The sequence below is a fragment of the Hemitrygon akajei genome, chromosome 7, assembly GCF_048418815.1.
Source record: "Hemitrygon akajei chromosome 7, sHemAka1.3, whole genome shotgun sequence".
Classification (NCBI taxonomy): domain Eukaryota; kingdom Metazoa; phylum Chordata; class Chondrichthyes; order Myliobatiformes; family Dasyatidae; genus Hemitrygon; species Hemitrygon akajei.
Genome location: NC_133130.1, coordinates 145,987,344 through 146,131,522, shown reverse-complemented (window position 1 = coordinate 146,131,522; position 144,179 = coordinate 145,987,344). Strand labels below are relative to the sequence as shown.

The window sequence follows — 144,179 nt, the reverse complement described above, 5'->3', positions numbered from 1 at the left end:
ACTGACAGTATGGCGGAAGCTCCATGTGGAAGGCAGCATTAAGTGTAAGAACTTACCATAAATAGAGAGAAGGTTCTTGGGAAAGTGAAAGTCTGAAGATAGATAAAGCACCTGGACCAGATGGTGCACACCCCAGAGTTCTGAAAGAGATGACTGAAGAGATCGTAGAGGCATTGGTGATGATCTTTCAAGAATCACTAGATTCTGAAATGGTTCTCGAAGTCTGGAAAACTGCCAATGTCACTCCACTCTTCAAGAAAGGAGAGAGGCAGAAGAAAGGTAACTATCGGCCAGTTAGTCTGACCTCAGTAGTTGGGAAAATGTTGTAGTTGATTATTAAGGATGAGGTATCAGGGTACTTGGATGCACATGATAAAACAGGTTGTAGTCATCATGATTTTCTCAGGGAAAAATCTTGCCTGACAAATCTGTTGGAATTCTTTGAAGAAATAACAAGCAGGATAGTCAAAGGAGAATCGGTTGATGTGTACTTGGATTCTCAGAAAGCCTTTGACAAGGTGCCACACATGAGGCTGCTTAACAAGATATGAGCCGATGGGTATTGCAGGAAAGATCCTAGCATGGATAAAACAGTGGCTGATTGGCAGAAGGCAAATAGTGGGAATAAAGAGATTCTTTTCTGACTGGCTGCCAAAGACTAGTGGTGTTCCACAGGGGTTGGGGCTGATTCTTTTTATGTTATTTGTCAATGATTAGGATGCTGGAATTGATGGCTTTGTTGCAAAATTTGCAAACAATATGATGATAGGTGTATGGGCAGGTAGTTTTGAGGACATAGAGAGGCCGCAGAAGAACAGACAGTTAAGGAGAATGGGCAAAGAAATGGAAGATGGAATACAATCTTGGGAAGTGTATGATCATGCACTTTGGCAGAAGAAATGAAGAGCTGACTATTTTCTGAATGGAGAGAAAATACAAAAAAACTGAAGCGCAAAGGGATTTGGGAGTTCTTGTGCGGAATTCCCTAAAGGATGATTTGCAGATTGAGTCTGTGGTGAGGAAGGCAAATGCAATGTTAGCATTCATTTCAAGAGGACTAGAATATCAAAACAAGGATGTAATATTGAAACTTTATATATCGCTGGTGAGGCCTCACTTGGAGTATTGTGAGCAGGTTTGAGCCCCTTATCTTAGAAAGGATGTGCTGAAACTGGAGAGGGTTCAATGGAAGTTCACAAAAGTGATTCCAGTATTGAATGGCTTGTCATATAAAGAGTGACTGATGGCTCTGGGCCTGTATTCACTGAAATTCAGAAGAATGAGGGGTGACCTCATTGAAACCTATCAAATGGTGAAAGGCCTTGACAGAGTGGATGTGGAGAAGATATTATCTATGGCGGGAGATTCTAAGACCAGAGGACACAGCCTCAGAACAGAGGGGCGTCCTTTTAAAATGGAGGTGAGGAGGAATTTCTTTAGTCAGAGGGCGGTGAATCTGTGGAATTCTTTGCCACAGACAGCTGTGGAGGGCAAGTCTTCATGTATATTTAAGGCAGAGTTTGATAGATTCTTGAATGATCAGGGCATGGCGAGGTAAGGGGAGAAGGCAGGAGACTGGGGCTGAGAGGAAAATTGGATTAGCCATGATGAAAGAGTGGAGAACTCAAAGGGCCAAATGGCCTAACTCTGCTCCTATACCTTATGATCTTATGGTCTTATGTTGTATATTTCATCCATAGTATGCCTGGTACTTACTTGTTCAATTTTCAGATAAGACAAGAAAAACCTGAAAAAGTGGTTCGAGGATAGAACATAGAACATAAGACCATTGGACCATAAGACATAGGAGCACAATAAGGCCATTCAGCCTATCAAGTATGCTTTGCCTTTTGATCATAGTTGATCCATTTCCCTCTCAACCCCATTCTCCTGTTTCTTCCAGTAACCTTTCACCTCCTGACTTCTCAAGAATATATCAACCTCCACCTTAAATACACGCAGTGACATTACCTCCACAGTCACCTGTGGAATTAATTCCACTGATTTACCACCCTCTGGCCGAAGGAAGTCCTCCTCGTCTTCATTCTGGACGGGCGTCCCTCTATTCTGAGGTTGTGCTCTCAGGTCCTGGACTCCCCCACTACAGAAAACATCCTCTCCATGGACCAGTACAGCAGGGCTGGCCCTTTTGTCTACAATGTGCTTATCTAATTAAATCAGTAACAAAAGGCCCATCCAATTAATCTGTCCTGCTGACACAATGCCTACATTCATCAATTTCCTGCACATTCACGCGCCTATCTAAAAGCCTCTTGAGTGTTCCTGTCATATTGTCCTCCATCAACATCCCAGGCAATGCATTCCAGGCACCCACCGTTCTGTGTAAAAACTTGTCCTGCATGTCCCCTTTGAGCTTATCTCCTTTCATATTAAGTGCTTTAAAAAAGTACTAGTGTTACAATCCAGCAACAATGAATATAGAATTGAGACAGGTTTTTCTATAGCAAATAAAACATTTATTAAACACTGCTAAAAAAAACCCCAAAAGTAAAAAAACGACGAACTTAACCGGAAGTGGACTGCTATACGGCAGCTCGAACAGTTCTTAAAACGAGAAATGCGAACTCATTTCTTTAAAGTAGTAGATTCAAAACTCCAAATGATTTACACAGTCAGTTAGGAGAGACTTTCCTTGAAGTAATAAATTCTCTTATGTGACATTACTGCTGATCCCAGCTGAAGTATGCCTTGCCCGAAGGATCTACGATGAAGGAAATAAAACGGCTTAAAGGCACTGACCTTTCCTTGGCGAAACCTTGCTCCAGCCCTTTCTGCTCTTTAGCAGGGACTATCTTGGACGCAGGTTACTAATTCCTTCCAAATAAGGTCGAACCTGTTTTACCGCCAACAACACCAACTTTTCTCGATCCTTCGGCTTCCTGAACTTCGATAATTCTTCACTCTCTGACTGGACTTTAACTGGCAGCGATTTTCAGAACTGCCGGCACAACGATCCTTACAGTAGAAATGAAAACTCCACTTTTAAAACGAAACTGCGTCATAATATCAAATACGCAGCAGAACGGAGTCACTGACGAATTAAACCATGAACTGACCTATGTCACAGGGACGGGTTCTCCTTTTATACCCTGTTGAAAAAACCCATCACATGACCTCTCACTGGCGGGAAAATTACATCACTCCACCATCACAAGACCATTGCATCATGCCCAGCAGAGCCTCAATTACATCATGGTCATGTGACAGTCACAGGATACCCATGGGGTATGTAACACTAGCTGTCTACACCAATGCAATGGTGGACATCACCTCCCTTCTATCTGCTCCCAAGTTCAACAATATCTAATTTTCCCCAGTTCTGATGAAGGGTCACTGAGCTGAAACATTTACTCTGTTTCTCTTTCCACAGATGCTGCCTGACCTGCTGAGAATAACCATAAATTTCTGTTTTAATTTCAGATTTCCAACATCTGTTTTATTTTGCATTTACAGTTTTACCTTAACTCATTTTTGGAACCTGAATGTCACTAGCAACAGTAAGCATGTATTGTCCCTCATTACTAGTACTTTCAGTGGTGATGGTGTGCCTGTGTCCTTAGGTATACCATTGTGAATGTGAATGTGATTCTTATTGTTCTTTGTAGTACAGAATCAATTGCACTGCAGAATTGCCATGTATTGCCCATCTCCAAGAAGACAGAGTCTAATTATCTTTCTTGACATTCGATGATATAACCATCAACAATATTCACTAGATACAGTATGCCAGTGGAACAGCCACACAGATAGTATAATTACAAGAGCAGGATGAAGACTGGTGTTATGTTTTGTAACTCCAAAATATAAACTAATCAAAAAGTAGAACAAGGGAGACTGAAAGACGTGTGTCTTAGTTTCGTTTTCTCTTTAAGTGATGCGTGCACGTATGACATGGTGGCACAATGATGTACATCATTCACCTACTTTACATATTACTCACAATGCACTATGGAAACAACAAAGAATGCTTAATCAAACAATATATTTACAATATTACAGAAGTATTAAGTACACAACACTCTTCCCTGCTGAGTTATAAACTCCAACAATATATAATGCATCTCATCTGATATATATGCTCCTTTTTCACAGCAGAACCTAAAAAATGGAAAATAGTAAATCATGTAAAAGCTAAAAATACAAAAACTAAAAGTTTAGCAGTTCAAAGTATTCATCCTTCTTTGCTCAGAACCACATCTTGTAGTTATGACAGCCAGTAGTCTTTTTGGATAAATCTCTGTCAGCTATGTACAATGTGATGGAGCAGATTTGTATGTTCCTCCTTGTAAAATTGCTCAGGCTGAGCCAGGTTAGTTGGGGAGTGGCGGTGGACAGCAGTCTTGAGACCTTGCCAGAGATATTCGAACTGGTTAAGGTCAGGACTCTGACTGGGTCACTCAAGTACGTCCTATCTCTTCTTTTGAAGTCACTCCATAGTTGCTTTGGCAGGGCGCTTTGGGTTGTTGTTCTGATAAAAGACAAGCCTCCTCCCCAGTTTCAGCTTTCTGGTAGAGGTTAGCATGGTTTTTTAAAATCCAGGATCTCTTTATATTTAGCAGCATTCGTCTTCCAACAATCCCGACCAGGTTTGCAGTCTCAGCTGCTGAAAAGCCACTCCACAGCATGTTGCTACCTCCACCATACTTTACAATAGGGATGATGTTGCACAGTATCAGATGTACTGCTTAGTGTTGAGGCCAGAAAGCTCCACCTTAGATCCATCTGTTAAAAACCACTGTTTCTTTTAATAATACTTTTTATAAGATTTGTAATTTTTAACGAACTCATGTATCCTCACTAACTTGCAGTTAAACCAGCGGTGTATCACCTTTTCCATTTTTCATTGGCTCAGTAGTAGCCCATTACCCACGTAATGTAATTGTTTTAATTATGTAGCCTATTAATTAGTTTATCTATATCTAAGGAATTTCTTATCTATAAAAGTGATAGATTTTTCAGAGGTGCCATCTTGGCTTCTTCTTTATTCTTTTGTCTATACGCCTCAACATAACTTCTCAGCTCATTATTTAGTTTGTTTAGTTTTAATATGTTTGTTTGTACTCTGAAACTGAAAGCTTAGAACGAAAAGGCTCTCAGCCCAAAACGTCAACTTAGTTTTTTCCATAGATGCCACCTATTGAGTTCCTCCAGGATTTTCTGTGCTTTGCTGAAATCTTGGAATTAAGTCTACCTGTCATTCTTGACGCCTGGAGGAACAGTAAGGATCAGAAATTAAACAGAGATCCAACGCATCCGACCACAGGACCTTCCATGTCTTTATAGTATCTTCTAAGTGATACTTCGTACAATTTTTATGGGCAAGGATATGCTTTTTTTTTTAGCCAGGGCTTCTTCCTTGTCACTCTTCCATAAATTCCCTTCTTGTACAAGGTCTCAGAGATTGCAGAACCATGAATGTCATCTGCAGCTGCCGCCACTGACTTCTGCAACTCAACCAGAGTGACTGTTGGTATCTCAGTAGCTTCTCTTAAAAGTGCCATTCTTCTCTAGTGACAAAGTTTAGAGGAACAGCCTGCCCTGTGCAGTGAGGACGTTGTTTCATAGTTTTTCCACTTTTTCATGATGGACTGCACTGAACTTTAAGGTATATTCACTGCCGTTGAGATGGTCCAATACCCCTTCCAGATTTGTGTTTCTTTATTATCGTTTCTTCATTTTGCTTTGGTCTTTTGAAAATCTAACATACTTTTGGATGAGAGAGAGAGAGAGAGAGAGAGAGAGAGAGAGAGAGAGAGAGAGAGAGAGAGAGAGAGAGAGAGAGAGAGAGAATTTATTCTTATGAGTTCATTGCAAACAGGTGATGCTCCAATTTTCTACATCAACAAATTGGGTGAGTTGTTCAGTATATTGCATCTGAGGAAAGTTAGTGCAGTAATTACAAAGACCATAAGACATAGCAGCAGAATTAGGCCATTTGGCCCATCAAGTCTGTTCTGCCATTTCATCATGGCTAATCCAATTTTCCTTTCAGCCCTAGTCTCCTGCCTTCTCCCTGTAACCCTTCATTCCCTGACTAATCAAGAATCTGTCACCTTTTGCCTTAAATATACCCAATGATTTAGCTTCCACAGCCACCTGTGAATGAATTTCACAGGTTCATGTCCCTCTGGCTAAAGAAATCTTCCCTTCTTAGGGAGTGGAGAGATATTTGCAATTTTCCATTCCTCTGCAACCAGACCAGAATCAAATTGATCATTACTAATGCCTCCATAACCTCTTCAGCCACCTGCGGGTGTACACCATCTGGTCCAAGTGATTTATCTACCTTCAGACCTTTAAGTTTCCCAAGAACCTTCTCCCTAGCAACGGCAACTTCACTCATTTCTGCTTCCTGACACTCTTGAACTTCCAGCATACGATTAGTGCCTTCCACAGTGAAGGCTGAAGCAAAATATTTATTCAGTTTGTCTGCCATTTCCTCGTCCCCATTACTACCCCTCTAGAGTCACTTTCTAGTGGTCCAATATCTAATATCATATCTCTTTTACTCTCTATATATCTGCAGAAAATTTTGGTATGCTCTTCAATATTATTGGCTAGCTTACCATCACTTCCTTTTTAATAACTTTTTTAGTTGCAATCCTCTAACTTCCTACTAATTTTTGCTCTATTATATGTCTTCTCTTTGGCTTTTATGTTGGCTTTAACTTCGTTTGTTAGCCATGGTGTGTCACCTTGCTTTTAGAAAACTTCTTCCTCTCTGGGACCTTAACTTTAGCCTCTGGTAATTTCCCAATAAAAGATGTCAGACCAACTGGCCTTAAATTTACTGGTTTTCCTCTCTCACTTTTATGAAGCAGGGAATAACATGTACAATCATCTAAATGAAAGTTGTAGTTAAAGAACTGAAAGTACTTTAACTTCAGAACAAAAATTACGTTTTGTAATTTTAAAATATTAAACTAATTCAAAGAAAGACATAGGAGTCGAAATGTTAGTCTAACTTTGTGTTTACCTTAAGGGAGGCATGCACATATCACGTGGAAAGTGTGATGTAGGCAATTCACGTACCTATACATATAACCCATAATGAATTATTTAATCTAACAAGAATGCTTGATCAACAACATACTTACAAGATTACTCTGGATCTGCTTCGATCCTTTTTCTTTTTCATGTTCCTTCTCTCTTTCACACATTTCTCTTTCTTGCTCACAGTCTTTCTCTCCATCTCTTCCCATCTTTTTGTTTCTTCTAGTTTGTGCACTGTGGTGAACTACATATACCTGTCTGGACACGCGCCCCCCTGCTGACTGCTCCTGTGGCTCCTCCCACAGACCCCGGTATAAAAGCGATTGGAGCCACAGACCCTTCCTCAGTCTCCAGGATGTTGTGTGATGGTCACTTGCTGCTTGTGCTTTCTTCCAGCCAATAAAAGCCTACCTTAACCCATGTCTCAGAGTTATTGATGGTGCATCATGCATCTTGATCTTGGGAAGGTGCACTTAATTCACTGGATATTTTCTTATTAATCCTTCTATTGCTCCCTTTATGATCTGATCTCTCCTCTTGGCTTCCTCATCCACAACTTCATCTGACAAATCCTCTGTATTCACATCTCCATTGACTGCTTTCTTTTTGGCCTTCCATTCATGGAGCTGGGCTTTGGTCTTTGCATTTACCTTTGCAGGCAGCTTTTTCTCCCCCACTTGAAGTTCACATTATAACTCTAATGCACAGGAGTATATTCTGGTTCTTTATGTTCACGAAAGCTGAATGCTCGCAACTTTTCTGAAACTCCTTGAACTCTCTTCCAGCTTAAAACCAAACCCCATCTCACAAGTAACTGCCTGATTAATATATAAGAAGCTTTCTCAGATATGTTGCCTACAAAAACTGTTGTACCCAGACCACCGCTTTCAACACCTTTGTGCTTCCTCTCAGCAGCATGGTCCTTCCTTGGTCAAATACGCTTTCCAAGCAGAGGTACAGCGGTCAGCACTAAGACTTGGGCCTCAACACCCCCTTGTGCAATTGGATCGTGGGTTTCCTCACTTGTAGACCCCGGTTGGTTTGGATTGGCAAATACATCTCCTCCACAATTCCCATCAGCACCAGAGCACCGCAGGGACCTGCACTTAGCCCCCTGCTTTACTCGCTTTACAGCTGTGACTGTGTGGCTAAGTACAGCTCCAACACCACACACGTTTGCTAATGACTCCACTGTTGTGGGCTGTATCAAAGGGGGTGATGAATCAGCATACAGGAGGGGGGACTGAAATTTTAGCTGAGTGATGTAATAACAACAATTCACTCAATGTCAATAAGTCCAAGGAACTGATAGTAGACCAGGAGATGGAAACTAGAGGTCTAAGAGCCAGTAATCATCAGAGGTAGAGAGGGTCAGTAATGTCAAATTCCTATGTGTCACTATCTCAGAGGACCTGTCCTGCATCCATCATATGAACATAATTGTGAAGAAGGCATGAAAGTGCCTCTAGCTCCTCAGGAGTCTGCAGGAGGTCGGTATGTTATCGAAAACCTTGGCACTCTTCTACAGATGTGTGGTGGAAAGTGTGCTGACTGGCTGCTTTATGGCCTGGTGTGGGAACACCAATGCCTTTGAGTTCTGGTCGCCTCAGTATAGGAAGGATGTGGAAGCATTGGAAAGGGTACAGAGGAGATTTACCAGGATGCTGCCTGGTTTAGAGAGTATGGATTATGATCAGAGATTAAGGGAGCTAAGGCTTTACTCTTTGGAGAGAAGGAGGATGAGAGGAGACATGATAGAGGTATACAAGATATTAAGAGGAATAGATAGAGTGAACAGCCAGTGCCTCTTCCCCAGGGCACCACTGCTCAATACAAGAGGACATGGCTTTAAGGTAAGGGGAGGGAAGTTCAAGGGGGATATTAGAGGAAGGTTTTTTACTCAGAGAGTGGTTGGTGTGTGGAATGCACTGCCTGAGTCAGTGGTGGAGGCAGATACACTAGTGAAGCTTAAGAGACTATTAGACAGGTATATGGAGGAATTTAAGGTGGGGGGTTATATGGGAGGCAGGGTTAGAGTGTTGGCACAACATTGTGGGCCGAAGGGCCTGTAATGTGCTGTACTATTCTATGTTCTATGTTCTTGATGTACCATCAATAACTCTCTGAGACGTGAGGCGAGATATCGGCTTTTATTGACTGGAGGAAAGAACAAGCAGCAATTGACCACCATGCTACATCCTGGAGACCGAGGGCAGGGCTCAGGCCCCAATCGCCTTTATACCGGGGTCTGTGGGAGGAGCCACAGGAGCAGTCAGCGGGGGGGCGTGTCCAGACAGGTATATGTAGTTCACCACAGTTCTTGAGTGGAAAATCCTACAAAAGATAGTGGATTCTGCCCTGTACGTCATGGGTAAAACCCTCACAACCATTGAGCACATTTACATCAAACATTGCCATAGAAAAATAGCATGCATCGTCAAAAATCCTCACCACCCAGGTCATGATCTATTCTTGCTGCTGCCATCAGGTAGAAGATACAGGTGCCTCAGGTCTCACATTACTAGGTTCAAGAATGGTTACAACCCCTACTGGGTTGTAACTACACTCATTGAAGGATTCTTTTATCTTGTATTTCATGCTCATTAGTTATTGCTATTTATTTATATATGCATTTGCACAATTTGTTTACAGTTTAGAGCTCCTGATGTACTACAGTTTACAGATCCTGTTTACGATTACTGTTCTATAGATTTGCTAAGTATGTCATAGAAAAAGAATCACAGGATTGTATGTGGTGACATGTATATGGTGTGAAAATAAATTTTACTTTGAACCTGTTTGCCCTCTGTTGGGCAGTGGTTCATGGTGTACACGGAGACAATTGTGGCATCATCCAGTACCTTCCTTAAATCACTTTCAGAAAACTCTATTGCAGAGGATGTGGCATGCAAATGCTGGATGGATCTCCAATCAAGTTGTAGTTGTCTCAGCCATTCACATCCTAAAATTCTGGTCCTCTTGTTTTTACCACATACAAGCTCAATGTGACTTGTTGGTCGCTGTATTTAGCCATTACGAATGTCATTCCCACAGAATTTATCTATACCCCAGTACAGGCTCTTAGTTGTATATCTGTATGCTTCAGTTTAGTGTCTTTGAAATTCTGTTCAAACTCTTTGCAGAATGACAAACAGTTCAACCAGCATCCAATTCCATTTTAATAAATTTGCCATTCACTTCTGGTGTGAGCCATGTTGCTTGTCTCATGTTAGTTTTCACATTGTAAATCTTAAGGCTTCTCAGTCCTGTGTCACTCTCACATTATCAAATTTTTTATCAACAGCGTACATCTTAGTGCTCTTCTTTGAAACTGCAACTTGACTTTTTGTATTTTTCTCTTCCCTGTGCAAGTTGATTTATTTTTGTCTGTTGAACATGCTCTTTTTATGTGTCCTACTTTGTTGCATTTTCTGCGTTTTGCCCTGAAACCTGCATTTGTTTGTTTACATGAGTCCCTGCCACAAAGGTAACATAATTTGTTTGGCCAGACTGGTTTCTCTTTAAATGTTGAAATTATGTTCACACTCTCTTTCAATTGCATCTCTGTCTGCTGGTTCCATTGATACAGTGATTTCAAATGCTCTTTTAAATGTAAGATGCACTTCATTTAGCAGCTATGCTTTCTTGTATCATTAAGGCCATTACTGCCAACAATGCTCAGACAAATTCTTCAATTCAGCCATGTATGCTGAAATGGCTCTACATCTTTTTGATTCCACTTATGAAAAAGAAAATGCTCTGAAATCAATGATGGCTTTGGTTGTAAGTGTTTCTGCATTACTTTCAAGGGTCTTTTCTGCTGGTTAGGTTGGAGCAGTTAAAATTTGAAGCTACCTGTAAGTCTTTAAACTCAATGCACTCAGCAAAATTGGTACTTGTTTCTCATTGACTATTTCATTTGCTTCAAAATAGTGTTCAATTTGCTCAGTATTTAAAATCCAGTTATTTTTTGCATAATCAAATGTGTCTATTTTTCCAATGTAGCCAGCCATTTCTGCTCTTTTTATTTAAGATTATTATCACCTGGTACTCAGATTCAGTTTATTGTCATTTAGAAACCACAAATGCAATGCAGTTAAAAAATGAGACAACGTTCCTCCAGAATGATATCACAAAAGCACATGACAAAACAGACTACACCAGAAAATCCACATAACGTTTGGCAATCCTCAATCCAGAGCCCGGAGAGGCTGCTGCATGTTAATATCGCGCCACCGTCTTAGCGCGTACCCCAGAAAGGAGCGTCAAATCCACCAGACAAACAAGACGAAAAACTAAAGCTACAGGACCTGCACAAAACCACATAATTACAACATATAGTTACAACAGTGCAAACCTTAGCATAATTGATTAAAAACAGACCATGGGCACAGTAAAAATAGTCCAAAGATGTTAAAGGACTATAAGTTCAAAAGAAATCACCACACAGTTTCCACAAATCCCCAGGGTCCCGACAGACTCGCCATCCCATGCCGGCGGCAGAAGGGAGTACCCCCGCTATGGACTTCCACAGTGCCGCCCGACTCAGCCTCGCAGACGCAGTACACAATGAAAGCGACCTGACCGTAGCGGACTCCGAGTCCGTCGAACCTCCACATTGACGACCATCCCCTCCGGCACAGCTTCTCCGAGCACCATCCTCTGCCGAGCGTATTAAAACGGCCCCGCCAATGGCCATCGGCAACGTGACCCCGAGGACTGGGGGCTTGTTCTTCCCAGCAGAGTCCCGGACCTCACAGCAGTAGCAGCAACGAAGAAGGTCTTCCTGGAGATTTCCCGTTGTTCCTCTGTGCTCCCACATCTGTTTTCAATCGAATATGATTGCGCACGGCATCCCGCTTCACAAATAACAGATAATCAGCTCCGGAGTGTCCGCAGCAAGCTGCGTCGCGCCGCCATCTTGGAAATCATTTAAGTACCTGTGAGTTCTTCCATTCCTTTTTCTTTAACTCAACCGCCTCTGCATGTCCTGAACTATGATTTTACTTGCCACTCCTCGCTGTGCTTTGTTTAGTTCAAAGGTCTTGTTGCGCTTTAACAGGTCAGTGGTCATCACCGGTTTGTTTTAAAAATACCTCATTGGCACTGTTATGTTTTGTAACTTTAAAACATTAAACTAATTCAAAGGAAGACACAGGAGTTAGAAATATGAGTCTATCTTCACGCTTACTTTAAGCGAGGCATGCATGCTTCATGTGGTAGCGTGATGACGTATGCAATCACGTACTTATACATATATTCGGTAATGTATGATTTAAATGAACAAGGATGCTTAATCAACAATATATTTACAAGATTACTCAGATATTACTGAAACATTACAGACCAATAATGTGCTCAGGGAAGGAATTCTGCCATGCTTTACTGTTGTGGTCTATACAGTATGTGGTGCCAAGCCTGACAATGTAGTTGCCTGTTCACTGGCCCTCTGTTGAGTGCCTATGATTCAAGAAGGCAGCTCACCACTAACATCTCAAGGACAATTAAAGACGGGCAATAAATGCAAGCAATGCCTAGATACCAAAAAATGAATAAATAAGAAATAAACAATGGTTAGGCTACTAGTAACGTCCTTAACTACTTATAATAAAATTCCAAAATGCATTTCAAATGGTCAATGAGATTTACGCACTTTCATGACATCAGGGGAGAACTGCTTGACTTTTCAAAATTGTGTCAAAGGTCTTTTAGCTTCCCTAGGTACGAGGGATCTTTAGATTAACAACCCATCCCGAAGCCACTGACAGCAATCTTTCAGGATGACTTTGAAGAATCAACCTGTGTATTGGACACTAGGATTGGGATTTCAATCCACAACCTCATGATTTGATATTTCAGGCAGATGGACACTGGGTGAGGACAAATGCCTTTTTCTTGTTACTGCCATCAGAAAGGAGGTACAGGAGCCAGAAGACCCAAACCTCAAAGCTTTTTCTTCATGACTGCCATCAGGTTCTTGAAACAACCTAAAAGAACAATTTTACCTCAGATTTCCCTCAATTTGCTCTAATATTATGATTATATTTTGTTGAGTAATTTACTTGGCTAGGTTGATCTACAGAATCAGACCCTGGCTTTCACCAACTTCAAGCCAAACAGGAGGGAAAATCTGAGGATGAAAATCCTCAAAGGGGAGGCACAGTAGTGTTGTGGTTAGCATAACACTATTACAGTGCCAGCAACCCAGGTTCAATTCTGCCACTGTCTTTGTTAGGAGTTTTTATGTTCTCCTGTGACCATGTGATCATGTTCTGGTTTCCTCCCACATTCCAAACACATACGAGCTAGTAGGTTAATTGGTACATGGGTGACCATGTCTGGGAGGGTCTGTTATTGTGCTGTAGCTCCAAATAAATTAAAATATTTTAATAAAACTAACAAGATTGTCGAGAGCTTTTCACAGCAGCACAGTCATTTCACATGGATAATATCAAGAGGCCTTTACATTCAGAATAGAACTGTTAAAGGGATATCAGATTAACATTGCCAGTTTCAGAAGCCAGGCCAATGATTCCCCTATGTACCATGTTGCTGATTCATGCCAGTGAAATGAGTGTCAAATTGGACTCAGGCAGAGAGCAAACAAGCAATTTACACAATATACTATATACTTTTAAAGTGAATTTCATTATCCCAGGACTTCACAAAGCACTTTGCAGTCAATGGTGCATATGCACCATTAATAAGCTGGTCTTAATAAGCTGGTAAGGAAGGCGGGCTCTGTCGTGGGCAAAGTACTGGAGAGTTTAACATCGGTAGCTGAGTGAAGGGCGCTGAGTAGGCTACGGTCAATTATGGAAAACTCTGAACATCCTCTACATAGCACCATCCAGAGACAGAGAAGCAGTTTCAGCGACAGGTTACTATCGATGCAATGCTCCTCAGACAGGATGAAGAGGTCAATACTCCCCAATGCCATTAGGCTTTACAATTCTACCGCCAGGACTTAAGAACTTTTTAAAAGCTATTATTAATGCTTTTTGAGATAGTGATTTAGATGCATATCATATTTTTTACTGAGTTAAGTACTGTATGTAATTAGTTTTGCTACAACAAGTGTATGGGACATTGGAAAAAGTTGAATTTCCCCATGGGGATGAATAAAGTATCTATCTATCTATCTATCTATATGCTGAAGTGCTGTAACATGGGAATTGTAGTTGAAACGTAATTTTCAGAAAGCATGATCCCACAAACAGCAATGAGTTAAATGGAAAAATGATTGCTCATCAGTGAATTTGGCTGAGATAGCCATAATTCCAGATGTTAGACAGGATTCTGGTTCTTATTGTCAAACACTGTCTTGATCTTTTAAATATGTCCAGGAGATAGCCATAATTCCAGATGTTAGACAGGATTCTGGTTCTTATTGTCAAACACTGTCTTGATCTTTTAAATATGTCCAGGAGACAACAATTAAACCCTTCAGCTTCAAGATTAAATCCCCAACAAATTGTCAGTCTAAGTTAAGCCCTAATGTTACAATTAACCGAGTCACAGCAACACCAGGCTGGCAAACCTACAGGCTTGTGCCAATGGTTATTCACATGTCAAGTTCCCAATAAGGTGCTAAACTGGCAATGAGGAGAAAACTGAAAGATGAGTTGGGATGCACCACCCTTGAGATCGTTCATGTATATCACACAGACTGAATTGAGAGAAGATCACTCTTGTCTTTGCACTTAAAGATCTAAATTTATTGATTCATTTAGGAAGCTATATATGCAAAAAGATGGATTTAGCTATTCTATGCTGATAACAAGCTGTTTGTATTAAATGATCCCTGAAACACCATTTAGCAGAATTGTTGAATATTTAATATACAATTTAGCATTAAAGATGCAAGATGGACTGAATGTTTAAAGACATTTGTAATGACTAACAAAAGCACAGGAACAAGGGAGAAGTTGGGGAGAATAAAAACAGGGATTAATGTAGGAGTAGTCTCAATTAGAGATTGATGGTCAGTGTGGCTGAAGGGCCTGTTTCTGTGTATCTCTGTGGGACACTAATGAATGACACAGCCTCAGAATAGAGGGAGCGCCCTTTTAGAACAGAGATGAGGAGGAATTGCGTTATATTGAATTTATTTAAATCTTACATCCATCTCACGATGTGAGGAAGTAAAAATTTCTGTTATGACTCTGTCGCAATGTACAGACTTGTGAACTTATACATGTGACTTTAGCCAGAGAGCGGTGAATTTGTGGAATTTTTTGCCACAGGCAGCTGTGGAGGACAAGTCTTTATGTATATTTAACGGCTAGCATGAGAGGGCACAGTTTTAAGGTGCTTGGAAGTAGGTACAGAGGAGATGTCAGGGATAAGTTTTTTACGCAGAGTGGTGAGTGAGTGGAATGGGCTGCTGTTGGCGGTGGTGGAGGTGGAAATGATAGGGCCTTTTAAGAGACTCCTGGATGAATACTTGGAGCTTAGAAAAATAGAGGGCTATGGATAAGCCCAGGTAGTTCTAAGGTAGGGACATGTTCAGCACAGCTTTGTGGGCCGAAGGGCCTGTATTGTGCTGTAGGTTTTCCATGTTTCTATGTTTCTAAGGCAGAGGTTAATAGATTCTTGACTGATCAGGGCATGAAGGGATGTAGGTAGAAAGTAGGAGATTGGGACTGAGAGGAAAATTGGATCAGTCATGATGAAATGGCAGAGCAGACTCAATGGGCCAAATGGCCTAATTTTGCTTCTATATCTTACGGTTTTATGGAAAATGATTAAAATGACAAGAAACAACAGTCTATGGTCAAATTATTTGGAATCAATTGGCTTTTTAGGGATTGCTTCGATGATGATAAATCTGGGGGGAGATGAAGAAGTACATTACTGAAATAAGACCAGCTTTAGGCAGATAGATTCAATGGAATTAATATCAAAGTGAGTAATTAATCCCAGCTCTATGTTGTTATTTATCAGTCCAATGAATAGTAGCCACAGCCCTGGCTTCCCTCATACCCCCACCATTGAACCACTTGATTGACATGATCTTGCTTCACCCAAACTCCCACAGCCCACAGTCCTCAGGGTAGCAGTTTTCCTGCTAGGTTCAAGGTTCATTTTATTGTCAAACTATGCATGTACAATACAACTCTGATAATGGTCTTCTCCAGATAGCCATGAAATACACATCAAAAAGTAAAAGAAACAAAACTCGCAGACCCCGGAATCTCCCTACTCGCTCCCCGCAGAAAAACAGCAGCAACAATAACAATCCCCGATGCAGTTCTTTACATCTCCTCACTTTAAACCTCTAAGCCTCTCTAAACAACCTGAATCCTATCTGTCGCCGTTGTTGTAGTACGACATGCTTCTAATAAATCATCCCTGTAATCACTAATGTTCTTACAAAACCAAGCATAGTGTACACCTGCCCACAAAGCACTTTTGAAATGTGATCATTCTACATTGTAAATTGGCAAGTAGGTTTATTACTGTCACATATACTGAGGGACAGTGAGAAACTTTGTTTTGTGTCCCATCTACACAGATTATTTCATCGCATCAGTGTGTTGAGATAGTCAAAGGAAAATCAGTAAGAAAATGCAGAATAAAGCGCAGAGTAGGCCGACAATGAGGTCCAAGGTGGTAACAAGGTAGATGGTGAGGTCAGTAGTCCATTTTGTCATACAAGGGTACAGTTGAACAGTCTTATAGCACTGCAAATTAACTACTAGATTGTGCATAGAAAGACCCCACATCAGGTGAAAAGATCAGAATATCTGTTTTAGTGGTGCTGCTTGAGGGACAGTTATCAACCAATTCTTCTTCATTTGATCAGGGCATAAAATGAGTGCACCTCTCCCTTAATCACAAACATCATTGCGGTCCCTATCAGCCAACTTCATTTCTCATGCTGTGTATGGTCCAATTCTTTCAACGTCACTTGCTCCAGGCTTCTTTTACACTGGGTGCTGTCACTGCGATTTTGTCAAGAAACCTGGTTGGCTGCTCCTATGCCACAAAATGACTGAACTACTCTTCCAAGTCTGGAGCTGGGCATCCTGGAGTTGCTTCAAATGTGGCTCTCGTGTAGTGGTCGGAGGCCAAAGACTGGGAGTCTAAGCATGTTGCTGTCCTTCTAAGGAAGAGTGGTTTAACATAAGCTCCCTCCAGCCATTTTGTCTCTTCTACTCATCGTCACATTCCTCTTGTCATAATGTTGAAATCTGAGTGATGGAGCTGGTGGAACAGGATATGGCTATGTAGTTAATGTTAATGTTATGTAGTTAATAATCCAGAGATTAAGAGTTCACATTCTAGCATTTGCAGTTGAGGATTTCAATTCAGTTTAAAACAAATTACACAAACAAAGACAATATAAAAACTCATTGGTCTTTAGAAGAAGGAAATCTCCCTGGTTATGTAGTGAAGTAAAATAGTCCCAGAATTTCTCCTTTCGTTTACTTATTTAAAAGATCACAGCTGGCCAGCCCAGCTATTTATTTCTCTTTTCTGAATTTCCTTGACAACGCATTGCTGAACCATCTTTTTTAATCATAACTATCTTGCAGATAAAGGTATCTCCACATGTCATTGAGTCATAAAGAGACAGAGCACAGAAACAAGCACTTTGGCCCACTGGGTCTGTGCTTGCTCACCAGCACCAATCCTATATTATTACCCTCTTTTTTAATTCTGCCTACATTGCTATTAGCTCCTCCTAGATTACTGCCACTCACCCGCACACCAGGGGTAACTTACAGAGGCCAGTTGGATAAGGGAGGAAATCGGAGCACCCAGAGAATACTCATGTAGCTCCAGGGAGCCCATGCAATCACAGATTGCACAGAAGGTCAAGACTGAACCATGTTTTCTGGCACAGTGAGGCAGTGACTTACCGGCTCTGCCACTCTGATGCCTGTGGCCGGGTAAGATGTTTCCGGAATGAAATCGTCGATGATGAAGCTTCAGTGGTGTGTATTTTTATGTCTCTTCTCCGAGGATCGTCACTTTGTCAGGGCTGAGAAGCTTGTGGGTTCCTGAGATCCCAAGAGTGATGCTGTCTGGAGCTTAGCTCCTGGTAGGGTCACCCCTGGCGGCAAAATCAAGGGGGGGTTTCTAGTCAAAGAGCGATCCAAACATGACCTGAGCGCCGGGGCTGGCAGAATATGATGAAGGTGGAGGAAGCTGCTGCAGTGATGGGTCCCCAGTCATCTTGCATGCCGTGCCACTGGACCCTTTCCCTGATCTGTCAAGGACTGTGTGGTATCTGTCCATGTGTCAGCCTCCCCATGCTAAACAAAGTTACACCCAGGCATTCTTTGTTAAGGGAATAATCCCTCAGGAGAACATCATACTCGATTTGAGTGATCGTGCTACTATTGTTATGCCTGATGTGGAGGGGAATCTCTAGACGGTGAGGTTGCCAAGCAACTGCTGCCCCTGTCTTTCTTGGTGGCAGAATTTAGAAGGTACTGTCAGAATAGCATTGGCAAATAACTGGAGCACTTTGTATGTTGTACACACAGGTAGATGTTGAAAATGATAGAGTGAGGGCCAATCAATTAGGCTGTGTTGGGCGGGATGATGTTGAGCTTTTTGGGAGATATAGGTGCTGCATTCATGACCTGTCCATGGAAATGATAGAAAGATTTGTCAAAGTCAGGAAGAGAGTCGTTGAACCAGGTAACTAGCTATCACCCTGCTCTTGCAGACTGTACCAGGTAACTAGCTGTCACCCTGCTCTAGCAGATTGAACCAGGTAACTAGCTATCACCCTGCTCTTGCAGATTGAACCAGGTAACTAGTTATCACCCTGCTCTTGCAGACTGAACCAGGTAACTAGCTATCACCCTGCTCTTGCAGCTGGTTCACTTGAGTTTCTAGTGCACGCTAGTCCTGAAATGATGTTGGTGAGGCCACTGGTGGGTAGATGGACTCATGTCTTCTTGCAGATAATCTTTGCCTGGCACCTGTTGGTGGAAATATTACCCATCTCAGTCCATCCCATGACCTTGGAATGGTGTGGGTGATGGTTTGTATGAATTTGCTCCTTTTTGGAAAGGATAGCATTATAGTACATGTAAGTGTGTGTAATAGTACCCTTAAAGACTGAGTGTGCCATTGATACATTATTGTACAAGCCATTGATGTTTATTTGAGGGTTACTACCTTTAATAAAAATACTCTGTTTATAGGTTTTTTTATCTTTACACAAGCAGCAGCAAAAAGGTATTTACCGGCATACCAAGTACATTTGACAGATAGAGAACGTGGCAAACTGAAAACCGTTTCAACAGACAATAGACAGTAGGTGCAGGAGAAGGCCATTTGGCCCTTCTAGCCAGAACCACCATTCACTGTGATCATGGCTGATCATACACGATCAATACCCCGTTCCTACCCTCTCCCCATATCCCTTGACCCCACTATCTATAAGAGCTCTATCTAACTCTCTCTTGAATGCATCCAGAGACACAAAGCACAAAGCTGTGGGTGATTAGCTGCCTTATGTGAAGAATAATAATTTCAATGGAGGATGAAAGAGGAAATCAAATGAATTTTTCACAGTGTTGTTCAATGACACGGAGTAAGTAACATCAGGTAATAGAACACATTAAAAGTTCACTATAGAAATATGATAACAAGGTAATCCCAACGCTCTATAACTTATTGAAGTGACTGTTTTTATTGCCAAGTATGGACCAGTCACTGCTCTGCAGGGAGGATATAGCTGCTATTGAAAACATGCAGGAGATCACTGCAATGGCTGAGGTGATGGAGAGAGTGGTTTATGATGAGCAATTATTTAAATTGGACATTTTCTCTAGAGAAAAGAATGGTTCAGAGGCAATATGATTGCTGTTCTAGAATTCTGTAAGGTGCAAATATGTTCCGCACATTATTTCATCTCTTCAGGAAGATAGGGACGTGGACTGCTTTTGAATTAAATTCTATTCATCAGAAACAATATTCTCAGGGTGGAGGAGCAATATCTGGCTAGCCTCCAACCTGATGACATGAATATCAATTTCTCTTTCAGGTAAAAAAAAATTCCCTCCACCTTTCTTCTTCTTCTATTCCCCACTCTAGCCTCTTGCCTTTTACCTACCTATCACCTCCCTCTGATGGCCCTCATTCGAGCAGACTCAATGGGATTAATGGCTTAATTCTGTTCCTATATCTTATGGTCTTATTTTATGATACAAAAACCACACCCATTGATACAGCTTTCCCTCTGAATACACTGTCCATCCTTATCATTTGTAAGTGCATGAACAGGTCACAATGGACATGCCATCTATTTGATTTTTGAGATCTCAAGATGTTTCAAGGGGACGTCTGAGCTTAGCTACACATGTTTTCTACATGAAGTTCAGATGCTTGCCGCTTTCAAAGGACATAGGGACAGAGCAAGTCATGCCAACAACATCTTTGTTCTGTCTGTGTTGATTTGCAGATTGTTGGTGCCAGGACACAACAAGGGTGCAGCGAAGAACATATTATCTCATAGGGTCATTGTGAAATACGACCAGCTGAGTCTCTGCTATCCAGTGGCAATAATCCTAGATTAATCCTATTTTCACTCTCCCCACTTTCTCATCAACTTTGTTCTCCGGAAGGATCTGTAAACTCCACACACTCAGCACTCAAAGTCAGACTGCTCCCAGACCTCTGATATTAGGAAGCAATGGTTCTATTCACTCTGTGTGATCCAGCTTCACCCCCTCCAAGTCTGCTTGAGCAGCTTCTTCCTTCAGCCTCCTGCTGTTTTAAGAGTCTCATTAGATCCCCATGGCCCCTCACTGCAAATGGGATAGAAAGTCTAGTCTGTTTTAAGACCATATTGGTTTACCATGAATTAGGAACACATTCAAATCCTTACAGAGCCTTCTCTGGCAACCTCCTTAAAGAGTATCTAGCTTTGGCCCTTGAAGATCTCTGTGGTTCCTCTGGGGATTTAGCATTCCTTTCAGCAAAGCTTCATGGACATTTGCTGTCCCAAACAACCCGTGGTGCTGCCGATTGTAAGTTAGCAGCACTCTCCATTAACTAGAGGAGCGCAGGTGATGTTGGGCATATGCGCAACTGCAAGAGTTTTCGGTAAACACCGTTATTCATTGACTGACGATCTTGAATAGTCTGATGTTAGAACTTCTTTTAACAAAAGCTTGAAGGAGACACGTAGAAAGGAAAGCTGCAGATACTATCTGGAGCAACAAACAATCTGCCTGAGGGACTCTGAGGGTTAAGCATCATCTTTGGGGGTAAAGGAATTGTGTATGTTTGAGGTCAAAATCCAATTCCTTCCCCCCACACGGATGCTGCTCAACATGCTGAGCTTGTCCAGCAGATTGTTTGTTGGAGACACACGACACTAAATGCTAAAAAAAAATTGCTGCAAACAGATTCTGAGGCCAAAGGCCTGAATTTTATGCTGCACTCTTCACAATTTAAGAGTACATTGCAGCCAATGTCTCTGGAAGTGAAATCATCTTTGCAACGAAGGAGAGCCATGGCAACAAACATGCAAATCAACCTCCTGAAAACAGGAGCAAATAACGACGACTAGAGGATTGGAATACTTGTCATGTTGGTGAGGGACGTACTGTATGTTAAAAATATGAACAAATGACTTAGGAACAGTAAACCCTGTTCCGACCTGATCGTTAGCCAGGAAATCAAGATCTGTTTGTTTTCTTTTTCATAGAATCTTTCAAGTACACCGCAGAGACTGACCTTCTCTCTTCCGAGAAGTGGCATTGTCCATCATGGTTGTGTTTTGGTGCTCGCCACTTTGAAATGATCCCACAAACAGGTGGTTCAGAGTGCTGCAGCTGAGCCGTGGCTCATGCAATAGATCCATTCTCAAAAGAGAAACACAAGAAATGAGAACAGTCATGGGCCATTTTGCCCCCTCAGGCCTGCTTGCTCTGTTCAATTGGGTCACCTCTGATCCGACAGTCCTCACATCACTTTCCTGACTTTTCCACGTAACCCTTGATTCCTATAATGATTGGAAATCTATCTCAGCACTAGATCTTCCACACCCCCCAGCATTCTGCACTTATCCTATCTAATGACATAAAAATCCTACAGAATCAGTGTGAACACAGGAGATTCTGCAGATGCTGGAAATCCAGAGCAACACACAGAAAATGATGAAGGAACTCAGCAGGTCAGGCAGCATCTACGATAAGTCGACGCTTCAGACCGAGACCTTTCATTGGGACTGGAAAGGATGGGGGAAGGAACATTCTATAAGATCTGAGTAAAAAATGTCAAGTGTCAACACCAGAAGGAGACCTAGAATGTCCAAGCTGCTGCCTCTCCAAGGAGACGTTAGAGCCGCACGTCATCTGACACCATGTTGACGAGCAGCAGAGGTTTGTCTGGAGTCTTGATCTCAACTTCCTCTAAAACATTACAAATTTATCAGGTCAGTATCACCTTCTTGGTATGAGATCTCATTGTACTCAAAATGGCTACATTTGAGATGAGGCCGCACCCTCTACACTTCAGCTGTACTGTAGATTGTCTGCTGAGGAGTACCCAGAGACTGAGGGAGGTTTGTTAAGAACTTTCAGAGTCAGAATCAGTTGAATTTATTGTCATATGCACAAGAACATTGTATGCACAGGTGCAATGAGAAACATAGCACAGGCACATAAGGCACATAAGCAGCATTCATAAGAAAAAAAAACAGAAATTAAACATAAAGTTCCTGTCTTTGCAAACAGCCATACCAGCCTGAAAATGACCGATCTCGACTGATCGCAGAAGTTAAGCAGGCTCTGGCCTGGTTAGTACTTGGATGGGAGACCGCCTGGGAATACCAGGTGCTTTTTGTCTGACTTCTGGTTTAGGATGTCGCTGGTGAAGCACAGCGACTACTTGCTGGTAGCAAACAAAACTACTAGCTACTTTATTTTCTCAGAGATGATCACTGCACTCAACAGCCTATGATTTCCTTTTCAGAGTTGAGCTTTTGGAACGCGTGGGTGTCCAGGCATTTTTGCGGTGTGAACAGAAGTCTTGAAGGTGCAGGACAGTTGCAGTGTGGCGTGTACGGGCTGGATCAAGGAGGAGGGGCTTGGGCTTGAGAGTGGGGAATGACCCAATGTTCTGCCATTGTTGGAGCCGTCTTAGAGGTGATTTGATCCAGCAGAATCCAGGCAAGGCAGAGTCGAGGCAGCAGGGCTCAGTCTTGGGCCCAAGAGTGAGGAAAGACCAAAAGTTTGATCAATTTAAACATCAGGGCTGAAGTAGAAAGGTCAGGTACAAACTGAATTGAGGTGGCAGGGCCAGGGCCTGAGAACATATCAATGCGGCAGGGTCCAGGTCCAAGAACGAGGAATGACATGAGGCTTGGACGATTAAAGCACTGAGCCAGGTTGAAAAGGTGAGGGACAGGCCGGTTCAGCTTGCTGCTCCTCAAGGTTTACCTGTCTCTGTGCTGAACTGAGACCGTGGCCTACAACTAATGGGCTTCTGAATCAGCTGCAGTGATGGCTATTTTTGTGTCTGTGGACTCACTTTCCTGAATTTCAGTTCTGAATGTTAGTTGCTTACTTTTATTGCTTGCACTATTTATTTTTTTCTCTGCACTTTGGGTGTTTGAGGGTCTTTTTTAATGGGTTCTGTTGGGTTCCTTTGCTTTGCGGCCGCCTGCAGGCCTGAGTCGACATAGTAGTAGTAAGGAGATGAATCTCAAGGTTGTATATAGTGTACATTGATAATAAATGTACTTTATAGACAATAGACAATAGGTGCAGGAGTAGGCTGTTCGGCCCTTCAAGCTAGCACCACCCTTCAATGTGATCATGGCTGATCATCCACAATCAGTACCCCGTTCCTGCCTTCTCCCCATATCCCTTGACTCCACTATCTTTAAGAGCTCTATCTAACTCTTTCTTGAAAGCATCCAGAGAATTGGCCTCCACTGCATTCTGAGGCAGAGCATTCCATAGATCCACAACTCTCTGGGTGAAAAAGTGTTTCCTCAACTCTGTTCTAAATGGCCTACCCCTTATTCTTAAACTGTGGCCTTTGGTTCAGGACTCCCCCAACATCGGGAACATGTTTCCTGCCTCTAGCGTGTCCAATCCCTTAATAATCTTATATGTTTCAATCAGATCACCATATATATCATTTATATCATTTGTCTTTTCTTCTGCACACAAGAGACTGCAGATGATGGAATCTGGAGCAAAAAAAATCTCCTGGAGGAACTCAGAGGGTCAGGCAGCATCTGTGGAGGCAAAGTGAAGGATGACATTTGAAAGAGGACCCTGCAACAGGACAGAGGGGAATGGGGAGATAGCCAGTTTAAAGATGGTGTCTGTTCAGGCACGTGTTGGAACTGCTCAGCAAAGTAAATCAGGAAGTGTTAAAGTAATTGGGCAGATAACAACTGTTTAATAGGCCTGTCAATCACTTATTGGTGAAATCGTCACTCAGTTTATTGCAGGATTATTAGACACTGTTCAGATCTTTATTTACGGTGAACAATGCAGCCAGTAACAACACTCACTCTTTGTCATGTGCAGCACAGATCATGGGAAGTCAATTCCCTTTGCAATGCCTCTGGGTTCAGGAACACTCAATTTACACAGGCACAAGACTCAGAAACAATTTGGCTGAGTGGCTGCATGTTTGCTTCCAAGTGTCTTTTGCTGCCTCTACCTCAACCTCGGAATCTAATTCACTCGTTTTAGACCTTCCTTAAAACTCACACCTTTGCCAGAGCCATCAGACATCTCTTTGGCTCATCAGCCATTAATGTTCGATGAGACCCCTGTGCAATCTATTGAACTCAGAATCGTAGACAGCTACAGTAAAGGACGGGGCAATTTGGATGTCCACACCAACTATCTGACCGAGTAATATTTTGTTTCCATCCTGTGGCCCCTTCTCCATAACCTTGCAAATTGTTCTTCACCAATTCCTTTTTGAAGGAGACAATGAAACCAGCCTGCACCACCAGTGCAAGCAGCCCATTCCCCATTTTGCTGTTAATTTTCTTCTTTATTATATATCTGAGACCTTAGGTTCTTAATTCCACCCCCAATCTGCAGTCCTTTTGGGTCTCCAAACCATCTACTCAGGCAATCACAGATCTCTCTACACAAGGGCTTTTCATCACATTAATCACTTTGTTAAAAAATTAGTGTTCTTGAAAGATGTGTTTCACATAGTGTGATGGTGCTTCTGCAATTCAATACCTCAAGGAAAATCACTAAGATTTAACGTAAGATACTCAGAGCTGGGGGAGAAAGAAGATTGCAGATTCTGATTTTGACTTAGTTTACAAATTGAGCAATAGACACAAATTGGGATATTTTTTCTTTCTAAAACAGCATTTCATTGAAGGGGTTTCATTGTCCCCTTGTGGAGGACTTACTGTCTGAGTGGTCTTGTGGGAGCTTTCAACAGCAGAAGGGTCTTCACTTAACTTCTCATTTGCAAGATGATGCCTCCAGCAGTCCCTCTTCGCATTAGAGCTTCACCTCTAAATAACATACTCAAGTCTCTGGAGTGGGACTTGAAACCACAGTTATCTCACTGAGACAGCTGGCTCAGAGTCAATCCTGTGGGAACTTCATCAACACATTTTCAACTTCTCAATATCCACAGCCACAGTTGTCTGCAGACATCCTCCCTGCACCTCAAGAAAATGCAGCTTATTGAATAGCTTCTCCTTTTTAAATCAGATATCTCCCCTGTCCCTTTAGTGCCCTACATGATGGAACATTTCTGCTAGATGACAAGTGGTTGAAAGATAGCATGCTGCCATCAAGTGTATCATCTTTACAATGCATAAACTTAGACACAAATTCATTGCATTTCTCACCTCTGATCTCCTTCAGCCAAGAACCATTGAATTTCCTCTCCAATGCTCGAGCACTGTCCTGTTCCCTGTCCCCACTACCTCATCAGTGGCATCACCCCTCGCCCCTGCATTCTCCTCCCAACATTTCTACTTCATTAATTACCTTCAAAGTCATTCTGAAACTCCTCCTCATTGTATTCCAACTGCTAAACATAGAAACATAGAAAACCTACAGCACAATACAGGCCCTTCGGCCCTCAAAGCTGTGCCGAACATGTTCTTACCTTAGAAATTACCTAGGGTTACCCATAGCCCTCTATTTTTCTAAGCTCCAGTACCTATCCAGCAGCCCCTTAAAAGACCCTATCGTATCCGCCTCCACCACTGTCACCATGCACTCACCACTCTGCATAAAAAACTTACCCCTGACATCACCTCTGTATCTACTTCCAAGCACTTTAAAACTGTGCCCTTTCATGCTAGCCAATTCAGCCCTGGGGAAAAGCCTCCGACTATCCACACGATCAATGCCTCCCATCATCTTATACACCTCTATCCGGTCATCTCTCATCCTCTGTCGCTCCAAGGAGAAAAGGCCAAGTTCACTCAACCTATTCTCATAAGGCACGCTCCCCAATCCAGGCAACATCCTTGTAAATCTCCTCTGCACCCTTACTATGGTTTCCACATCCTTCCTGTAGTGAGGCAACCAGAACTGAGCACAGTACTCCAAGTGGGGTCTGACCAGGGTCCTATGTAGCTGTAACATTACCTCTTGGCTCCTAAACTCAATCACTCGATTGATGAAGGCCATTGCACTTTATGCCTTCTTAACCACAGAGCCAACCTGCACAGCAGCTTTGAGTGTCCTGTGGACTTGGACCACATACTTGGATCCTTCACACTGCCAAGAGTCTTACCATTAATACTATATTCTGCCATCATATTTGACCTACCAAAATGAACCACCTCACACTTTTCTGGGTTGAACTCCAGCCGCCACTTCTGAGCCCAGTTTAACATTCTATCAATGTCCCGCTATAACCTCTGACAGCCCTCCACACTATCCACAGCACCCCCAACCTCGGTGTCGTCAGAAAACTTACTAACCCATCCCTCCACTTTTGCCTCCCTCCCTGTCCTTTCTGAAACATCTAAAGACTGGCACTCGAAGTAACCATACCTGCCCCTGAGCCGACCAAGTCTCTGTAATGGCCTCAACATCATCGCTCCAAGTACTGATCCATGCTCTAAGCTCATCCACTTTGTTAATAATACTCCTTGCATTAAAATAGGCTCATATCAAACCATCGGACTGAGTGTGTCCCTTCTCTATCACCAGCCTATCCTCCCTTTCGCACTGTCTCCAAGCTTTCTCTATTTGTGAGCCAACCTCCTCTTCCTCTGTCTCTTCAGTTCGGTACTCACCCCCCAGCAATTCTAGTTTAAACTCTCCCCGATAACCTTAGCAAACCTCCCTGCCAGGATATTGGTTCTCTTAGGATTCAAGTGCAACCCGTCCTTTTTGTACAGGTCACACCTCCCCCAAAAGAGGTCCCAATGATCCAGAAATCTGAATCCCTAACCCCTGCTCCAATCCCTCAGCCCTGCATTTATCCGCCACTGCATTCTATTCCTATACTCACTGTCACGTGGCACAGGCAGTAATCCCGAGATTACTACCTTTGTGATCATGCTTCTCAACTTCCTCCCTAACTCCCTGTAGTCTGCTTTCAGGACCTCTTCCCTTTTCCTACCTATGTCGTTGATGCCAATATGTACCACAACCTCTGGCTGTTTTCCTTCCCACTTCAGGATGTCGTGGACGTGATCAGAAACATCCCGGACCCTGGCACCTGGGAGGCAAACTGCCATCCACGTTTCTTTCCTGTGTCCACAGAATCGCCTGTCTGACCCCCTAACTATAGAGTCCCCTATCACTGCTGCCATCCTCTTCCTTTCCCCACCCTTCTGAGCCACAGGGCCAGACTCTGTGCCAGCGGTGCAGCCACTGTTAATTCCCCCAGTTTGGCCCCCTCCCACAACAGTACTCAAGTAGGAGTACTTATTCTTAAGGGGGAACAGCCATTGAATTACTCTCTAGCATTTGACTCCTGCCCTTCCCTCTCCTGCCTGTTACCCACTTAACTGTTTCCTGAGGCCCCAGTGTGACTACCTGCCTATAGCTCCTATCTATCACCTCCTCACTCTCCCTGACCAGACAAAGGTCATCGAGCTGCATCTCCAGTTCCCTAACGCGGTCCCTAAGGAGCTGCAGCTCGACGCACCTGCTAAAATGATCACTATCCTCTTCCCAGCTACCTCATTCAAAGCACCCCCAGGTATGCTGGCTCCAACATCTGGAAGGACAAGGTCTCAGATATGTGGGAAGACTATCTCCAAATTACCTCCTAAATGCTCATTCCCTTATCACTGCCCAGTGAGCTCCTGCTGGGATATCTCCATGGGTTTTACAGCTTTAATGTCTCTGGGAATGGACTTCACCGTGCCAGCAACCTCGATCCCACACCTCAGTCATAGTCCAAGCTTGTGAGTGGACGGTGACCACCTGAGTGAGCCAATAGGTGGTGCGGCCTGTGGTAATCCTGCAGTCCGGGTGTTGCCTGAGTGGAGTTTACTCCTTCTCCCAGTCACCATATGGCTTTCTCCAGGTGCCCCAACATCCCAAAGACACGTGGGTTTGCGAGTTAATTGTCCGCTGTAACAAGTGTTAGAATCTGGAGCAAATTAGTAGGAATGTTGGAGAATAAACCTCTGGAGTGTCCTGGAGTTGGAGGCGTGTGAGGGAGCGATGGTAGGAAGAGGGCTTCTCTTGTGTTCCGGTGCAGTTTTGCTCTGATGTTGCTGTTGTTGTTTCTGCTGCTTGCGTTGTTTCGCTGAACACCGTGTGCTCGCTGTGTCGGCAGTAGAGTGTGTGGTGACACCCGGAGGCTGTCCTCCATACGTCCTTGGATGTGGTTGCTGTTAACGTAAACGATGCATTTCGCTGTGTGTTTTGATTTACATGTGATGAGTAAATCCGAATTCGAATCGAGTGGGATTATTGTGGGCTGATGGTAAATGGTTGGCATGGATGGACTAGATGGCTCCATTATCCTATAATTAAGCAGCACTGTTTAGATTTATAAACACACACACTCCAGCAAATGTCAGACCATTTAGGACCAGCGGAGAGGAATCTAAGTTTAGTGACTTCGACTATAATCCAATAGAAAGGAATCTTTATCACATCAACATCACAATGGGTTGACAGGATGAGCAAAGCAACTACTGACTGATGTCCCTTCACCACTTATCAGCGAACCTATCAGCTTTGCAATGTCAATTTATAAATGATCAGCATTTTTCAACACTAACATTTGCTCTTGATGCAGTAACCTCTTTTGGGCGAGCTATCTCGATCAGTTCAATCAGGCTCAAGAGTCTCATGTGCCCATGGGAACTGATTATACATTCACAGGTAGCTCAAGGAATTGTGATTGCAATGCAGCTTCATTTCACAATAACATGCCAGGCTGGTTCATGCTCGCACTCATCCCTGTTATAATTAAGTACAAGTGCACCAGAAACAATCTTCACAAAGATAATTAACCAGAAGGCTGCAGAAAGACTCCAGTTGACCTTTGATGGAATTTTATTCATTACACTTGTAAGCAAATTCTCATAGATGTTCGCTGTTACGCTTATTACCATTTGATCACTGTGGGATGTCTGTACTCTACGGATTCCTATTACCCAGAAAATCCAATTGCAGCGTGGAGACAAACACACACGAGAAACAACATGCCTCTCTTTACTTAAGAGCTCCTCACACACTGTGCCTCTGCAATTTTCTATAAATACTGTTGAGTCCAGAGAGCGGCTTGTCACATGACACAATCCTTAAAGCAGCAATTATTATTCACAGCCATTATTACATTTCCACAACCCACAAATAAACAGAACAGTTGGCTCACAGGTAGAGTCCACAATTAACATACTTTGTGCCAGAATAGGAGGTTGATTAACGACTCTGGAAGGCAGTAGCCGATGCCTGTGTTTTTGCTGATTAACGATATTCTTCAATAGTCATTCAAAGTTCAAAGTAAATGTATTATCGAAGTATATATATGTCACCATATACTACCCTGAGATTTATTTTCTTGCGGGCATTCACAGTAGGTGCAAAGGAACAAAATAGAGTCAATGAAAAACTACACACAAAGACAACCAACCAACCAATGTGCAAAATATGACAAATTGTGCAAATGCAAAAAGAAAAAGCAAAATAGTAAATAAATAACATTGCGACCGTGAGTTGTAGGGTCTTTGAAAGTGGGTTCATTGGTTATGGAATCAGTTCAGTGTTAAGGTGAGTGAAGCTTTCCATTCAGGTCCATGTTCATTCACAGTGTATTTCCTCATCCAACTGTTACAGATGATTCTGCATATGAGTTTTATTTGATACACAGTAAGTACAGCCAGTTTTTATAAGCCCAGTCAGAGGCACAAATCAAGTTTATTAATTATATTTTTTAGTTGCAAGTCCAAACAAATTTGTTTTTGCTTCTGTTTTGCATGTTCTGATCCAATTTCCCCTTTGAGTGGATGTAAAGGATCAGATGGCACTATTACAAACAGAAGAATTCTCCAAAGTGTTATTCTTCAGGTACATAGAGCTGACAGGAATCAGTGATTTGACAGTCTAAATGCAGCTCCTTGAATTCTCTTGAGGGACCTTGGCTACTGTGTTCACCAAAATAGTGGCAACACTTTAAATACTAATTGCATGCATTATAGACCGAGAACGTGAAAGGCACTATGTAAATGAAGAAGCAAACTTTCTTTAATGTATGGCCCTGAGTGAGTTACAAGTTGGGATCGAACTCAGTTGGGATTTAGGTAGATTAAATATTGAACAAGTGATTCCTGAGAGTGGGTTGCAGGAAGGAATCTAATCAAGAGGGTCTTTTAAATTATATCACAGGTAAGCCCTTCTTAATATAACTGATAGTAACTGGTGTCTGTCCAGATGAAGGGTCTCAACTCAACTCTCAACTGTCCATTTCCCTCCACATACATATGTTGCCTAAATTTCTGAGTTCCTCCAGCAGCTTTTTTGTTGCTCCAGATATGAGCATTTGCAGTCACTTCTGTCCTCTTAACTCTTGGAGGAAAGATTTGATCTATTGTGATTCCGGCAAGGAAAAAGTTACTTTTCAGACAGTGGGTTATGCAAGGGTTACTGCTTACACTCTCCTGTCAGAGGGGCTCCACTCCGTAACCTCGACCTCTAATCACTCAAAATCAAAACACCTTCCACTCACTGAATGTACGGGTGATGATGGATCATCAAGAGCCGTTCTCTATGGTCAATGAAATGTATGCAGGCAATACCCATGATTCATTCATCTCCTTCCTAGTTTCTCTTTGTCATTGATTGCCTTCATTGTATGTAGAGCTGTTCTTTTCGCTTGCTGCAGAGTGTGTCTTTCAGAGCTTACACAGGGGCTTTGGTTTTCAGGAGGTGGCCAATAAGGTTCCACATAAAAAACTTACCTATAAGATAAGGAGGTATTGCATTTGTAAATGTAGGGGATTGGTTAATCGATAGAAAGCAGAGTCGGGTGCATTCAGAAACATAGAAAACCTACAGCACAATACAGGCCCTCCAGCCCACAAAGTTGTGCCGAACATGTCCCTACCTTAGAAATTACTAGGCTTACCTATAGCCCTCTATTTTTCTAAGCTCCATGTACTTATCCAAAAGTCTCTTAAAAGACCCTATCGTATCCGCCTCCACCATTGTTGCCGGCAGCCCATTCCACGCATTCACCACTCTCTGCATAAAAAACTTACCCCTCACATCTCCTCTGTACCTACTCCCCAGCACCTTAAACCTGTGTCCTCTTGTGGCAACCATTTCAGCCCTGGGAAAAAACCTCTGACTATCCACACGATCAGTGCCTCTCATCATTTTATCCAGATGTTTGTTTTAGATTTCCAGAATCCATGTACTGTACATATCAAGAAAAGTGTATTCTATCTGATAAGGCTAGAATTTATTCTACAAGGTAACTTTCATTGTAATTTTCACATCACTAACAAATGTACAAATATAATTACTAAAATATTTACCCTTACATCTACTGTAGACAATACCAGTTAATTTGCTACTAACATATTGGAGACACTAATGATAACAATCACAAAGCAATTCATCGCACTTGATGTTGTTACCAAGGGAACAAATGGACAAGCCCCATTGGTTTCCAGAGTAGATTATTCAACAGCTCTCTTTCCATCACTTACTTTCTGGTGTTTGGTTATCTGAGTTGTTTTATCAAATTAGCTGGACTTCTGACCCCAATCCCGAGCCTGAGAATGTGTGGAAGATCTCCCTCTGGGTGAAAGCAGACAGTTGGCTTTATCACCTTCTCACAGCACCTGGAACCCTCTTGCACTGACTAGACATTGCCGACATAAGCTCACTTTCACAACACCCTATCCTGATTTACGTTTGCTGGAAGTGTTAGTCTAACATCCAATTTGTGCCTTACCTGAACCAAATTTCCAAGATGTCCAAAAGTAGAAGGTTATTTGCTACTTGAAACCAGAAATCCCTCAGCTCAGTAGGCCAGGAAACACAAGAAGTGTCTAGCACAAATGTTAACTGGGTTTTTTTTAAGTTTATATGCATAGGATTATAATGTTCCAGTGATCTGAAATATTGATTTCTAGTTCTCAGTAAAACCAATCCAGTAAAGCCAGTCTGATGATGAATGGATTATAACCGATCACATCTAGAATAAGGAACAATGTAGAAATGTGCCCCGTGACTGAACAAAGAACAGTGTGGCAAAGGTTTATTAAACAGAAGTTATTGCTTGCAATTATTTAAAAAATCTTTTTATTGACATACAGCATACAATAGGCCCTTCTGGCCCTTTGAGCCACGCCACCCACTAATCCCCGATTTAACTCTAGCTTAGTCACAGGACAATTTAGAATGACCAATTAGCCTACTAACTGGTACACCTTTGGACTGTGGGAGGAAACCGGAGCACTGGGAGGAAACCCACGCAGTCAGGTGGAGAACGTACCCACTCCTTACAGGTAGCTGCAGGAATTGAACCCGGGTCACTGGAACTGTAAAGCACTGTGCTAACCACTAGGATATTGTGCCACCCAGTTAGGGTATAATGGTAAAATGTTAGCATTGATTAAAATCACCCCACGTTCAGGAAGACTAATAAAGACTGAACAAATTGTATCACTGCCAGCAATTTCCTGGGACATCAGCAATGGCTCACTATTTACTCATACCCATGTGAAAATATCCTACAGCACCATCGTAGTGATGACCCGCTCCTGTTAGACCGTTTGAGGTAACTTATTTTTTTATTTTTTCTTACTTCTCTTTTAATATTTGTGTATCTGTGCACTTGTAATGCTACTGTGACACTGTAATTACATTTGGGATCAATAAAGTATCTATCTATCTATCTATCCTAGATGAATAGGGGTCTCTAGACCATGCTTCAGGAGATCCCGTCACTCCACCTTCCCCTGGATTTTGTTCCCAGACTCAGCCGCATATGAAACCACCCACCCCTGGCAGGTTCACACTCAGCTTCACTATGACATCTATGATTCATGAATCACATGCTCAGACTGCAAGAGTGATACATGAGTAAACACCCAGCTTAATACTATTATCACACAGAAGCAAAGACAGCTCCAAATCTGGGCCTTCCCTACGTACAAACAAAACCTGTATTTATACATCTCCATATAAACTCCACTCCTTTATTGGCATTCTTCAGTATGTGTTCTTTTGATTTAGGACATTCCTGCACCCAAACACCTTTGTATTTTGACTATTCCTAAATACGTGTATTGCAATTAGAAACATAGAAAACCTACAGCACAATACAGACCCTTCGGCCCACAATGCTGCGCCGAATATGTACTTATTTTAGAAATTACCTAGGGTTACCCATAGCCCTCTGTTTTTCTGAGCTCCATGTACCTATCCAGGAGTCTCTTAAAAGACCCTATCGCATCTGCTTCCATCACAGTTGCCAGCAGCCCATTCCACGCACTCTGTATAGGCTTGGAACATGGACAGTTCCACAAAGCCAACAAAAAGGCAGGCATAACTGGGACCCATGCGGGTGCCCATGGCTACACCTTTGGTTTGGAGGAAGTGGGAGGAGCCAAAGGAGAAATTATTGAGAGTAAGAACTAATTCCGCTAGATAGAGGAGAGTGGTGGTAGAGGGGAATTGGTTAAGTCTGGAATCCAAAAAAAGCGGAGAGCTTTGAGACCGTCCAGGTGGGGGATGGAGGTATATAGGGACTGGATGTCCATGGTGAAAATAAGGCGGTGGGGGCCAGGGAACTTAAAATCATTGAAAATATTCAAAGCGTGAGAAGTGTCACGAACATAGGTGGGAAGAGATTGAACAAGGGGGGGATAAAACAGTGTCAAGGTATGTAGAAATGGGTTCGGTGGGGCAGGAGCAAGCTGAGACAATGGGACTACCTGGACAGGCAGGTTTGTGGATCTTGGGTAGGAGGTAGAAACGGGAAGTGTGGGGTGTGGGAACTATGAGGTTGGTAGCAGTGGATGGGAGATCCCCAGAGCTGATAAGGTTGGTGATGATATTGGAGACAGTGGCCTGGTGCTCCTTAGTGGGGTCATGATCAAGGGGTAAATAAGAGGAGGTATCAGAGAGTTGTCGCTGTGCCTCGGCCAGGTAGAGGTCAGTACGCCAGACTACAACAGCTCTGCCCTTATCAGTGGGTTTTATAGTAAGGTTGGGATTGGTGCAGAGAGCAGAGTGAGGTTGGGATTAGAACACGATGTGGTGAAGTTAAGACAGTTGATGTCCCGTCGGCAATTAGCAATAAAGAGATCCAGAGCAGGCAGAAGACCAGTGTGGGGTGTCCATGAAGAGGAGAAGGGTTGAAGATGGGAGAAGGGGTCATTGGTAGGAGAGTCCTTGCCAAAGAAGTAAGCTCGGAGACGGAGCCGGTGGAAGAAGAGTTCAGTGTCATGGCGTACGCGGAACTCGCTGAGGTGTGGGCAAAGGGGGACATTTGCCCATCACTCTGCCTGTTCTCCATCTCCCTCTGGTGCTCCCCTCCCCCTTTCTTACTCCCAAGGCCTCCCATCCCATGATCCTTTCCCTTCTCCAACTCTGTATCCCTTTTGCCAATCACCTTTCCGGCTCTCAACTTCACCCCACCCGCTCCGGTCTTCTCCTATCATTTCGCATTTTCCCCTCCCCCTCCTACTTTCAAATCTCTTACTATCTTTCCTTTCAGTTAGTCCTGATGAAGGGTCCCGGCCCGAAACGTCGACAGCGCTTCTCCCTATAGATGCTGCCTGACCTGCTGCGTTCCACCAGCATTTTGTGTGTGTTGCTTAATTTCCAGCATCTGCAGATTTCCTTGTGTTTGCTTTGGACACTACCTCACTTTTTTAAATACACAGTCTTTCTGTTTTTGCACATTAAAAAAAAATCTATTCAATATATATAATTGACTTGTTTATTTATTATGTTTTATTTTATTTATTATTATTTTCTCTCTGCAAGATTATGTACTGCATTGAACTGCTGCTGCTAAGTTAACAAATTTCACATCACTTGCCGGTGATAATAAACCTGATTCTGATTCTATATACTGTATGTGAAGGTATCCAATTGAACATAGGCCAAATCTATAGGCTATTCATGCAACATACATAGCTGTTGTATACGATGACACACCGGTGCAAACTCTCCCCGCTCCTGTGACACAGGTTTGATCCAGGAGTTTGCACCTTTTTAGGAAATAATGCATTTTAGGAGTGATGTAAAGCCTTTGGAGAGGGTGCAGAAAGAATTCACAAAGTAATTCCAGGGATGAGAGCCAGGTGGATAGACTAGAGAAACTGGAGTTGTTCTCCTGGACTAGATTATGTTTGTAGAGGGTGTGATGCCATTGGGTAAAACCATGCAGGGAGTAGACAGGATAGGCAGAGAGAAATAGCTGATGGGTCAAGATCTAGAGGACGCGAAGCTGAAGTGAGTTGTAAAAGAACAAGAGGGAAATTGTTTTACACACAATGCGCATAGGGTCTGGAATGTATGGACAGGGGCAATAATGGAGGTTTCTGTTATGTATTTAATATTTCAGGAATATTTGAGTAATATTGTAAATAGAGTATTCTTCTTCATTTAAATAATTCATTATGGGCTATATGTAAAATAAGTGAATTGCATATGTCATGACACTGCCATGTGAAATGTGGATGCCTTGCTTAAAGTAAAGAGCAAACTCAGTCTCGCATTTCCTGGGCTCCTATATTTTCTTTAAAGTAATTTTATGTTTTGCAGTTACAAAACACAACGGTGGCAACAAGGTTTTTAAAAAAACAAACCCAGAATGACTACCTAGATATTGAAGCGCAGTGAGATGTTCAATTTAAAAAACAGTGCAGCAAGCCAGGGAATTAAAAAAAACAGCACAGCGCATGTTCTTCAGAAGGGAAGAGAGGATCGAGTTTAAAAGAAAGGCAGAATAAAGAAAAAGTCACGGGTTTATAAACAGTGAGTACAGGGTGATAACAATTATATAAAAAAAGCAAAAATGGCTGGCTACATTGGAAAATTTGACACATTTGATTACACAACAGACAACTGCATTTTGTATATTGAGCAAATTGAATAGTATTTTAAAGTAAATGGAATAGACGATGAGAAGCGAGTGCCAATTTTGCCGAGTGCATTGGATTTAAGGGCATACAGTTTACTTCAAAATTTAATTGCTTCAGCCAACCAGCTGACACGAACTTTGCTGTTACTGTGAAAGTAGTGCAGGAAAATTTAGAACCAAAACCATTGTTGATTGCAGAATGCTTTAGGTCTCAAAAGCAGGATGAAAAGGTTGGGGAGTCCATTTCGGTATATGTAGCTGAACTGAAGAAGCTGTCTGAGCATTGTCAGTTCAGTGATGGCCTTAATGATGCACTGAGAGATCATTTAGGTTGAGGGATCTTACAAGAAAGCATTCAGAAAGTGCTCCGGTGAGCAGTTGAAATAACTGTATCAATGGAAACTGCAGAGAGAGACGCAACTGGGATGCAGTCAGGAGTGAAATTGCAATGTCTAAACAGAAAGCTGCCTGGCTGAACAAACTGTATTACTGTTATGGCAGGGCTCAGACTCACCAGACCAAATGCAGGTTTAAATGGGAAACTGGCAGAAAATGCACCAAAATTAGGACACATACAAAGAGTATGTGGGGCAGATAATAATAAATGGACTGCACAGGGAAGAGAAAAAGACAAAAGGTCAAAAAGAGCTCTAAGTTGTGCATGATTGATAAAAAAAATCTGATAACAATGAGTATGACACAGAAAACTAACAACAGACAAGCAATATGGCTTACACCAGAAGTGAACAGCAAATTAATAAAAATGCAATTGGACACTGGCTCAGCTGTTTCAGTCATTCCACAAAAATGAGTTTGAACGGCATTTCAAAGATACTAAAGCCTGCAGGTATCTAACTCAGAACTTATACTGGATAAAAGATAACTCCTGTGGAAATGACATTTGTATCAGTGAAATACAACAACCAACAAGCCACATTCACCTTGTATGTGGTAAAACCAGGAGGGCCAGCACTGTGAGGGCATGATTGGCTGAGACAAAAACAATTTGATTGGAGGTCCATCCACCATTTACATGCCACATTCCCGGTAATCAAATCAACTGAAAGCAATTTTAAAAAGGTACTGGACAATACCACAACTGTCTCCATGCTCTACACCACAAATCACTGTCCAGCGAAGGCCAAACAGGTGTTGGTGCCAACCTCTGTGCCGCTGGCAGGGAAGCATATTGGACCAAGGAAGGCCCATGCTGCACCGAGGAATCAAGAAAGCAGTGGTCTGACTACAGAAGTTTTTGTAGGCAACATATCTGAGAAAGCTTCCGATATGTTAATCAGGCAGTTACTTGTACAATGTGGCTGGGTTTTAAGCTAGAAGAGAATTCAAAGAGCTTCAGGAAAGTTGAAAGTATTCAGATTTTGTTAGTATAAAGAACCAGAATCTACTCTGTGTGCATTAAGGCTATTGCTTATAACTTCATAACTTATAATTCATTGCTTATAAAATCAAGGTGAGAAGACTGCAACTAGCGGGGCACTGTCTACGCCACCCTGAGCTATCTGCCAGCCTAGTCATCACATGGGAGTCCAAGCATGGGAGGATGAACCCTGGACGCCCTCCCAAGACTATGGTCAACACGCTCCTGGAAGATGGCGGTGCAGCTAATGCAGATGAACTGAACACACTGATGAGGGAGAGGGAGGAGTGGAGAGTTGTCATTGTGACCGATGCCGGCACCCTAGGCCCGAGTCACGTAGTAGTAGTAGTAGTTATAACTTCAAGTGGGAGACAAAAGGTTGCTTGTAAAAGTAGCTGCAAAGACTAAAACCGAGCTGAATAAATGGAAGGCCAAAAAGGAGTCAATGGAGATACAAAAACAGAGCATCCAACAGATGATATTGTGGATGAGGAAACTAAGAGCAGGGATCAGATCGTAAAGGGAGCAATAGATGGATTAATAAGAGAATATCCAGTGAACTAAGTGCACCTTCCCAAGATCAAGATGCACAATCTAGGAAGAAGAAAAAAGACAAGAAAGAGGAGGATGACATCAGTGCTGTGGGAAAAGGATAAATGAGACCCAATTTCTTGAGAAATTAGCAAATTCAGAGATACTCAAAAGAAACTAGAAGAAGAAAAAGGCGAGAAAAAGAATGACAAGAAGTTGAAAAGGAGAGAAGCAAGGATCGAAGTAGATCCAGAGAGAAAAGCCAAGAAAGGATGGTGTCCAGATATATCAGACCCACTTCCTGCAGTCTGGGAGTCAACTCCTATAGCCACCACTGAGGAGGCTCCAGAACCTGAGATTGTATCACAGCCACAAGCCTCACCTCCCCAGGAAAGTGATCCCTGTTGTCGGAAAAGACTTCATCCCACAAGAAAGCCTGCACAGAAATTAAATCTTCAGGCCAGAATGGGACAATTAAAAATTTACTATGCAGTGGATGTCAGTGTAGTAGTTGTGTTATACAGTGTACTGTGTATATAAGTTGAGATGCATTCCCTATTGAGTTAGAGTTTGTAGCTAAACCGGAAGGAGTGTTGTGTGTTTAATATTTCAGTGGTATTTGAGTAATATTGTAAATATATTGTTTGATTAAGCATTCTTGTTTATTTAAATAATTCATTATGCGTTATTTGTAAAAATAAGTGAATTGCATATATCATGATGTTACCACATGGTACGTGTACACCTCGCTTAAATTAAACATAAAATTACTCCTATTTCCGACTCCTTTGTTTTCTTTTCAATTAATTTTATGTTTCCGAGTTACAAAACGTAACAGTTACCATTGTGTTTTTCAGAAGGGAGCCGGATAGTGGCCAAAAAGAAAGAATTTTCAATGTCTAGATTGCTGTTATCTAATGCAAGTACAGACTTAAAAGGCTAAATAGCTTCCCTCTGAGTTAAACCATTTGGTGAGCCTGTGTCTCACACTGTGGTGTGTGGGAGTGCTGATTGTTGCGGCATAACATTTTTCCCTTCCCCTTGTCTTTGTGCCATGGCCCTTTAAATAACCGCATCAAATACTCATTCATTTCTCACTCGTCTCTCTGGACACATATTCCTGTAGATATCTTTGTGCCTCCAGACACAGCCGTTGTGCCATTAGCCCAAGCTCTCAGCATCCTTTGCTAATCAGTGTTGCAAGCATCATTTTAAATTCCATGAGGTGGTTTATATATGGGGGGTAGCTGAAAATGAGCACTGTGTGAGCAGAAGCTGTGTCTTCAGGCTCCATTTGATTGGATGCCCTTACTTTGACTTGCCAGCTAACAAACAACTTCCCAGATTCCTTTGTTTCTCTGGCAGGGGTCATCAATAACGGGTTGCGAGCAGGCTTTGTAATCATTCTGCTTCAAATTGGACAATTTTAAAGCAATTTGGTTTGCTTCCCAATCAGCTGCCATATTCTCTCCCTTGATTTCCCAGAGTGCCAATTTAAAGTGGAGGCTTCTCGTTTTACATTAAGTAGTTACAGCTAAGGGTACTTGCTGTAGGGTAATGGTCTGCTTTGGAGATACTTCATTGAAAAGCTAGACCAGCCACAGTTTTGCTGTCAATCTGCGATGCAACAGACACTTCCAACAATTTCTCTTTCATCTCCTCCTCACCAGTTTTTTTCCTCCTTCATTCCTTCCTTCCTCAGTCACAATTTCTTCCCCATTGCCATCCTTCCAGCAATGCTCAGCAGTGGGGGGGCATCTGAGTCATGTAGTCATTAGCCCCCCCCCCCCCCCCAAAACTCCCACCTTGCAAATCTTGCAGTGTGGCCTCATTGTCTTAAACCCATTTAGCAGACATGCTTCCAGCGCTGTTCATTAGACAGTGATCAGGAGAGGTGAAGAGGGGGAAGATTGGTTGATTTTCTAAGCTGGGGTCCCCCAATTACTCTGACCCTTTGTTGTTAAGACCCTACATTAGTTACCAAGGAGGCAAAGTATTGAAGTTTGTACAAAGGCCAGAATCACTGGTCACGGAGCATCATTCGGGGGAAGTTATGGAATTGGGAAGCTGACAGCTTGTGAAAGGCTCTTCACTGTATAGCCAGCCTCAATTCAAGAGGATCACCTCCTGGGACTGGTAAACAAACACTCTCTTGTCAACACCCCAGGATTGAGATTGAGAAAACTTCTGTGTTGAGCATGAACTGCAAGTGTTTAAAAATAGTTTTCATCACCCATTGTCAACACTCCAACATCACACCCAATGTCATCACAGCCTTCACTCCACCTTTACCACTGCTCTACGTCCAACATTGGCACCACATCTCACTTCTGTGTAAGTAGTTTAAACCACCTTATATTCTACGTTGTCTGACTTTCCCAGTGCATATCTATTTCATAATACCTGTTGCAATCTGTTTATTCATCTTTTTTTTCAAATGGGATTAATTATTCATACATTTGCTAGTTTAACAGCTTTCCCATTGTTCTTCTGGGCCTCAGCCACCACTATAGTAATGTGTGGGATGGGAGGCCTGAATATGCATAGCATGATGGAGTTGGTTAACCGCCTGTAAGAGAAACAGATGAGTAAAGAATAGGAGAGTGGGACTAATTATATTTCTGCGGCTGATCTCTACTCTTCTCACTTGATTCCTGTGACTAACAAACGGTTAATAAACCAAAGGTACTCAGTTATACCCTTGCCGTGGTATGACTAAGTGTTGACAACACCAGAATTGTTCTGACCCCTCCAGGAATGGAAAAGGATTTTTCTAATCACTGCCTTGAGAAATCCAGGGTAAATCCCATTTCTGACTGAAAAACTTTCCTCAGCCACGAGAAAAAAAAATCCTGTAAACAGTTAGACAAGTTCTCCATGTTATCAATGTTTAATAAAGTTCGAAGTAAAATTTATTATCAGACTACATACATACATACAGCCACATACAAACCTGAGATCCTTTTTCCTGTGGGCATGCTTAGCAAATCTATAGAACAGTGACTGTAAACAGGATCAATCAGCAATAAACTGTGCAAATGCAAATATAAATAAATAAATAAATAAATAGTATGAAATAACATGAAACTCAAGAGCATGAAGTAAAATAAGATATTTTATGATCAGCCTAGTATTGTCTTGAGCCATCCCCCATACCATCCAGAGGCAACATGGGGATTTAGATCTGGAATGGGGTCTTTAGATGAGTCCTCCCTTTTCGTGGGGTTGAGGTTAACTATTATATTCCACCAACAACTGCTGAACACAATTAGCCCTTAAGCCATCAGCACTGAAACAGATGATCTTGCCGTAGAGTAATCCATGGAGAATAGGCCTCTAGGCCCACCAGGCCACAAAAGCCTCACTAAGCAACATCTTTACTAATCGCATTTGCCTGCAGTTGATCCACAGCCTTCTGTGCCTTGGTGGTTCAAGTGCTTCATGAGATGCTTTGTAAATGTCCTATGAGAACGTTTCTCTGCCATCTCCTCACCCTTGGGTGAAAATATTTTTCTTCTGATTCTCTATACCTCTCGAACCTTCACCCTAAACCTTTACCTCATGTTTTAGGTGTCTCTATTATGGGGAAAAGTTTCTCTCTATCCATCTATTTAAGCACCTCTTTAGTTAAATCTCCTGTGCATTCTCTCATGTGCATGTATGGCCTTCCTGCAGTGCAGTGATTGGAACTACGCACAATACGCTAACTGCGCCCTCACAGACGTTTTATGCTATTATATTCTATGCTGTGGCGAATGAAAGCCCATATCCTGCATGCCTTCATCAGAACCAGAATCAGAATCATGTTTAGTATCACCGACATATGTCATGAAAGTTGTTGTTTTTACAGCGGCAGTACAATGCAAAACATAATAATGGAAACAGAGACATGAATTACAGTAAGTGTACATACAGTATACTAAATAGTTAAAAAAGTGGTGCAAAAATAGAATTTTTTAAAAAAATAGTGAGGTAGTATTCATGGGTTCAATGTCCATTCACAAATTGGATGGCAGAGGGGAAGAAGCTGTGTGTTGAGTGTGTGTCATCACGCTTCTGAAATTCCTTCCTGAGAAATGTGAATAAGGCATGACCTGGGTGATGGAGGTCCTTAATGATGGATTCTGCCTTTTTGAGACACCTTATCTACTGATGCAGCCGCCTTTAGGGATCTACAAACGTTTGTAGATAGTTGGATACCAATATAACCATATAACAATTACAGCATGGAAACAGGCCATCTCGGCCCTTCTAGTCTGTGCCGAAGCTTACTCTCACCTAGTCCTACCGACCTGCACTCAGCCCATAACCCTCCATTCCTTTCCTGTCCATATACCTATCCAATTTTACTTTAAATGACAATATCGAACCTGCCTCTACCACTTCTACTGGAAGCTCGTTCCACATGGCTACCACTCTCTGAGTAAAGAAATTCCCCCTCATGTTACCCCTAAACTTTGCCCCTTAACTCTCAACTCGTGTCCTCTTGTTTGAATCTCCCCTACTCTCAATGGAAAAAGCCTATCCACGTTAACTCTATCTATCCCCCTCATAATTTTAAATACCTCTATCAAGTCCCCCCTCAACCTTCTATGCTCCAAAGAATAAAGACCTAACTTGTTCAACCTTTCTCTGTAACTTAGGTCCTGAAACCCAAGTAACATTCTAGTAAATCTCCTCTGTACTCTCTCTATTTTGTTGACATCTTTCCTATAATTCGGTGACCAGAACTGTACACAATACTCCAAATTTGGCCTCACCAATGCCTTGTACAGTTTTAACATTACATCCCAACTCCTATACTCAATGCTCTGATTTATAAAGGTCAGCATACCAAAAGCATTCTTCATCACTCTATCCACATGGGATTCCACCTTCAGGGAACTATGCACCATTATTCCTAGATCACTCGGTTCTACTGCATTCCTCAATGCCCTACCATTTACCATGTATGTCCTATTTTTATTATTCCTACCAAAATGTAGCACCTCACACTTATCAGCATTAAACCCCATCTGCCATCTTTCAGCCCGCTCTTCTAACTGGCCTAAATCTCTCTGCAAGCTTTGAAAACCTACTTCATCATCCACAACGTCACCTATCTTAGTATCATCTGCATACTTACTAATCCAATTTACCACCCCACCATCAAGATCATTAATGTATATGACAAACAACATTGGACCCAGTACAGATCCCTGAGGCACACCAGTAGTCACCGGCCTCCAACCTGACAAACAGTTATCCATATATCATACTCTCTGGCATCTCCCATCCATAGGATGGGTCCCTCTATTCTTCAATACTCTTTAGGGCACTGCCATCCATGGTGTATGTCCTACCCTCATTAAAATTCCCAGAATGCACTACCTTGCACTTATCAGGATTACATTCCATTTGCTATTACTATGCCTACCTTACAAATTGTTTAATATTATTCTATAGTCTCAGTCTATCCTCCTCTTATGTAATTTACAAGTATACCAATCATATCTTATACAATTATTAATGAGTAAATGCTCCAGCACCAATCCCATCATCATACTTGGTCACCTATTACCAAGACAAAGTTGCACCCAATTTGTCAAGTTGTCAAGATAGACGTCAATCTTTTGGAACAGCATTCTATGTGAGACCTTGTCAAAGGCCTTAAGATCATAATACCATAAGGTATTGGAGCAGAATTAGTCTATTCAGCCTATCAAGTCTGCTGCGCTATTCTATCTTGGCTGTTTATTTTTTCCTCTCAATCCCATTCTCCTGCTTTCTCTCCGTATCCTTTTATACCTTTACTGATCAAGAACCTAACAACTTCCACATTAAATATACTCAATGACTTGGCCTCCACAGCCAATTGTGGCAATGAAATCCACAGATTATCTGCCCTCTGGCTAAAGAAATTCCCCCTCATCTCAGTTCTAAAGGGGCATCCTTGTTTTCTGAGGTTGTGCCTTCTGGTTCTAGAACCCCCACTATAGGAAACATCTTCTCCATGACCACTTTACCTAGGCATTTCAGTATTCAATAGGTTTCAGTTCAATTCCCCACTCATTCTTCTAAACTCCAGCAGGTACAGGCCTAGAGCCATCAGATGCTCCTTGTATGTTAACCCTTCCATTCCCAGGATTATTCTTGTGAACCTCCATGGACCCTCTCCAATGCAAAGCCTCAGTGAAGTCCATGCAGATTATATCAGCTGCACTAACACCATGAATATGTTTAGCTATTTCTTTTAAGCACTCAGTCAAACAATAAATTTTGTGCTCACTATCACTGATCATGCCCCGCCTTTCTCAGTGTAGCTTGATCTTGTCCCTGAGATTTTTTTTTCCCAATAAGTTTCCTACCATTAACAGTATGCTCACTGGCCTGTAAATACTTGGTTTATCCCTGCTACCCTTTTCAAATAAAGGTACCAGATTTACAGTCTTACAAAATATTTTGGGGATAGTGGCCAGCAAAACCACCATCAGGGCACCAGCAATCTCCTCCCTTGTCTTCTCCAGCAGCCTGGGTACATCTCAACAGGTTCTGGGGATTTAAGCATCTTTATGCCTGTTAAGACATCAAATACATCTTTTTTGATGCTAACACATTCTACATTCATCACCATCTCCCTCCCTGAAATCTCCAACTAGGTGACTACAGATGAGAGGTCTTTATCTTCTGACTGGGTATGTCCCTTTGGTCCCAAAAGGGTTCTTGTCTCATAACATACCCATAAAATGTTTTGATATTTTCCTTCATCTTGGCTGGACAGGATTATTTTTTGGATCCTCTTTGCCCTCTTGATTTTTTTAAAGTTCTGCTCCACACATTCTACATTCCGAAAGAGTCTGTCCTGTTTTGATTTCTTTACACCAGCCACATCCTTTTGTTTTTCTTTATCAGGCCCTCAATCTCCAATGACAGTCAGGATTTCCTGGCCTCGCCTTCTTTGTTTTTCCCTTTACAGGAATGTACTTGCTCTGAACTCCTAGTGTTTCAATTTTAAATGACTCCCACTTGTCCGATACAGCAGCTTTTCCCAGTCTACTTTTCCCATCTTTCATCTGGTGATGCTGAAATTGACCTTCCCTCAGGTCAGCACTTTAATTTCCAGATCACGACTGAGACTTCATTACTTTCCTTCACTACCTTGAACATTACAGTCACTTCCCCTAAAAGAGCTCACCAATGGATACATAAAGTCCAAGTTCAGGTTCGGTTTCATGCCATTCAACCGTACACTTGTATACCACCAAACCAAACAACATGCTTCCAGACCAAGATGCACACGACAGTACATATAACTCACACTCACAGCACATAAAGCAATATTACCACGATTACCACAGTCAATTAACAGATAATAAGGCGCATCAGAGAAAAAAGTTAAGAAGTAAACAGTATAACACTACTGGCGTTTCATAAGTGATGAGACCTGGGTGGTGGCAGGGAATTTAATACTCTTACACCCTGAGGGAGAAGCTGTTGCCCATCTTAACAGCTCTTGTCCTTGTCCTACCTCCTGCCTGATTTCTCGGGGGTGGGGGCAAAGAGATTTTTTGGATGGATGGGAGGGATCGTTGACAATGTGTATGCAGCGCTCCTGATAAATATCTCTGATGGGTGGAAGAAAGGCCCTCATGATCCTGTCAGCAGTCCTAACAATCCATTGGAGGGACTTGTGGTCAGATGCCTTGCAATTCCTGTACGAGATGGTGATGCAGCTGGTCAGAACACTCTTGACAGTGCTCCTGTAAAAATTGTTCAGAATGGGTGTGGGGGGGGGGGGGGGGGAACTTCACTCACCCCTATCTCCTCAGGAAGTGGAGTCGCTGCTGTGCTTTCTTGTCCAAAGAGATGGTGTGAGGGACCAGGTGAGATCATCTGCTATGTTCACTCCCAGAAACTTGGTGCTCCTAACTCTTTCCATGGAGGAGCCGTGTATGTGTAGTGAGGAGTAGTCAGCCTGCACCTTCCTAAAGCCCTCAATCACCTCTTTGGTCCTGTCCACATTTGTGACTCAAGTTGTTGTACTCACACCATTCTGCCAGCTGCTCCACCTCCTCTCCGTATGCTGTCTTGTCCTCGTTGTTGATGAGGCCAACAACTGGTGTCATCGGCAAATGATGATTCGGTTTAAACTGGATCTAGCAACGCCGTCATGCGTCAGCAGCGGGATGGAGCACGCAGCCCTGGGGAGCGCTGGTGCTCAGCACGATCGTGGAGGAAAATATTGTGAGTTAAAGATTAGGATAGACAATGGGTTAATATTGACTTTTTGAGTATGGAAACCAGCTTGCAGCTTAGTTTGTTATAGATATGGCTTGACTTTCAGCAGAGACAATTCAGAATAAATACTTGCAGTTGCTTATCTTTTAAGTGCTAGACTCAAGGATAAGAGACAAATTGTTTGTTAATACAAAGTTATACACAGGACTGAATTTTTTAATTTTTGGCTGTTGCTATGGGTATAGTTTATCAAAAAAATAACTGCATGTGAACCTAGCTTAGCTTTTCTAATTCACAAGGTTAATTGAACAGCCTTTGCTTTTGCAATCAATTAGTACACGCATAAAAGGAGCCGTGCTCTCTATTATTTGGAGTTAGCGGTTACACTCCCCACAATATTGTGAATAAAGCTCTCTTTGCTTCATAGTCCATGTACAATTTACTTGCAATCAACTTTAATCGAATTTCCTAAGCAAGTTAATTTCCCTAACAATGATGGAGCTAGAGATGGTTCTGCCAACATATTTCCTGATATTAAGTCAAATACCATCCATTCCCTATTAGACCTGTCTACTTACTGGCTCAAAATATTTCCTTGATTCTCTTTAAAAATTCCACCTCCTTTCATACAATGGCAATTCCAGTTAACATCGGGGAAGTTGAAATCTCTGATGGGATTAGTGTGGAGGGGCAAGAAGATCAGTAGGGACATGATGGGTTAGGTAGCCTTCTTCTGTGCTATTTGACCTTGATTTCTCTGGCATTTCTCTGTGGTTTGTCTACATATCTGTTTTTCTATCTCTTGCTGACTGTTGGGAAGCCTGTAGTATACACTCCTTTTTATTTCTACCAAACTGGCCACACTTGAAGAGCTTTGTAGAACATCCTCCAATATTACTGTGGTGATGGTCATTAAAGTTGTTATAGTCGGGGGTGGTATTGGGACAAGCTCCCACTACGTACATATTAAATGCTCCCAACGGCATGCGCCTCAAATAGCCCCTGACAACCAAGTCCAGCTCCTGGTCTTCACGTGTGGCTTAGCTATGAAGCCCGGCGGAACCGTTTCTACTGACAGGAGAAGGGGCAAAGGTGGGTTACTGGTGCCTTAAAACCAGTCGTTTGGGCAGATGGGACTCGTCAGCTGTGGGGATGGAAAATTCTGATCTCAAACCTCCATTGCCTTGCAGCTATACCCACTCACGGGAAAGGCTTCAGGAGTAAACCTCGAGGGAGACATCCAGAGTTGGATCTCCTGGGGCATTCGTACATTGAGTTCAACGCTGACTGGAAACTCCTGCAATGCTGCTGGTACCAAACTGTACCTGTCTCTGCTGTTCCTTTGGGTTCATCAGATGCATGGAGAGGGGAAGCTTGCTACATGGGCAACAGCTTGCTCTCCATATTGTGTATCTAGACAGCAAAATCCATGGTCCACCTTCACGATGGTTATTGCAATGTCCCACCTCTTTTACTTCCTCCTGTCATGCCTGAAGCTTCTATACCCCGAAATGTTGAGCTATTAGTCATATGACATATGGACATAGAGTGATAAAACAGGTCCTTCAGCCCAACTTGTCTATGCTGACCGTTGCCCAGCAAGCTATTGTAATCTGCTCATGTTTGGCACACTGTGCTCTAAACCTTTCCTATCCACGTACTTATCTAGATGTCTTTTATATCTTGCTAATGTGCCCACCTCAAATATCGGTCCTGATAGCTCGATGCAAATAAGCCTCACCTTTTGTGTGAAGCAGCTGCCCTCGATATCCCTTTCAACTATCTTGCTTCTGATCCTGGACCTGTGTCTTTTTATTCTTAGTACCTGCTCCCCACGTCCTGGGAAAAAGACTGTGAGCTTTGCCCCTCTCTATGCCAGGGTGAAAGCACGTCCAGTCTAGTCCTAAATATAACCTTACCCTTCCACCAATCATCTTTCTGTGACTGCAACAATATCATATTCTCATGTGCTAATCAACACTCTGGGCTCATCTACCTTATCAGTCATGCTCCTTGCATTAAAGTTGTTGTAAAGTGTCCTTCCAAGCCTCACATGCTTTGCTTAATGGGTGGAGTTATTTTTCAACATTCAAAGTAAAATTTATTATCAGAGCCACCACCTACAACCCTGAGATTCATTTTCCTGTGAGCATACTCAGCAAATCTATGGAATAGTAACTGTAAACAGGATCAACAGAAGAGCAAGAGCATAGAAGACAACAAACAATGCAAATGCGACCATAAGTAAATAGCAATAAATAATGAGAGCATGAACTAACAAGATAAAGAGTCCTTCTTAGAGGGAGATCATTGGTAGTAGAAACATTGGGCTGAAGGGTAGTAACTCTTCTTGAACCTGGTGGTGCGGGTCTTGAGGCTCTTGTACCTTCTACCTGATGGCAGCAGCGAGAAGAGTGTGTGGCCTGGGTAGTGAGGGTCTTTGATGCTGCTTTTCTACGACAGTGTTGCACGTATACGTGATGAATGGTTGGGAGTTATTTTCCTGTGATGTACTGGGCCGAATCCACTACGTTTTGTAAAATTTTTCCATTCAAAGGCATTAGTGCTCCTATACCAGGCCGTAAGGCAGCCAGTCAATACACTTTCCATGACACGTCTATGGAAGTTTGGCAAGGTTTTTGATGTAATGCCGATTCTCTGCTACCTTCTTTATTTCCTTCCTCCATCGCCACCCGAACTGTATATCTGCCCTGCCATGTTAGTTAAACCCTCCCCACAGGGAAGTCAGACCACTTTAGTTCAGCTGCAACCCTTCCAATTTGGATAGACCTCACCGACCCCAGAAATGGTCCTGAGGATCCAAAAATCTAAAGTCTCCCCTCCTAATCCATCCCTTTAACTAAACATTCTGACTTATCAGCTGAATTAATGCCGTAAATGTGAATTTATTGTTTTATACAGTTATAGAGTCAAGCAGCAACAAAACTAATTTTTAGCATACTGTATCCACATTGACATTTGCAGTAAAATCATTTGTCTGCATTATGTATGCATACCACAGAGTCTATTTGTTTGCTGGTGTAAATGCTTCTTAAAAGCAGCAATTGCATCTGACTTGATCAGTCCACCTCACAGTGAATTCCAGAAACCAACCACCGTCTGTGTAAAAAATATACCCCTCAGATTCCCAGCAAAACTCTTTCCTAAAAGTTCTCCAAGTGTTTTCCCAGGACAAGCATACAGGTGAGATTGGACCGGGGTTTATATTGCTGAACAAGGTACTTCGAGGATGAAATGAACTGAAGTTTCATCTCCTCCCTCTAAAGATGACGTGTGTGGTACCTTACATTCAATGACGCCAGTCTGACATGACTCTGTGATTTATTTGTTATCAGATTGCACGTTGGCAACAAAGCTGCCTTCCCTGCAGTTCATCTGATAAAGTCCTTGTCCTTTATCAGACGCTGATGGTGTCTCAGATAAGCAGGTAAGCATCCAGTTGGAAGTCCACAATCAGATCTTTGTTCCCAGCCAAAATTTAGTGGAAAAAAACGAGGTCCTCTCTCAAGATTTGGGACCAGAAACATTAACTTTTCTTTTTCAATCGTTTTATTGAATTTTTCAAAGACAAATACTTAAAGGTCATAATAATACAAAGGGAATGGTATTACGTTGTTGGTAATTAACATATGTGATTAGAAACTATAGGCAACACCAATATAATTGACCTCCCAAACCCCTAATATAAACAAGATACAAGGAAATAAAAAGATGGAAAAAAAACCCCAAATTGAGAAATCAAGAACAAAGTAAACTAAACTAAACAAAACTAAAACTGAACTAAACAAAGCTGGGCTATTCTATTATATCAAATAAAATCATTAGCATCGTCAACTCCACTCCTCTTCTCAAATTAATGAACAATATAAAGGAATCGGAAATGGTCAAATTACATTCTATGAAAGTATTGAATAAAAGGCCTCCAAGTCAGAAATATCAACTTTATTTCTCTTCCTAACCTGCTGAGTGATTTTCTGTTTAAAACCAGTGTTGATTGCTTGCTGAATATTGAAGCTAAAGAGGCAGAGAGATACAAAAGGAAAAGAGAGACATTGACAGATAGATAGATGGATTGATAGATAGAGAGTGTGTCTGGTGGGGAGTAAGAGAGAGAGAGAGATGAAGTGAGAAGGGCTAATGTGGAGGAAGAAAAAGAGAGAGAAAGTAAAAGAAGGGGAAGATGAATGATGTGGAGGATCAAGGAAAAGAGGAGAGGAGGAGGGCAAAGGTGTGGGGAAAGAAAAAGAAAAGAGAGAGGAATGAGAGAGGGAGAGATAGAGTGGACAAACAAGAAATAGCGACTGAAACAAAAAGGTAAGCAAACTATTGGAGATGGTGGCCTGAGTTTCCCTCCAAAACCCCAGTTTAAGGTGAGAGGCAGTAGAGCAGAATGTTAATGCGGCATTCAGTAGGTGAGCACAATGCCATACTGCATTATCATCCTGTCCAGCAGATCTCTTCCCTACTCCCAACTGAACTGCTGCAGCCTTCTCCAGTCCCGCTGAGGGAGGGGCAAGTACCTGGATCCTCACTCACTTCCGTGCCCCAAACTTTCGCTGGGAAGTCTCCAGACAGTGATGGTCTTAAGGAACTGCTTCAGGCTCTGGAAGGAGCAGTGAGCCTCTACTCCCTGCTTCCCTGCACCAGCACGAACAATGCTGAGAGGGAAGCTGACATAGGTATACAATATTACAGAGGAACACCCTCATGGCTGAGGTGATTAAGAGCAGTGGGTATTCATTGAAGGCAAAGAGTAGGAAGTTTACAGGGAATGTGAGGAAGACTTCTGATCCCAGAGGGTAGTTGAAAACTGTAAGGAAACGGCTTAAGGAGACGGTAGAATCCGAGACTCTCCAATATTTAAGCATCTGAATGAGTACTTGAATTGCCAAGACATATTAAGTTATGAATCAAATGTTGGTAAAGATGACACTTGATGGTTTCCATGGAAATGGTGGGCTTCAAGGCCTGTTTCTGTGCTGTATGGCTCTATGGTTGCATTATCCCTTGGGTATTAATTCCACCAGAAAAAGACTGAGATATAAAAAAAACAAAAGTCATTCTATATGACTCTGCCAGAGAATTCCCGTCCAGATTTATGAGAGTGTGAGTAGGTGTGAGAGGGTGTGTGAATGTGAATGAACAGTGTGCATGCAATAAAAGTGGTACAATGATGCTCTTAGGTACGTCCATGAATATGCAGAGAATGGAGGGATATAGACCTTGCATAGTCAGAAGGGATAAATTTAGTTAGGCATTCCCCAATGCCATTGGGCTTTACAATTCTACCGCCAGGACTTAAGAACTTTTTAAAAGCTATTATTAATGCTTTTTGAGATAGTGATTTAGATGCATATCATATTTTTTTACTGAGTTAAGTATTGTACGTAATTAGTTTTGCTACAACAAGTGTATGGGACATTGGAAAAAAGTTGAATTTCCCCATGGGGATGAATAAAGTATCTATCTATCTATCTATTTAATTACAAGTTTAATAAGTTCATCACAACATTGTGACCAGATTTCCTGTTCCTTTGCTCCACTGTTCTGTGTTAACTATGAGTGTGAGAATACATATTGTGTCTTTTATTCAATGGCTGCCTGTAAGGAGACCATTTCAAGGTTGTATAAATACACATGCTTTGATTATAAATGAACTTTGAACTTTGATTAAGTGGGATTGTCAATGGACCTTTTCCCTCTACTCTGACACTCTGCATTTCACTATGTCTGCTTCTTGTAAATGATCACAAATCTCATTTGTGATTGTCTACATATTCCACAATGTAGCTGTGTTTTTAACTCTTCCTTACTCATCAATCTTGTCTGGAATGCGGTTGCTGGTTCTAAATGTGCCCACTCTAAGTAAATGGCCTGCTTTGCTTCATGATCTAATATTTTGAGGCAAATAAATGAGGACTAGACTAAATGCCATTAGGGATCAATACTGTATTGATTGATGTAGTCAGTCATGCTGTGACCACTGGTTTATCACAAGATTGATGCTTGCGCCTTAAATATTCACATTTATATTAATTACTTAGCCGAGGGAATCAAGCGTAACTTCTCCACACTTTTGCTTACGACAGGAATCTAAACAGGAATATGAGGAGACTTCAAGGGGAAACAGCAAGAAGCAAGAGTGGGCAGATGGAGGACAGTGTGTTAAAATGTGAGTTCATGCCCTCTAAAAAAGACAAAAGTATTGAAGGTATTTTGTATTAGCATGGTGTTCAAAGAGACCCTGTGTGTCTTCTTAAACCATTCCTCAGGATTGGGGATGATTTATTCCCTGTCCAGATTTACAGAAGCCAATGTGACAACTGTGGACACTTGTACTGATGAGGAGACCGATGGGATGGATGGATGGGTAGTCTGTGAGGTGACTCACTCCCACTTGCAATGTATGCTCTCAGTGCATGGTCATGAGGTTCTCACACCAGCCCTGATGCCCCTTCTCCACTTTGAGTCAGAGGTACAAGAATCTGTGAGGTGATGCACTTTTTCAAGGCGGCTTTGTGAACCTTAATCCTTTCTTTTCCTGTTTGCCTGCCATCCTCCTCCTGCTTGGAAAGAGCTTGGAATATTGCGCCCGTTAGAGCGATTTTTGGAGTTAGCACCTGTAGCAAATAACTTTAACTGACTCCATCCACAAGCTTTCAGATCTGAATATGAACTGTGGATTAAATCTAAAATGCAAATCTGAACAATGTGTTCCTAAGAACTGTGAGCAAAGTTAATTTGAAGAACAGACGTGCTGATTTTAATTCATTACTTGCGTGCATTTGGGTGTCAGTAATTTAGGTGTGAACAGGAAGGTGTGTTGATCAGAAGATCCAGGCATTTGAGACTGTTATATGTAGTTCAAAGGAAGCATTGCAAACAAGGATTTGTTTGAATTGTCCTGAATTTTTCTTTGATCTTTAGCATATAAAATGTTGTGTAGTGTTGGGTCAAGCAGTTCTCTTGTTCTGAAAGGGTCTCTTTCTTTCTCTCTCCTCTCTCTCTGTCTTCCATGACTCTGAAGGCTGTCAGCTTATTTGTGATACTTGGTTGATTAAAGAGACTGCTTCAATACTGCCAGTACTTCCCTCTGGTGACTTCATTCATGCAACAACAGTTTGGTATTGGGCATGCAAACCACTTGGCCAGCCCACTGTAGACAACTGAAACTAAGGCCTCAACCCTGGGGATGTTGACTTGGGTGAAGATGATGATGGTGATTTGCTCTTCGATTCAGTGGATATGGAGGATTTTGCCAAATAATTGAAAGCTAATCTGCAGGAGTAGCAAACAATTAGGAAGTCAAACGCTTTGTTACCTTGGACTAATCTTCCCCAGATTACAGCAAAGTTACAATCTTGTAAACTGTTCATAATCCAGACAGTTCGCAAACTGGAAATGTGGCCACTAACTGAGCTCCAAGGTGGGAGGGAATGTCTGTAGCCCCTCAATGTCCAGGAAATCAATCCCTCCATCTCCTAAACAATCATTTGTTTGTATGGGTATATATGGGGTGTTGGGTATTTGCAACCTTGGCAGAACTTAAAATAGAAGTGCATTTGAGTACAACAGCAGGGGCGTGTCATCACACTTTGGTTTCCTAACTTAAGAAGGATATACTTCTTAAAGAGAGGGTGGGGGACATGTTTGCCTGACTGGGATGGGATGTCTATAACTTTGGTGGGGGCGGGGAGGGGGAGATTCAGTATATACGTCTTAATGCTTCAGAGCTTAGAATGAAAGGTGGCCTCATTAAGACGTACAAAATTATATTAATTTTTTTAAAAAGAGAGCTTAGCAGGATAGATGCATAGAGTATATTTCCCCAGCTGAGGAATTTATAAACAGGGCATGCAGTCTTAGAATAAGGAGTAGGAATGACTTTTAGAGCTGAGGAGAAGAGAAATGTGTGCACCCAGAGTGATGGAGCTTTGACATTCCCTACCCCAGTGGAGGGTGAGTAATTGCGTGCAATCAAAACAGCAATCGATAAACTTTTGGATTCTAGAACATTCAAGGGATATAGGGGTAGTGCAGAAAAATGGTACATGAGGTAGATCACTCATGATACTGTGGAGTGGCAGCGCAATATTGAGTGGAATGACCTGCCCCTGCTCCTATTTCTTAAATTCTTATCTGATGAACAAGGGACTACAAGTGGGAGACCCTTATTAACACTTCTGGGACCAAGGTTACATTTCAGCCCTAAAGAATGGCATGGTAGCATAGTGATTAACACAACACTCTACAGTACAGCAACCCAGGTTCAATTCCCACCGCTGCCCATAAAGAGTTTGCACGTTCTCTCCGTGACTGTGTAGGTTCCCTCTGCATGTTCCAATTTCCTCCCACAGTCCAAAGGCGTAACGGTTGGTAGGTTAATTGGTCATTGTAAGTTGCCCTGTGATTAGGCTCAGATTAAATTGGGGAATTCCTGGGCAACGTGGTTTGAAGGGCCAAAAGGGCTTATTCCACCCTGTAACTCAATAAATAACAAATAAAAAAAGATTATTCTTCCTATCTCTAGGTCAGTATGGTGAAATACAAGAATCACATGATAGGACAGCAGTACCCTGGCATGCTCAGTCCAAATTCCAACCTCACATTGTCAGGGTAGAGCCGCGCTGGTTGTAAAAGAACGTCAGGACATTAGGCACAAGCTGTGGATTATTATGTGGGATCTTGTCAGGGCTGATCTGTGTAGAAATTGAATGCATTGCTCTCTATTCCCTGGAGTTTAGAAAAAGAGAGGCGGCCTTATTAAGACATTCAAAATTCTAAGGCTAGAGGCAGGGAGTACATTTCCTCAAGATGCAGAGCCTAGAATTTGTGTCCATCATTTCAGAGTGACAATAACATTACCTCACGCAGACTTACCTCTCTACTGACTAGACTTGCCGTTTACGCTCCACACTTTGTTAGATGTGCCTCTTTCTCAGACAACTCTTTCACATCTTAATTATAATTCCGATCTTCTGAACTTTTATCAAACCTCTATAATTCATTTTGATGTTCCCTCTACCGACTTAATTTATTATTTATTTACTACGTTATTTATTCAGGAGGAAAAGCGTCAGCCAGAGAATGAAATGAAATGCTGGCAAAACTAATCAGGTCAGGCCACATCGATGGAATGTGAAGCATCCAGAACCTTGGGTCTGTAGCCCTTTGTCATCTGCAGAAGAATGTTTAGGCTAATGTCCATAGGACCAGAAGACCAGAAGATATAGGAGCAGATTTAGACCATTTGGCCCATCCAGTCTTCTCCACCATTTCATCATGGCTGATCCATTACCCTCTCAGCCCCATTTTCCTGCCTCCTTCCCATATCCCTTCATACCCTGACTAATCAAGAATCTACCAACCCCTGCCTTAAATATAAACACAAACACAAATGATGCCAATTTCCAGGGTTTTAGTAGCTGGTGGGAAATTCCACCCTGACCTTCCGCTGGGATTCTCATTAGCATTACAGGCACAGATCTGATGACAGCAACAATGCAGCAGGGCAGTATATGACCACAATGATCCATAACGTTGCATATCAGAGGCACGGGAGATGCTGGAGATCTTCAGCAACTCACATTTCTGGCTGAAACGCTAACTGTTCATTTCCCTCCATAGATGCTGCCTGATCTGCTGAGCTCCTCCAGCATTTTGTGTGCTGTCCAGTAAGCAGCGTGCCTCGTTCACTGACACAATGGTATAGTGTTTCCCCTGAAGTTGTGCCATGAGAAGGGTCTCCACATTAGTTGGTGAGCCACTCAGAAGCACCCCTTATTCCACAACAGTGTTCTGATTTTCAAATCCCATGAGCCAATGCTGGCTCCCATTGACTCAGAGCAGGTGCTAGAGATATGGGTGGGCACGAGTAAGGACATCCCTCGGGATTTATGCTGGAAGCTTCTGTGTGTACACAATGCAGTTGAAGTGAGAGCTTGGGTCAGGTATGTCGACAGTGTGGTGGTTGGGGGGGCGGTGGGGGATCAGGACCCGGAGGAAAATAAACCCAGTGGCCACTTTATTTGGTACACCCAGACACCTGCTCTTTAAATATTTAATCAACCAATGATGAATGCATAAAAGCATGCAGACAAGGTCAAGAGGTTCAGATGTTGTTCAGACCAAACATCAGAATGGGGCAGAAATGTTTATAAGTGACCTTGATGGTGGAATGATTGTTACCTGATGGAGTAATCTCAGTATTTCAGAAACTGCTGATATCCTGGGGTTTTCAAGCACAACAGTCTCTAGAGTAGGGGTTCCCAATCTTTTTTATGCCATGGACCAATATCATGAAGCAAAGAACTTGAGGACCACAGGCTGAGAATCCCTGCTCTAGAGTTTACAGAGAAAGACAAAGCAAAAAACACCCAATGAGTGGCAGTTCTGAGGGCAAGAATGCCTTGTTAATGAGAGAGATCAGAGGAGAATGGCCAGACTGGTTCAAGCTGACAGGAAGGCAATAGTAACTCAAATAACCATGTTACAACAGCAACTCTAAATACATAACCCATCGAAACTTGAAGTGGATGAGTTACAACAGCAGAGGACCATGAATATACACTAAGTGACCACTTTATTAGGTATAGTGGCCATTGAGAGCACACCGTCGCAGAGTGGTATTGGTGCACAAAGGCAGGCCACAGTCTAGCCACGAGAGATCATCTTAGTCACTTTTCTTGTGATCGTAAGACTCTGTTGGACATTGTTAATGTGGAATGCTGCAAGTGCGATTCACTGATTCCTTGGCAGGTAGCCGGGGAGCTGCGTGGCCTCCGTTGGAGCGAGGACTAGCCCTCAAGCTGCAGTTGCCCATTTACAGATGCCAGGAGAGAGGCGCTCCACCGGAGACAGTGTGGCATGTGTACAGGCTGGAGCCAGTGCTGCCCCCCGGTGTTCATTCAGCAGAAGACAAGCTGCATTGTGGTTGCAGATTTTTTTTGCGTGACGGTATTTTACTGACACCATATGTGTGGTTGCTATCTTATACATGTCTTGTGCAGTGTGTGATTGCTAGTGCTGCATTTTGCACCTTGGCCCCGGCTGTTTCGTTTGGCCGTATTCATGTATGTTGATTGACAATTAAACTTGAACTTGCACATGGTCAGGGGGCAAGAGTGCGGATAAATTGCGGCAGGGAACAAGTTGCGAGGCAGGAATGTGGTTGGGGGCCAGAGGAAGGCCAGCACTGAGAGATGGAGACTGGAAATGCGGTCAGGTGGGAGGGAGGGAACGCGAGGCAAGGGCTGAACGGACAGGGTCGGTGAAAGGGCAGGAAGCGGTCAGAGAAGTGGTTGGCTGGTGTAGGGGAATTGGGGCATTCGGAGAACTCTGAGTGATGCTGCTCAGGGTGAGCGAGGACACGTGGGTGTGGCTGAGGTCAAGGGGAGAGTGGGTGGAGGCTTAGGGAAGTCAGAAGGTTGTCAGTGGGCAAAGGCGTCAGCGCCCAATTCTATACGGATGTGTGTCTTTGTGTGGCACAATTTTCAAACATCTCCAAGTATCTCTGCAGTATAACATCACCCTGTTCTCTTATTTCTGTGTATTATTGATATGAGGAGACCAATTGGTGACATTGGTTCACAGCAGTCGCAGGTAGAGCAACCCCAATACCTCTTTTTTTAACCCCCTCCCCCCCTTTGCCCCTACCACTTTCTCTTTACACGAGCCTCTTTAGACCAAATCTTCCTTGCGCCAATAACTTCCTGCACTCAAAAATTCACTTCTGGTGCGGGGCCGTCTGCATCTAACACTCCCTATTTCAACAGCATGCAGAAGGGACACAGGGCTGGTGGCACAGCAGGTTGCCACAGAGGGAACGCAGGAGAGGGCAAAGCAAGACTCAAGACCAACACCATTCTCACCCAGTTCTTGCTGAGCCCATGCTTTTAGCCCTGGCTACTCTACCACGAACGTCCTCGTTATGATCTGCAACTTGCAAGGCAGCCTCATAATCAAAGTCAAGGTTGTCATCCTTAGCTATCCAGCCTCGGCGTTGACTCGGGATGCTGCCGTTAATCTGCATCACTTTTTAAAAGTTAATGCATTACTTAAGGAGAGAAGATTTCATCTACTTTTCCTCCACCCTAAAGACTAAAACCTTTTGCTCATGAGGACCTCTTAACATTCCAGGTTTCCCAAACTACTGGCATTCAGAGTCAAGTCAATGTGGATGTCAGAGATCTCCCTAGCAAGCTCCTGCCAAAAGCTCCTTAATTACTGTGGGACACTGTGGTGAACTACATATACCTATCTGGACATGCCCCCCTCCCCCCCGCTGACTGCTCCTGTGGCTCCTCACACAGACCCCGGTATAAAGGCGATGGGAGGCACAGCCCCGGCCTCAGTCTCCAGGATGTTGTGTGGTGGTCACTTGCTGCTTGTTCTTTCTTCCAGCCAATAAAAGCCTGTATCTGGCCTCATGTCTCCGAGAGTTATTGATGGTGCATCAGGCACATAGGAGCTTTCTCCTGTGAGTGATCTATTAGTGAATCTGAGTGTCCTCTTCGACCTCTCTCATAACCAATTTCCACATATCATTGCAGCAGTGATCATTTTCTGCTGCACATGTCCCCTTAAGAGTTGGATCTCACGACTCCAGCTGTGTGGTTAAGGGCTGGCAGCTTTGTGACATTGCTATGGAGAAGTTTAGCAGTCTGTGCTCAGTCACGAATTGGCACTATTTAATAATAACTTTATTGATATAGCACCGGTCTTACATTAAAATGTAGGCTCATAGTGCTTCACATAGATTGTAAAGATAAATCAATAGTCATAAAAATGAGACAAAATTAAAATCATAAATAAAGATAAACATATAGAATAAAAGGTAATCAAATATACCTAATTATATAATCAACATCAACAGATATTGAGTAATCCTATAAGTAGGCCAAATTAAAAAAGGTAAGTTTTCAGAAGTGTTTTGAAACATCCCACAGTCCCAGCCTGGCATACCTCAGTCAGTAGGGTATTCCAGATTTTCGGTACATAAAAGCAAAAGGCTACACCACCAGTTCTTATATGCTTGGCTCTAGAAACATTAAGCAAACCAGCATTAGTGGATCTAAGATTACGATTAGGGATGTAAGGGGATAGACACTTCAAAATATACGGGGGGAGATAAATTACTCAGAGCCTTATATACAATTAAGAGTATTTTAAAGAGTATCTGATCCTAAAGGAGACAGGCAGCCAGTGTAATGATGCCACAACCAGTGAAATGTGCTCAGATTTTCTTTTTTTTTTTGGTTAAGATTCTTGCTGCTGCATTTTGCACAAGCTGCAGCCGATTTACATCTTTCTTAGACAGTCCCACGAAAAGAGTGCACTGCAGTAGTCTAATTGGCCAAAGACAAAAGTGTGCATCTATTTTTCTGTATCTTGAGGTGTTACAGGAAATCGAACTTTTGCAATGTTCCTTAAATGAAAGAACGTTAGTCTTACTAATATGGGCTAATATGGGATTTCAGATTTAGCTCAGAGTCAATAGTAGCACATAAATTCTTTACTTAGGTTTGATTTGTAAAGCCACAGGATCAAATTTATTTCTAAAATTCATACTTTTTTTCATTTGCTACCAATTTTTCCTCATTTAGTTTAAGGAAATTTGATCGCACTCATTCTGTAATGCTAGTAAGACACTGAGCCAGAGGTTTTAAAGCCTCATGGTCATCTGGAGCAATAGGCAAACACAGCTATGTGTTGCTGCAAAGCCGGGATAATTCACCTTGTGTTTTGAAAGAATCTGACTAATAGATGGTGGGGTGGAGATATGTCTCTACCAAAGGAGGTGTAAGGCACTCCTTCCCTCCACTAGCTGCAGGTGATCCTTGGGTAACTCCCGCTTAACCTCCCGATCAGGGTCACGTGAAGCCATGGGAGCGGGTGGTGGACGGTCGTACGAGCAGCCGGTGCAGATCACACGTCCTTGGTTATGCGACCACTGACGCCGCACACAATCTCTGAAGGGCATTGATAATGGCTGTGGTCACCTGTTTTGTAAAGGCACTGCCCAGAAGAGGGCAATGGCAAAGCACTTCTGTAGAAAAATTTGCCAAGAGCAATCATGTCCACGAAAAGACCATGATCACCTACGTCATACGACACGGCACGTAATGAACGAGCAAATGGGGAGCATGTAGACTGAGAGCAGCAATGGGCCAAGAATTGATCCTTACGGCACACCAAAGACAATATTTAGGTTTTAGACATACAATCGCCTTAGCTAACCAAAATATTTCTTCCTGTTATATAAGATTGAAACCATCTGAAGGCAGTATTAGAACGATTCAGGCAGTTTATGAGAATGCTGTGATTTATGGCATCAAATGCTGCACTCAAATCAAAGAAGAACTGATATGTTACCTGCAAGTGACATGAAGCCACAAGCCATCACATAGTTTAAGCAATGCAGTTTCAGTACTATGATTTGATCTAAAACCTGACTGGTAATTGTCAAGAATTGTATTTTTATTTAAATAATCACTTAATTGTTGAAAAACTATTTTTTCTAAAATCTTACATGGAAAAGGCAGGTTGAAAACAGGTCTAAAATTGTCCAAAACAGAGCAGTTTAGCTTATTTTTCTTAAGCAGGGGTTTAACTACTGCAGTTTTTAAGGAATTCGGAAAAATGCCAGAAACTAGTGAGCAATTAACTCTGTCAACTACACTGTCAATTAGTGTGTCAGGAACTTCTTTAAAAAATGCCTGTGGGAATAGAATTTGACTGATGAACTGTACAGTGCTTTTTATTGATGATTGTGTTAAAATATTACAATGCTTTTTAATGTTTTCAAAAGCGATATAGAATATTTAGGCTCTTAAACCAAAGTTAACTCTGCTTACACCAGTGCATCTTAAGAAAACCCCACGGTGATATTTGGGGCACTATCGAAGTTATCCTCAATGTCTTTACCAATAGTTACCTCACAACAAACATCAATAAATGGATTATCTGGCCATCATCATATTGCTGTTCGAGGGAGCTCTGTGTGTACTAATTAGGGCAGATTTCCTTCATTACAACAATGAATAAATTTCAAATTCATTGGATGTTAAGTATCTTGGAATGCTGGTCTCCTGCTCTCCTCCTTCCACCCACTCTCACTAGGGTCAGTTCATCTACCAGCATGTCTTTGGAATGTGGGAAGCAACTGAAACACAGAAGGTGAAACCCTGCCACAGAGAAAACTCCACGTTGACAGCATCTGAGGCAAGGATCAAACCCAGATCACTGGACACGCGAGGCAGCAGGACCAACTACCCTGCCATGGTCCTGTCTGATGCTAAATTGAGTACGAATCCTTGCAATATTCTTCCAGCAGTCGACATTAATGCAACAGATTCATCTGTGGGATCTCACTAACTGCTGGTACATTTGCAAACAGTTTTCCCCTCTTGCTATTCATCTATAAATACAGCCCAAGACAAGGAGTACAATTAGATTCAAATGCATATTTCTACACAATGTTTTTAAAGACGCCTTCAGCATATTTCAAACTAATTCACAACCAAGCGATGGGTTCTGTAGTGCTATTGTCACCTATGCGAGTAGGATGTCTAGTATGTGACTCACTGCTCGTTTCAAATCCCCACTTCACAGCCTACTGAGACAAGCAATAAAGAAAAGCCCAGCAGGATCATTCATGTCATTCTTTTCTCTCAAAACAGTTTATTAAATAACATCTTGAAACTGTAAAATGTTAAAAATTATTCAAATCAGTACTGAATGTTAAATACAGAAAGTGCAGAGCTTTACAAGAAGGAAAGAGCAGTTTGTACATTTATACAATAATCAGAGAGTGGTGGGTAAAACAGGCAGAGTTAGAGAAGATGGCATCCCTTGGGATAGACCTGGTCAGGCTGCACTGTAGCTCACTGTTTGCAAATGGATCTTTTGGTTTTGTGGCATTTAATTTCTCAAGATCAGTCCAAAACGGCATGAGTTACATTCTTTTGGAAGACTATGCTATATGGAGGGTCAGTGGACTTTGTTAATCACTTAACCCATGCCAGGTGCTGTGGGAGTTTCTGGCGTCCTGGTACCCAGTGTGAAGGTGGAGGAGGTTGCACGTATCAGAGACCGGTTTGACATTGGATTCCCAAGCAGGGAGGCACGTTGGTAGGCTCTGCATGGCTGCCTCAGAGGTCGGTGAGCATTCCATTGTAAGACACTGGAGGAGAATAAGGCAGCTAATGAGGGTGCAAGGGTGCTTGAGAGTGAAGGAAGTGAACGTGAGGAGTGAAGAGGGTGGGATGTGAGGTGATAAAGGGCCAAGAGGGCAGGGAATGGAGCACTGAGGGAAGAGTGCAAGGGAAGCGGAAATGAGGGAAGAAGAGGTCAGGAAGCGAGCTGAGGAGAGAAGACAGCAAGGGAAGGGTAGGCGAGGGAAGAAGAAAGGGCAAGTATGGAAGGATGAGAGAAGGTGATGGTGAGGTGTAGGGGTTCCCAATCTGGGGTCCATGGACCCCTTGCTTAATGGTATTGGTCCATGGCATGAAAAAAGGTTGGGAACCCCTGGAGAATTTGAGAGAGGAAGCATGTGAAGGAAGTGGGAAGACAGCAAAGGGCACAAAGCTTCAGAAGTGGGAAGCGTTGCAGGGTGATGGCAATTGATGACTCAGAAACTGAGAAAAGACGCCGTAGGCAGCAGGTCACCTGACCTAATGGGTACCATCCAGCACTGGGAGCGGGGAGGGAAAGAGCAGGAACTTCCTGCCAACCTGTGAATCTCCAGGACATTACGCTTCAAGCAACTCTGCTCAGAGTTACATTGCAACATGGTTAACATCAATAAACAAAGTGGGGACAGAAGATATTTTCCCAATAATCACAGACTAGAATCTGGCCAACACCTTGTAGCCAGTGCAGTGGCGGTAGCTTGGGTGCAGTTGTGTTATTATTGGTGGTTTGCCTGTTGGATGGTCAGAGTGTCCCACCCAATGGCCTTTCACAGAGAGCTAACAATCCCAACACCACCCAGGACAAGGATATAAATAAGAGGCTAGGCTACAAATGGCCTTTAAATCACAGCTACTCCCAATCATCCTTGCCATGCTATCGTCCCTTTGTAATAGGAATGCAGGTGAGATGTGATGAGGCTGGTGCACGCAGCCTGTGTAGGGGAACAAGGGAGCCATCCCCCAAGATGTACGCGCAGCACTCTAACTTATTGCTCCAAGTATTCAACAGAGTGATTTCATTTTGATAAAATAGAAAATCTGTGCTTCCATGAAACAGTACAGATATAAAGGCAAAACTGAAACAAATTCAGACACAACATGTGGCAAAGGACCAAACAAGAGGTCTGATCAGCTCCTACCAACACCACATCAATCAAAAGTGTGGAACCGGAACTGTGTTAAACATTAATCTCTGCTAATCAGTGATACTCCAAAAACCAAACTACTTAACTAGCAACAAACCACTCATCAAACTTTTTGAAATGGCACCATACTAAATATAAAACCTACTTAACTAGTATTATGCCAAATAATCACCCAGGACCTTTCTGAATTATTAACATTTCTGAGTGGCACTGCATCATGTTTCATGATATCCTAATGTTTCCTGCACCAAAATAAGTTACAGCAACCAAGACTATCCACTAGTCTAACCAGCACTGCTGAGTAAAACCTCAGATTTGCATCAAGATTTCAGAATCCTTACCATGCCAAATATTTTGCCTGAAATAACCAGGTTGTTCAAGTGTAAATGTTGGGAAAATCAGGATTTGTATTCCCGGATCTGGATATGCGGCTTGGACTCAGAGTCGAAGACTCTATCCCGACACAGAGATAAAGCAGCAACACTGATCTGAGCAGGAGCAACGTCCTTACAGAGAATACATTGGGCTGATGTTCAGCTTAAACCTTCAATGTTGCTTGGGCTACAATTTGCCTCCGTGGCTGAAGTGATTGGTACAAAGTGGCAAGATGATCACTGATCATTTAAAAAGCATCCTCCCTGACAGTTCTTTGATGCAAAGAAATTCACGGTACGTTGAAGATGCAGTGAAACTCAGTCTGTGGACACAATACTTTGATCACGAACATTCCTGCAGCTGATGGTTCAGTTTATATGTATACTTCTAGATGGTTCGTGAGGACCATTTATTTTCGATGCATTAACTTTCGCCACAGAGCAACTGAGATCGATCGTTTTTTGGATATTAAGAGATTTCGGATCAATGAAGAGTACCAGTGATGTAAGAGGCCACCCGTGATCTTATTGAACAGTCAACAAAGGAGCTGAACGACCTACTTTTGCTTCGTCGTTTTAAGCTCTTTCAGTTTTCTAAGTATTAACCCTTAACTCTCCACTACTACCTCCAAAATCTTTCTAATGCTCTGCCATTTAGAATTCGGGGCTTGACAATACTCTTAATTATTGATAGAGCTTGAAATTAGATCTGACTCATTCTTGGTATTGTTACCCTGCAAATCTTTCTGTGAAGCCATCTGGCATTTGATGCAACAGCCCACGAGATTTACAGCACGAGCTCATATAACTGGGAATGGGGAAAAAGATTTTCGGATTGGGGGGAGGATATGGCAGGAATTCAAGAGCAGGGAAGAAACGGGTTGGGAAAAGAGTAAATGGAAATTCAATATAATTGGAGTGACTTATCATCTGCTGAACTTTGCTAATACTATTAACACAAGATGTGCCTTGATTAACTGGGGTATCAGCTCCACCATGTCTTTTTTTTAATCTTAGGTCTCCATAAAATTTACATCATAATAAAAAGATCTGTTGATTTTAAATGTATTGAAGCTTAAAGACCCTCTAATCAATTATCTGGACTTAATTATTGCCATTTCAGATATCTCATTTGAAACATTACGTACGTAGAGTGCTCTGCAGCCTGGTAAAACTATCTTTACAAATCCTCTGTATAACTCATTGCAGGTGCTACATATAGAAAAAAATAAGAGAAAGCTCCAACAAGGATAACACGGGAGAGGAGACTGAAAAAAAGGTGCTCTGTCCCTTTGAACTTCTGGTGAAAAGCTCCAAGCAGTACAATTATAGAATGTGTTCTTGACAAAACTGGGTTACCTCTCCAGAGAAAACTTTCAGCTGCATTTGCTGCTGACAATTAAAAATATAATGCAGCCATTTGACACATCTCTGAGGTGTATTATCACCAATGCATTTAACTAAACTTTTGTATTTAATGCATTATTAATGCATTTAAATAAGGGATCACGACAATAACTGTATCCAGCATCTCTCACATAAGCTACCTGAGAAATCAGTTGAGGAGCACGTGGGACAGGCTTGTTCCACCCACTCCCTACTAAATGATGGCAATCGGCCTGTGTATTTAACAAGCAGCATCAGGACGCAATAGATCAGTTGGTGCCACCATCAACAGTGAAAATCCGACAATCCAGCACCTGAATGTTTGGAAATGCTGATGGTCTAACACTTGCTTTGCTCATTAATCAGGAATGAGAGGCAGGGTCCAGAGTATAAGTGTAGTGTGTGGCTAGAGGTATTTGGAGGATTCGCAAGAGTCTAAACTGGGTTGTAGCTTAAGTCAAGGTCCTGTGTATCTGTATATTTCCTACCCTCCTAAAACTCACTGGGTTCACTGGAAATGTTATTTTACTAACATGAAACAAAGTGAAATAAATGATTTTTTTGGTAGGAATAGGAGTAGCATCCTATCACCCAGTGATATCCAGTGCCCAACAGTGCCAATTAGCACAGTCTTGCTTTATTGCCACATAGCACCAACCTGCACCAAAGTGGGTTCATTGGGTTTTTCCAAGAGGTATTTTAAGCATAGTGAACCATAATGCATTAGGAAAGCAAGGGATGAGAAAAACTCCAACACCCCACCGTGCTAATGGTCAGTGAGGATCCAACCCAAGTCACTCAAGATTTTTATCTACTGAAGCCTATACTAGGCTGAACTTTTCTGCAAATGAATTAAGTGTGATGGGTGTATCAAGACTAAAAGTAACTTCTTCTACACTCTGCTGACTTCAGGTTATCAAGTTAATTCTATAAACCGTCAATCAATGCTTAACTACTCTTCTACTGATCAATCACACGAAGATTGTAATCCATATTTCCAATGCTTGTGCCCTGTAAATGGCTTTGAGAGACTCTGGATGTTTTAGGCAACGCTCATTGACAAGTTCTAAACCAGTACTTCTACAAAAATTGGGGGGAGCACGGTAGTGTAGTGTTTACCAGAACACTTTACAGTGCAGGGAACCCAGATTCAATTCTTGCAACTGTCTGTGAGGAGGTTGTACGTTCTCCCTGAGACTGTGCGGGTTTCCTCCTACGGTCCAAAGACATATTAGTTGGTAGGTCAATGTAAACTGTCCTATGATTAGGCTAGGATTAATTTGGGGTATGGCTCAATGGGCCAGAAGGGCATATTCCACGTTGTATCTTAATATATAGTATATAAAAATTAAACATGGCACGAGGGGAAATCAGATTTCCAGTTTATCTGAAATAGTTCAATAATGAATGAAAAATTTCTGCTAGCCCAACCAAACTTTGGTCTGGAGTTTGCAGTAGTTTCCTGCCGAAGGGTCTCAGCCCAAAACATCCATAGTTGCTGCCTGGCCTGCTGAGTTCCTCCAGCATTTTGTGTGGGTTGCTTGGCTCATGGTTTACTCTGTAACTGTCAGCAACTTCCAGTGTTCATGTGCACAGAGCTATGTGTGGAAATCCAGTCACAGCTGTCATTTCATCCCCAGTGCAATCAACAATGAATGAGTGGTTTGACATGAACTTCAACCTCATAAAAAATCAATATAAGTGTTCAGTCGTGCGAACGTAATGCAACATATAGTTAAACATAAGCACTACTGAAAATTCTCCGTGGTCCTGAAATTCTAATTTTAAATGTAAAATAGTGTGGGGCGAGATAAATAGCTGGGAATGAAGTAATTCAGAGGTTGAACCAATACCCCACTTCTGAGTTTGACCTTAACAGTGAATTGATGATGGTTATCATCAAGAACATGTGAAACACGCCAGTGGTTGCAGAAAAATGACTCACTTTAAAGGCAGCCTCCCAAAGGACAGCTCATAATTTGACTGTTGCTGAACAAAGGAGTGCTGTAGGGTGTAACAGAGGGACAGTTAACAGTGTGCATTTTCAGACCTTGTTTAAATTAAATTGTGAAATTGTTTCAGAAAAACAAAGGTTTAATAAAGGCAAATTCAAAATGATGAATTGCTGAGAGACTGTCCTAATTCAAGTTGTCGTAACGTTTCTCAGGGACTGGTACAGATTTGTGGCAATTCTTTGCAAAGCGATGAAATCAGTATTAATGTCCTTTCTCCAGGATGTCTGAAGACACCACTCTGAAATTTCAAGGGTCAGTCACTGAAGGAATTCCAACCTGAAACTGATTATCAGAAAGCGCACAGGAATCATCGACTTTGAAATGGATCTCCCACATGAAAAACCTGGAACTTATTTAAATAACCAACCCAGTACTGTTGCAGGACAGGGTTGAGCATTGCAGGAACGACCAAAATGGGATGAATGGTCTTTCTTATTCCTAATTAACTGATGGTCCATTTGTTAATTGTGTTCCATCTGTAGTCATAGAACGTGCTCACCACTAGTGACCGGCAGTGCTAAATTTGACTAACATTAATTGTTGAATTACAAATATGTATGTAAAATACTTAAGATGAATTTTTTTTTTAATGAACAGCTGCATGCTTTAAATGGTGAAATTAAAATCATTTGTTACAATCACAATATACCTGCATGATAATACTGTATTCTATAGCTTAAGGTTTTATAATGAGGAAATTGTGATTGGAGAATATATTTGGTGCTTGGTAATCTGCAATTCTTTGGGTTTTGGAAGGTTAAGGTCTTCAGTGTCCCCGCTTCCCACCCCACCCCCCACACACTCCCAACTTTTAACACAGAGGTAACAATCTGGCTACTGAGACGAGCCTAATTTTTTGTATATTTTACATTAATAAAGAATTCAAGAGTTGAAGCTACCTTAAAAGTAGCTGACTGAAAATCAAGTTTGAGTGTTTCTCCCCTCCCCCCCATATGGCTAGACTACATTGCAACACATTCAAGAATATTCTTTTATAAAACCTTTTGATTACAGTAATATCCTAACTAAAGGACATCTCCTAACCTACATAGCCTAGCCTAAGTCACAACAATAAAACATCTCCAAGGTTCTGCCACACAACCATTTAAAGAAAGTTACTTGCTATGACGGTGCAATGGAATTGAGCATAAATAATCATTAAATCCAATCAATACCAGAATGTCAATCAATAAAAGTCAACGTTTCATATTCAGACCTTTGCTAGTGCATTAGGGCTTCCTTGGAGAGGGATGAATCCATAATTCGTAACAAAGATCATCACAGTGTCTCTAATTAGATAAAGGCAATGCTGTTGGTGTTCATAACGGATCTGATAAAACTTACCCTGTAAGAATTGCCCTCACAATAAACTCCTGTCATTGTTAAATCTCCTATCCAGTTGTTGCCATTTTACCAACAACTTAATTGCTGATTCTTCACGGTTTCCACATCCTTTTTGTTTAAAACACAATAAAACTCACAAAACTATTTTTCTACAACTCTATCACATCTGATAGACACAATGATGCTAGGACTGTAATAAACAAAGTAAAGGCAATAAATTTACTTCATCACAGGAAGGTACCTCTCAGTATTTCTGTCTGAAGAGTCAACTTTTCAACATGGTGAACCCTTCACCTGGCTCTTCCTTGCCACTGATTGAGTGGTAAACTAATGTTAATGGGAACCCACTGCATCACACTCTCAAATAGATGAAAATATCCTAACTACCGAGAAACTCTTATTAACTAACTCATAATTAGCACTAATCAATTAAAAATCCATTATGCCTATATTCAGTAATAAAACTTTCAACAGCTTTTTCTCCCCACAATACTGGCCTCCGTTGAAGGTCTCAGGTCCAGGAGCAATGAGGGGGAGCTCCAGAACCATGCATGTATCAAGTCAAGCCCAAGGAACCTTCAAGGAATCTTGTTTGGCACCTTCTCGTTTATCCAGGATCCCAACAGCTGATCCCTGCAGCCCATCCTTTGTGCAAGGAGGGTGGGATGAAAAAAAAAATAACCCGAGCTCTCCTGTCTTGACCTGGGTCAGACTCACCCTGCAGAAAGTAAAATTCGGACTCCTGCTTTATCTGCAGAAGGAGGCAAAGCTCCTAACTGCTCTGATCCATTCTTTACCAGAACTTCCATGAACCCTTTCTTCCTCCGAATAAGATACAACAGAACAGTGTCCTGGTTCTTCTCCGTCCCTTCACAGACACTCCATCATCTGCACTGAGGAGATGTCCTTCACAATAGGAGCAGTTACAATTGATCTTTCCAATACCATCTTCCCTTTTCTCACAAGATGTCATCATAGTCCAGCAGTTTCGAGTGCTGCCTGGATTTCCAGAGTCTGTACAGACGAAAATCAAAGTACGTCTCTATCATCCGCTTCCCTGTAATTCAATGTGACAACTGTCAGTTAATGGTTTATCAAAGATAACTGTCTTCAAATCATTAAAGTAAAATATAATGAAGTTATTACTGCCTATTTCTATTTTTCCTTGTAACACAGAAGGAGGTGATTCAGTCTGTCTAGACTATGCCAGCTCACACAGTAATCCCCTTTCCCCAATAATCATCTCTATGAAAGATTCTCTCACTTTCCTGTCAGCTACACCCCGATTCTATCCCTTGCCAATAATAGGGGCATGGTATAGCAGCCAACTATGTTTGTAGCCTACCAACCTTTTTCTCTTTGGGAGCTGGGAGGAAAGTGGAGTACTCGAGAGGAACCCATGTGGGGGAATGTGCAAATTCCACATTAACAGCACCAGAGGCCAAGAATGAGCCTGGTTTATTGGAGCTGTGGGGCAGCAGCTCTATTAGCTCCTCACCAATTCCTACACCGATTACATGAGGAGTCTGCATCTTGTCAGTTCCCCATCAGGGCGCAACCATTCTGCAAAATCTCCTTCTAAAGGTTGCTCTTAACTTTAAAAGACAAAGCTAGCCCTTTGTGGAGGAGGCTGTGGAGGCAAGTTATTTTTGGTCAATACCCTGGAAAGACAAGAAGGGAAAAGAGAAACCACAGTCTGCGCTCAAGGGAAAAGAGGCAGCTGAAACCCCACCAGAGGCAGGGGAGGAACCTCTTCAAGCATTTTTGTAAAGCGGAGATTGCAGGAACTCAGCTGAAACCCCACCAGAGGCAGGGGAGGAACCTCTTCAAGCATTTTTGTAAAGCGGAGATTGCAGGAACTCAGCTGAAACCCCACCAGAGGCAGGGGAGGAACCTCTTCAAGCATTTTTGTAAAGCGGAGATTGCAGGAACTCAGCTGAAACCCCACCAGAGGCAGGGGAGGAACCTCTTCAAGCATTTTTGTAAAGCGGAGATTGCAGGAACTCAGCTGAAACCCCACCAGAGGCAGGGGAGGAACCTCTTCAAGCATTTTTGTAAAGCGGAGATTGCAGGAACTCAGCTGAAACCCCACCAGAGGCAGGGGAGGAACCTCTTCAAGCATTTTTGTAAAGCGGAGATTGCAGGAACTCAGCTGACTTCACACCAGCCTTTTCAAACTGGTTCAGATATTTTGCACATTTTTGTTTCCTTCATGCTTGCAAATGCTGCTACATTTGGGGGATGGATCCACTGCAATATCCCAAGTGCTCAGTCTGCACGCACTGGCTTCCCATGGCAACACTGGCATGGCCGTCCAGAATGGCACATCCCGTTCCAATCTGACTTCACAGGGCCCTCCCATAGGAACCTTCAGGAACTCTGAACAACACTTACTCCCTGCTTGTACCTGAGGTGTCGAGAGCATTCTGGTACACACTACGGATAATCAGACTGCCTGCTCACGGTGCTGCAGGAGACACACGAGGTGGATTTGCTGTCTGAGCTACTGAGAAAAGCGCAGCTTCCTTGGCCACCCAAGCTTTCACCACACTGACCGGCGTTCCCCCAAGAGCAGCAGCAGCTCATTAGGGCCGGGAGGGGAATCAAAGAGCAGGTGTCCACCTGGAGTATCATGGAAACCGGGAACTCCTGTCCCTGGAAGCTGTTGAGGGTAGGTCACTGCAAGCGTTCAAAGGCCAACACACTGGGATTAGGCAAGTGTCTCAAGGGAGGTGGAGCACAGGTAGGGAGATTGTGTTAATGTGCAGATTAGTCCAAGTAGAACCAAAGGCAGAACAGTGATAAGAGGTGAACAGGGTTTCTCCTGTTCTTTTGCTCTAGAGCTCCTTTAGAGTTCCTTTACTCTAAAAGGTTACCAAATTTTATTATGCCATGGACCCCCACCATTAACTGAGAGGTCCGTGGACCCCAGGTGGGGAACCACTGCAGTAGAGATTCTAAATGACTCTACGACTTTTTTCCTTGTTCCTCTTCCATAGTTCCAGACATTCCAACCTACATAAAACTTATGCTTGTCCAAAAGTTAGGACTTCTTGGATGGTGTCCCTCTCATTTTTTCCTTGGATCTTTGAACTTTGACCCAGCTTCTTTCGTACAGTCTGCAGACTTGCAGTTGGGATTTTGCATTTTATTCCTGCATTTTCAGTTGGGTCAGTTTATAAAAATAATTTAAAATATAAGGGAATTTTTCCAGCTATGCTTCCTTTGGGACTTGGATTGAGTCAGCTATTGTTAACCTTCAAAAGGGAAGCCCTTTAACGAGGACATCTCTGAGACTAATTAGGTTATTGAGCTCAAATCAAAAGGACTCAATTTTCCCAATATTTGATCTGACAAACATCAAACTGATGCCTACTGGTTTGATCTGGCAGGAAGGGCACTACATACAAGGAGGGTCTTTGACCAGAAAAAGTAACTGTTTCTCATGACATGGCCACCACCCAAAACTGATGAGAGTTTCCAGCATTTTCTGCCTTTATTTCAGATTTTCATCATCTATGGGTTTTTAGATTTTCAAATCTGGACATACCTTGGGCTGACAGTTCCAAAGGAGACTCGAAGGATATTCGGTGAGGATTCATTAGATTCTTCAGACTCTGAAAAAGCTGAAAGCAAAAGCAATGAATAATTATAAGGGAATTCCAATGTGAATGAAGTGCTGTCAACGTACACTCAGTGGTCAATATATTAGGTACCCCAGTGCATCCGCTCGTTAATGCATATATCTCATCAGCCAATCATGTGGCAGTAACGCAATGCATAAGAGCATGCAGGCATGGTCAAGAGGTTAAGTTGTTGTTCAGACCAAACACCAGAATTGGGAAAAAATGCCATCAAATGGACTTTGACCATAGAATGATCGTTGATGCCAGAATGGGTAGTTTGAGTACCTCAGAAACTGCTGATCTCCTGGGATTTTCACACACAACAGTCTCTAGAGTATACAGAGAATAGTGCACAAAACAAAAAAAAATCTAGTCAGCCGCAGATCTATGGGCAGAAAAGTCTTGTTAATGAGAGTTCAGAGGAGAACAGCCACTTTGGCTCAAGCTGAAGGTGACAGTAACTCAAATAAGCAAGTGTTACAACAGTGTTGTGTGGAAGAGCATCTCTGAATGCACAACCCATTGAAACTTGAAGTGAAGTGGCCACTGCAGCAGAAGACCATGAACAGGTACAGGAGTATGGAATAAAGTGGCCACTGTGTATATAGGAGCACACTTGCAAAAATAGATTTTTATAGGAAATAGTTTAGATCATCAATTGAGTTTGAGTCTTTCCATTTTCTTGTTCTTAATTTAATTAAAATAAATGATTTGATAAACATGACAAGAAGCTGCCTGGGGTGAGTACAAATGAGGAACTGATCCATGGCACCCTGGTAATGTCTTCAAATTAACTTAATGAGTGGAATCTTTCGGCTCCAGTTGATGAGTTTCCAATGTGTTGTTCGGATGGTAAATGGAAATGATTTCTTCTGATGAGGTAGTCAAAGACAAAACCACTAACCTTAAAATTAGAGCTATGCTGTTAAGATTATGTCAGGAGTACTTCATCATAAAGAGGAAGGTAGGATGCTGGCATTACTATTGTGCAATAAAGGGTAGCTCAGTAAAATTAAAATCCCAATTCTAAACATAGGTTATTGCCTGCCAGGAGTAAGATGGGTTAGAGAACAAAGATGGGTAAACAGAGGTCTTATCTAACCGAGGGGTAATAAATATTTCACAGGCTGAATAGCTTCCACACCATCTCCATTGTGTTGCAGGGTTAGGGTTACACCTAGGCTTAGAGAGATAGAGTGAGGCATGGGAATGGGAAAAGAGGTGAAACAGTGAAGAATCGGAAAAAAGATGAACACAGATATTAAGCACACCAGGGAGATAGGAGGAGAAAGACTGTTATATCCTCAGGAACATGTGTGCAGAGGGAAAGGGTGGCAGAGTGATACAGAAAGAGTGAGTGGGGAAGAGAGAGAGAGAGAGAGAGAGAGAGAATGAGAGAGAATAAGTGAGAATGTGAGGGAGAGAATGAGAAAAAATAAGAGAGAGAGAGAGAATGGGATAGAGAATAAGGAGTGAATGAGAGAGGGAAAGAGATATGATGAGAATGCCACAGATCACGATAAAGATAGAAACAGGGTGGTGTCATTCCAGATAGACCCCTGCTTCAGGAGCAGGAGTGTTTGGACTGTGTCGCTCAGAAGGATCCCGTCTTTAGGCACTCTGGAACAGGGATCTGAAACTTCTAACCTTAGATGGCCACATGCTAAAAAAAATCTCTGCCTCCACTGCACTAAAACAAGCTTCCCCGAATGTCCTAGATCCTTGACCCATATTTAAACTCTTAATTGTGCTCACCCAACGCTGCAGCACCACCTCCCAAACTTGTTTTACTGTTGTCCTGCCAGCCCACACCTGTTGGAACATACCTACCTTCCTGACTTCACACCCCCACCCCCACCAACAGCTGCTCTGATCTCCTCCTCCTCATCCTATTCACCATGAGACTGCTTAACCCTCTCAACCTCTACCCCTCACACCACCACCCCCTCCCCATCCTGCGACAATGGAGACGGCCGGAACACCAGCAGTGACTGCTCTGAGGTTCCCTATGTTCAGACCTCACACTGTTCTAGCTCATCCCTCAGGCTGAATTTGAATGTCTGTGTGCTAGTGAAGGAAACCTGGCAAGGGTTAGCAGGTACAGCGAGATGGAGGGAGAGTGAAGGCTTGCAATGATGAAGTGGGACAATCAGAAGGATGAGAAACTAAGTCAATGATTAGGTCCTTCGCTATTGATTGATAAATAGAATTAACAATTAAAAAAATCAAATTCAAAAATAAAAATTGTGTTTTTATTTGGCTCACTATCCATGGTTGTATAATCTTAATGTTTGAAGGGAATTAAATCATTTGCCTTTAGAGTGATCTAGGCAGTATTGGCTGTTCTAATCACCTTTCCTGCAGAGAAATTTAAGACTAATACATAACCTGGCTTTACAAAAGGAGTCATAATTCATTTCTGTAACAGGCACAAACGATGCCATTTTGTCAGGTTGATGCTACTGTCTACTTCTGTTCAATCATGAATAAGACTTCACACTGCAACTGAAGTGCCAGGAACTGCAGATACTGAGCAGATTGGTAGACTGGGAAATGCATTAAGATAACTACTTGGTGGCCAATATCAATGCTGACAGTTTCCATATAACACTATCAGGACCCATGCCAATTCTCTGAAGAGCTATCAGGTTGATCGAACATCTCTACTTTTTCCCATCGCCTTGTCGCACAGCTCAGCATATTACGGAAACCAGACTCCCTTCCACGGTCTCTCACTGTTCTTCTCGCTGCCTCGGTAAAGCAGCCAGCATAATCGAAATCCCCTCCCACCACAGTTATTCTCTCTTCTCCACTCCTATCGGGCAGACGATACAAAAGCCCGAGAGCCCTCACCGCTAGGCTCAAAGATAACTGGAACGTAGAAAAGTACCTCACAGGAACAGCCCTTCGGCCACGATGTTGTGCTGAACCAGCTGAAAAGTAAATCTAAAAAAAACAAAAAACTAACCCCTCTTTCCCACATAATGTCCATATCCTTCCATCTTCCCCACATGCATGTGCCCATCTAAACATCCCTTAAGAGTATTTGACTCGACCACCATACCAGGCAGCGCATTCCACTCATCCACCACTCTCTGAGTAAAAAACTTACCCTTCACATCCCCTTTGAACCTACCCCCTCTCATCTCCAATGCATGCCCTCTGGTATTAAACATTTCCACCCTGGGAAAAAGATGCTCCCTGTGTACTCTATCGATGCCTTTCTTAATCTTACAAATCTCTGTCAGATCTCCCTTCAGCCACCACCCCTCCAGGGTAAACAACCCAAGTTTGCCCGGCCTCTCATGATAGCATATGCCTTCTAAACCAGGCAGCATCCTGGTTAAACCCCTTCAACACCCTCTCCAAAGCCTCAAATTCATTTGTATAGTGTTGTAAACTATTGAAAGAACCTCTTGTATGCCATGATGAACTCGTGACCTCATAACCATCATCGTGTTGGCCTAGCACCTCACAGTCTGCCTGCACCGCACTTTCTCTGTAACTGAATCACTACATTCTGTGCTCTGTAACTCCTTTTCCCTGATATATTGATGTGATGACATGATCTGTATGGTAGGTGTGCAAAGCGTTTTTCACTGCAGCTTGGTATATTTTAATTTTATTTTATTTGGAGATACAGTGACAAACAGGCTCTTTCAGCCCAGCAAACCACACTGCCCGGCAACTCAGCTATTTAACCCTATCCAATTTGCAATGACCACTTAACCTACTAACCTACAGTTAAGGTCACGAGTATCGTTGGGACTCTACTGAGAGAGTCTCTAGAGGACTGCCTGCTCGTCATGATGAATGAAGACTTCCATATCACCAGCTTCAAGGTCTCTCCTGTGTTACTGATTCAGCAACAATAAATGTATGAGTGAGGCAGGGGTTTTTATAACAAATAACACGGTTATTAAACACTGAAAAACAAACCCCCAAAAGTAAACAAACCACTCACGTAACCGGAAATCAGCCGCTGTGTGGCAGCTTAAACAGTTCTTAAAGCGATGCTGCAAAAACAGTTCTTCAAAGTAGTATCGCAAAAGTCCAAAATGCTTACAGTCCATTTAAGGGAGAGACTTTTTAAGACGATTTAAATTCTCTTTCACGTCGTGTTGTTGCGATCCCCAGTTGAACTATACTTTTCCCACGAAGAATTTACGAAGATGAAAAATGAAACGGCTTAAAGGCACTGACCTTTCCTTTACAAAACTGTTCCCAATCCTTTCTGCTATTCACAGGGATTAACACGGGCACAGTCAACGAATTCCTTCCGAATGAGGATCAAACAAGGTCGAACCTGTTTCACCGTCGAGATCGACTTTCCTCGATCTTTTAACTCCCGAACTCTGATCTTCACTCTCCACTGATTCTCAACTAGCAGTATTATAAAGAAACTGCTGGCAATGACCTTTTAAACTTTAGGCATTAGATAAAACTTCATCTTTCAACTAAACTGCGTCATAACATTAAATCACGCAGTGGCATGAAGTCAACATGGCAAATCCAGCCACGAACTGCCCCTCCTCACAGGGAGGGGTCCTCCTTTTATACCCTGTAAAAAAAAACCTGTCACATGACCTCTACTGGCGGGAAAATGACGTCACTCCACCATCACAAGACCATTACCTCAAGTCCAGTATAGCTTCAACACCTGTCACGTGACAAGTACACCACTGTCATGTGTCACGGGTACGTAACACCTGTAATTCAGGTCACAGTCACACCACCACCATTGGGCAGATCACAATATACCACGGTGTACAGTTTACTCTTTATGTCTCGTGAGTTGAGGAAACCCACACGTTCCACTGGAAAGGCATACAAACTCCTTACAAACAGCTTTGGAATTGAATGTTAAACACCAATGCCCCTAGCTGTAATAGTATTTCACTAACGCCAACACTACCGTGACACCCCAAACATGTGACAATAATAAGCCAATTACCAATTTAATTTTGTTTTCAACTATTCATCCAGTTCCTAATCGAAAAGTCATCAATGAATTTCATTCCACTTTTAGGGATTATTGAGGAATTATGTAAATATAGCAAACATTAATTCAAACAAGAACCAGACTTCAGTTCTTAATGTACGTTGCAAGCAGTAATTAGTTTGAAGTTAAAAGGACACCTTTGCAAATAAACAGCACTGTCCGTGGAGCACAGGCTGGCCCACAGTAGGGTGTGGGGCTGCTGGCTGTGGCTTGCACCATGAAGTGACCATGAGATGTTCTCATATGCAACGTAGGACAAAGTGACCATGAGACATTCTTTTATGCAATGTAGGGCAACGAGGTTAATTGACCTACACCATTTTGCCTTGAGGTCAAGCTGGCAGACCAGACTGAAGTTGTCACTTAGCATATCAGTGATGATCACAGGTACCCTGCGTGGTCAAGGTATCATGGCATTCTACTGAGAGTGTCTCCAGAAGAGTGCTTGCTTGTGGTGATTATCAGCGTCTCTCTGGTATTTCAGATCACAGTTTAAAACACCATCAGCAGGCAAATCACAATATATCACGGTGCATAGTTTATTCCTCATCTCTCCTCTTGACATCTCTCCAGGAATCCACTCATCCAGTTTTCACATCTGTCTACTCGGTATAGTGATCCTACTTCCCCCGTGGGGCAACCTGGGAATCTGATCCAGTAAGGATTGAATGCAGGATTGTGAAGAGAGCATCTTGCCCTGCGAGACTTGCAATGGAGTGTTCACTCACTGTCTACGGCTGATCAAAACAGCAAGGAAGTCCCATGCTTTTGCCCCAGATTAATTAATGTGAAAAAGGAAGAATTGATGGCTCTGTTCTGAATGATATTTTTGATACTCTACACAATGCTAAATGTCATTTGTTACTAAGTCAGTTTCTTCTGTAGGATACATAAGAGACTGCAGATGCTGGAAGTCTGGAACATTACATAAAGTTGCTGGAGGAACTCAGCAGGTCAGGTAGCATCTATGGAGGAAAATTGATGTTCAATGTTTTAGGTCTTGATCTGTCTAGAGGAAGGGTCCCAACCAGAAATGCTGACTGCTCATTTACCCTCCACAGATGCTTCCTGCCCTGCTGAGTTCCTCCTGTGCCCTCATGTGTTCCTTCTGTTGAAATTTCATTAGAAAGTGCAAGGGCTGCCAGTTGGAGCCACCTTGTATCTGGGAACTGTTGCCCGAAGACACTGGGATTGCCAGGATACCTGGATGGCATGGACTCCACCCAAAGGATTGTCCGCCGCTCGGTGAGGCCTACCTTTTCTCCATTGGGGTTTCCTAGGACGTAGCAGCCCATTACATGGATCACATTTGGCTCGGGGTTAATCTTGCTCATCATCCTGCTGAGTCGCCTCCAAAACCTGCGCCGGACAAGACACAAAACTCTTGTCAGATGTTTCTGCTGCCGATCAGCAAACACAGACCCACCCTCCAAGAACCACACGTGGCGAGAGCACCAGCTTCTCGATTCCCATTTGGCCCAGAGAGAAAAACGCAGAAGGGCAGGCATCTGCAGTGCAACCCCTCACCTCAATCCACATCTTCGAGCCACCAATTCGCTGGCAGAATTCAGGGACGCAACTGGAAACCAACGCGCCCAAATGCAGTAAAGCTCTGATAATCTGTTATCTGATTGATCGGTAAATCCGATGGGTTTGCATCTGTTTCTGTCACTAGTAGGCAACATTATCCATGGACCTGGCCCGTGCTACAGGCCAGCTGCGTATCACTGGGAGTTTGAGCCAGAGTGTGAGGGATCCAGGGTGCTGACTGTATGTGTTTCTAGAACAGGAATTGGGATTGTGGGACCAGATGTGACACCGGAGCTCGAATTCAGAGCCAGAACTTGCTGGTCAAGATAAGATGAACCTGCAGTCTCTGTTGAGGTCATGGCTCCGAACTAGTTGTTCTTTAGGTTTGTAGGGATGATTTTGGAGAGGAATTAGGGATCTGGTTAGGGTTTAGAGACAGGGATGTGGGGGAATTAGAGGTCAGGCCAGAGCTTAAGCCTCCACTCAGCATTCACAGGCCAGCAATATGGACGTGGGACATCTGCAGTCGGGGTGTCGGGCTGGCAGCCCAGCGTGGACGAGGGTTGGTGGCAACCCCACCCGCATCCCCACAACAGGTCAGCGTGTTGTTGACGGGTTCTGGAACCAGAATTCCATACAGGCTGGAAGAAGGAGAGTTGGTGACCCTCTAAGTACGCAAATTGGCGTGACTGTAGTCCGAAGCCTGGTGTTCAGGTCCCAGCAGAGGTGAGTCTGCTGTTCAAGGCCTGGCGTTCATCCATCATCTTCGGCGAGCTCTGGGTCAATACCCAAGCTGGATCGGAAGTCGAGTGGTCAAGACCGGATGGCCGGAGCCCTGAGTCTGTGAACCTCTGCAAGTCTGCTGGGGAAGTCAAAGGCCCAATGTCTTTGAGTCCTTGACTCTGCTGGAGGCTGGAGGCTGAGGGCAGCCTCTCTTGGGGTTGGTGGACTGTGTATGTGGGTGGGAGAGAGGAACGGGGCTTGGTTTGCTGGTTGTCACTTGTTTTGTTTTGAAGCTCTGCCGAGCATTGTGGAAGTGCCACGTTAACGCCAGAGCGTACGATGACACTTACGGGATAGCCCCAAAACATCCTTCGGTGTTTCGGTTGCTAACGCAAACAATGTATTTCTCTGTGTGCTTCGATGTACACATGATAAATAAATCTGAACCTTGAATTTACAAGTTGAAACTCACTGCGTTCAGCTTCCCACACACTATTCAAACATACTGGTGCCATTCAGTTTCCCACTCCATTTAAAATCATTGTTTCCATTGGAAAAACGTATTATACCACTGAGTAACAATATAGAAATTAAATAAATGTGTGTGGGATACATAAGTAATATCTAACAGCCAAAAATCTGGATTATGATGGGTTATTGCAGTTTCAATGTGTCTGCTTTCAAGTTCAAGTTTATTATCATTCAGCCGTACACACATATACAGCCAAATGAAACAATGGTCCACTGGGACCAAGGTGAAAAACTCAGTACATATATCACATGAACATTAACACCATATTAACGGATAATAAAAATATTCTGTAGACGCATAAGCTAACATAAAGTGTATATGCCGCTTAGTTATATATACAACAGTATAAAGTGCATTTGAAACATACAACAGCATAATACTGATGGTACTGTCATAAGTACGGTAATGTGTACTGGGTGGTAGGAGAATGTTCAAGTGTCACAGTCTGGGTGAAGCAGCTGTTACCCAGGCTAACATTTCTGAAAGCCCTTCCAGGAAAGAAAGGCTTCAGTTACCAGAACCAGAGGTAGGACATCCGCCCCTGCGCGTGTGCTTGGTGACAGGATGGCTATTGTGGGATTCTGACCTCATTAACGATGAAGAATAGAGTTGTTTTTATGAATTACTTTCTCCGGCGTCTGCAAGACCACAAATGCCCGTGGTGTTTCATGTTGCCTCTGACATTGGAAGGGGATTTTCATTTTTAAATGCGGTGACTGTAGTGCAGTCGCTAAAAGAGTAAGGCAGATTAAATATAACTTTCAAAAAGGAAATCAGATATATTCTTAAAAAGGAGAAACCAGCAAGGCTCTAGGAAACATCTTTGTTCAAAAAGAGGTCTAAGGAATTGTCAGGTAATCCCCGGTTGTGGGGTGTTTTGAGGAAAACTGATTACAGAAAATGACAGCAGACACTTGGAAAACAGAAATCCAGCAGCGACTTGCCGGATTTTGACTAGCCCAATATAGATTTTGATCAGGTAACTGAGAAGGTTGAAGAGGCTACAGCTGATGCCATCTGCATGGAATTTTAGATGTTATTCTCCTTAATGCAGTCCCTCCAGCAGATTCTCATTGAGCCACGTGCCAGAACTACTGAGGGATGGATAAGACCCCTAGTAGGTTGTGGCTAGGATTGGCACTGGGATAATCTATAGGTGAACTTATTCTCCCTATAGTTTAAAACTAAATTGTTTTCTCTATCCAAGTCCACAGAAGGGTCTTCCACTTGAAACATTAGCTCCGTCTCTCTCTGCACAGCTGCTGACTGACCTGCTAAGTACTTCCAACACCATTTTTATTTCAGGTTTCCAAAAATCCTCAAGACTACAATTTGGATATGACATGAAAATGACTTACAGAATCAGATCCTCCTCCTTCTCCACCTTTGCAAAAGTGGCAACCTTGTTCTTCAGAAGGTACAAATGGCCAGGACCCCCCTATCAAAAAAGCATAGAACCCATCATTACATAAAGTGTTGCTGTGGCAACAGCATATTTGCATCACTTTACTATAACATGCCTTGTGAAGAAATGATCAATTATTGAAGACAATTTCACAAGATATGTTGACCCAGGCATACAGAAATGCACATTTTTTTGGGAAATTTTATTAATGTCTTCAATCTCAGGATGTTGACATCATGCGAAATTCCAGTCCTGTCTTAACTGTCCACAAACGCCCGTGGACGTGAAGGGACGTGAAGTCACATAGAAGTCAAATTAGATATTGATGGCAGATTTCCTTCCCTGGAGAACAATATCGAGCGAGATGGATTTTACTCGACTTTCATGGTCACCATTATTGAGACTAGATTTTGTTTTTAAAATTTCAGATTTATTTAACTGCTTGAATTGGAACTCTGCTCTCTTGATCAATATTCCAGGAAACTTGCACAAGAATCAAACGCTATATTGAGAAGCGAAGTGGGAATAGGTGAAGGAGGGAAAGGCAAACAGAACAAGATCTAAGGTTTGGACTATATTGTAATAGAATCAATTTAATACCCCAACCCCACCAACAGAGATGGCAGAGGGAGAGGGAGGAGTATGTGGGTGTATGAGGGATGCGATGCTTGCAGCATATCCTGCAGGTCTTTAACAAAGTGAGGGAGCAGTCAGTGAAACAGCAAAGAGCAGAAATGGTCTCCAGCCCAATAAACGGCAGAGGCACAGTCCAGTCCGAGAGGGCAAAACTCTACAATGGATCTGAGCTCCCACTCCTCTCATAAAAGGGCCTGACTAATGACACTCCAAGACTGACTCATAATCATAGGACATCAAACTGATAAGTAGAGCGGTCAATCGCACAGCATCACCTGACAGAAGATCAGCAGCTTCCAGATCTTGCAGCCCCGGCGATAGGTGGTCAGCTTCCTCTCAATCTCCTCTGTGAGGAAACAAACATGGCTTCAGATTAGATCAGCTTTATTTGTCACGTCTACATCGAAACAGCCAATGAAACGTGTTGCTTACGCCAGCAACCGACACAGTCTGAGGATGCGTTGGGGGGCAGCCTGCAAATGTCACCATGCTTCCAGTGCCAACATAGCGTGCCAAAAAGCTACCCACCCACACACCTTTCGAACAGACAAACTCCTTGTGGTGGGATGAACCCCAATTGCTGGCACTGCAAAGCATTACACTAACTGCTAAGCTACTGTGCCACCCTTACACTCATAGCACTGTGAGTAAGGCTCCAAACTACCACGCATAAAGAGGGAATTTGCTTGTGGATCTTGGGGAGGAGGTAGAAGCAGGCTGTAAGTGGCTGAGGCTTTTGTGGAGGAGTGGGTGTGGAAGATGGTGTCATCAGAACAAATACAAGGCAGCTCGAGGAATAGGGAATAGAATGGAGGCTGCCAGAGCAGAAGAATGTGTGGGTGTCTGTGTACATGAAGGATACTGGCACCCAGCCTATTAACTGATATGGAGATAGAGTGTTGAGTAAAGAAAGAGAAGGACTGCGTGAAATGGAGCGCAGGATGCAAACTGGGAGCAAAGACATTGACCTTTCCTAGTTCTGTACAAGGAAGCAGCACTGATACAGTCATCAATGCACTAGGAGAAGGCTTGAGGAAATCTGAGCCACATATACACTCAGTGGCCACTTTATTAGGTAGCTCTGTAACACCTGTGTGTTAATCTAACCAGCCAATCATGTGAAAGCAACTCAATGCATAAAAGCATGCAGACCTGGTCAAGAGGTTCAGCTGTATCACAGACCAAACATCAAAATGGGGAAGAAATGTGATCTAAGTCACTTTGACATTTGAATGATTGCTGGTGCCAGATGGAGTGATTTGAGTATCTCAGGAACTGCTGATCTCCTGGGATGTTCCTGCACAACAGTTATCTCGAGTTTACGAGAGTGGTGTGAAAAACAACAAAAAATCCAGTGAGCACCAATTCTGCGGTCAAAAGCACTTTGTTAATGAAAGAGATCGGAGGAGGATGGCCAAACTGGTTCAAGCTGACAGGAAGGCAACAGTAATTCAAATAACAACATGTTACAACAGTGACACAGAAGAGCATCTCTGAACACCACATATCAAGCTTTGAAGTGGATGGACTACAGTAGGAGAAGATCACACCGGGTTCTACTCCTGCACTTAATAAAGTAGCCACTGAGCGTGTGTCCCATGTACATGCACAAGAGTCAGGGGTGGCCTGGACACATCTGTGTTCGCATAACTACCTCTGAGTTGAAGAAAGAGAGTAGAGTTGAAGGGTCAATTGTTCAACATGAAGAAGAGTTCAGCCAAGTAAAGGAAGATTCTATTGTAAGGTGACCATTTGGGCTCTCTGGCCATCCTGGTGTAAGATGGAAATGTAGAGAGACTGGATTGGTGGAAATGACCTGTCTGGAACCAGGAAACAGTAAACCATCAAAGTGGTATATGACATCAAAGGTGCTATGGAAGTAAGTGGGAAGAGACTAGACAAAGGGGCATAGAGTTGAGGTGAGAAGAAATAAGATTTGTGGGATGGTGCGAGGATGATGGGTCTATCAGGGCAGCCCCATTTGTGGATCTCGAGGAGGATACAAACACAAGCTTGGTTGATGGACGATGAGGCAGGAGACTGACTGAAGGACTGAGAGATGAGAGTGACGAGCTCTAAAGAAACTGAGATCAGAGACTGTCTGGGAGACAATGATCTAATGTTTATTGGTGGGGTTGTGGTCCAGGGGAAGTTGTGAAAAGGTGTCACAGAACTGGCAAAGAGTACCTGTGGGGCTGAGGTCAGTTTGCCAACTGGTGACGCTACCATAAAGCAATAAACCTGATCTATCTACTCCAGCAAACTGACGCACCTCTTGACCAATCAGAAGCAGGTTATTCACCCCCTTCCCGCCCACTGCCTCACAGTGCCCAGTGTTTGTGACCGATGGAGGGGCTAGAAGTCACCTCTCTAGGAGATCTGGTGGGGATTGGAACAGCTGAAACATTGCAACATAATTTTTTACAGAGAACAAACTCTGAAATGAATGGAATCTGAGCAGGGTGAACTTCGGTTTAAAAAAATGTTTTGCATTTTCACTGCATCCTCAGATCATCCCCAATCAACTTGCAGCCAACTGAGTGCACTGAGGTGCTGCATCTGTGATCATTCAGAACAGAGGCATTTTAAATTCACATGGCACTTGACACTGATTCCACAATTTGTTTTAGTGCTTTTGGTTGAGGGATGAACTTTGGGCAGAACACCAGTGAGATCCCTCCAGAAGACCTTAAGGGGTAGGACCAGAACTAGGCCATACAGCCCATTGAGTCTGCGCTGCCATTTCATAATGGCCGACCCATTTTTCCACTCAACCCTATTCTCCTGCCTTCGTTCACGTCCTGGCTAATCAAGACCTATCAGTCTCTGTCTTAAATACACCTAATGATTTGGTCTCCACAGTTTTCTGAGGCAACAAGTTCCCCAAATTCACCAGTCTCTGGCTAAAGAAATAACTCTTCATCTCCGTTCTAAATGGACTCCTCTCTATTTGCACCTGCTACTCCTCTTCCACACTGTTCCTCGGAGTCTTTTTACATCCGCTGGAGATGGAGCCCTCAGCCATGTATAATAACTATTTCACCCCAAAATGTACCATATCTTTCTAGATCATTTCAGGATCTAACTTAAGGCAAAGTGAATCTTTAAATGCTCTGGCCAACAGTGGCTTCAACAACCACTTAAGCCTAGAGTTCACTCACCTACGATATCATCAAATGTAGCATGTTCATGGTCCTGTTGGAGAAATGAAAGGCACTGTTAACCCTTTAAACATTTATTACCTTCTAGCCACACCTTCACCTGCCTTGGATATGTTCTATCCTTCAGCAGGTGTAAGTGGCCATGGTGAAATATCAAATCTTCAGTCCCTACTGACTGGAAATTAATATCCTTCATATTGCTTTTATGATTATTGTTGTTATATATTTTATCTTTACTTAGCTCAAGCTGGTAAAACCTGAGGTAGGAGCATAGTGAAGCACACTCGTTTCTCAATTGCTGGAAACTTCTGGACTATTCTAGTGGTATTGTGGCTTTCTGGAGATTTACATAAATATTGCTGCATAGGCTTAATTGTTTAATACTACTGTGTAGTGACTTTGGGACGATACCAGTTGTAGTTAATACTATTGGGACAATGCATACCCTGTTCATGTTCCATTGTCTTTCAATTTCTTCTTTTAGTTCAGCATATTTCTGGTGGTTTTCACTTACTGATCTCTGATGTTGTGTGAATTTGAAATGGCCGTATCTATTAAGTGAGCTATTCTTGCTTGTTTATCCTGTAATATTATATCTGGACAGTCATTATGGATTGTCCTATCTGTGATAATGGATCTGTTGTAGTATAACCTGCAAGGATTCTGACTCTAAAACTGGATCAGACTTGTATTTATAGTAAGGTATAAGGTCTTTTATCAGTTTCTATTTTAAAGTAAGATTTTGGTGAATGATGTTTGCCATTTGACTGTGCCTAGGTAAGTAATCAGATTGAGTTAAATTGCTGCAGGATCCTGTAATGTGTTGGATGACTTCTGATTTCTCTTGGAATTTTCTGCATTTATCATCTTGAATTTGTATTACGTATTTTTAATGTTTTTGTGTTAACCACCTGGTCCCGTATTGCCACAAGGAACCCCTCTGTTTCTGAGATGAAGTCTCCAACTCTGAGCCAGGCGTTCAGCACTCCCTGCTCAGATCGAGGAGGGTCATGTCCTTCCACTGGTTAACTTTTTCCTCCTGTAGTGATAATTTCTTCACTTTTCAGGGTGTGCTTTCATTTATGTTAAGTGGTGTGTAGTTCTTAACAAAATTGCATATGCTCACACAGAGTGCTAAACCCTGTTTTCGTTGATCAAAATATATCCTTTGAAGTTTTATCTGACTGTTGTGTAAATTTTTAATGTCTGTTATTCCTCTTTTTCCTTCAGTCCTAGGTGATGTGAATCTAGACGTGCTTGAGAGTACATAGTGTTTGCATTTGTCATTTCGGGTCTTATTTTCCTTTGTAAATTTTCCAGATTGGTTTCAAACCAAGATATTATGCCAAAAGAATACATTAATATGGGTATAGCAAAAGCATTTATTGCCTTTGTTATATTTTTACTGTTGAGCTCTGTTTGGCAGATTTTCTTAAGCCTTAAAGTCAATTCTGTCAAAAATGTTCCCTTTATTGCACTATGATCTACTTTTTTTGCTTTTTGATATCCCAGATATTTATCTAAGTTTCATATTCATCCATCGGTTGTATTGTATCCTGCTGCTTTGTTTTACATTCTACGACCTCTATTGCACCTTTCTTTATGGTTAATGTTCTGCACTTATCTAGTCTAAAGTTCATGTTAGTATCTTTTGAAAATAGTTCTATTATTTAAATTAACTGTTTTAGCTTTACAGATGTAGGAACATAATTTCAAATCATCCATGTACATAAGGTGTGTCAATATATAATTTGTTTGGTCATTTCTGATTTGTACTCTATTTTCGCCTGATTCAGTAAATTAGAGAGCAGATTTAAAGCTAGACAAAACCATAGAGGGTTTAGAGAGTCACCCTGAATAATGCCTCAGTTTATTTTGACAACAGTGGTTGTTTTTTTTTGGTTGTTAATAGATAGGGTGATTACAGTATGCCAATGCTTCATCAGATGTTGAAGGAATTTCACAATTATTGGGTGTAGTTTATATATATTAAGAACTTCCATTAACCATGAGTGTTGGACAGAATCAAATGCTCTTTGGTAGTCGATATAACAGAATGAAAGATTTCTGCTTTTCTACTGAGCTTGAGTTAGAATTACAGAACCTATTGTCAGTTGTTCTTTACATTCTTTCTACTCTTCTGTAAGTATATTGTGGCTATCTAAGTGAGTGGTGATTAGTTGCAAGATGCATGATGTTGCAAATTTATATATAGTTTGTAAACAAGTAATGGGATGATATTTTGATGGGTCATTTGTGATTTTTCCTTTAGGTAAAATATATGTTTTACCTTCTGTCAAGAATTTGGGCCCTTTTCAGGATTTTTGAGAGGTTTGTTGATATGTATTAATATGTTTTATTATTATTATTTGCATATGTACTGAGTCACAGTGGAAAACTTGTCTTGCATAGCATCTGTACAGATCAATTCACTATAACACTGCACTGAGGTAGTACAAGGTAAATCAACAACAGAGTTCAGAGAAAACATAGACGGTAAGGTGCGAAGTCACATTGAGGTAGATTGTGAGGTCAAGAGTTTGACTATTGTCAAGAAGTCTTTTTGCCACTTAGGATGGTGATGATCCACAAATGGCAACGAATTTAAACTCAATTAATTAAATCAATTCTGGAATTGAAGAGCTAATATTAATAGTGGGAATCCAAAAACTTATGTCTCCCAGGGAAGGAACCATGTCGCTTCCACTATGTGACTCTAGACCCAAGGCAGAGATTCTTATCTTCTCTCTGAAATAGCTTGGCAAGCCACTCTGTTTAGGCGGGAAGGTAAGAACGTAATAAAAGTGAAGATCATACGTCCATGATTGAATAGAGAACAAAGGTTTGAATACAGCCCCAATTATTCTACCAGAGCTCTAACAAAGTACTTTGTACTGTCCCGGCCTGGTTTCTGCAAGTCAAGTCTCTGATTTTCATTTATTCCTGGGTTCGGCTCAGTGCTGTTGGCCCAGGTCATCTGCACAGGCCTGGATGTTAATGCACATTGTACAGAGTGCATTACGTGGGGAAGTTCTTGGCTATGGATTCCAAGGTACAGGACACTGGTGTCAGGCAACATGATCTCAGATCTGGTGGAGATGGATGGCAGGGAAAATTGTGATTTTAGTCAGGGAGTTAGGGTATTAGGGACAAGAGGTTAGGAGTGGGTAATAACACTGGGCTTCAGGGGGGAGGGAGTACACAATGGGGCTCTATACTTCCTGGATCATGTGCACTGATTTTCTCAGCACTAACTTTCAAAAGAAAATTAGTGAAATACTCAATCATGAACAAGAGAAAATCTGCAGATGCCGGAAATCTGAGCAACACACAAAAAGTGCTGGAGGAACTCAGCAAGCCAGGCAGCATCTAGGAAAAGAGTAGAGTTGAAGTTCCGACCTGTACTCTTTTCCGTGATGCTGCCTGGCCTGCTGAGTTCCTCCAGCATTTTGTGTGTATTGCTTGGAGAAATACTCATTCTGCATAACCACAAGGATTGCAGGGAACAATGTGGAGTGGGAAAAATTGAAGAGGTTGGACAGCATTTTCAGATGACCTTCTCCTATCTAATAAACAAAAAAGTCGATATACATAAATTTTAAATGGCTATATCATTTTTTTTCCCCCACAGGAACTGCTTACACGGTGTCCTTGAGGTTCATCCAGAATTCCTGGAGACTGTGGGTTTTTAGTCCTAATCCATTCAGGCGTGAAATATTCCCCTTGACTAAAACAGCCAGAAGAGTGGAAAGCAAATGTCCGAAAATCTTTACTCACATAAAGGATGGGGATGACGGAGGGGTCATCCTTGCGGATTATGGTCGGAATGTACTCTGCCTTGGGAACCTTGGATGAAATAAGCTGCAAACAAAAGAAGATAATTATTTGAGGTGGAGGCAGACAACATTGCAAATGCTGGAATCTGAAAGCAACACACAAAACACTGCAGGAACTCAATGGGTCAGGCAACATCTGTGGAGGGAAATGCAACACTCTCTGAACACTTTGTTCTTTGTTGATCTAATTATATTTTCATTCTTGTAAAAATTATGTATGATTTGTTTATATATATCTTGTGAATGCTGCTTATATGATGCTCTGTGCTTGTGATGCTGCTGCCTCTTCCTCATTCCAGCTGTGCATTCATGTACTTGTGTATGTGATAATAAACTTGACTGTAAAAAATGTCGTTCCCCAAAATAACTGGCTGGATTGTAATCTTTTTGTTGCTCATCAGCAATAGGCTAATCGAAGATGATTGGCAGCATACTGAACCAATGACAGGTAGGCTAAGTAGATGAGCAGAAAGAGTTCCCAATTCCAGCTTAACTACTGCCAGCAAAAATCAGAAGATGCTGGAAATACTCAGCAGATCAAGCTGCATCAGTGCAGTAAGTATCTTACATCAAAGCTGTAAACAAGAGAAAATCTGCAGATGCTGGAAATCCAAGCAACACACACAAAATGCTGGAGGAACTCAGCAGGCCAGGCAGCATCTATGGAAAAAAGTACAGTCGACGTTTTGGGCCGAAACCCTTCAGAGTCCTGCCGAAGGGCCTCGGCCCAAAACGTCGCCTGTACTTCTTTCCATAGATGCTGCCCGGCCTGCTGAGTCCCTCCCGCATTTTATGTTTGTTGCTGGGATCGTTCATAGGTTTTAGGATTACGCCTGCAAGATGAACAGAGGTACCTCCCAAAGCAATCATCCAATCTGCATTTGTTCTCTTCAGTGTAAGGCCGCATTGTAAACACTGATTGCAGTTCAGTGGATTGGAAGTAGTACAGTGAATTGCTGCTTCAGTTGGAAGAGACTGTTGGATCCCTGCTGGGCGGAAAGGAAAGAGGTATTGCCCCTCCTCTGGTTGCATGGGAAAGTCCTGTAGGATGAGGAACAGTAAGAGAGGACAGAATAGTGGTCCATGGACTCACAAAGAGTGTAATCCCTTTGAAATGCTGAGAGAGGAGTTCATGAGGTGGAATCTAGTTGGAGCTGGCAGAAATTGCAGAGGCTCGTGAGGTGGAAGGTGAGGATGAGCAATCTCTGTCCAGTGGGTGAAAGGGTGAGGAAATAGATGTGATGTGATTTGAGTGCTCTGTCCACAATAGGAGAGGAGAAACCATAATTAAGAGAGAATTAAGACCCTCTTTATTCCTGCCTCTATTTCTTGGTCATCTTTATTGTCTCCTTCAACAATTCTGTCATTCGATCACTGAGGCCTTCTACTCCCTCCACTTTTGTGCTCTCTGCCTTATCCTCTGTAACCTTAAACTTGTTCTACCTTTAATTTTTCCCATTTCTGACGAAAGATCATCAACATTTTCTGCACAGATAATCTGATTATTTCCAATGCCTGTAGTTTTATTTTAAATTTCTAGCATCTGCGGTATTTTGCTTTCAGTCTCTGCTCTCAGCATCACATCCACCCATGTGAGGATTGGACGTAGGGCCACTAGGCCCGATCTGTCGCGTTGGCAACAGTTTTACTGCCCGGGTTCAACGATGACATGTGTTTATATAACACCTTTAGCTTTGGCAAAGCTCCAAAAAAACTGTAACCAAACACCCAAAACCAGCAAGGCAACAGACCAAAATCTTAAGTCAAAAATGTAATGCGTGCTTTAAGGGAAAGAAGCAGTAAGATTTAGGAAGGGAATTCCAGAGCTTAGGACTTGAGCAGCGGAAGGCCTGGTGAGCAATAACAGAGATGCAGAAGCCAGATGGGTGCAAGGTTATCAAAAGGTTCAGGAAGGTTACAGAACCAGGAAGGTGGAGAATTTTAACAAGAAGTTATGTGTTGGATTGGAAGCGTATGGAGAGCGGTGGACAGTGAAAAACGAATAAATGGGAGCAGACTGAGGGCATTCAACCCTTCCTCCTACTTTCACAGTCAATTCGATCTTTAGCTCACGGCTGTTAGATGCCAGGACTTGGTATGAGATATTAACCGTGGTATCACTCAGAAGAAAAGGTGTGAGAGTTGAATCCAGGCCATTATTGCAGGACAGCTTTTGAGCTGACATAATTATGTGAATTAACTGGCTTGGGCTAGTCAAAAACTTCAAATGGCCGCTGAACGTTCCCTCATTGAAAACCTTACCATAATCTTGGGCGGAACAAAGTCTTCACCGTCGCACGACAGCAGCTCCAACTCCTTCTCTGCCTCCCAGCTGAGATCGTCAAAGTCATCATCCAAAGCAGCGCACAGGCTCTGCAGCTCGTGACCTGGTGTGACGCAAAAAGGGAGATCAGGCAGTGATTACCATGGAGACCTAGGCAGTGTTCCAACAGTGCAGTCTTTTGAATAAGTATTTCATAAAAACACACTGTCGGGGCTGAGTTCAAAAGACGCCCCATCTGTTACTTGGGCGTTATGTGTCTTCATTACGCGTGACAATGTGAACCTCTCACGAGGAGATGCCGCTGCAGGGACCCCTGTGGAAAGGAGTGAGCTGAGGCACTGAAGCTGTTCAGGAAGCAGGATTATCAGATCACTTCAGGGGCTGACTTCAGAAAGCAGATGCCACTCACACAACATGGTATCTCCTCTCGTAATTCCATTAACTCCAGAGCGTAAATCATAATTAGGTGTCAAGCTAATGAGCGGGAACGAATGAGGTTGTATGGGAGCCCAACATTTAGAGGAGCCTGAATAAAGCAGAGTTGGATGAAATTGTCCCAATTTGTACGAATCAGTCCTATTTCACCATAACTGCCTTTAATTTTAATTATTGTCACTTAATTTTAATTATTGAGATACAGCACAGAATTTGCAAACCCCCCCCACACATACACCCTTTGAGCCACGCCACCCAGCAATCCCCTGATTAATCTGAGCCTAATTACGGGACAATTTACAATGACCAATTAACCTACCAACCAGTACGTCTTTGGACTGTGGGAAGAAACCAGAGCACCCTGAGGAAACACACACACACGGCCACAAGGAGGACGTGCAAACACCTCACAGGCAGTGGCGGGAAATGAACCTGGGTCACCTGCACCGAAAAGCATTTGTGCTAACCACTACACCACGGTGCCACCCCAACATCTGCTTTCTGTATCAATCAATAACACATCACTATTTTCTCTGCTGCTCGTCAGATGACGGACATCTACAGAAACGTAGATGCTCTGGTACCATCTAATCCTCTCAGAGACCAAGCAAGGTGTAAGATAAATTTGCTTTATACTGTCTGAATATTGACCCCCAACTTGGTATAATGTGAGGTGTACCATCAGGGGACTCCTGTGCACCTACAATTCCATTGCTTCATAATATTATATGGCTTCCTTTTATAGTCCTCTATTCACAAAATTCCAGGGCAGTTCCATATGTGCTAGAAACTGCCTTTTCACACATTTCTAGGTCAATTTGGAGCTGATCAGTTGCCACAGTAAATCTCCCTCCCTCAATGCTTTCCCTGCAAGTGTCACTAGCAGAAGATGCATCAGATGCCAGTGGAAATGGTGGATGCAGGGTTGATTTTAACCTTTAAAGGAAGTCTGGGTAAGTACATGGATGGGAGGGTTATGAATGGCTATGGTCCAGGTGGAGATTGATGCGACTAGGCAAAATAATAGTTCAGCATGGGCTAGATGGGCCAAATGGCCTGTTTCTATACTGTAGTGCTCTATGACTCTAAATACAATAAATTCCATTTGCACGGTCCCATCAACTAATTACCACACTACCAAATGGTGCAGATCTCCTCCCAGTTTCCCGGAATCTATTCCCAAGTGTTTCCTTTGCACTTTGCTGTAATTGCTGTGGCATTTGGACTGTGCTCCTGTTGACCCGGCCTTCTGTAGAGAAAGCCTGATGAAGCCCAACCTTGTTGTCTTACAATTCAACCTGGGCTCAGGGACCGTAGTAACATAACTTTGAACAGCAATTTAAAACAAAACACCTGAGATTCCACCCCCTCCCCCCCGAGAAGTTAATGTTAAACCGGGAGAGGTGTGCGGTTGGTGATTTGGTTAACCTTCATCAGATCAAACAACTTACACTTTGCATTTCTTGATGACATAGAAGGAAGTCATTCAGTCAATGCCAGCTTTGATTGAGCCACTGTAATAATCCCATTCCCTTATTTAATTCCCTGAACCCAATCTCTTTCTCTCTCTCTCTCTCTCTCTCTCTCTCTCTCTCTCACACATACCGCAGATTCTGCCATTGCCCACCCACACCCGGGGCAATTTAAGGTAGCCATTGAACTCACCAAGCAGCACATTTTTGCAATGTTTAAGGGAAACAGTGCACCTGAGGGAAGCCCATGTACTTGCAGGGACAACAGGCAAACTCCACACAGTGCACTTCTGTGAGGCAGCAGTACCACCCACTGCACCTCTCTGCTGCCCTTAATCTTAACCTTGTTTACAACCTCTTCTGCATTAATAGATGGACTTAAGACACAATTTTACACCTAACAGCTGTGGAAGCTATAATGACCCTTTTTATGTTTGCAGATATCTTAACTTCTTTTAACTTATCCTGTATAAAAGGCTAATTAATTCTTACAAGTTAAGATCCCACAAGCTGCTAATTAAATCAACTCTCAAATAAGCCACTTGAGGGAGAGATGCCAGCCAGGAAATTTGAGAGAGCTCGTGGTTCTTTTAAGACCATGTTACTAGGCTGACGACGACACTACCAGCCTGAATAACAAACCCATAAACTCCTGAAGGAAAGGAAAGGAAACTAATCGATATAAAAAGTTACTGGTGAACCTACTATCACGGGGGTCACACATCAGATCGGACTTCACTGGTGTGGGGTCACTCCAGGAGCGACCTAAATTTTTCTCTTGTCGCTCAGAGAAACCTGTAAAAAGGTGTGAAATGTACCATGTTATTGATAATCAATGTATAAAACACAACATTAGTACCATTGAGTCATACAGCATGGAAGTAGGCCATTCAGCCCAAGTGGTCCATGCTGACCATGGCTCCCACCTAAGCTAGTCTCATTTCCCCATGTCTGCAGATCAGGGGTTCCCAGACCCCTCGGTTAATGGCATAAGAAAGACTGGGAGTTCCTGCTCTAAACATTTCCTATCTATATACCTGCCTTGTTAATGTAGCTGCCTCGAACACTTCCTCTGGCAGCTCATTCCATATACCAACCACCCCAGATGTAAAAAAGTTGCCCCTTGGTTCCAATTAAATCTTTCCCCTCTTACGTTATGTTTATGCCTTCTAGTTCTTGACTCTACAACTCCAGGAAAAAGGCCAAATCAAGCATTCAAGTGAAAATGAAATAATGTAACTACTTCAACAAGCTTGGAGCTACGAAGGATTTGAAGGTGTGGACTATCATCTTGAATGTTACAATGAAAATGAAGATTTGGAGGATGCAATAGTCAAAAATTGTATGAAGGCAGTCCATTATCTGCACCAGGAATCCGCATTAATTTTGTTTATTTACAGTCAATCAAAAGAAGGCGGCAGTGTGTAGGTACACTAGGTGAATTCCTCCATCAATAATAACTAAAACACAGTTTTATGTGCTGTAGTAGTATTGATGGTGTTCTAATTTGTCTGCATTTCATTTAAATACATAATTTGTTACTCAGCTAAATGGTAGCTTGTCTTTTTCTATGCCTCTATAACTATTGTGGGCCAGCTGGTGGTGTAGTGGCATCAGCACTGGACTTCAAGACAGAGATCAAACCCAGCCCACTCCCAACCTGGGCAGCAACAGTATCTGCACGGAAGAGAGGGCTGGCAATCTACTTCCATACGGACCCTAAGGTCCATGAATTCACAAAGGGACAGACTTGACTTAACGACTGAACAACAATAACTATTGTACTTCAATGAAACTTTGGCTGATTGGGGTAGCCTCTTAATTGGGCCAAAATGCACTTGTCCTGATGTGTCCCAATTAGCCGGAATCCACGGTATATGTATATATTGCTCATCTCATGTTGGAATCTTGCTGTGCACCTATCGTATCCCAGTTCTGTGGCGGGAATCCCTAGCCCTCCAAAACATGTGTTCTATTTATTTGAGGATTCATGTGTCTTCCTGTGTCTTTTCGTCCATGACTGGCAGAAGGCTCCTCAGTCTTGAGGCTCAGGGGGAAGTGTCGGTCTGATTAAGCTCCCATCAATGCGGGGACTTCTGCTGCGATCAGTCGCAAAGTACGACTTGGGGTCTGAGGAAACACGTTGGGAATGAGCTAGCTGTTGCCCAGCAACGGTGCTTCAGGAGCAGCCTCTCCATTAAGATCACAAGCAGAAAGACCCACAATTTAATGGAAGCTTACTGCGCAATCCGCAGGAGACAAGACTGTCCAAAGCTTCCCTTCCCCACAAGGGCTGAAGATAGTTGTTCAGGCCTCACCGGCTCTGGCCTCAGCCTTCTGTGGCTCTCCTCTGAGCTGCCTGCACACCTTCACACACTGAGTAACCAGGGGATGAGGCCATGGACCAGGGAATGAGGTTAGTGGCTGAGGGGAGAGTTACAGACTGTGGGAAGAGACTGGGATTCGCAGGGAGAGATCAGTGACCGTGGACAGGGTTCAGTAATCGTGGGGATGGGTCAGTGACCGTGGATGGGGGTCAGTGACCGTGGACGGGGTTCAGTACTCGTGGGGAGGGGTCAGTGACCGTGGACGGGGTTCAGTACTCGTGGGGAGGGGTCAGTGACCGTGGACGGGGTTCAGTAATCGTGGGGATGGGTCACTGACCGTGGACGGGGTTCAGTAGTCGTGGGGAGTAGTCAGTTCTGGAGGGAGGGGTCAGTGACCGTGGACGGGGTTCAGTAGTCATGGGGAGGGGTCAGTGACCGTGGACGGGGTTCAGTAGTCGTGGGGAGGGGTCAGTGACCGTGGACAGGGTTCAGTAATCGTGGGGAGTAGTCAGTTCTGGGGGGAGGGGTCAGTGACCGTGGACGGGGTCAGTAATCGTGGGGAGGGGTCAGTGACTGTGGACGGGGTTCAGTAGTCGTGAGAAGGGGTCAGTGACCGTGGACGGGGTTCAGTAATAGTGGGGAGTAGTCAGTTCTGGGGGGAGGGGTCAGTGACCGTGGACGGGGTTCAGTAATCGTGGGGAGGGGTCAGTGACCGTGGACGGGGTTCAGTAATCGTGGGGAGGGGTCAGTGACCGGGGACAGGGTTTAGTAATCGTGGGGAGGGATCAGTGACCGTGGACAGGGTTCAGTAATCGTGTGGAGGGGTCAGTGACCGTGGACGGGGTTCAGTAATCGTGGGGAGGGGTCAGTGACCGTGGACGGGGTTCAGTAATCGTGGGGAGGGGTCAGTGACCGGGGACAGGGTTTAGTAATCGTGGGGAGGGATCAGTGACCGTGGACAGGGTTCAGTACTCGTGGGGAGGGGTCAGTGACCGTGGATGGGGTTCAGTACTCGTGGGGAGGGGTCAGTGACCGTGGACGGGGTTCAATAATCGTGGGGAGGGGTCAGTGACCGTGGACGGGGTTCAGTAATCGTGGGGAGTAGTCAGTTCTGGGGGGAGGGGTCAGTGACCGTGGACGGGGTTCAGTAATCGTGGGGAGGGGCCAGTGACCGTGGACAGGGTTCAGTAGTCGTGGGGAGGGGTCAGTGACCGTGGACGGGGTTCAGTAATCGTGGGGAGAGGTCAGTGACCGTGGACGGGGTTCAGTACTCGTGGGGAGGGGTCAGTGACCGTGGACGGGGTTCAGTAATCGTGGGGAGGGGTCAGTGACCGTGGACGGGGTTCAGTAATCGTGGGGAGTAGTCAGTTCTGGGGGGAGGGGTCAGTGACCGTGGGGAGGGTTCAGTAATCGTGGGGAGGGGTCAGTGACCGTGGACGGGGTTCAGTAATCGTGGGGAGGGGTCAGTGACCGTGGACAGGGTTCAGTAATCGTGGGGATGGGTCACTGACCGTGGACGGGGTTCAGTAATCGTGGGGAGGGGTCACTGACCGTCGACGGGGTTCAGTAGTTGTGGGGAGGGGTCAGTGACCGTGGACGGGGTTCAGTAATCGTGGGGAGGGGTCAGTGACCGTGGACGGGGTTCAGAAATCGTGGGGAGGGGTCAGTGACCGTGGACAGGGTTCAGTAGTCGTGGGGAGGGGTCAGTGACCATGGACGGGGTTCAGTAATCGTGGGAAGGGGTCAGTGACCGTGGACAGGGTTCAGTAGTCGTGGGGAGGGGTCAGTGACCGTGGACAGGGTTCAGAACTCGTGGGGAGGGGTCACTGACCGTGGACGGGGTTCAGTAGTCGTGGGGAGTGGTCACTGTCCGTGGACGGGGTTCAATAATCGTGGGGAGGGGTCACTGACCGTGGACAGGGTTCAGTAGTCGTGGGGAGGGGTCAGTGACCGTGGACGGGGTTCAGTAATCTTGGGGAGGGGTCAGTGACCGTGGACGGGGTTCAGTAGTCGTGGGGAGGGGTCAGTGACCGTGGACAGGGTTCAGTACTCGTGGGGAGGGGTCAGTGACCGTGGACGGGGTTCAGTAATCGTGGGGAGGGGTCAGTGACCGTGGACAGGGTTCAGTAGTCGTGGGGAGGGGTCAATGACCGTGGACAGGGTTCAGTAATCGTGGGGAGGGGTCAGTGACCGTGGACGGGGTTCAGTAATCGTGGGGAGGGGTCAGTGACCGTGGACGGGGTTCAGTAGTCGTGGGGAGGGGTCAGTGACCGTGGACGGGGTTCAGTACTCGTGGGGAGGGGTCAGTGACCGTGGACGGGGTTCAGTACTCGTGGGGAGGGGTCAGTGACCGTGGACGGGGTTCAGTAATCGTGGGGAGTGGTCAGTGACCGTGGACGGGGTTCAGTACTCGTGGGGAGGGGTCACTGACCGTGGACGGGGTTCAGTAGTCGTGGGGAGAGGTCAGTGCCCGTGGACAGGGTTCAGTAATCATGGGGAGGGGTCAGTGACCGTGGACGGGGTTCAGTAATCGTGGGGAGGGGTCAGTGACCGTGGACGGGGTTCAGTAGTCGTGGGGAGGGGTCAGTGACCGTGGACGGGGTTCAGTAATCGTGGGGAGGGGTCAGTGACCGTGGACGGGGTTCAGTACTCGTGGGGAGGGGTCAGTGACCGTGGACAGGGTTCAGTAGTCGTGGGGAGGGGTCAATGACCGTGGACAGGGTTCAGTAGTCGTGGGGAGGGGTCAGTGACCGTGGACGGGGTTCAGTAGTCGTGGGGAGGGGTCAGTGACCGTGGACGGGGTTCAGTAGTCGTGGGGAGGGGTCAGTGACCGTGGACAGGGTTCAGTAGTCGTGGGGAGGGGTCAGTGACCGTGGACGGGGTTCAGTAATCGTGGGGAGGGGTCAGTGACCGTGGACGGGGTTCAATAATCGTGGGGAGGGGTCAGTGACCGTGGACGGGGTTCAGTAATCGTGGGGAGGGGTCAGTGACCGTGGACGGGGTTCAATAATCGTGGGGAGGGGTCAGTGACCGTGGACGGGGTTCAGTAATCGTGGGGAGGGGTCAGTGACCGTGGACGGGGTTCAGTAATCGTGGGGAGGGGTCAGTGCCCGTGGACAGGGTTCAGTAGTCGTGGGGAGGGGTCAGTGACCGTGGACGGGGTTCAGTAATCGTGGGGAGGGGTCAGTGACCGTGGACGGGGTTCAGTAATCGTGGGGAGGGGTCAGTGACCGTGGACGGGGTTCAGTAGTCGTGGGGAGGGGTCAGTGACCGTGGACGGGGTTCAGTAGTCGTGGGGAGGGGTCAGTAACCGTGGACAGGGTTCAGTAGTCGTGGGGAGGGGTCAGTGACCGTGGACGGGGTTCAGTAGTCGTGGGGAGGGGTCAGTGACCGTGGACGGGGTTCAGTAATCGTGGGGAGGGGTCAGTGACCGTGGACGGGGTTCAGTAATCGTGGGGAGGGGTCAGTGACCGTGGACGGCGTTCAGTAATCGTGGGGAGGGGTCAGTGACCGTGGACGGGGTTCAGTAGTCGTGGGGAGGGGTCAGTGACCGTGGACGGGGTTCAGTACTCGTGGGGAGGGGTCAGTGACCGTGGACGGGGTTCAGTACTCGTGGGGAGGGGTCAGTGACCGTGGACGGGGTTCAGTAATCGTGGGGAGTGGTCAGTGACCGTGGACGGGGTTCAGTACTCGTGGGGAGGGGTCACTGACCGTGGACGGGGTTCAGTAGTCGTGGGGAGAGGTCAGTGCCCGTGGACAGGGTTCAGTAATCATGGGGAGGGGTCAGTGACCGTGGACGGGGTTCAGTAATCGTGGGGAGGGGTCAGTGACCGTGGACGGGGTTCAGTAGTCGTGGGGAGGGGTCAGTGACCGTGGACGGGGTTCAGTAATCGTGGGGAGGGGTCAGTGACCGTGGACGGGGTTCAGTAGTCGTGGGGAGGGGTCAGTGACCGTGGACAGGGTTCAGTAGTCGTGGGGAGGGGTCAATGACCGTGGACAGGGTTCAGTAGTCGTGGGGAGGGGTCAGTGACCGTGGACGGGGTTCAGTAGTCGTGGGGAGGGGTCAGTGACCGTGGACGGGGTTCAGTAGTCGTGGGGAGGGGTCAGTGACCGTGGACAGGGTTCAGTAGTCGTGGGGAGGGGTCAGTGACCGTGGACGGGGTTCAGTAATCGTGGGGAGGGGTCAGTGACCGTGGACGGGGTTCAATAATCGTGGGGAGGGGTCAGTGACCGTGGACGGGGTTCAGTAATCGTGGGGAGGGGTCAGTGACCGTGGACGGGGTTCAATAATCGTGGGGAGGGGTCAGTGACCGTGGACGGGGTTCAGTAATCGTGGGGAGGGGTCAGTGACCGTGGACGGGGTTCAGTAATCGTGGGGAGGGGTCAGTGCCCGTGGACAGGGTTCAGTAGTCGTGGGGAGGGGTCAGTGACCGTGGACGGGGTTCAGTAATCGTGGGGAGGGGTCAGTGACCGTGGACGGGGTTCAGTAATCGTGGGGAGGGGTCAGTGACCGTGGACGGGGTTCAGTAGTCGTGGGGAGGGGTCAGTGACCGTGGACGGGGTTCAGTAGTCGTGGGGAGGGGTCAGTGACCGTGGACAGGGTTCAGTAGTCGTGGGGAGGGGTCAGTGACCGTGGACAAGGTTCAGTAATCGTGGGGAGGGGTCAGTGACCGTGGACGGGGTTCAGTAATCGTGGTGAGGGGTCACTGACCGTGGACGGGGTTCAATAATCGTGGGGAGGGGTCAGTGACCGTGGACGGGGTTCAGTAATCGTGGGGAGGGGTCAGTGACCGTGGACGGGGTTCAGTAATCGTGGGGAGGGGTCAGTGCCCGTGGACAGGGTTCAGTAGTCGTGGGGAGGGGTCAGTGACCGTGGACGGGGTTCAGTAATCGTGGGGAGGGGTCAGTGACCGTGGACGGGGTTCAGTAATCGTGGGGAGGGGTCAGTGACCGTGGACGGGGTTCAGTAATCGTGGGGAGGGGTCAGTGACCGTGGACGGGGTTCAGTAATCGTGGGGAGGGGTCAGTGCCCGTGGACAGGGTTCAGTAGTCGTGGGGAGGGGTCAGTGACCGTGGACGGGGTTCAGTAATCGTGGGGAGGGGTCAGTGCCCGTGGACAGGGTTCAGTAGTCGTGGGGAGGGGTCAGTGACCGTGGACGGGGTTCAGTAATCGTGGGGAGGGGTCAGTGACCGTGGACGGGGTTCAGTAATCGTGGGGAGGGGTCAGTGACCGTGGACGGGGTTCAGTAGTCGTGGGGAGGGGTCAGTGACCGTGGACGGGGTTCAGTAGTCGTGGGGAGGGGTCAGTGACCGTGGACGGGGTTCAGTAGTCGTGGGGAGGGGTCAGTGACCGTGGACAAGGTTCAGTAATCGTGGGGAGGGGTCAGTGACCGTGGACGGGGTTCAGTAATCGTGGTGAGGGGTCACTGACCGTGGACGGGGTTCAGTACTCGTGGGGAGGGGTCAGTGCCCGTGGACGGGGTTCAGTAATCGTGGGGAGGGGTCAGTGACCGTGGACGGGGTTCAGTAATCGTGGGGAGGGGTCAGTGACCATGGACGGGGTTCAGTAATCGTGTGGAGGGGTCAGTGACCGTGGACGGGGTTCAGTACTCGTGGGGAGGGGTCAGTGACCGTGGACGGGGTTCAGTAATCGTGGGGAGGGGTCAGTGACCGTGGACGGGGTTCAGTAATCGTGGGGAGGGATCAGTGACCGTGGACGAGGTTCACTAATCGTGGGGAGGGGTCACTGACCGTGGACAGGGTTCAGTGACCGTGGACGGGGTTCAGTACTCGTGGGGAGGGGTCAGTTCTGGGGGTAGGTGTCAGTGACTGTAGCGAAGGCATTACTGAGAGGAAAAGTCAGTGACTGTGTGGGGGTGGGGTCCGTAACTGTGGGGGGTGGTTCAGTGACAGAGGGAGGGGTCAGTGACTGAGAGGGTGGGCCAGTGACTGGGGGTGGGGGTTGATCAGTAAATGGGGGGGGGGGGGGTTCTTTTACTGTGGGAGAAGGCCGGTTGGAACTGTAGTGGCAGTGGAGAGAGGGTCAGCTAATGTGGGGAAGGGAATAATTACAACAGAGAGGGGTCAGCGGCTCGGGGTGGGAGTCAGTGACTCTGGAGGGGTATTGCCAGTGACTGTGGGAGTGGTTAATTACTACAGAGATGGATAACTGATTGTGGGAGCGGTGAGTGACTGCGGCAATGTGTCAGCTGCCAGGGGAAGAGGCCGGTGCTGAGGGGAAAGCAGCCGAGGGGGGAGGTTAGCAGTGGTCAGGAGGGTGGGGAGGGGTCAGAGATTGACGGTGGAGGGTGGGGAGTGGTCTTGGAATCGGGCAGCAGCTCAGCGCATCCCCCCTTGGACCGTTGCCACCCGACGATGCGCCGCATGAGCAGAGCGGCGGACATGCTGGTCCATCTGCCTGATGTCCCCTGCGCTCTGTAGTGATTAGCCCCGTGTCCTGCCAAGCACGGTCTCGGTATTCTTAATCAAGGCTCACGCTGCCACCCAGGGGGATGCTTTTAATTAGTTTTTGACATCAGCAAGGTGATGCGGTACTTAAAAGAGCAGAATGCGTTAAATAATGCATGAAAGGACAGGGCAGGTGATGCAATCCACTGCAGGATTTAATAAGCAATTAAATACCAACTCTGTGATCAACCTTGTTCCTGAACTCTCTGCCGCACAGCTTGCAGTCACTCTGTCGTAGAAACATACAGCACGAAGCAGGCCGTTCAGCCCAATTCATCCATGCTGTCCAAAGCCCCATTCTAATCTGGTCCCAATATCTACCTAAACCTCTTCTCTCCATGTACCTGCCCAAGTGCCTTATGTGTTGTACCTGCCTCAACCACTCCCTCCAGCAGCTTGTTTCATATCCTGACATCCTCTGGGTGAAAGAATTCTACCTCAAGTTCCCATTAAATCTCTCCTCGCTCACCTTAAGCCTATGTCCTGCAGATCCCGATTCCCCAACCCTGGGGAAGATCACCTTGTCTGTGTCCCTCATGGTTTTAATCACCTCTATAAGATCACCCTTCAGTGAACGAAAGGGTTAATGTGTTTGACGGTTCTGGGGCTGGACTCCTGGAATTTAGAAAAATGAGGGGGGGGGGGGGGAATTTCACTGAAACATACCAAATATTGAAAGGTCTAGACAGAGTGGACATGGAGAAAATGCCCCCAATAGTGGGCGAGCCTAGGAGCAGGGGGCACAGCCTGAGGTCAAGGACGCCCCTTTAAAACGGAGGTGAGGAGGATTGTCCTGTAGCCGAGGGTGGTGAATCTGCGGAATTCACTGCCACACCTGGCTGTGTAGGCCAAGTCACTGGGTACGCTAAAAGCAGAGGCTGTCAAGAGCTTTGATTCGTAAGGGCTTCAAAGGCTTCAGGGAGAAAACAGGGGTAAAATTTTCACAGTACATGGAATGTGCTGCCAGTTGAAGTGGTTGAGGCAGGTACATTAACAACATTCCAAAGGCAATTTGAAGGACAGGGACGTGCACAAGAAAGGTTCAGAGGGATTTGCATCAAACATGTGCAAATGGGATTCGCTGAGATGGGAACGGTGGTCAGTATGGTCCAGAGCATGGACTTAAAGACCTGTTTCGAATCTATGACTCTAAAGCCTCCCACGTGGTAACTGCTGATGATGCCAGCAGTTTGTAATCCTGAACACATGGTGCAGAACCAGTTCGGTTTGCAATTTCACTCTCCCATTTGCCAGGGTAGTCCTTCAAGTTGAGACTGTGTCTCCTAACATAGGGCAAGTGAACACCTGAGCTCTGTGGGCCAGCTGCATCAGCATCTGCCGACGGTTACTCTCCCCTGGGTCCTCCGGAATAAGCAGCAGACCTTCCTGCAAGCGCCCCGTGAGCTGCCGCGATCATTCTGTCCTAGAAACCCACGAAGTTGCACCTGCCTTAAAGCTACTGTGTGACATACAGACAGGGAGAGGCCTTAAGTGGGCAATGTAGACAAGGAGCTGGATCCAACTTCTCCCACAATTCACCTCAACCAGCAGGCTGGAACAGGAAGTCCCCAGTCGGTGCAATGAGTTACCCCTGCTTCATATAGTTCAATTGGAAGGACTTGGCAATGCTAGCAGGAAGAATGCGATCTCCTGGGCAACTCAGACTCAAGGCACTGTTCAACGTGATGCCAGCCAATTTCTGACAAAGCAGAAGACTCCGGCGGCGTTAAAAATACTTCTTTCCGCTACACCAGCAGAGCTAACAAGTTCCTGCACCGTTCACCGACCACTGTTGGTCAGCAGCAGAAACCTGCGCTAGGCACAGGTTAAGAAGGGCGTTCATTTAATATGGCATGGTTCAAATCGCATGCGTTCACAGAAAGATTCTTCAGGGAAGTGGGGCAGCCGAATCACAAAGAGCAATGAGATGAATAACCAGTTCTGGTGATCCTGGTTGGGGCAGGAATGTGGTCCCAGCTCTTGAGTAAACAGTAAAGATCAGTAAACTCCAACTCAATCCACAAAAGGACCCTGATATAATCTCTCTCACTCAGACACACTAACAACACATACCTTCCCACACACTTATACACGTCCCAGTCAGACTCACACATCCACCCCGAAGTAACACATAAACACGCAGATAAAAACAAACTGAAACAGGCGGATCACAGGCAGGCAGACTGACGCGGCCACGGGCAGAATCACACTGCCAGACACAGGGAGACAGGCATCCTCTCAGTACTTACTCTGAACTCTGATTCGTCGACTCCCAACCATTCGAAGGTGTTTTCGGAAATTTCTGCAGGGAAGAAACTTCACTTAAAACCAAAGTAATCTGAGTCGTCTCAAAGCCAAAGTCCGCGATGAAATCGCTGTGATTGAAGTAACACACAGTTCGTCGCGTGATGGTGAAGGTATCAGTCAGGCAAAGCCACAATGTACTAGAAACAGACGACCGTGTGCAAGGGCTGGAAGATCCCTCTTGTAACTGCACTGGCCTGAGGAGATACTCAGCCTGTGCCAAAATCTGTCCCCAACAGCCTTCTTGTGTTGTTTTACAACTTACCCTGGACACCTGGCTATTGACCTGGCCACATGTGAACTGGGCCAGGGAAGAAGGCCATCACATTTAGTGACCTGAAGCAAACTTTACACCAACATACAACATCACTGCCAGACTACTGAACTTCAGGGACTGAGCGTGTAATTGACAGGACATTCCTGTTCAGTATCAGACAACAGGGGATACAGAGCGCAAAGCTTCATCGGCGCTGCTCCAATGCAGTGGGGCATCAGTGCGACATTCCTCCAGTGCTGACCGAACGGTTCTGATTCTATATCCTTTCCCCGGGATACACTGTCAACAGTGACGTGAATCGTAGCAGACATTTCTGGTCTTTAGAACCAATGGTCAGAAGTCCTCGCTCCATGCGTGTGCCAGGATGAAAGAATGGGAAAGCGACTCCAGTCGTGTTGGTTTTGGGGGTTGTTTCATTGTTGCAGTGCACAGTCGCTGGTTGGAGAACCTACCTGTTCCACCTGGGGTTCTTCCACAAAGTGGAGAGATAGGACTGTCACCACAGCAAAGATTGTCTCACCCACGGCATCGGCAGGGCCACTGGAGGTCGTTTGGTGGTGTGCACCGGTGCAATGCTTTTGATAAGAGGAACCAGGGAGAAGATGCATACCTCTGGATCACAGCTGCACACTCATTCTCCCGCTTTCTTCTCTTCCGCTCTGTGAAGCCTCGGAAAGCCCTGGTGGAAGATATGAGGGGCAATCATCACAATCTGAGGTGTGATTTGAAAATGCACGTACTCTAGAGAAAGAGAAAAGAGCTGCGATGGAAATAAAGTAAGGTACTCACGAAATCCTTCATGATAGGCACATGGATAGGCATTGAAAGGAAAAAAAAAAAATGAAAAGATCTGATTAGTGACTTTGGAGCAGATATTATCCAACATTTGAAAGGACATTCTGACAGAAACTTATTCTGTAATCGAACACATGGCATTCTTCCTAAAAGTCACGACAAAAATTCAGCGCAGGTACACTGGTACAGAATTTATTCTGTAATCCCACGGAGGGATGGTATTACAGTAGCTCATTACAGGTGGCCCCCGTTTTTCGAACATTTGCTTTATGACAGCTCGCTGTTACGAAAGACCTACATTAGTACCTGTTTTCGCTAACCACAGAGGATTTTCGCTTTTATGAAAAAAAGACAGCCGCTTTATACGTGTATTTACCCCGAGAAAGACTACCACGACCATGAAGCCTTGTGCGGGCAGCTGTGTGCGTAGGTGTGTACGTGCACATGCGTGTACATGCCATTTTTTCCCTCCAAATCAATTTTGGCTTGCTGTCTCCCAATTCTGATATGTGAAACTTCACCGTATATACAATCTTAATACTTTATATAGGCTGTATATTTATCATATCATTCCTGCTTTTACTATATGTTCGTGTTATTTTAGGTTTTATGCGTTATTTGGTATGATTTGGTAGGTTATTTTTTGGGTCTGGGAACACTCAAAAATTTTTCCCATATAAATTAATGGTAATTGCTGCTTCACTTTACGACATTTCGGCTTACAAACAGTTTCACAGGAACGCTCTACCTTCAGATAGCGGGGGAAACCTGTATATAATCCAAGTTGTGGGAATTTTTGTTATATAAAGACACCGCAAAAATTCAGCACAGGGACACAGATACAGAACTCATTCTGTAATCCAACACAGGGATGCTGTGACAGAAACTCCTTATATAATCAACATATGGATATTTTTACATGAATGCACTACTTAATCCAGCACAGGGACAATATTACAGTAAGTCACTTGATAATCCAACAATGGAGTACAGTTGTCGTGACTCCTTCTAAGATGAAAGGCAATGGGACACTGATACAGTAGCTCATGCCATAACCAACATGGGTTCTGTTATATAACCCATTCTGTTAAACAGCATCGAGTCACTGTAACACTAACTCACTCCATAATCCAACACAGAGCTAGTGTTACACTAACTCACTCCATAATCCAACACAGAGCTAGTGTTACACTAACTCACTCCATAATCCAACACAGAGCTAGTGTTACACTAACTCACTCCATAATCCAACACAGAGCTAGTGTTACACTAACTCACTCCAAATTCAACACATCGTTTGTTATGCACCATGTGGTATGACGTGGACAATCATGGTCTTCCATCTGTTTTTAATACCTCCTTCACTCTGCTGTTCTTACTCTTGTCTTTACCCATGACCATGGTTGCTCTTGGCAAACTTTTCTACACAAGTGGTTTGCCACTACCTTCTTCCGAGCAGTGTCTTTACAAGATGGTGACCCCAGTCATTGTCAATACTCCTCAGAGATTGTGCGCCTGACGTCAGTGGTCGGACAACCAGGGCTTGAGATATGCACCAGCTGCTCCCATGGCTTCACGTGACCCTGAGGGGTGGTGGAGGGAGGGGCTAATTTGCACCACAGTCCAACAAAGCAGCAGCAACTCACTCCATAATCAAACACAGAGACCATGTTTCACAGTTCATTCTATAACCCGACGCGGGAACACTATCACAGTAACTCATGCCATTTCCAATAGAAGGAAAGCGTCAGAGTAACTCAATCTCTAATCCAACAGAGGAACCCTATTGCCAAACGGAGTCCATAATCCAACACAGTGCTACATTAACTCACTCTGTAACCCAATGCAGGAACGCCGTCACAGTAACCCACTGTACTCTAGCAGGGATATTGTTACAGAACTCACTCCAAGATCTACAATGCATGCTTCTTGTTGTAGCAATTTACCCTACAATTCAACATATGGACAACTATTTCAGAAACATTTCTTAAATCTTTGTGCAGGTATTGTAATCATAACACTGTACAGTCCAACACAAGGATAGGTTGCTGTATTCATTATCCAACACGAGGACAATGTATCAATTAGTCAATTCACAGCTACTAACATGCTCCATTAACGCTGTTCTGGTAAAATTCACGTCCATGTTTCAAATCCCCCCTTTCTCTTGACTTGCTATCTGCCCTATAGAATTGACTTGTGTGACTTCACCATTCTGGCCTCTGGCACACATAACATTAATCTGTCTCTCATCAGAAGCAGCCTCTTCCATTAAGATCTGTAGTTGCCTCTTTAAACCTGCTTCCCTTTCCTCTTTCAGGACTCTCCTCAAAATACTGCTTCACTTGTTATAGCATTCCTGACCTTGGAGTAATAAAAGTCAGGGGTTCAAGTTTAGTGCAGTGTACAAAAACTAAAGCTGATAGATCAATGCAGTGATACAGACCTGCACTGTTTGAGATGCCAGTTTTTCTTCCTTTGCTGTAAATGATTACATTACACCATTTTGAAGAAAAGCAGGTGAGTTATTCCCTTTTGCCTGGTGAATATGAATTCCTAAAACCAATGACAGATGCATAACTGCTTATCACCATGTCATTGTCCATCGAGCCTGTGTTTGATGTTGAATTCTGTTCATTTGGGCTACGCAAGCATTTAGTTAGGATGAACACTTTCGCTTGAGGGAGGAAAGGGGATTGTGGGTAAGAAAATGGCAGCCTCTGGGTACTGAACATAATCGTCTTTGTTATTTGAGTGTTAACATTCAAGTTACCCATTTGCTTCCTCTGTAGTCACACAGCAAAGCCGCTCCACTGGCCATTAACCACTTATAGGGATGTGAAAGGCTATATACAAGTCCCTTCTTTATTGAGTAACATTTTACCCTATGAACAGGGTATATAGAACGTTCCACAAGCGCAAGACATCACAAAGCAGGTTACAATGAAGTGCTTGGTCTGAACTGCTGCAGAAAGTATGAACTCTGAAAGCTAAAGGGTGGACAAAAAGCAGTTACTACAGAATTACCCCAGAGAGTCAGTTTAGACTTTGGTGTTTCTCGACCCACTGGGCTCAGAGGCTGACACACACATCAGTCTGTATTACTTTCCTTGATGACTCTCTTGTGGAAGGTGCTTTGTACTTATTCTTTTAAAGGCTTAAAAGAAAATATTTCCATAGTGCACCACGCAATGGCTATTTCTCTTGAAAGGAAGTTGAAGAAGTATGTTGTATAATACTGTGACCTGGGTATACTTTAAGCAGCAAACAAGGACAGCCTCCTTAACATGCTGGTCAATGTTTGACTGATTTGAGCAACTTGCTGAAGGGAATTTTGAAGGGAGGTTGAATAACCAATCAGTTTGGAATTAGAGGCCAAACAAAGCTACTTTGGGGAAGAGGGATTAGTGTAAATAAGTACAATGAGCAGCACAAACATGTTGGGTGAAGGGCCTGTTTCTACGCTGTGTGGCTCAATTATGACAACACGTTTCCTTCCCTACCGTACATCAGAACATAAAGAAAAACTAGTTAGAATCCCTCCGTTAACGATAAGTAGTAAACTTAATCTTAAAAGGAATAAACATTTCATTTATATTTTTTTACATGAAAGCTTTATTAGTTGCAGGCTTAAACTGCTTAAATATTTTGGAGCCCGTAACATTGCAACAAGGTACTGCTGTACGTTCAAATTCTCTCTTCATGGAGCGATGCCTATGAGCAGAAGACAGGTGTCAGGTGGATTATTTTTCAAATTTATTCAGCAGGGAAGGTTTTAGAGTGCCTGCTCATTTATTTGGAGCCACCTGGGTACCAGTGTTGTGCATTAGTCAGTCAGATTTCCCTCCAGACTGGATGTTGCTAAGCGGAGATAGTCAAAGTTCAAAGTACGTTTCTTATTTAGTTATTGAGCTACAGCGCGGAGCAGGCCCTTCCAGCCCCTCATGTTGCACTGGCCAGCAACCCCCGATTTAACCCTAGCCTAATCACAGGACAATTTACAATGACCAATTCACCTACCAACTGGTACGTCTTTGGATTGTGGGAGGAGACCAGAGAACCCAGAGTAAACCCACGTGGTCACAGGGAGAACATACAGCCGCGGGAAATGAACCCGGGTCTCCGGTGGGGTAAAGCATAGTGCTAGCCACTATCAAAGTATGTATACATTATACAAGCTTGAGATTCGTCTCCTAACAGGCAGCCACAAAACAAAAGAAACCCAAAGATAATGAAAGTCTACACCAGCTGTGCCCCTTACAATACTAAATTGGTATGAAAACCAGCCATTCCCATCTGTCCTGTCTGATGGGCATTACGAAAACGATGGGTCCGCAGTCCTGTGTGCGGTGACGTCTCTTTTCTAAACTAGAATGAGGAATGGAAAGCAGGCTGGAATCAGAGCATGGTGCAAAAGTTCAAGGTAATTCTCTGATTAGTCATTGGAGTGAAACTGTTGCAGAGACCATTATTGCTCCACTACAATTAGAACCTGCAGACTGGAAATATTTCATATTTGCAGATATCACTAAACAAAGGAGGTCACCGGGAAGACTTAGAATGTCAACACAATTATGAAGGGGACACACAATTGGTAAATCACTTATTAGCAATGTGCCAAGAATAAGGAAGTAACATGTTTCATTAAAAATAGCTCCTAACTAAGCTGGGGGATATCAGGGACTGATACACACAGAGGCTGCTTAAAGTAATATCATACTAATAATGTTGAACAAAATAAGGAAAATAGGTAACACACACAAAATGCTGGTGGAACGCAGCAGGCCAGGCAGCATCTATAGGAAGAAGTACAGTCGACGTTTCGGGCTGAGGCCCTTCGTTAGGACCAACTGAAAGGAAAGATACTAAGAGATTTGAAAGTGGGAGGGCGAGGGGGAAAATGCGAAATGATAGGGGAAGACCGGAGGGGGTGGGGTGAAGTTAAGAGCTGGAAACGTGATAGGCAAGAGGGATACAGAGCTGGAGAAGGGAAAGGATCATGGGAGGGGAGGCCTAGGGAGAAAGAAAGCACCAGAGGGAGATGGAGAACAGGCAAGGAGTGATTGTGAGAGGGGCAGAGAGAGAGAAAAAAAGGGGGGAAAGATAAATAAATCAGGGATGGGGTAAGAAGGGGAGGAGGGGCATTAACGGAAGTTAGAGGTCAATATTCATGCCATCAGGTTGGAGGCTACCCAGCCAGTATATAAGGTGTTGTTCCTCCAACCTGAGTATGGCTTCATCTTGATAGTAGAGGAGGCCATGGATAGACATATCAGAATGGGAATGGGACGTGGAATTAAAATGTGTTGCCACTGGGAGATCCTATAGATGCTGCCTGGCCTGCTGCGTTCCACCAGCGTTTTGTGTGTGTTGCTTGAATTTCCAGCATCTGCAAATTTTCTCGTGTTTGTAGGAAGATGAGTAAATTTCTGCAAAGGTTGCTAAATCCCTGCTAGACCTAGCTAATTTGCTAGATATGTAGCAAAGCAATGTTAAATTTGTATATTCATGAGTACTTCTAAGAATTCAGGCCTCCAAGAATTAAAACATTTATAGCAGCAGTATACAAGGTGCAACGGATATTTAATAGGATGATGCCAGAACTGGGAAGTCATTGAGCTGAGCAGATACAGTCAGTGGTCACTTTATTAAGTCCACCTGCTCGTTAATGCAGGTATCTACTCAGCCAATCACGCGTTAGCAACCTGATGCATTAAAACATGCAGACATGATCAAGAGGTTCAATTGTTACTCAGGCCAAACATCAGAATGAGGACGAAATGTGAGTTGAGTGACCTTGACTGTGGATTGGTTGATGGTAGTTTGAGTATCTCAGAAACTGCTGACCTCCTGGGATTTTCACGCACAGCAGACTCTAGAGTTTACAGAGAATGGTGCAAAAAACAAAAAATATATCAAAAGTGAGCGGCGGTTGTGTGGGCACAAACCTTGTTAATGAGGGGTCAGAGGAGAATGACCAGACTGGTTCAAGCTGACAATAAGGTGACAGTAACTCAAATAACCACGCATTTCAGCAGTGGTGTGTAGAATACGATCTCTGAATGCATAACACGCCAAACCCCGAAGTGAATGGGCTACAACAGCAGTAGACTAGGAATGTACGCTCAGTGGCCACTTTATTAGGTACAGGACGTACCCAATTAAGTGGCCACTAATTGTATGATACTGTCTGTTCTGCTGAGTTTTTCCAGTATTTTATGTGTTGACCAAGCTTTCCAGCATCTGCAGAATCTCTTCTTTCTTATGTTGAAGAATATGATGAAAGTTTAAGGGATAGACAGAGACTCATGTTAGTCATTGATAACCCGTATGGATCTCTCGAGCTGAAATGCTTGGAAATCTGGCTCTTGCTACTTTATTACGCTTCTCTTTTACACTGGCAAATTGCCACAGATGTACCCTGGAGCGCGTTCTAACCGGCTGCATCACCGTCTGGGTATGAGTGGGGGGGGGGGGGGGGGCTACTGCACAGGATCGAAATAAGCTACAGAGAGTTGTAAACTTAATCAGCTCCATCATGGGCACTGGCCTCTGTAGTATCCAGGACATTTTCACGGAGCGATGCGTCAAACAAGTGACATCCGTCATTAAGGGCCGCTATCAGGACATGCCGTCTTCTCTTCTCATCAGGAAGGAGGTACAGATGCCTAAAGGCACACACTCAACGATTCAGGAATGGCTTCTTCCCCTCTGCCATCTGATCTCTGAATGGACGTTACCTCACTACTTTTTATTTTTATTTTTGCACAACTTATTTGACTATTTTATATTATGTGTGTGTGTAACTAAATATACATAAAACTGTAATTCAGTTTTTTTCTCTTTTACTATATATTGCATTGTATTGCTGCTGCATAACAACAATTTCACGATATATGCCACTGATATTAAACCTGATTCCAGTTCTGTGTATTGACGTATTAGAATAATAATTTGCCACATCTTTACAACTCCAAGGCAGTTTCCCTCCACAATTTTGTGAAAAGCAATTACGCTCATTTGATGTTCCTTGTTTGAAACTAAGTCCCGGTATTTCTAGTGGAATACATTTTCATGGCTTAGTTCCTGTCTTCATCTGCCGTGGTCATTTGAAGTCACACTCCGGATTTGCATTTACTAAAGGCAAGCTGATGAGTAATTACATTGAACCTCATCACCTTGGGAACTGAGACATGTGAAATACAGGAGACAATATCGAGCTCTGGAAGCTCTCCATATTTAAGGCAAATGTAATCATTATTCGAGCTGCTGATTCCCAAGGAGGATTATCATCAAGAAAACAATTGGTTGAAACCCTGGAATTATTATATTTTATATGACCCACCACTGGTGCAATAAATTTACATTCAATTATAAATTTACCAATGGGAGCACTCACTTAACATGTTAGCTGATTGAACTTACTGCTATTCAATATTCAGTGTGATCTCATTAAACACCAAACTTAGCTCTCAAATGCTGGCATACTTTGCATGTTTAACAAAAAATCACTGATAGGAATAATGGAAATGTTTTAGAGAAAGCTCGATTGTTATGTGACACCCAATTAGTTCCAGATTAGTGGAATACTACTTAGGGTGTGGGATGCTTATAAAGCCATGTTCAGACCTCTTGTTGGTACCGCCTGTTTCTGTCATTACTAAATCCAGGTGCATTTCCCTTTCATGTACAGTACACGCCAGATAAAAGAGAACAAATGCTTGCATCAGTAAAACGCAACTCGTGCTTGTTCACTGCCGACTCCTGTTTGTGTGGCTTGACCAAAAGGGAATAATAATTGTCTGTCAGGTTGCACCTGAGCACAGCAGCTTGCATTGCTGCCAATCCCCATATCCTCTGCTTTACAATTCCCATCCCCGTTTTCAAATCCTTCCAGGCTCACGGCTTTCTTCGGGTTCAGAGTTCCTCATCGCCCATTCCTTCATCCTCACTCGGGTGACTGCCATCAGCCTTCCTGATCCCTGCTCGAGAAATGCCCTCTACATCTCTTGGTTCCCTTTCCTTTACACCAAATGTTATCCAAACACCATTCGGAGTGCGAGAGTCAGACAGAACAAAATTTGACCCATCGGCCCATCAAGTGCACTAAAACCATCAAACGCCAATCTGCCCTACTCCGACATAAATCCCTTTTTGTTCTCCCTAGATTTCCATCAACTCCCCCCCCCCGATTCTAACACTCGCCTATGTATTAAGGGGAAATTGGCCAATTAACCTACTTCTTTATGAATAGAATTCTGAGAGTACCTTTGGGCATTGTGCTATATTAAAGGTGTCTTAACTTGCTAGTAATGTATGGCTTTTGTAGGTCTCTGTGTCATTTTCCAATATGACTGATGTAAATAGGGCATGAGGGAGCTTTCCACATCATTGCACAGCAACCAGCATACGTTTCAAGCAGGCTTCACCATCAGCGGCACTGTATATAAAGTGGAACAGGCCATCCCTTCAATGCAATCTCTTCCATTTCCACAGGACATTATCGTAACCGTCTACAATGTCACCATTATTGATGTGTGGTTGCAGTTTGGGGCAAAGAAGAGAAACTGCAAGACTACGTCTCCATCGGTGCCAAGCGCTGCCTACTCTCTCACATACACTGACTGCTTCTCTCTCTCCCTCACACACAGAGTAACTCATTCTCACTGACTCTCCCTCACACATAGTGACTCTCTCCTTCATAGACATTGGCTCCCACTCCCTCTCTCACACAACTACACTGATTCTCCCTCAGTTACATACACAGATGACCCCTGCTTTATGAATATTCACTTTATGCCACTTCGCCTTTACAAAAGACCTACATTAGTAACCTGTTTTCGCATTACAGAGAGGATTTTCGCTTCTACAAAAATTTTTCCCATATAAATTTCTTCGCTTTACGTCATTCCGGCTTAAGAAAGGTCTCATAGGAACGGTCTACCTTTGTAAAGGTGGGGAGGGGGAACCAGTACTCTCTCAGAGACCGACTCTCCCTCCCTCACTCACACACACTGACCCTCCACCCCCCCACACTCTGACTCCCCCACACAGACCTTTCACTTTCTCACTTACACCAACTCACTCCCCGCATCATGCACAGTTCAGACGTTCTATGACTCCTTCACCTTCATATACACCTTGACTCTCTCTCTCCCTCTTGCACTGACACTCTCCCTCCCCATGTGCTGACTCTCTCTCTCTCTCTCTCTTCAGCTCACAAGCACTGACTCTCTCTCCCCAAACTGTGCATTGAGTCTGTGCTTCAGTCTCTCACTTGCTGACTCACTTCTTAGGAATTATTTCTTGCTCGCACTTCCTAGCAGAATCGTTTTTCACACCTTCTTTCTCTAACCTGCTGACACTCTCTCCCTCATGCACTCACACTCTGGGGCAGCATGGTAGCATAGTGGTTAGCTCAGTGCTTTACAGTACCAGTGACCAGGGTTCAATTCCCGCCACTGCCTATAAGGAGTTAGTACGTTCCTCCCAGGGTCCAAAGACCTACCAGTTAGTAGGTTAATTGGTCATTGTAAATTGTCCCTTGATTAAATCACAAAATTGATAAAACAATAAAACTTACTAGTCCTATATCTTTGGACTGTGAGAGGAAACTGGAGCATTTGGAGGTAACCTGTACATTCTCCTTACAGAATTAAACCTCGAACTTCCAGTCTTAGGTGCTGTTATGCTACTAGCTAGCTAGCTGTTATGTTACTATGCCACCCTTCATCTTCAGCCGCCATATGAACTTGACAGAGGGAGGGGTCTTGCTCCAGTAGCAACTGGAGACCAAATTCATCTACATGTATATTAACAAGCACACCCAAAATGTGGTGGGCACTCACGTGGATATTCCTTAGCATATTCTTTTCTTTCTCTCCCTCTCCATCTCACACACACATACACTCCCTGTCCCTACAACAGCCCACATACAATTTGGGAGAAAGATGAAGACAGCCACAGAGCTGAGAGAGAGGAGTTCATGGAGGAACCAGTGCTTCAGGGTCCAGGTGAATGCAGCTCCCTGTGTAGTTGATTTTTAAACGCCTAGCAAACCAAAGCAGATAATACTGGCCTTGTCAGTGAAGCCCAGATCCCAAAAAAATGTGGAAAAGTATCATCAGAGGCAATAATTCATTCTCTCGTAATACTGTATAACTTGTCTCTGTCTAGGTCTTCATTGCACTCTTTGAAAAAGGAAGCTTCACTGTCATCCAAGCCAAGACAAGACAACTTCTACACTTCCGATGTAGAGGGAATGTATGAGGGCACAACCTGTGATGTTGTAGCTCAAGTGATTCAATGTTCATTTGGATGGAAGGGAATTTGTATTGCTGCCTGATGGCACACAATTGATGAGTGACCCTTATGTCTGAAGTCTGAACCTGACCACATTATTGACATAATGAATGGGGAAACTAAGATTTGAAAGCAAGATGCCTTGAAACTTCCAGGCTAGGGAAAGTTTAGCTTATAAAGTTCCCCTAAAATTAATGTATTACCATCAACAGAAATCTTAATGAACCCAATCAAGTAAGGCTTTCAACAGACTGAATCTTTGGCCTTTTCTACTAATGGTACATATTTAAAGAAATAATTTGCATTTATATGAAAACTGAGTCAGAATGCAAATGCTTGTGTAATGGCTTCTTTGTAATGTTTCACTGCTAAGGCTAATGCAATGGCTTCTCCGTAATGTTACCTGCTGAGGTAATGGTTTCTCTGTAGCAGAAATGTCTGGGTTATGGCGGGAGATAACAGGATGCATGTTAGCCAATCAGGATTCTGTTGCCCTGTCTGGTGACACTGGAAGCTGTGGGTTTCGTGGGCTTTTGCCAGAGGGCGAGAGAGGAATGAAGAGAGAAGACGCGAATGGAGAGATTCGGTAGGCCGCCAGATGGAGTGGACTCCGAGTGGGGGGGGGGGTCCAAAGGTCGGCAACGCTCAGATATCGAGTGGTGGAAGCCAGACTACTGAGTAAGCTCCAACGACTGTGCACAGACTAATAAGATTGGTGCCCTTTTTCTTTTATATTTTGTTTCCCTACTAACCATACAGTCAAAGTAAGAGTTATAAAGCTTAATTGTTAAATCGCATATTGTGCACTGTTTGTTATTTCGGGGTACTGATTTGTAACAGGGGACACATCACGCAGTATCCACACAAACGAGATTTCTTAAGTTTGGCTGGGCAGGGGGGGTTATCATCCCCTATATTAAGCTGCTGGTGAAGCAAGTGTTACACTTGAAATTTAAAAGAAAATGATGAAAAAACACTCCGTAGGCCATGTAGCAACTGCAGGAAGTTAATATTTCAGGTTGAAATATGTGTGATTGGGTCTTTCTCAATTTCCCTCTGGGTGGGAGGTGGTCACTGTCTAGTGTAATAGATGACCACTGTTCACATGGCAACAGGCTTCCTCGAGTTGAGTTAAGACTAATTCACTCATTTCCCCTGCCGACACAATCTGGAAAGTAGCCATGAAATTGCACACATTTCTGCAGCAAATCTGCCACTGCCAAATTAAAGTCAAATTTCCTCAAATCCCAAACGTGAAGTGTTATAAATCAACCTGGGCCCCAATGAAAGCCAAACCTGGACCCAAAGCAAAATAAATCTTTGAAAATCAATAACTGCAGATATTGGCAATCTGAAATTATCATAGAAAATGCTAGAAACATACAGCAGATGTGGAGAGACAGAGTTTAAAAAAGACTGGTAAGAAGAGGCTCTGACAAAGTTAACTCTGCCTTTCTTCCCATATATGTTGCTGAAACTGATGAATGTTTACATGACTTTCTGTTTTTATTCCTATTTACATATTACCTTTCATATGTTCTTGAAATCCCAAAACACTTCATTGTTAATTAATTATTCTTTACATTTTGTCACTATCTTCATTTAGAGAAATATGGAAGGTAGCGTCTTCACTGCAGGACACCATACACGTAAGCATTCTTGTGGGAAGAGTGAATATTGCCAGGATTTTGATAACTTATCTTCATGTGCTTTTCCTCAAAATGTGCATTCTTACATTCATGTAAGGTAGTAGGTAGGGTTTAAGCTTAAATATATCACCTGTGAGATTGGAATTCCAACACTGCAGCGATCACAGACTCTAAACTAAGTGCAAAACTTGTTTGCAATGTTGTGCACCAGTAAAAGTTTGCCAAGTAACTTCCCTCGTCTTTCTTTCCATAAAAGAATGTGCACTGACTGGCAATTGTTGGGTTTTGCTGTGAAGACAGTAACAGTTCTGGCTTTAAACCTGGGGTTACTTGCACCAGTAAACTTTGCCAAGTAACCCCAAGTTTAAAGGCAAAGTGGTTCTTGTCCTGCAGATTTCCTCGTGTTTGTGGTCTTGCTTTATCAGCAAAACTCAGCACCTTCCAATTGCATGTCTTTGCACAGTCTTTCACATGGGATCACGATAGGAAAGACAGGAAATAGCAGCAAGTCATCAGCAGTCAAATCTTTTCTGTCTTTCAATATTAGTTCTGAATCTCTGTAATAAGTCTTCTTTCCTACAATGATCTCCAACACTTAAAATTTCCTTACTGCCTGAGTGATCTTACCCAATAATGAACTTTCAGAAAGCAAAGGCAATGTGTTACTATACTCACGCCTGCATTGTGGTGGTGGCTGTCTGAAAGTTGAAAAGATTTTCCTTTGGAAACCAAGTCCGGATTGGAACATCGTCTGAAAAGAAAACAGACTTTGATCAGAAATAACAATGGAAAGATCAATTAGGGAAGTGATCCTGTAGAGCTTGCACTAAAACAGACAGCAGTGAGCTACCGCCGTGTCTGTTAACTGGATACTGACTGTGACCATAGATAGAAATGGGGAGAGAAGATTGACCCAGAGATGTCCAAGTGACCAACAATCAGCCAATCATGGGAGGGGAAGGGAGGTGAGGGAGGTCAAGCAGTATCTGTGTGGAGTGTGGAAAGAAGGAAATGTCAGTGCTACAGGTTGAATTAGACCCGAGGAACTGAGGCAGGAATTTGACCCAAAATGTCGACACTCCCTTTCCTCCCAAAGTGCTGCTCAATCCACTGAGATTACATTGCTGCTCCAGATTCCAGCATCCAATCTTCAATTGAATATCAAGAATGGAGAGAATATCACCCAGCTTCAAATGAAACTCTGCATCATGGGATAAGGAGCCAGCACTGCAGAAGTAGGAAAAAGTAGCAGATCCAGAACCTCACTGGCCAGCCCTTGGGACTAAAGGCATCCAAACATGAATGTGAGCTAGACAAGCGCTCATCTGTTCGGTTCCTACATATAATTCCCCACTCCCATTGATAAGCAGAGCTATCTGCTGATACACACTGAGCTTGATTCGATTAAGCATCACTGAGGTGGAGGCGAGATCTGATCTCTCCAAACTGCTGGATCCATTAGATTCAAGACAGTCGCTGCAGTCTGAGTTTGGCACGACACCTCAGTGTCTGTTCCGCACATCTACCCGGGGAGACTTACATCCAGGGCCGAAGACTTTGTCCCAGGACCTTTAGGACTTTTGCCTCAAATCCTACATGGCCTTTTACCAGGATCTCACAGTTCTATGCAGGACTACCTGACGCTTTGCTAAAATCAGACTTCTCCTAGCGCCATATCACATAGGAGTTTAACTGCACAGGCAACAGCATGCCATTCCCCCTGCTGATAGACAAATACAGCACAGAAACAGACCCTACATCTCAATGAGTCCACATCACTCAAACTAATCCAAAGCAAACCACAGTATCCTCCCCCACATTCCAACAAATTTGCTCCACATTCTCCCGGTCACCATGGGCATTTTACAGCGGCCGGTTAACCTACCAACCTGCACATCACTGCGATGTGGGAGGCAAAGCCCACACGGTCACGGGGAGAACATGGCCGACTCCACACAGTCAGCAGCCAAGGTCAGGATTGAACCGGGGTTACCCGAGCCGTAAAACCAGCCATGTCAGGACAGTGCACTTATCAAAAGTGGGCAGACTGAACAACAGTGCCATTGTGGCCAACTCAGGACGTGCTTAGAGAGGTGGAAACAGATGGAAATCTGCCTTGGGGTTCTACGATTTTCTGTCATCCATTCTCTGGGATTTTTCTTCTGTTTTGCGGATGTCCGTGAAGAGTAAGAATTTCAGGCTGTATGCTGTATGCATTCTCCGATATTAAATGGAACCACTGATTATACCTGCGGAGAGTAATAATCAGATCCATTTGCGAATGCTGAAGGCGAAGAAGACAGAGTAGATAGCTCCGCAAGCCATCACCCATCCGAGTCATTTTACAACTGCCTTGTTGTAATCACGCAAAAACACAGTAACCCACTACACAGTATGTTGTTACAAAATACACGCTGACTGTACAGCCTCCTAGCAACCAACTGAAAATTATTTCGCAATAAGACTCCTGCTTTGAAAAATCAGAATAGTAATTTGCTTTTGAGCTTGTTTCAACACAGGAGGCTTGATCATTGTCTCTCTGCAGCAGCAAGTACCTCCGCTCGAGACTCCTCCCCAGACTCTCGGGCTCATGACCAAAAAGATGACATTAGGCTGCTAAGAATGCAGAGGAGATTTACAGGTACCTCTTCAGGACTCAACAGGCTGAGATATATAGAGAGGCTAAGTGGGTTGGATCTTTTTATTGGAGCAGAGGAGAATGAGGGGTGACCTTAAAGAGGTGTATCATATCGTATCATTTAGAAGGATGAGAGGGGATCTGATTGAAACATATCAGATTATTAAGGGATTGGACACACTAGAGGCAGGAAACATGTTCCCGATGTTGGGGGAGTCCAGAACCAGAGGCCACAGTTTAAGAATAAAGGGTAGGCCATTTAGAACAGAGTTGAGGAAAAACTTTTTCACCCAGAGAGTTGTGGATCTGTGGAATGCTCTGCCTCAGAAGGCAGTGGAGGCCAATTCTCTGGATGCTTTCAAAAAAGAGTTTAGATAGAGCTCTTAAAGATAGTGGAGTCAAGGGATATGGGGAGAAGGCAGGAACGGGGTACTGATTGTGGATGATCAGCCATGATCACCTTGAATGGCGGTGCTGGCTCAAAGGGCTGAATAGCCTACTCCTACACCTATTGTCTATTATGAGTGTATAGACAGAGTGAATGCCCTCTAGTCCTGATTTCCCAGGATGAAGGAAATCGAGAACTAGAGGACGTCAGATCAAGGTGAGAGGGCAGAGGTTTAGTAAGGACCTGAAGAGTAACATTTTCACCCAGAGTGGTTAGTAGATGGAATGAACCAGAGCAAGCGGTTGAGGCAGGTAACATCTGGAACATCTAAAAGATATTTGCACAGATACATGGAGAAGGAGAGATAAGAGGGATATGGGCAAAACGCTGGCAAATGGAACAGCTTAGATGGGGATATTGGTCAGCATGGACTAAATGGGCCAAAGAACCTGTTTCATGCTAACCCTAATGCCACAGGCAGCTGTGGAGGCCAAGTTATTGGGTTTATTTAAGGCAGAGGTATGATAGATTTTTGATTAGTCAGGGCATTAAGGGATACAGGAAGAAGGCAGGAGATTGGGGCTGAGAGGGAAAATGGCATAGCCATGATGAAATGGTGGAGCAGACTCGATGGGCCAAATGGCCTAAATCTGCTCCTACATCCATGGTCTTATAGTCTTCTGACTCTAGGGGAGAGGTCACCAGGTCTAGGGTACAATTCCGTATCTCACTGAAGACTCACTAACTATACCAGATGGTGACTCTAGACGAGACTGAGGCAGGAACAAAAGCCAAATGAGAAGGGACTGGACATTCACTTTTTCAGTGAAGAAGGGCAAGGCCATCTCAAGAGAGGAAGAAGCACTAATAAATGAAATCTCTTTGCTCCAGTGCTTTTTGGATTTAAAAAAAAAAATTGGATTCAAATTGCTTTAAGGTAGGACACTTGCAACGGCCAACAGATTTAAACTAGGTCACTAAGGTTGCAGTTGTGTTCCATGATCCCACATCTAACCCACCAACATTGACAATCCAGCAGAGAAAACCTGCAGGTTGAGCAACATCAGTGGTAGGAAAAGAAATGCAGTTTTCTTTCGATAGGCAGGTGTGCCCCTCTCCTCCGACACAACGACCTGCCATCTTACACCTCATCTCAGCCCACCAATCCCCTCCTGGACTCCTATCCCAGCACTCCCTTCCTCTCACTACACCGCACAAAACTGGGTTGTTGGTGAAGTTTCAGAGGCTGAGGGGAGACCCACTGGAAATTTAAACAATTCCAAAAGGCATAGATAGTGTGGACAGACAAAATCTTTTTCTCCAGGGTAGAAATGTCGAATTCTCGAGAGCTTTAGGTCGAGAGGGGAAAAGGTTAAAGATGTACAGAGTAAGTGTTTTTTTTATTACACAGACCGATGGTGGTGGAAGCAGATACTGTGGTGTTCAAGTGGCTTTTAGAAAGGTGCATGAACTTGCAGAGAATGGAAGGATATGGATCAAGTGCAGCAGAAGGGATTAGTTTAATTTGGCATCCTGAAGGGCCTGTACCAGCGCTGCACTGTCCTGTGTTCTACGTTCTACACTCTGCTGTCCTGTGTTCTACGTTCCATGTCCATGGTCAACCAGCCACACGCAGGCCGGCGTTCCCACTCACCAGACACCCTGTCCACACTGTACATCCGCTCCAGCTTCTTGCGATGTCGGGCAGGCTCACGGGACGCCGCCTGCTCCAGGCTGAAGGTCTGCGGGGTGGGCACAGAGCCCTTTGCACAGCTGGGACAGTCCCTGGAGCTCTGCTTGCTGCTGGACCAGCTCCTGCCCGAGCTGCAGGGCCCTTGAGGCGCCTGCTGCCCCACCCTGCCGGGCCGTGGGCCCTCACTCTCCCTCTCTGCCATCAGTTGGCTCTCACCGGAGATGGTGTACACCCGGGGCTTCTGGGCCTCGGTCGACTTCTCTGTCCCTTCTTCCGAGAAGCTGCGGTCCAGTCTGCTCTGTGAGATGGCAGACAGGCGGCGTTTGTTCTGCACTGGTGGCTGGAGCTGAGAGGAGTCCTCTGGGCCGATTGATGTCTCTACCACCAGATGATCTGAAAGGCGAGGAGAGAAGCAGTTGATACCTCCATCTATAGAACCGATTTCATTAGAATTCTGTGGAATTCATTGCCACAGATGGATATCGAGGCCAAGTCAATGGGTATATTTAAAACAGAGGTTGATAGGTTCCTGATTAGTCGGGGCATTAAAAGTTTGTGGAGAAGGTAGGAGAATGGAATTAGGAGGGAAAATAAATCAGCCATGATTAAATGGCCGAACACACTCGATACATTAAATGACCTAATCCTGCTCCCTAAGTGCTATGTCTTAACAACTACCACTTTTTTCCCCAAACGACCAACTCCCTGTGCCAATTCAGTGGACAGCACAGATGTTCCCAAGCAGAAGGCCGAGAGTTCGAGCCTTGCTCCAGGAACATGGAGGAACTCTCTTCAATACCAAAGGAGTCCTGCACGGTCAGTGGTGAGGCTTTAAATCAATGTACTGACCATCCAAACCGGTGGACATGGAGTCACAGAACAGTGACCCAAAAAGGAGGCCATTTGATCCTTCGAGTGTGTAGTGGCCCTCAGCATGAGCGATGAGCCGGGCCCACTCTGTCGACCTGTAATTTATAACCTTGCCCTTGGAAAACAAAGAAATCAAAAGCATGATGAAGAACGGGAGAGGTATCCTCAGTATTTCCGCCAATGTTTATCTCTCAGAGATCATCATTAAGAAACAGCTTATCTGTTACCACATTGATTTGGTAATGCCTCTGCTCAGTAGGATTTAGCACCATCTTTAACGAAGTACTTGAATTGGCAAGGGGAGATTTGCAGTGGCCCATTAACCTCAACTGGCACATTATCAGGAATACCCCAATAACTGTTCAGTGACTAATCTGGACATCTGAGGACAGGGGCAAGGTTGGATGTGATGAGGCCAGTGGTGGACTAGCCTGCTAACACCTACAGAGTGGCAGCAGGAGGACTGCCCGAATCCTCTGATGCGATGCCCAGGCAGGATCAGTGGGGAAAGGAACTGGTTTGCATTAGTGTTCAAAGTAATTATTGATGCAGAGAGCACTCGGCTCCAGAGCCTGTACTTTCTGGGTCTGATTCGTGTATCTACCGTCTGCACAGAGTAGTGTGAGAAAAGAAGCAACTATCAGGAAGCTGACGATGACAGCTGGAGATTATACATCCAGGGATTAGTGATCCAACCAGACCTGCTTATCCGTTATTTCAACAGAGGGGATTACAATACAGATTTAAAGCAAATTAGATTTGCAGTATCTTAATTCTGCAATTTGCTCTTCTAGACAGATCTGCATTTTCACTGCTTTTACACAAAAGCAATTCCCAGGTCAGAGTTCAGAGTTCAGATGCTGAGGGACTTGAACACCCACCACTTGGCTGACTGCAGACCGTGTTCCCAGCTGAGAGGGAGGCACCTGTTACTCACGGCATAAACGTCAGCACTCACAGAATGCAGGCCGTTCTTACATTGTCACTCACGGGGCCAAATGCTCCCATTGTTAATGGCAACAACAGTTCCGCATTAGATTCCACATTACGTAACTCACAGCAGGCCCTGGAGTGAGCGAGTCACTGGAAGAATGGCTCCCGTACTCATGCAGATCATCTGTCCCCGTTCATCGTATATTGCCAATACTACACACTTGTGACTGCAGCTGTCCACAGACTGCAGTTTAAAGGCAGAGTGGATAGTCAAGGTATCTCTGTCGGTGCATTTCCAATCATTCGTTTATCCAGCACCCATCTCGGTACAGGAACAACACCTCACCTTCCCACCGTCTTCACCGCAGCCCGCAGGACTCTACTAAATTAGTGAAGGCACGGTAGTGTAGTGGTTAGTCCAATGCTTTACGGTACAGGTGACCCCACTGTAAGGAGTTTGTACGTTCTCCCTGTGACCGCATGGATTTCCTCCGGGTGCTCTAGTTTCCTCCCACAGTCCAAAGACGTACTGATTGGTAAGTTAACTGGTCATTGTAAATTGTCCCATAATTAGGCTAGGATTAAATCTTGGGATTCCTGGGCACTGTGGCTCGAAGGCCAGAAGGGCTTATGTTCAGCTCTAACAATAAATAAATTGCCCAATTCTCAGTTTCTCTCACTTTCTATAGTAGAGGTTCCCAAGCTGGGGCCCATAGAGCCCTCGCATAATAATATTGGTCCATGGGATAAAAAAAAGAATTGGGAAGCCCTATACTATGGGTATAGATGGTTGTTGCCTGTTATCCTTTTGGTTCGGCTTTTCCTTTTTCTTTGCATAGTTTGCTCTGGTGGATATAGAAACATAGAAAGAAACAACACAAAACAGGCCCTTCAGCCCACTGAGTCTGCACCAAACACCATCCACGCATTCACATCAATCCTACAATATTCCCATTTTTCTTCTCCCTCATTCCCATCAACTCCCACTAGATTCCACCACTCACCTCCATACAGAGAAATTTTTACAGTAACCAATTCTAAGTTCAAATTAATTTTATTATTAAGGTATGCTTTGTGTTATCACACATCTCCTCAAGATTCATTTCCTTGCTAGGCACTTACAGGGGAAATAGAAATACAATAGATCATGAAAAACTATACATAAGCAGTCAAAGGTTGATAAACAACCGAAGACAAACTGTGCAAATGAAAAAAATACTGAAAACGTGAATTATAAAGAGTCCTTGGAAGTGAGTTTGTAGGTCGGTTAGTGGGATTGAAGTTATCCATACTGGTTTAGGAGCCTCATGGTTGCAGGGTTATAACCTACCCACTGGCATGAGAGAGGAAACCCGTAAGGACAAAGAAAGAACACACAAACGCCACTCAGATAGCACAGAAAGTGAGACAACTGCTCTAATAACTTCAAAATTCTGTTAAGAAGGGTCTCAGCCCAAAACGTTGACTGCTTATTCCTCTCCACGGATGCTGCCTGACCCGCTGAGTTCCTCCAGCATTTTGTGTGTGTTGCTTTGTATTTCCAGCATCTCTTATGTTTCCTCTATAACTTACCGCTCACTAGCTATTCCACGCGCAAGGAAGCTTAATTGCATCTTCAATGTCCCACATTAGATCATCCTGTGTCAATGGACCAGAGAAATTTGCTTGGTTCCACCCATTGTACTCCCCTACCTCATCTGCTATCCAAACTAACTTCTCTCTTTCACACTACTGATTTGGGATTCCGAGCTGGGAGTCCAGAGATGCTGACTGACCTACTGAGCATTTACCGTTGTTGTTCTGTCTCTGTTGGCTTGGCAATGACAGAGCGACTAGGGACAGGAATCAGCTGCCTTTTCTACCGCACTAAATGCTTTGAGCGAAATGCACTGAAGCAGCAGTGAGCCTTAGTGCTCACAGAATTCGGTGATAGTGGCATCTGGATCTTTTCAATGGCTGTGCAGATACAAGAGGCCAAATTGCCTTCTTCCTGCTTCTAATCCTATTGATCCGATGACAGGAAGCATATGACAGTGCAACGCTCCTGTGGTTAATGCGTCCTCTGAGGCATGGAACAACTACCAGCCCAAACTTCTGCAGATAAGAAATAATTCTAAAAACTCTTCATTAACTACAAGACCGTCGTTTAATTATCCAACTTCAAATGCTTCTTCACACTCACTTGCCTCGGGCTTACGCTGAACATCAGAATCAGGTTTAATATCACCGGCATATGCCATGAAGTTCACTGCCTTTGCGGCAGCAGTACAATGCACACATAATAATAGAAAAAAAAGCGTGAATTACAGTAATAGAAATAAAAAAGCTGTGAGGCAGTGTTCATGGGTTTGACGTCCATTCAGAAATCTGATTACAGAGGGGAAGAAGCTATTCCTGAATCATTGAGGTTGCGCCTTCAGGTCTCTGTACCTCCTCCCTGATGGTAGCCATGGGAACGAGGCATGGCGTGGGTCCTTTTTGATGGATAGCGCCTTTTTGGCCATCGTTCCTTGAAGGTGTCCTGGTTACTATGGCTGCCAGTACCCATGACAGAGCTGATATGGTAGGTTCATCTAAAAATCAAGGGTGAGAGGGAGAAGGTTTAAGGGAGAGTTCAGGTGTAAGTGTTTCATATAAAGAAATAATTTGTATTTAGAATGAGTTGCCTGAGGAGGTGGGGTGGCAGGAACAGTAACAATGTTTAAGAGGCTTCTTGACATACTGTATACCTGCATAAGCAAGGCATAGAGGGATATGGAATTAAGGAAGGCTTGTGGGATTTTATAGATAAGCATGGTGGTGGGCATATATGTGATGGGCTGAAGGGCCTGTTTCTATTATGTACAAATCCATGACTCTATAAAGCACACATCAGTGTAAATACCACTTGAATTAGAGGCACACCATTGACACTCCTCTCTTCACACATGTTGGGCTGCAGGAGGGCTCAAAGAAACACTTGTCATAAGATTAACACTTTCTCTGCCAGAGGTTCTCACCACTGGCTGTCCAAGTCCTAGCTTTTGAGTACTCTCGTGCTGGACGTTGGTTTTGTTTGTTAACAACTTCACTTCCGTGACTGCAAAACATTGTGAATCAAACAGACGTGGATCAGTAAGGCTCAGTCCTTCCGAAGCAAGGCCATCTTTCTGTGAAGTTTGATTAGCAGGTCAGGGTCTTTAAGGACAGCTTTTACATGGTCAGAGACCAACGTGACAAGCACAGACGCACAAACTGCTGAATAAGAAAGCACTCAGACATATGGAAAAGCCTATAATCTATCAACGACAAACCCATTCAAATATGCACTTACATTTATACATGCAATATGCATGCACATTCACACACGTATACATTTTTATTAATATATACACAAAGATGTAACCATATATAAATATCATGATTTTATTACTGAGATACAGTGCAGAATAGGGCCTTTTGGCCCTTCGAGCCATGCCGCCCAGCAATCCCCCAATTTAATCCAAGCTTAATTTACAATGACCAATTAACCTACCAACAAGTAGATCTTTAGACCTAGGAAACTGGAGCTCCCGGTGGAAACCAAATGGGAAAACGCACAAACTCCTTACAGGCAGCGGCGGGAATTGAACCTGGGTTGCCTGTACCATAAAGCATTGTGCTAGCCCCTACGCCACCGTGACAATACATGCGGACACCTGCTCAAACAAATGTTCATTCATATCCAAATGCCAGATATACAGGTATCCATGTAGAAATATATGCATACGGCTCACTTCCCGCAGAGGCAGAGACTGTACACACTCAAACATCTCCTTACAGCTGCAAACATAAACACATGCAAATCCACAGAACAACAGTCATTCTCACATCCACGCCGGCTGATAAAAGCACCCCCACAATACCTGCAACCACAGACGGGTACAAACACACAGAGAACTAGTTTAACAAAAAGGCACAAAGAGTGACTGACACCCGCTGGGACAAGTGGATGAGACTCAATTTTGACTTGGATTGAATGGGAACAGGCAGCAGGAGTGACTGCAGGCACCGGGATGTGGGCCAGGTTAACAACAGCAATTAGCTCGCTCACTGTAATTATGTTTAATCACTGGCCGACTGAGACTGTTGCATTGAGAAAAGGACCTTTAAATCGCTCCTCCGGTCACGGCACTGACACAATCACTAGAGTATTAATATGGGGGTTGTGATCACTCCCTCCAGCCCTGCACTTAACATCGTGATAAAGGGCCGTTCAAAAGGGAGTTGGGTAGGAAGCGGTTAGTGTAACGCCATTACAGCGCCAACTCTATGACTGGGGTTGGATCGCACCGCTTATTTATTTATCAAAATACAGCTCGGAATAAGCCTTCCGGCCCTTCCAGACATGTCGGCCAGCAATCATCTGATTTAATCCAGCCTAATCCGAGCCCAATCACGGGAATCACAACGCCCAATGAATTTACCAACCGTTACATTTTTAATCTGTGGGAGTTTGTATAATCCCTCCGTAACCGGGCGGGTTTCCTCCCACGTTCCAAGGATATAAAATTTAGGGTTAGTGAGCTAACGACATGCTGCATTAGTGATGGAAATGTGGCACTACCTGTGGGCTGCCCAACACAATCCACGCCCATTTGATTTGACACAAACGATGCATTTCACTGCATGTTCCAATATACAATTGATAAATAAAACTAATCTTCATCAGCAGTTCATAATACAATGCCCTTCAGTACACCATTAGCTTTCCAATATGTAATGTATCTAGCTGAAGATAAGTGGACATAGGCACACCAAATAGCCAAAGGGCTCTAGCCACAGGAGTGGTATTGAGCAAATGTACAAAGCACAGGGGTCAGTCCAGCGTCAGCTTATATTGCTGCAGTTTGCTGATCTCCAGTCTGAGAAAGAACTCTCCACTACCACCCTCTGACTCGTCCCACCAAACCAATTTTGTATCCAATAGGCTAGCTCACCCTGGATCACGTGCGATATAGTTGTTTGGACTGGCCGAGCATTGCCAACCCGTGGTGTAGTGGCATCAGCACCGGACTTCGAGGCGAATGGTCCCGGGTTCAAATCTGGCCAGCTCCTTGCTCATTTCCCATCCACGCTGGGTTGAGTGTCGAGCTAGCAATCTGGCCTCATAATAAACAGAAGAATGCTAAGGAATCAGCAAAAATGCTGCCCAGTGTGCTACGAGACGTGCAAAGGAACTAGCCTACCATTGTAGGCTACATGATCCTTGTGAAGGATCATGTAAAGTTCATGCAGGCTGCTCCCACCTTATCTCAGACTGCGTTGGTCATTGATGCAAACAATACATTTCACTGTATGTTTTGATGGTTCGATGTACATGTGACAAATAAAGCTAATCTTTAATTTTTATTACAACAGCAGCTATCATCCTGACCTCATCAATCCTCTTGGTCTCCTCTTCAAAAAACTAAATTTGTCAGACACAGTTTCCCACACACAAAGCCACGCTGACTATTCCAAATTAGTCCTTGACTTTCCAAATGCAAGTAAGTCCTGCCGTGTGGGAGAAAATGAGGAAAGCCCGTGGCCCTAGTATACACAGTCAGAGGTCAAGATTGAAATACTAGCAGGAAGGACAGAAACTTCCTCACAAAAGGCGTTGATGGGCATCTCGATGCCAGCTACAGACAGAGACCCAAGTTACTGCAGATGCTGGAAATCTGAAGCAACACAGAAAATGCTGGAGGACTGGAAAGAAAGAGGGGAGACAGTCAATATAAAATGCCAGAACTGAAAAGAAAATGCTGGCTGTCTCCCCCCTTTTCCTTCAGTACTGATGAAGGGTCGTGGTCCAAGACATCAACTGTCCATTTCTCTCCATAGATGCTGCCTGACCTGCTGAGCTCCCACAGCATTTCCTGGGTTTCTCCAGTTACAGATACCGTTCCAGTATTTATTACCCAAACCTAATACCGCTCGTCACTGTGGTGATGAGCCACATCTTGAATCACTGTTGTCCTTCTGGTGAAGGCACTCCCGCAGTGTTGTTGGGTAGGGAAAATGAAGTCAAGATCATATGCAGCTTGAAAAGGAATCTACGTTTGTTTGTTCCTATGCTCCAGCTTCCCTTGTCCTTCTCTGTGGTAAAGGTTATTTGTTAATGTGTCGATAAGCATGTAAAGTTTTGTGTTGTGGGGTTGCTTCTGTCAGATTATAGCTACACAGGATTACATCAGAGTTGATTATGGATGTGTAGCAGCAGGTGTGTGGAATTATGTGTCAATGAATCACAGAGTCTTACGCTACAGAAACAGGATACTTTGCCTACAGAAGTCCATCAAACATCCATCTACATTAATCCAACACAAATCCCATTTCTAATGCTAGGTCCTACCACTCACCTACACAAGAGATAATTCACAGGGGCTAATTAACCAACCAACCCACCCGTTTTAACAAGACAAATCAGATTCAGCAAATTATCATCCAATCAGTCTGCTCTTAGTCATCAGTAAAGACAGTACTGTTGACAGCATTACCAGTAACCTGCTCACTAATTTGGTTTTGGAACATGGGAAGAAACCTGAGCACCCGAAGAATCCCAGATGTTCACAGAGAGAACGTGCAAACTCCACGCGTGCAGCACTGAGGTAAGTTCAAAGCAAATTTATTATCAAAGTACATATACGTCACTATATACAACCCTGAGATTCAGTTTCTTGTGGGCATACTCAATAAATCCAATAACCTTAACAGAATCAATGAAGGACCAGACCAACAGGGCGGACAACCAGTGTGCAAAAAAAAACAAACTGTGCAAATACAAAAAAGAATGGAAACATAATCATAATAAGCAATAAATATCGAGAATATGAGATGAAGAGTCCTTAGGTTGTGGGAGCAGTTCAATATTGGGGAAAGTGAAGTTATCTCCTCTGGTTCAGGAGCCTGATGGCTGAGGGGTGATAACTATTCCTGAACCTGGTGGTGTGAGTCCTGGGGATCCTGTACCTTTTTCCTGATGGCAACAGTGAGAAGAGAGCATGGCCTAGTTGGTGGAGGTCCCTGATGATGGATGCTGCTTTCCTGTGACAACGTTCCGAGTAGATATTCTCAATGGTAGCGGGTGACCCGTGACGGAACCAGGGTCACAGGAGCTACAAGGCAGCAGTTTAATAGCTGCATCGTGGTGTAGGATTGTGACAATGGGTGTGACTATGTGATTGTAACAGAGCTGCTGTCTGTTATCTTTGCGTCAATTCCATTTATCGCTAGATCATGGTGCTTCTGATATGCTGCAGTATGCTTTCCTTGTGTTAAAACCATTCAAACACTTGTCCTGTTCAAAATCAGAGCAGACTGAATAAGGCATAAAAGGATAAAGTGGGTTAACATTGTTCTGCCTGTCTTGCAACTGCCTTTAACAAAATCCATTTTCTTTGGATCAGACAGCAATTTACATTTCTCACCTTTCTTTCCTGCAGCCTTTGTGATGTGTTTTTTTAAAAGAACTTCATGTCTATAAATCAGACTATCATGCTCTTTATTTCAAAAGCAGAACAACTCAAATTCAGTTAATTACCATCCAATCAGTCTGCTCTTAGTCATCAGTAAAGAAGATGTTGTTGATAGCATTATCAAGTGTCGCTTATCAGCAGTAATCTGGGCACTAATTCACGCCTTTGTATCAAATAGGCCAGATTACTGCAATGTACTTTTCGCTGGCCTTCCAAAGCAATCTATTGATAAATTTCAACTCATTCAGAACACTGCTTTTTAACTCAAACCAGGATGAGGGAGAATACCACTTCTGTCCTAAATACTCTGCACTGGCTTCCTGTATCTTTTAGAATTGATTTTAACGTTCTCGTTTTTAAAACTCTCAATGGTCTGGGACTATAGTACATCACAGAATCACTTTCATTTTTATAATCCTGCTTGAGCTCTCAGGTCTTCTTCTGTCAGTATCTTAAATTTAAACAATCTCTTATTTCAAAAGAAAATTGGCACGTCAATTTCTTTTTAAACTGCGCTCCTAAACTATGGAATTCAATGCCTAAAACTATAAGAGATGCAGGTTCAGTTGACACTTTTACCAGCTCAAACCCGGTTTCCTCTGAGACGACTACAACCTTGTCGTGGTTTGGAGTTCTGTGTGCCTCAATGATCCAGAGAGCTATGCTGGCTAGAGTCAGGGCCTTATCCTTTGGCTTTGATAGTGTCACTCATGCCAAATAGGTCGAAGTGTAGAGGCCAGACTGAGTGATCCACCAGATCTCCAGGTTTGGGAATTCAGCTCAGGACAGATCACTCTGACTGATAAAACAAAATTGTTACAAAAACAGCATAGAAACATAGAAAACCTACAGCACAGTACAGGCTCTTCGGCCCACAAAGTTGTGCCGAACACGTCCCAACCTTATATGTAAAAAGGTTTCTCTACTACTTGCCAATACCTTATCCAAATAAAAATAAAATTTAAAAAAATATAACTAGGTTTACCCATAGCCTTCTATTTTTCTAAGCTCCATGTACCTATCCAAAAGTCTCTTAAAAGACCCTAACGTATCCACCTCCACCACCGTTGCCGGCAGCCCATTCCACACACTCACTACTCTCTACATAAAAAACTTACCCCTGACACCTCCTCTGTACCTACTTCCCAGCACCTCAAACCTGTGTCCTCCTGTGGCAACCATTTCAGCCCTGGGAAAAAGCCTCTATCCACACGATCAATGCCTATCATAAACGTATACACCTCTATTAAGTCATCTCTCATCCTCCTTCCCTCCAAGGAGAAAAGGCCAAGTTCACTCAACCTGTTTTATTAAGGCATGTTCCCCAATCCAGGCAACATCCTTGTAAATCTCATCTGCACCCTTTCTATGGTTTCTACGTCCTTCCTGTAGTGAGGCGACCAGAACTGAGCACAGTACTCCAAGTGGGGTCTGACCAGTGTCCTATATAGCTGCAACATTACCTCTTGGCTCCTAAATTCAATTCCATGATTAATGAAGGCCAATACACAGTATGCCTTCTTAACCACAGAGTCAACCTGTGCAGCTGCTTTGAGCGTCCAATGGACTCGGACCCCAAGATCCCTCTGATCCTCCACACTGCCAAGAGTCTTACCATTAATACTATATTCTGCCATCATATTTGACCTACCAATATGAACCACTTCACACTTATCTGGGTTGAACACCATCTGCCACTTCTCAGCCCAGTTTTGCATCCTATCAATGTCCCGCTGTAACCTCTGACAGCCCTCCACACTATCCACAACACCTCCAACCTTTGTGCTATCAGCAAACTTAATAACCCATCCCTCCACTTCCTTATCTAGGTCATTTATAAAAATCATGAAGAGTATGCCCTTGACAAAGCCATGCTGACTATTTCTAATCATATTATACCTCTCCAAATGTTCATAAATCCTGCCTCTCAGGATCTTCTCCATCAGCTTACCAACCACTGAGGTAAGACTCAGTGGTCTATAATTTCCTGGGCTATCTCTACTCCCTTTCTTATATAAAGGAACAATATCCGCAATCCTCCAAAATCTCTCCCGTTCCCATTGATGTTTCAAAGATCATCGCCACAGGCTCAGCAATCTCCTCCCTCACCTCCCACAGTAGCCTAGGGTACATCTCATCCGGTGACTTATCCAACTTGATGCTTTCCAAAAGGTCCAGCACGTCCTCTTTCTTACTATCTACATGCTCAAGCTTTTCAGTCTGCTGCAATCATCACTACGATCATCAAGATCCTTTTCCATATTGAATACTGAAGTATTCATTAAATTGAATACTGAAGTATTCATTAAGTACCTCTGCTATTTCCTCCGGTTCCATACACATTTTCCCACTGTCACATTTGACTGGTCTTATTCTTTCACGTCTTATCCTCTTGCTCTTCAAGAGCTTCTTTAAGAGCAAGAGGATAAAAACAGCAATGAAGGATCCTTCTACATCCAAGTGTGATGGTATTCCTGAGTCTTCACCCGGGACTTGCAAGACCCAAAAACTGAGAGGAAGCTACTAACATGATGAAGGAAGCCCTGAACACCACCAGAGATGGAGGACTTTCATTGCTGTCCTAAATGCCGTGGCATAACTGGCAGTAAGTCAAAACGTGTTCATTTAATTCTTTTAACTGACATAATTCTGTCTTTTATTTTTATGTTTGCACCTTATCCCATTGTAAAGCACTTTGAACTGCATCGTTTGTATGAAAAGTGCTCGACAGATGCTATTACCAACGCCAATTCTGGGTTTTGACAGGACCATTTAGCTCAAACCTTGTCACCAACCTTGGACAAAGCATTGATCGCAGAGCTGAATTCCAAAGCAGAGGGAAGTGGGCCTGCTGTGACATTAAGGTGCTATCTGACAAGTTCCAGCATCAAGACACCCCGTTAAAACTGAAGCCAATGGCAATAAGGGGAGAATGTTAAAATGACTCAAGTCAGTTCTTGCATCAGGGAAGATGTTCATGGTTATTGGAGGTCCCAGGATTACATTTCTGAAGTTCCACAGGATAGGGCTCATGGCCTAACCGTCTTCAACTGACCCACCTACCATCACAGAAGTGAGCACATTCATATGATGACTGCACAATATTCAATTACACTCGTATCTTCTTATACAGTAAAGTGACTGACAACGTTCAGGTCTACGCTGATAAGTGGCAAATGAAGTTCACACCTCAAAAATGCCAGATAAAATGCCAACTAGGGAGAGTCTGACCACCAACTCTTAACATTCAAGGGCATTATCATCACTAAGACCTCCACCAACAATAACTTGGGGGTCGCTATTCAGCATAAACAGACCAGCAACCCAAATAATGGGCTGGTCAGAGACGACCTATCCTTGATAAATGGCTCTCCTCTTTTCAACTAACAGTAAGTGTCAAGATTAATGTGGGATATGGAATCTCAGGCAAGATCTTTTCTAATTGCCACTGGGAAGGTGATAATGATCTGCTATAGCCCATATGTTGAAGGCACTCCTCAATGTTCTTTGGCAAGTTAGATCCAGAAATGACTTAGAGGAGCAGTTTCAAGTGTGAAACATCTGCTTCTAGGTGCTGGTGGTCATGTGTTTGGAAGGTGCTGTTAAGGAACCCATAACAAGCTCATTTACTGAATATTATAGATTGTTTAAACTGTGGTCATGTGGAGAGAGTGAAACTTCAGGGTAACAGGCGGGTGAAAATCAAGTCACTGACATTCTCTACTGTTGTTTTACCTCTCGGCAAGTCAAAGGTACTCCAGCACTGTTGATGGGGAAAAGACTTTGGGGAAGTAGAAAGTGAGTCACTCAGTGTATAATACCCAGCCGCTGATGTTACCATTTTAAGGATGAAAGGTCAGCATGGATGTGATGGGCCGAAAGTCCTGTTTCTACTCTGTATGACTCTATCTAATCCAGTTTAGTATCTAGTCAATGGTGATCTCCAGGATGTAGAATCTGCCAATGATAAAGGCATTGAATGTTGACAGCAGGCTGCTAGACACCAACCACACCCACCCCCCTTCATTCTAGATGCTCCTGGCTGAGCACTTGTAAAGCATACATGCAATTTATGGAGCTATGACCGACCTATACCTGTGGATGTGGACTACTACATAATCTCATGGAGATGACAAGAATGAGCAGGCACAGATGCACAGTGAAGCCCAGGCCACCTGGTCATGAGGACAAGAAGCAGATATTCATTAGGCACTCTCCCCTCTCCAAAAGCTGCTGAGGTTAGGGTTCCATTGAACACTGAGAGAGATGGATTTTGATTGGGTAAAGAAATTAAGGGATGCTAAATGGCCATGAAGAGCTGGAATAAGGAGACAAACCAATGTAGAGCTAAGTGTCTTTCTGTATAGACACAGAGTCAATATCAGAAGTACAATCCACCCCAAAGTCTCAGTGAATCCTAAAAGCCCAAGAAGGAATCAGGAACGTCCATACCAGAATCTGCATTCCTAAGAAAGTAAATTGCCTGGCTCAACACACAAGATGTGAGGGAACTAAGAAGGTCAGGAGGGAAATGGGGCGTCAACTTCGTGGGACAAGACCCTTCATCCTGGCAGCCCTCTTAACCAACCTTTGTTCTTTCAAGGCCCAGTGACATGAAGCAGATGATCTCTTACCTGGCAATTTGTTGCTGCTGGTACCAGCCTCACTCTGTGATAAATATTCTCCAAAAGCTTGGGCTGCTCTTCAGGTTCAAATCCACATCAAAGCATCAGGGCAGAGCAGGGAGGCAAAGAGCACAAACGTAAGGGGTTTATAAACCTTGCAAGGCTGCACGTCAACCTCCCTCTTGCAAATTACCAACTCATCCCAGCACTTAAAAGGGGCTTGAATGATGAATGTAAGGTGCAACCAGATTCTCCCAGCCTACATCCGTGAGAGGAATAATGAATGAATGTTTGTGAAAGAACCCATCTGCTCTAATGCAGCCAGCACTGTAAATATGATTCATTCCAATCAATAGCCCATTACAGAATCAACAATAAAGCACATTCAATATGTACACATATCCAATTGTTGCACCTTTTAAGTGTTACAGATAAAGAAAAACATGAAACTAATTCAAATGTGAAGGGCACAGTTTTTCTTCTGCATGACAATAGAAACATTTACAGAGAGAAATTGAAAATAAAACAGATGAAGGAAATAATTGGTTGGATTATGAGAATTTGATACTGGCACACTGCAAAGCCTTCCCATCACTTGCTGAGTATTTCCAGCATTTTTCGGCTTCCACCGGCCCCTGCTATTTCAGCTGCTATTTTAAACGGGCTGATGTTAGAATAGGGCATACAGGAATGTTATGCGGCCCCACAGTTGATGGGGAGCTAATGGGAGTACACGGTAATTCATAGGGTGGATTATAAAACGCTGGCTGCGTTTGCATGAACTGTGTAGGACCACATTGTCCACGGGAATAAAAGCAGGGCGCAGAGTGAAGTGGGAATAGGTTGCAAAGCGGAACAGGGGGAAAAAAAACAGGACTGAGCAGGAGAGAAAATAAGATTCACAAAGATATAACACACCGATAAACGGTTCACGCACAATGCAAAGGCATTGAGAGGGAGCAGAAATGGGCAATGCAATGAAACAGGGCTGGACAAGGCTGTGCGGAGTTGGGAGAGAGAGGGAGGAACCGGGAGATAGCCCCAGAGAGACTGCAGATGCTGGGATGAGGAGCGGAAAACAAACGGCTGGAGGAACTCAGCGGGCCAGGGGAAATGGACAGCCAACTTTTCGGTGAAGGGTGTCAACTGTCCTTCTCCCCCCCCCAGGGAGAGCTGCAGAGGCTGGAGAAGTCAGGGCGTTTGGACGGGCGCATTTTGGCCGGAATCAGCCCTACATTAAATCAGTGCAGGGGCCGGATCATCCGTCCTCTGCGGAAACTGAACCAACGTCTCCCAGGGCAGGAATTTTAGCACCCAGTGAGTTCAGCCGCCTTTTGAGTTAAGAAAAGCGCGCAAAGTTTGTGGAAAAGGAGAAGGCAAGTAAGAGGGAGATCTTAAGCACACGGTAAATGAAAGCGGGCTCGGAAACAAGGTGTAAGCGGCAGCAGAATTTCTGGTGCCTGAGGATTGAGAGCTGAACCCCGCCTCACTTACCTAACCTTAGATTCAGCCGAGGAGATGGCTTCGCTCCGCGGGGTTTTGCGTTTGGATACAGCGCTGCCCATGCTGGATCGAGAGTTCGGGAATGGGACTCATCGCAGTGTCGGCGCGGCCGGGTGTAACCCCTCGCCCACGCCGGGCTGTGCCGGGTTCCTGCGGCTGGCTCCTGACTGCCGCACGCCGCTCACTCCCATGCCCCGCTGCCCGGACTCCCGAGCTCCTGCAGCACTGGCTGTGTGGCACCTTCCCGGGGAGAGTGTCGCCGGCCGTCGCCGAGAAGCTGGGCAGGAAGGGCGGCTGCCAAATATGGGCAGGAGGAGGGAGCCGAAGTGACGCGAATGGACCACCCCCAGGGAAGAGGGAGGAGAGATCGGCAGCGGGGGGAGAGGGCGCTGGAGGGGTCAGTGAAAGGAGGGGTTGAGAGGGAAGTTGTGGAGCGTGTCAGATTAGGAAGGGTTAGAGGCGTCAGAGAGGGATGGATGATAGGAGATAGGGTTGGAGGGGTGTCAGGTTTGGAGAAGTCATGGCGACGAAGGTCAGGCGATGAGTAGAGGAGACTGGAGGGTCAGGGAGAGAAAGGTCAAAGAGGCTGAGGGAGGTGGGATGGTAGGGGGTTAGGGCTAAAGGGTTCAGAGAGAGAGGGAGGGAGGTGAGGAATGGAGAGTTGTAAGAGTCAGAGGGAGGGTAAAAGAGGGTGTCGGGGTGAAGGAATCATAGAAATGAGGGAAGGTATGGTGGGAGAGTGTAAGGGATAGAGGAGTGGGGGACAGGAGGGAAAGAAATTCTTGGAGTAGTGATGATTAGTGAGAGGGAGGGAATTAGAGGAGCTGGAGAGAAATAGAGGGAGAAAGGTAGGGAATAGAGGGAATAAAGAGGGTCAAAGAGAGAGAGAATGATGGAAAGGGAGAGACAGGATGGAGGGATTGTAGAAAGAGCAGATGGAGGGTCAGAAAGAGGAGGACAAAGGTCAAAGAAGGAGACTGATAAGGAATGGAGTGTAGTTGTAGAAGTCAGAAGGAGAGAACTGGAGAGGGTCAAGAGGGGTGAGGGGTCAAGAGGAAAAGAAAGGATTTCAGAGAGACAGGGGTCAGACTGAGAGTGTGGTAGAGTGGTAGATGCTCAGAGAGCATGAGGGATATTGGAGAGGAGATAAAGGAGGGTCAGAGATAGGGGACAGAGCAAAGGAGATGAAAATGACAGTGGGACAGTGACCACGAATCTGCCTGAACACTGGGTCAGCTCCCCTGCCCTCTCCCTCACTTGCTGGGGAAAATAAAATTGTTACTTTGAGTCTCTTTTCTGGTTTTGCCAGTCACTTTTGATCTTGACTTCTCTACCAGTGAAGAGGCAGAGGGGGAACTTAGTAGAGCTTAGGTAGAGTGGGACCAAGGCAGAAAAGACCCCAATGGGAAGTCATTGAGGGAATGGAAAGAGAGAAGGTGGTAGATAAAGAAATAGGAAGTGGAGTGAGGGGACAGCTAAAGCACCTAATTATAGGGAAAGGTATGTTTTGTAAGGTGGATAAGGAGGCAAATTGGAAAACAAAAGGTGAATAAAGAGGGGAGGATTAGAGAAGGGCGAGTAGAGAGGGGGCAGAAAAAGGGCAGAAATGTTGAAGAAAGAAGAACACATAAGGGTAAATTTGCAGACAAACAGAAATAGTTTGGAGGTAAAGGGGAAGAGGTCAGAGAAGATGCAGAAAGAGAAATGGGTGAGGCATGTAGAGAAAGAGGCAAATGGGAAAAGGAAAGAGAGGGTAGAAAGAAAGTAGGACGGATAGAGAGAAGATCAATGGGAGAGGACAGAAAGTGTGAAAGGAATTTAAAGGGCAAGGGGACAGAGAGAAAGAGAAAGGCAGATAAAGATTATAGACAGAGAAAGACCAAAAGAGAAGTAGAGAGGTGGACTAAGCTAGAGCGAAAGAGCAGGCAGAGGGAGAAAGGGGCAGAGGACAGAAAAATGCAGAACGAGGAAGATAGACACAGCGGTACTTAGACACACAGAAGATGGAAAGAGGGGAAAGGGACGGAGGGGCAGATAGAGAAGGAGAAGGGAAGATAGAGTTTGGGAAGGCAAATAGAAGCGGGGGTAGAGATAGAGGCAGCTGGAAAGGGTAGAAGAGAGAAAGGGGGCTTACAGACTGAGGTTGCAGGGCACATGGGAGAGAGGGCAGAGTGGGAGAAAGGGCAAGGTTAGAGAGGAGTTAGATAAGGACAAGGGCTCAGAGAGTAGCAGAGCTATAGGCAGAGGGGGCAGATAGAAGAGGATAATGGCATGGAAAGGGCAGAGAATTGGGGAAGCAGTTAGATAGATGGAGGAAAGAGGGAAGGAGTCAGATAGGGAAAATGGGACAGAGGGGGCAGAGAGAAATGAGTGTAGCTACAGAGGGGTGTTAGAAAGATTGAGAGGGTTATTAAAGGATTTGAGAGCAGCTAGGTGTAGCGAGAGATATAAAGAAAGAGGAGCAGAGAGGTGTGAAAAAATGGGCAGTGGAAAGAGGATGGATAAGGAAGGACAAACAGAGTGGGCAGGTGAGAGAACAGGTAGTTAGCAGAGACCAAGCAGAGGAAAAAGTACATGGCAGATTGCAAAAGGAGAGAAAGACCAGCAGAAAGAACTGGCAAGGCCTCAGAGCTGCCCAAGAAACAAAGGCTGGGCAATTGTGAAGGAAGTCAGAGGCTAGGTACATAGGAAAAGTGCCCAACGGAAGGTAGATAAGGAGACATGGAAGAGAGTAGATAAAGAATACTGATAGAGGACAGCAAGAAGGAAGGAGCATTACAGAGAGAAGCTCAGAGACAGAGAGGCTGATAACTGGTAAAAGAATGTAAATAGTGTCGCGAGTGAATCAGAGAAGCAGATGGAGCAGAGAGATGCGAAAAAGAATGAGGCAAATGAAGACGAGAGACAGATACAGGGCGGGACAGAGAGTATATCAATAGAACAGTCAGATAGGGAGGGGGTTAGAGAAGGAGATGAAGATGCTTGGACGTGGATCGGAGGAGGGAAGGAACAAGAATAGGTAGAGAGAAGAGTTTAAGATGCAGCCTACAGAAAGTGAGAGACCGTAAGGAACAAAGCAGCAGTGAATAAAGTGAGACTGATAGATGTGGAAAAGGAGAAAGAATTGGTGCTAAAGAGAGTAGACCTTTTGCTTACCTTTTTTTCAACATATGGTCAAGCATCCCCAATTGCCCTTAAGATGATAGTGATGAGTTTTGAACTACCAGAGTTCAGTGGGTAAGGCTGTCCCAGTGAGTTGTTGGGGAGGGAGTTCTTGGATTTGGACCCAGTGACAATGATGGAATGGTGATATACAGTATTTACAAGTTAGGATGGTGTGTGATTTGATGTTTTGATGCACTTGCTGCCCTTGTCCTTCTTGCTGGTAGGGCCGCAGAGCTTGGGAAATGCTATTTGTATAGCTGAGGTGGGTAATTTAAGTATATTTAGCAGATGGTACCGTACCAGTTGTGTACCAGGGGTGGAGAGAATGAATGTTTAAGGTGCTGGATGGAATGCCAATCAAATGAGCAACTTTGTCCTGGATGGTGTTGAGGACTTTAGTGTTGTTGGAGACACACTCATCCAAGTGGCTGTAGAGTATTCAAACACACTTCTGACTTGAGGCTCTTGGATGGTGGAAAGGCTTGAGGAGTAAGCCCATGAATCAGTCACAGCCTCTGAGCTGCTCTTCCAGCCACAGTACTTAGAGAATTTCTAGTCTGTGGTGATCCCTGGATGTTGATAATAGGAATTGGCAAATGATAACAGCATTGGATGTTTAAATTGGACTCTCTTTTGTTGGTCACTGTCCGGTACATCTGCAGTGTGACTGCTACTTGCTACATTACCCCATTCCTGACAACACTATTGAGAGGCCTGAACTGCTAAGGAGTTACAAATGGAACTAAACATTTTGTAGTCTTCACCCAATATCCCCACTCATGACCATATGATGGAAGGAAAGTCATTGAAGAAGTTGAAGGTAGTTAGGTCTATGACACTGATCTGCGGAAGGCCAGCAATGAGGTTCTGGGACTAGGATAATTGTTTTTATAACAATAGCCATCTTCCAATGTGCAGGTCATGACCCACCACTATTGCAACGGTTTTCACTTGATGCTCATTAATTTCATCATTATAAAGCCATAGAGAGAAAGTGGTCAACCCCAGTGACCCACCGTCTATGCAGATAATCAACCACCTATTACCACTTAAATCCCCCTGGATTCCATCACTAACATAGGGAATGTTGCAGTGGACAGTTAAACTACTGTCCTGCACACCTTCAGGAAACTAACCCATCCAGAGGAACGAACACACACACACACACACACACACACACACACACACACACACACACACACACACACACACACACACACACACACACACACACACACACACACACACACACACACACACACACACACACACACACACACACCACCACCACCACCACCACCACCACCACCACCACCACCACCACCACCACCACCACCACAGGTCAGGACTGAACCAGGGTCTCTGGTGCAGTGGGACAATGTCACAGCTAGCTGTGCCACAATGCCTCCTTAACTTCAGTTTCTTCAAGCTCCAGGGCCACTCTTGGGCAAACTTTGCTAGAGTTAAGGCAGTCATTCACCTTACCTCTTGAGTTCGGCTCTTTGGTCCACGTTTAGAGAAGCTGTGATGAGTTATCCTGACAAAACCCAAACTGAGCATCAGTGCACTATTTACTGGGAGTACTGACCCTATCCTGTTGTAGCATTCCTGAACACTAGATCCTGCCTTTTGTGAAACAGATATACCTGGGCAATTTTCCACACTCCTTGGCAATTTTCAGTGTTGTGTCTGAACTGGAACAGCTTGGCTAGAGGTACAGCTTGTTTTGAAGCACAGATCTTCAGTACCACATCTTGGAGGTTGTCTCAACCATTTCTCTCAGTCATTTTTTCACATCATGAGAAGCAATAAAATTAGCTGGAGACTGGCTTCAGTAAAGACATTCATTCTCTCCACCCCGGTACACAATTGTCATGGTACTATCTGCTAATACTTCAGTTACCCACCTCAGCTATACAAAGAGAACATTGAGATGGATCATACACTGGGCATTTTAGGCTGAACTCTGCAGCAAGTGCTGTATCTTTGTATCTAGTACTCACCTGCCAGGTCCGACCATCACTGACAATGGAGTAGATTCTTGAAGTCTCCTCCCCCAGATAATTGTTTAATTGTCCCCAATAGATGTGGCAGGGCTGCAGAGCTTTGGTGTGATCCATTGGCCATGTATCAACCCTTCCTGATGCTTCTGATAGTTGTTAGGAGAGATCGCAATGGACCTGCCTCTGAGCATCTCTGATAGTTGTGGAGTGTTTCAGCTGTGCCTTTTGCAAAGGGGCAGTGAAGTTTGTGGATCTTGTCCTTCACAGCGGACACTCAAGAGACTGCGGGTGTTGGAATTTGGAGCAACAAGCAAGATGCTGGAAGAACTCTGTGGGTCAGGCAGCATCTGTGGAGGGAAATGGATGGTCGATGTTATGGGTTGAGACCCTTCATCTGGCCTGCAAGAGTAGAGTGGAAACAGTCAAGGAGCGGGAGAACAGTGAGGGGGAGCAATGACAGAGCGCTGCACAACTCCAGATTAAGGAGGAAAGCTTACTTAAAGTGAAACATAACTTGAAGTTTCTAGTTCCTTCTTCACCCCTTCACCTTTTTATACTGGCCAATTCCCCTCTATCTGTAGGAAGGGCCTTGACCTGAAGCACCAACTACCCACGTCCCGCCACCAGTGCTGCCTCCAACAACTTGTATTTCCTCCATTAATTGCTTGTGTTAACATCTGTCCAAGGGTGATGCAGCTGGACTGCAAAGCACTGACCTACCCCTTTGGTTCTGCAATCTCACTGCTTGCTCGATCAGCTGTTCAGCCTGCCTTTAAGTCAGTGCTGCAGCTTCACCAGCTGCACATGTCACCCTTTAGGTGAACTTGGTGGCTCGTTCTCAGCACCTATTGAAAGAGAGGTGGCCAGCCATTGACTGTGGTGGATGAGGGAGGTGTTGCACTGTGGCACAGCTAGTGCATCCACTGTCTCGGTGCCCCAGTAGCCTGGGTTCGATCCTGACCAGTCCCGACTGTGTACTCTTTGCACGTTCTC

General features: G+C 44.1%; 1 protein-coding gene and 1 pseudogene across 1 annotated transcript; one reads left to right on the top strand and one right to left on the bottom strand.

The window, feature by feature from the left end:
* Positions 1-22,716: 22,716 nt before the first annotated feature.
* On the top strand, positions 22,717-22,835 carry LOC140731283 (5S ribosomal RNA; annotated as a pseudogene).
* Positions 22,836-62,330: 39,495 nt separating this feature from the next.
* Positions 62,331-138,292, bottom strand: nsmfb (NMDA receptor synaptonuclear signaling and neuronal migration factor b). The gene is made up of 16 exons (XM_073052205.1): positions 138,010-138,292; positions 136,525-136,592; positions 122,571-123,002; positions 118,566-118,641; positions 105,934-105,939; positions 105,755-105,823; positions 104,813-104,865; positions 94,474-94,563; positions 91,840-91,964; positions 89,519-89,602; positions 85,742-85,775; positions 82,856-82,926; positions 81,898-81,977; positions 79,011-79,113; positions 72,677-72,752; positions 62,331-70,183 (listed from the first exon to the last, which is right to left on the bottom strand). The coding sequence occupies exons 1-16, from the start codon at positions 138,078-138,080 to the stop codon at positions 70,086-70,088; spliced, it is 1,536 nt and encodes a 511-aa protein (XP_072908306.1). The 5' UTR covers positions 138,081-138,292; the 3' UTR covers positions 62,331-70,085.
* Between the last annotated feature and the right edge of the window lie 5,887 nt (positions 138,293-144,179).

Bases quoted from the DNA above. Each gene is read 5' to 3' on its own strand.
- nsmfb (XM_073052205.1), bottom strand. From the start codon at position 138,080: ATGGGCAGCGCTGTATCCAAACGCAAAACCCCGCGGAGCGAAGCCATC. The intron at 104,866-105,754 runs GTATGCATCTTC...TCTTCCCTGCAG, and splicing joins TGTGCAGCTGTGATCCAGAG to AAATTTCCGAAAACACCTTC. The intron at 85,776-89,518 runs GTGAGTAAAGAT...TTTCTCCAACAG, and splicing joins CCGTCATCCCCATCCTTTAT to GACCATGAACATGCTACATT.